A 144,179-nucleotide genomic window follows, 5' to 3' on the forward strand; every position below is an offset into this window, starting at 1 on the left:
ATCAAAATAAATAATGCACAAGTAATGTATAGTAGTACGGCTGCAGTTTATGATGGAGTAACATTTACATTATAAAAAAATTATTAAACTAAATAATACAAAGAAATGACAGTCAGCATACCTTATATAACCTTGTGACTTCTACTCTTTTGGACTGCTAGCAACTGGCATATATATTAAAAATTAATAAAATATACTTTAAAACTTACATTATTTCTAAACTTTTTCCAGTTCTATCATACATTTTAAAATTAAATATTTATATAATATTATTTTAACTCTATCAACCAGTGTGATTTAGTTTTATTCATTTAATTATCAACCCATTTTATTATTATTATTCTTTAATTATCAATCCTCATGATTCTTGTCTCAAAAGAAAGCCTATAAATCTTTGGCTAATTTAAAATCTATGATAAAATTAAAGTTTATTGGAAATCTGTAATTCTTTTTTAATTAAGCCAAACTATAATAAATAATTGAATATGAATATTTTAGATTCAGAATTTTGGTAAAAAAGAAAAAAGGAGTTCTGAGTTTAGATTTTGCAAATTCAAGAAGAACTAATTAGGCTCTACTAAACTAAAGATCCAAAGGTCCACAAATTCCAACATCTCCTTTTTTGAGTTTAGTATTCTTTTAGAAACAGACAAACAAAATAAAGAAAGAATCATATTAAACAATAAAATCCCATGAGCCCCACTAAGAAATTATCCCAAGATTCCATTCGACATTGTCTCTTTCTTTCCCTTCATATCCATTTTTGTTCCAAAGTTAAAAAAAAAAAAAAAAAAAAAAAAAAAGGGTAAATATCATGTTTAAAATTGTCCCAATTAAACTCCTCCAATTCTTTACAAACCCCCAAATGCTACTAAACTTTACCCACTAAAAGAAATTATCTCAACACTATATTCCTTCTTCTAAGTCTTGCAAACGCATCTCCAGAACATATAAAATAAGGATGACATTCACATGAATCCAAACCCTAACTTGCACGTAATACCAATCTATGTGCAGCCATCGGCACCCTTCTATCACACGAATATTTGAAATGTGAATGATTAATTGGTGCATTTAAATGTATGGTAATATTGGTTTAAATTGTTAAGAGTTTATATTTCTGCAATTTTATAAATATCTTGACTAATCGGAAAAGCATTTTTGTTAAACAGTTTTCTTTTTAATTGCTGCGCTCATACATCCTTATATTAGTTCGATCCTATAAAAAAATAATTAACTTCAAACAATAATAAACCTATCATATCGTTGTCCGAAAATATTACATTTACTCACTTACATAATCAAGATGAACATAGAAACTAGATAGTCTGCATGCAGAAGCCACAGTTTCTTAAGGTCCCCTCTTTAGCTTTTGAACTTGCAGTGATTCAAGTAATTAGACACTAAAAAGGAAAAAGAAAAAATTGTGAACGTATATAAGTAACAGCTAGAAAGCAATCATCACGAGATGATTGGCAAAATTTGTCATACTTGCTGTAACAACATTGAGTTTGTCTTAAATTTGGTCTTATTATAGCATTGCAGTATCCAAAAAGGAAAACTATCATATGAACCCTAATACTAACACCATGCAACACTCCAAGGAGAAGGTTCCACTGTTATCTCACACTTGCTGTAATAAAATTCAGTCGGATGTACAGACAAAACAGTGCAATAAATTGGATCCCAGAAGCCACTTTGTTGTGTCGTTCTCATCACGTTTTGCTCGTATGATGGGTCGCATTCTATTTGGTTTGCTGACAAAATTCTTGTGGTTACAGCAATGAGTATGTATGTATGTATCAACAGCTTGTTAGAATTTGGAATGGAGAAAAAGGATTAGGGCTGCTGATATTTCATTTTCTTTGTCTAACTTGAACTTGTCAAATGGTCAATATACAGAATAATATATGTATATATGTATGTATATATATCTAATTTCTCAATAATTTATATAAATATTATAAAGTCTCCTGAAGATTGTCAAGCAGGGTATTCGGTGTACAGTTAAAAAGAGAGTGCAAGCTTATACCATCATTGCCAAGTGGCTTTTATCTTGTATATTTTCTATTTAGTTATTTTTTTTCAATTAATTTTTTTTTAAATATTATTGTTCAGAAAAAAGAAAAGAAAAAGAAATTCTTTAATTTTCTAATTGTCTCTTTTTATTTATTTATTTTTTTTTTCTGTTTAGTCTTCGAGCTTATCTTCCACTTATCAATTGAAAACTCCTAAACCTGAAACAAATTTTATATGACCTAATTCTTATTGAATTTTATTGTACACGGATGAGTTATATAAGTACAAATAAAAAATAATGAAATAAATTAATAAAATTCAATAAAAATTAAAAATATAAATAAAATTATCTGGTAACTGTGAATATAAAATTTGAATCCTATCCAAAAATTTGATTATATAATTTATATCCTTTTATGTTTTAAAATTTGATGGTCTTGAATTATTTGCATCTCTTTCTGAAAGGAAATCTGACGGTAGCCTGCGATAATGTTTTACACACTGAAGAAACAACCATAGACTCACCTAAAGCATGCATAAGCAGAGATGGGAAAGAAAGAAATAAAGAAAGCTAGCCATATCATGGTCCCCTCCACAACCTCAATAATTCAAAAAAGAACAATTTTGAAAAAAAATACAATAAAATCACATCAATAATAACAACAGCAAGAAAAATTTAGTTTTCCTGGTCAAAATCGAACGAAGGTCTTATTTTAGGGTAAAGCCATTTTCATAGCCAAAAAACAAAAAATAATGATCAATTTGATAGTACAGCATGTTGGTTGGTTGCTGCATCAAGAACAAAATTTACTAGTAAATGAATCTTTACTTGTTGGTTGCTGAACCAACAAAATGCTAAACTTCTGATATGCACCTTACAATTCAAAAGCTTCAAAATTTTGCCTAAAATGTGGAAGGAAGTTTCCAACTTAGACTCTAAGATTAATTCTAGCAGCAGCAGGCATGTGCTAATCCGGAAAAAAAGGGAAATCGAATTGTTTTTTTCATAAAAATTAAAAGAAAACAACAAGAAGAAGAAAAGTTAATATGGAAATAAAAAAGACATACATTAGAAGAGTTGATGGATGATGCACTATGCATGGCAAAAAACCTGAGCTTTATAAGCATGAGCCCACAAGATCTGCCAATACAGCAGGTGAAGATTTCGGGAACAGGTTTGCATTTTGTCCTCAAGTTCTCAGTTTGTAAGTAATCCAGATCATGTGCCTGGGGTGGCATTTGCCATTGAAATATTTCAGATTGTGCATCGATCTAAAACCTCCTGGCCTGTTAAAATGCCCAAGATGACATCCGGACGGGTTAGTGTTTTAAGAAAATGAAGAAGAATCACAGTTTTGTTTCCTAACATAAATTCTAAAAGACCAGAGCTCCTAAATCCTGTGAACTAGGATAGAGATGAGACTTGATGTTCTATGGATATCATACTTGATTGTTAAATCTTGTATTATTATGGAAGTGGGGTAAAAGGAAAGAAACATGAGCAGAAAAGTTTTTAAAAGAAAACAATGGCTGGTGGCAGCCATCAAGATTTCCCATCAAGCATTTGCAGGATGGTATAGCTTGTAGCCCACCACTAAAACCATGACCATGAATGATGCTGAGGTCTCAAGAGGTAAAAATCAGTGGCTCCAATCAATCAACAAAAACAACACAAATGAGACCTGTACTCGACATTCTTGATATCCATGGCACAATCAAAACCAGCCAAGAAGTTATCATATCCATACACAATACCATCAAAAGGAACCTCTCCATAACATGATAAACTATTTCAGACCAAGCAAAATTCTTCAAGAATGAAAGAAGAAGATGCAACATCTGAACATCTGAGCACTGAAAGATCTGCACTTTTAACTCGACATACAGTAAAAGAAGAAAGCACATACATACGCAACTATAGTCACAGCAGAATACAAGGGGAGAAAAACATAACTCTAGGCATAAATCCAATGCAAGTGAAATCTCACTTATGAAATAAAACATCATAAAGCAAATGGAGTACCAGAAAACAGATTTTAGCCACCACCCTAAACAATCATTGAAAATTTTGAAAGGCAGAATATGCCCCAGCCCTAAACTGCAAGTTGAGCAACTATGAACAAGAAAAGAATAATAAAATACCACCATGTATACATTCTGTACCCTCCAGATCACGAGGATCCAGTGAAGGAAAGGGCTCAGATGAGGAAACCTGCTTGTATACTGCTTCTAATCCACCAAAACATCAAGAGAAGTTAGGGATCAGATAAATCCTACAAGGCATCACCAATGAACATTTCTCCTCTAAAATGTCTAGAAAATTGTACATAAAATCAAAATAAAGGGGGAGCCAGGAAAAAACTAGCCAGTTTTGAGCATATCAATTAAAGAAAATCCAATTTGCTCAAATATGGTCAAAATTTTCTATCCGAATTAATGTAATGCCATGTATTATTACAAATTACAAATGATTTACACATCACCATGGTTATAAAAACGTAAATACACTTATTTTGGCAACAGCATCAATTTAAGTTCACAAACAACATAAAAAGCCAATTTCTCAGTCTATAGTGTAAAGCCAATGTGAATCACTCAATTAATATGACGACCTATGGAATGGCAACACATAATGTAGGCTATGAAGATGGTAAAGAAGGGGAAAATTGCAAGGAAAAAAAATGAAATGACACATTCATTTCAGTACAATACGAAATGCCCAGAAAAGAAATTAAAGATGACAACTAACACGATACCAAGCATAATTTCAACAAATTAGGTATCCCAAACATCACAAGCAACATTTAAAAGGACTCGATTAATTCACGTTTATAATTGCAACATCTACCATGCAAGCCAGATTTCAAAAAAAAGCTTTCTTTCAGCCCCAGCTTAACCAAGTCAGAATAACCACACATATTTGAAACTATAAAATGCTTTGACAAGGAATTACTGTCCGATTTGCCTCTTTAGCATTCTGCAAACCGGCCCAAACAGTTCAACAGGTTTAAAGCTTATGTTTCTCAAAGAAGCATCAAAAGCATTGATTAAATATGAAAGAAATATAGAAATAATTAATTCTCCGATGTAATAAGCAAGTGAATCAATCCACATCTCAGAGGCAGGTTATGCAGATAAATCCTAAGGGTCTTAAGATTTAAAACAAAATAAACAAAACGAAAAAGAAGGGAGTAAGATGAGGCTTTCAACTGAACAACTTCAAGCCTGCTAGAAAAGCGGATAAAGATTTCAAGAGAATTAACTCTCGTGTGCCATAACTTCATATGCATCAGATACACTAAGAAAAGCTCGATCTTCAATAGCAAAAGATGACAACAATTTAGTGCTTGTTCAAGAAAACTTAAATATTAAGGCCTAGTAGTTGCGACCACAACTTCAAATGCTTAACTTAACTAAACCAAACCAATTAACCAATCTCCTAAGGAGCCATGAACAACAATGAAACAAATAGCAAGTACCAGAAAAGACAAATTCCCATCAGTGAATAAATAAAAACTTTTTTACTTGAACTATCTAAAAACTTATTTCCAGTAAAGAAAAGAAAAAAAAAAAAAAAAAAGAATAGTCGATTGTACTTTAGAGGCAAAAGTTCAAAGCAGGTGTCAAAACTTCTCGGACCAAAACTTTTGAACAAATGCCGCGCTATCAACCTCAAAATATAAATATTCGACGTTACAACAAATCCTAGACAGCAGCTGCAGCAGCAGTATCTTTATCAGCTACAGCTGCAGCAGCAGCAGCAGCAGCAGCAGTATCTTTACCAGCTTTCATTGAATAGAAGAGATTCAAAACATCAGCATGGTTGCGGATATAATGTGGGCATTTAGACAAAAAAATTTGCGCTTCAGAGTGCCTCCCAGCTTTAAAAAATGCTTCAAATAGCCGGAGAACCACAGATGTAGAAGGGAACTTCTTAGTAGTCATTGCCCTCATAAAAACAATTGCATCATCACCTGTTCCACGCTTTGATACATGCTTAATAAATGGAGTCAGAAAAGGTGGATTACCATGATCTTTCATCAAATCCAGTAATTTCAAGGCATCTGTAAATCCATCCTGAATCAACAATTTACTTATCAATGTCTTATAAGTAGCATGCCAAGGTTTTAACTCATTATGACTGACGTACTCATGCAGAAGCTTGCTTGCATCTAGAGCTCTGTCCCTGTTACAATATGCATTTACCAAATAATCGAAGGCATAACCAGTATTAGAAACTCCCACTTTGTCAACCATCTTTTGGAAACAATCAGATGCTTTTTCGAGATCCCCAGATACACAATGCCCCTGGATTAAAGAGACCAAGGCCTTGTAATCCAAATTACTCCCAGCTGCTTCCATATTATCCATAAATTCATCAGTGCCATCCTTATTACCAGCACTAGTAAGCCTGAACGCAATCTTCCTTTGCATATTGCCACCAGCTACAAATCCACCTTCCTTCATTTCATTCAAAACCTTATTGCACTCTCCCAATCTTCCAACACTCATTAGAGATTTAAGAACTGCATCGAGCATAGTATCTGTCAACATATTATCATTCCCAATAAAGCTCCTTACAACCCTTGAAAACAAATTCATGTCCAATTCTTTACCAACCACTATCTTCTTTAACAAAAAGGTACAACATTGCACTGAAGGCTTATTAGCACCACCCATCGCAAACTCATACAAGTCCACAGCTTCCTTATTCATTTTTCTCTTCACAAATCGTCCTAAAACCTTAACATATGTCTCCACCTCCATTTCATAACCACTGCTCCTCATTTCGTCAACAACCTTCCAAAACCTGTCAACACAATCTTCCCTTCCCAAAACCCTAGCCATTGCATTATAACTTCTTTCATCATGCTTAAACAACCCACTCTCCTCAACCCACCTAAAAAAAATCAAAGCTTTCCTTGGTTCCATAGCTAAATTCTCCAACACAATTTTCACCATATCACTCGAAAAAACAGCATTCAAATCCTTAATCTGCTTTTCAACGTCCTCTCCCCAAACTTGATTCCTGACAATCCTACTCATCCTTAAAGCAATCTTTTCCAGAGAATGATCCACAGATCCTGAAGCAAAAACCTCTTTTAGTTTCTCCAAATCACTCTTCAACCCATCTTTCTCAAATTTCTCAGCTACTTTATCTCTAGTACCCCTTGACACACCATATCCTTTTTTCTTCATAATTTCAACTAAATCCCAAAACTCCTCAACAAACCCATTGAACCCCAAAACTTTTAGCATCAAATTATAAGCTTTGGAGCTCAGTCTCTCAGAATCCTTTTCCAAAACCCAATCGAAAAACTTTCTTGCAACGTCAGGGTTACACTCAAGAAAGTTCAAAACTTTCAAAACCAACTCATGATCAACAACAACATTATTCAACTCCAAATCTTTAGTAATATCATTAACATCACTAAATTTGGTAAAAATATCAGATATAAGTAAACACTGAGGATCTGGTTCCTTTTTGTTTTCTGATTCAATTAATGCGTCTGATGAAAAATTATAAGCAGTTGGGCCTTTGTTCAAATTGATTCGTTTGTTGTTTTTAAAGTCCAACAAATGAGATTGCTGTGAAAATGTGTGAAGTGAATAGAGAGATCGGATATGAGATAAAGAGGAAGAGTGCACCTGGAAATGATGCTGATGGGTTCTGAGAGAGGAGCGAGGGTAGTTCCGGAAGAGAAGTAATCGCCATGAATGTCTCATTTCTGATATGGTATTAGGGTTCGTTCTTCTTTTCTTTTCCTTTTCTCTTTTAGAATTTGAGAGAGAAGATAGGGATGAAAGAGCTTTCTTGTGCAGGGATATACTGTGGTGTGGACATTTTTAGGGTTTTAGCAGGGTTTGGTTTAGGAGACAAGGTTCGAACCGCAGCAGCTGCAGTTTTGGCCTCATCAAAAGTAAATAATGGGATAAATAAAATACTCGGAAGTTCTTCCTAAAAATATATCAAAATATCTTTCTATTAAATTATATTAATACCTCCTTCTAATAGATTTTCGGTTAGTGAACCATTAATTTTAATTCAAATTATAAATATATTCCTTTAAAATAAACATTAATCTTTTTTTCCTTTTCCCATTTTTTATAATACAAATTCAATAAAAAAAATTTAATTTTTATTAAATATAAAAAATTTAATTTAAGAAAAGCTGCGACCATCGTTGTTATAATAAACTACCACTCTAACCTTTTATTTTCTAAATTATAATTCAAAATAAATAAAAAATTAAAATCATGAACTTCAACAATCAAAACCCAACACTACAGATGAAGAAACATCATATCCACTAGGCACTGTCATCTACATCACCTTTTATTGATTTATCCACTAACGAAAAAATTAAATTACCTTGGCATTTATAATTTTCACAAATCATTTCTTTACCCATTAACACTAAGATCAAATTCTCCATGCATTAAATGAATTAATAACAATAACGATTCAATAAAAGAAAAATAGAGAAGAAAAATGATGGAACTCTAATTTTTCTTTTTTCTTTTTCTGAATATTTTTATGTATCTTTTATTTCTTCTTCTATAAGAGATAAATTTAAAATTTTAAAAAGATATGATTTTAGAACATTTAAAGAAGTTGAAGGAGAAAAAATAAAACAAGATATATATATATATATATATATATATATATATATTAATTCTCGAAAGAAGAGAATCTATATATTAACTAATAAATAATTTTCTACTAAGATAATAATACTAATTCTATCACAAAAATAACATATTAATTATATTTTAATATTATATGAACTAATAAATTAGTTTCATAAATAAATAATAATTATGATTCGAGAAAATAATATTTTATATAATATTTTTAATATTAATAATAATTAATTTTTAATTTTAAAAGAATAGTAATATCAATTATATTAATATATTAATTTATATAATATTAAGATTAATTAATAAATAATTTTATATTATTATATTAATAAAATATCAAAATTTTATAAAATTAAAAATATTTAAAAATAGTTAGATGATTATTACTTTTTAAAATTTTAAAATTAATATTAATATTAAAATTTTATAAAATTACATCTATCAATTTAATTTTATGATCAAAATAATAATAGCAATCATATAATGCACGGGTAAACGACTAGTATGTATTAATTTCTGAAATTTAAAATTTTTAATATAATTTTTAAATTTTTAACACATTAAATTTTTATTTTAACATTTATACCTATTTTGAACTCACAAAATTTAAATTTATATGTAATATTATATTAACTAATAAATTAATTCTATAACTAAATAATAATTTTAATTTGAAAAATAACATCTTAAACTATATTTTAATATCATAAATTTTAATTATATAATAAGTTTTTAGTTTTTAAAAATAATATCAATTAAATTATATGTTAATTTTATATTATACTAGATCAATTAATAAATATTTTTAAGATAATTTTTATATTATTATATTAATATAATTTTAAAATTTTAAAAATTAAGAATATCTAAAAGATAATTAGAAATATTAATTATTTTTAAAAAATTTATGAATTAATATTATATATAAAAATTTTATATTTATTAACTTTATTTTATAATTAAAGTAATAAAAATAATCGGATAAATCTATTTTTAAATTTAAATTGTCATTTTATGAATTTTTGTAAGTTAAACCGCAGATAATTGTAACCGTATACATATAAAATAACAGCAATAGAATGCCAATCTGCGGGCTTTATTTGTAAAGTTTATATTCCTTGGTAATCAAAATCCAAAGATTTATGAACCAGTCCGTGTTTGACTAAGCAGACAAACGACCCTGCATCTTTTTTTCTCTTTCCTGCCTTTTTATTTGTATAATAATTTTAATAATTATTTTTTGTATAATATAAGTATTTCACATTGACGATAAAATTTATGAAGATTGGTTTGTCTTTTTTTGTTATTCTGTACAAATGAACTCTTCGTGGGACGATTTACTAATTCGTGGGACGATACTGACTTTTTTTTTTTTTTATATTTGAACGATATTGACTTTTTTTATATTTGAAAAATCTTTCAGCAGGGATTTTGAAGTATTTTATTAGTTTCTGTTGACTTAATTAATTAACATGGTGTAGTGAAGTAAATATACTTATTGATTAATTAGGACGAATTTTGAAATAAGGAAGACCCACAAATAAAATAATTAAGAGTAATAATTGATATTGTTCCTGTATTTTATAGTTGGTTAGAATATGAGAGTAGAGGATCAAACAGATACCTATGCCACAAACAAGTTTACATATGCCAGCTGTGCCTAATTTCAGGATTGACAATCTTTTTTAAGGATTCCATTTAATAAAAATATTAAATATGAATTATGAATTAATAAAAGTTCTATAATTTTGGCCATTTGTTTTGTAATAAAGAAAACATATTGAAAATTTGCAGTTTATTTCATTTTATAATGTAGTGCAAATATATATATATATATTCTCTTCAAATCAAATCTGATTTATGGATTGCTTATTTAGATTTTTGTTTGTTTTTATTTTCTTTATATTTTTCAAATCTGATTTATGGATTGCTTATTTAGATTTTTGTTTGTTTTTATTTTCTTTATATTTCTTTAAAGATATATATATATATATATATATAGAGAGAGAGAGAGAGAGTAAAAGCAAATGGAAAATTGCATTCACATGAAGTGAGCTACACAGAGAGAGCTTTTCTCTTTATCCAAACGGAAAACCATAAAAAAAGAAAAAAAGGAAAAGAAAATAAAATAGGGGCATTACTGAATGAAAATGGCCACATGGAAACCCCCCAAAAAAACACCTAAACTATAAATCTGAATTGACAGAAACAAAAGTTCCCTTATTTTCATAAAAAAAAGAAAAAAAAGAAGAAAAAACTGTCGTCATTCTACTTTCATTTGTTCATTCCAGTTGCATTCTTCACTGCATCAGCTGCTCCCTGTGCCTTTGCCTTCATCTGGTTACCAGCCTAACATTTTTTTACATACAAAGTGAGAGTTCCATTACCATTTGCTTTTCATAGTAAAATTATAATTAAGAGAAGAAGATTTGAAGTAATTTTGAACCTCTTGCATTGATTCCTTGGCAGATTGAGCAACATTGCCAGCCTTGTCCATCATGTTGCTAGCCTTCTCCTGAAACAAACAAATTGCATGTCAACATTTTCTACATTTATATCCTGTAATCTGCTCTCAGAACAAAATTTATATTCCTATGTTAGTAGGAAGAAAAGAAAATGGGAGTGAGTGCCTTAAAAAGCTGACCTGAGTTTGGCCCTTGGCCTCACCAGCATGGTAAGCCATCTTCTGTGAGTTGTCTGCCATTTTTCTTGCTTTTTTGGGAAACTTTGGATTAATTAATTGAAAGCTTAGATGGTTGAGTTGAGAGAAATGTTTTTGGTGATGACATTCCCTTGTGATTGCCATTATTTATAGTCTTTACAGCCAGTTCAATTGCTTGACAAGTGTAGTGACAGGTGGAGTGAATCTGTTATTGGATTAACATGTATCAATCTGTTACTGTGGATGAGATTTTTTTAGGCCTTTTGACTAGGGAAGGGATATTGAGAATGTTTCAAAAGGAATCGACAGGTTCGGGTACTCAGATCTAAACTGTTGTTATCTACTGAAAAAGGAAAATGCATGTATTATCTGAAATTAATTTGAGAAGGATCTCAACTTGGAATGAATGGTCCCCTGTATAGTGTTATTAAAGGTTTCTTTAATGGGGTTTTCTTTTATTTAGAAATTAAAATTTTTCCAAATTGAGACTAAAGCCAATGCACCAAAGTTTTATAATTTAATCAGTCTAATTTTAACTCATCTTGATGGGGACAATCAATAGATGTAGAGACAGACATCAGTTTCAGAAATGCTCTCCCAGTTGAATCAATTTATTGTTGACATAAATGAAGGCAGGCGTAACATTCAAAATATAACTTGTACTTCCATGCCAAATAATCAAGTATGTGCATAAATTCAATAAATTCTATATAAAATGATATAACCTTTAAATATCCAAACAATATCAGATCTAAAATAAAAAGGTGCAAGTAAATATCTCCAGTTCAACCCTTTCAGCTTTACAAATCAGGACAAAGATTTTCAGGCAGCTGCAAAAATAATCAAACTGCCCACTGAATTCAGTAGTCTGACATATGATAAAGTATCATAACTGGAATGTTCCTGATAAATATAAGCATCTATAGCCCCAGAGCTTTCCATGTCTTCTCCAGTTGTGAACTAGCTTCAGGATCCTGGTGTACCTCCAGTTCTATGATAGATTCAGAATAATGCCAGTAAAGTACAAGCACTATCCAGATCAAGTAACCGATTTGGTTCAGTTGGATTAACCAAATCATAGTTTCCAAATATCATCACCAGACAATTTATATGACCAAATAATTTAGAAATCCGCAGATAGACCAGTACGAGAAAAAAGCCATTGGCGAAGAGCAAATTGATACCACAGGGCATATACATAATTGCACCCAATAGTGTCGTAATAATCAACGCTAGGCATTTTCTTCCTCCAATCGGATAGGGATCCACCTGAAATACCCCCGCCAAGCTCATAAAAGTTCCATTTCAAGGTCAGCATTCCTCACCTGAATGCAAAATGTACAAGGCTAAACAATATCAAAAATGGATCTTGCAAATGAAAAACTTGATGAAAAGAATGTCATCTAGTTTATATAGGATAAGGCCAATAAAAGGCAGCAAACATAGAAGAAAGAGTCTGCCTAGCTCACAGTGGTTAATTACAGAGTCAATAGTTCACATTTCACGTTCTAAATGCACTTAAGCTGAAACTAAGCTCAACTGATAAATTATGTGTAAATGCAATTAAATCAAGGTCTTGCTTTTCATTTTCGGTTAATTTTTTGATTTTTTTCCTTCTTTCTGTTTGCTTGTCTATGTATCTAAGTTTACTAGGTTTTAGGAATAGCCCACCATCAATTTCAAATAAAATTTCTGGTAATTCAAGTTATCTGTCCCATTAGTCTATAATTGCCATTACTTTTTAAATCATCATTCATATTAAGAAAGCACTACAAAACCTTTGGCATATTAAAGGGATAACAGAAAGGGTTATTTGCTTTAATCAATGTTCTAGCAAATACATTAGCAGATTTCTTATATAACAGACTTTCATGTTATCTTATTTCAAAAGGAATCTGAACATAATTCAAATTCTGTATTTTGTGGTATAGAGAGCTAAAAGAGTTCTTATTCCAGAGTTTACTTGACTATATAGTTATGGAAATCTCTTGCAAGAAGATGTTGTACACCTGAACTCAATCAGTTTATAAGAATGGCTTTAGAAGGGACTATTTCATGTCTCTGTATTTCAGAATTCAGACATTAATACTTCTTTGGTTAAAAACAGTCTAAACTTTGAATTTTAGTTTATCAAAGTAGGGTTCTTGCATTCCAATAAAAATCGTTGCAACACATATTGGTTCAAGAAAAACAAATGTTGCTGTAAATGCTCGGTTCATGGTTAAAATTTCTCTCAAATTTTTAAGGGTACAAATTACCTGAGTGTTGTTTTGTATATGTGGAAAGACTACAAATAAATCTATCAGTTAATTTGCAATTTCATGTTCCACTACTCAAGATCATGGTGCTGTTAGTTCTCTAAGAAACACAATCTGAAGGTAGCAGTATAAAGTCATCTGAATAAAACACGTGTAGTAACCTTAGAACTTGAAGTAGATCGCAAAACTGTTTCTGCAATAATATGCACAATTTCCAGTTCAAGTCCTGGTTAGCTTATCAAAATCAGCTTGTTCTGGGCTTTCATTGATAAAGGAAACTGGCTCAAGAAAAGGTCCCTGTGCATTAGAAGTTATACCCACTGCCTCAATTGAACAATAAGCTCCATATCAGCCATGATAATATGTCCATTCTATGTCTTCCAGATAGTACAAACACTTGCACAAAATCTTCATATGAAGTTCCCATCATATAGTTAGGTACTCTTGTACTTCAACATGAACTGAAGTAATTCTCTTGTTGGTCCAATCAACATATGCCATCACAAGCTGAGATGAGGAGGAGTATGGTGCTGCCACCTAATGATAACATTAGCCATTCAAGCAAGCACCTATATTCATGTCCAAGATTTCCTTGTATATGTGTTAAATTATCTGCTCCATACTTTTCAGTATGTTCTTTGACATTATTCGTTTGTCAACCACATGATTCCAGAAGAGACTTAAAATGCTGTTGTCACCAGCATAAGAAGCATTAAGAGCCCGATAAATTTTGAGAGTAATCATCAGCCTTCTCTTGTACATTTCATCTAACAAATCTGAAGCAGCATTTGCTTTCCCAAGCTTCCAATATGCATACGCTAGACTAGTGTATATGACACTATCTCCCAATGTTCCCTTCTCTTGCATGAGACTGAATATTTTTTTAGCATAATCAACTTGTTCTCTTTTGCAAAATCTCCTTATTAGTGCCCTATATAGTGATTTATCAACACAAAGACCTTTGCGTACAAACTCATCTGGGAGTTTAAGGACTGCCTCTTCATTTTGTTGATTACAATAACCATCTACAAGCCATGAATAGGTGCAATAACTAGGAGAAAATCCTGCATCAAGCATGCTAAGCAATAGCTCTTTGGCACCATCCATCTCCCGTATTTTGCAGAACCCATGGATCAATGCTTTGTACGTAAATTGATCTAGCTTCAAACCAGCCTCCACCATCCTGTTCTTCACTTTCAAAGCTGACTTCATATCTCCTATCTTGCAATAAGCATTAATCAATGTGTTACATGTGACATTATCTGGTTCAATTTTCTTTTCACTCATCTCATTTAGGAGCTTATTTGCATCTCTTATCCTGCCTATCTCACATAATTTCCTCAGTATTGAGTTATAAGTAACAACAGTAGGATACAGCCCTTGCGCTTCCATTTCTTCTCGCAATCTCAAAGCTTGATCAAGATCATTCAATCTACAATACCCATCAATCAATGTAGTGTAGGTCACGTGATTAGGAGTTGCATCACGTATCTCCTTAAATAGTCTCATAGCTTCTCTCATTCTACCTTCTTTACAAAAACCATGAATAAGCGAATTATAAGTGACAATATCAGGCTTAATTCCTTCCCTCTCCATCCTATCTTGAACAGACAAAGCTTCATAGTGCATACCCTTTTTGCAATACAATGAAATCAATGTATTGTATGTGAAAAGATCAGGAAAAACACACTTGGATTCCATTTCACTCAATAAATTATCTGCTTTCTGCACATCACCAGATTTACAACAAGCATGAATCAAGACATTATAAACATGAATATTAGCTTCAACCCCGATTCTAGCCATCTTTTTATAAACTTTCCACACCATATCAGTAAGTCTATCCTTAGCCAAAGAATTCAATAACACAGTACAAGCATGCAAATGTGGCCTGAACCCATTTACCATCATATGCTCAAAAACCTGAATAGCCTCCTGTTTCATCTTGGTATTTGCATAAACTATTACAAGCCAGCTAAAAACATGAGAATTAATATCTGGATCATCATGAAGTCTCACTAAAGCACTCAAAACAGATTGAGTTGATAAAAAATCCCTATAAGCAATCTTCTCAAGCAAACTCTGTGCAGTCTTTAAGTGTTTAAACTTGGTTAAAATATGGATCATAGTCCATGAAGACTGTAAAGAATGTTTGTAATTAGGAATTGACGATTCAATCCATTTAAACAATGCCCAAGAAAGACAAGGACCTTGGCTATGTAAAGAGAGCTGATATAATACCTGGTGAAGGGTTGATGCCGTGAGAATAGAACAAATCTTGGGTCTCAAAAGATTGTTCCAGCCACCCTTTATTACAGTTGCACATATGTTTTGAACCAATTGAGTTTCACTTCGTAAAGTGACTACAGCTGCCATATTTTTGCTCTACATTGCACCGAAAATCAGTTTTAAGCACCGGATAGAGATGGCAAACTGGCGATTGAAGTTGGGCTCGGATCGGATGAAATTATTAGGCGTTTCGGAATTGGGTATTTTGGGTTTGGGTCTGGGTTTTATCGAATTCAGATGATTTCGGGCACCGCTCACAGCACTCTGAATCTGAGTATTTTACACATGCTTCGTATTTATTATTTATGGATTTGTTTGATTTGTTTTAAATGTATATAATTTATTTTTTATATATTTTTAAATAATGAAATAATCACCTTATAAACTAATTAATTATAAAATTCAAGATATGAGATTTATATTTAATATTATTAAATTAATAATTTTATTAAATATTAATTTTTTATTTAAAATTTTATTAATAGTTACTTATTCCATTTCATACTAATCAGTATTTTTTTAATATTTTGTTTAGAGGTAAATGACTCTTTTATAGATATTAATTTGTATATTATATTAAATGAACTTCAAAATGTACATTTAATAAACTTATAATTTATGGATAATGAACCTGTTATTTTTTACTCTATGAATGTTAATTTGTTTTATGCACAGACGATATTTCATTATTGATAAAGTGTATATTAATTTATTATTAGTGTCAAGTTCATTAAATATGAACTTTAGATTCATTATTTATAAAGTATAAATTCATACTAATTAATATCTTTTAATATTTTATTTAGATTAAGAAAGTATTTAATAAACTTAATTATAAGAAACAAATAGCTAATTGAGACTAAATGACTTTTTATAGATATTGTGTACTATATTAAATAAACCTCAAATATACATTTAATGAAATTATAGATTATAGATAATGAATATGTTGTTTTTTACTTATGAATACTGATTTGTTTTATGCATAGACGGTATATTTATTATTTATAAAGTGTATATTCATTTATTATTAGTGTTAAGTTCATTAAATATGAATTTAGATTCATCACTTATAAAGTGTATATTCATATTAGTTAATATTTTTTAATATTTTATTTAGATTAAGAAAGCATTTAATAATTTTAATTATAAAGAACAAATAGCTAATTGGAACTAAATGACTTTTTTATAGATATTAATGTGTATACTATAGTAAATGAACTTCAAGTGTATATTTGATGAACTTGTAGTTTATTGATAATGAAGCATTTGTTTTTTAACCTACGAATATTGACTTGTTTTATGCACTAATAGTATATTTATTATTTATAAAGTATATATTCATTTATTATTAGTGTCAAGTTCATTAAACATGAATTTTAGATTCATCACTTATAAAATATACATTCATCTGTTATTATTGTCAGATTTATTAAATATAAATTTTAGGTTCATTATTGTTGTCCCTTGAAACCAGGAAGGCGGGTTGAATTTATGACCTCAAATTGCGGAAATAAAAGACTCGAGGTAAAAACACAAGAGATTAAGGCAAAGATAGAAGATTAAGGGTTAGAGGAGATAACAGAAAGGATTTATAGTGGTTCAGAATAAACCTCTCTATGTACACTCCTCAAAATCACACTTGAGTGTTTCATTATGATCACTTAGATTACAGCCTTTTATTTTTTAACTTATTAATATTGATTTGTTTTATACACTAATAGTATATTCATTACTTATAAAATATATATTCATTTATTATTAGTGTCAAGTTCATTGAACATGAATTTTAAATTCATCACTTATAAAGTATACATTCATTTATTATTATTGTCAAATTTATTAAACATAAATTTTAGGTTCATTACTATTGTCCCTTAGAACCAAGAAGGAGGGGTTGAATTTGTGAAAATTGCAGAAATAAAAGACTTAGAGGTAAAAACACAAGAGATTAAGGCAAAGATAGAAGATTAAGGGTTAGAGGAGATAACAAAAAGGATTTATAGTGGTTTGAAATAAACCTCTATACATCTACTCCTCAAGATTACACTTGAGTGTTTCATTATAATCACTTAGATTACGACCTTTTTATTTTTTAACCTATGAATATTGATTTATTTTATGCACTAATGGTATTCATTCTTATAAAAGTATATATTCATTTATTATTAGTGTCAAGATCATTAAACATAAATTTTAGATTCATCACTTATAAAGTATACATTCATTTGTTATTATTGTCAAATTTATTAAATATAAATTTTAGGTTCATTACTATTGTCCCTTAGAACCAAAAAGAAAAAGGGGGGGGGGGGGGGGGGGGGGGGGGGGGGGGGAGGTTGAATTTATGACCTCAAATTGCGGAAATAAAAGAATTGAGGTAAAAACACAAGAGATTAAGGCAAAGATAGAAGATTAAGGGTTAGAGGAGATAACAAAAAGGATTTATAATGGTTCGGAATAAACCTCTTTACGTCCATTCCTCAAGATCACACTTGAGTGTTTCATTATAATCACTTAGATTACAATCTTTTGTTTTTTAACCTATGAATATTGATTTGTTTTATGCACTAATGGTATATTCATTCTTATAAAGTATATATTCATTTATTATTAGTGCCAAGTTCATTAAATATGAATTTTAGATTCATCACTTATAAAATATACATTCATTTGTTATTATTGTCAGATTTATTAAACATAATTTTAGGTACATTAGTGTTGTCCCTTGGAACCAAGAAGGAGGGTTGAAGTTGTGACCTCAAATTGCAAAAATAAAAGACTTGAGGTAAAAACACAAGAGATTAAGGCAAAGATAAAAGATTAAGGGTTAGATGAGATAACAGAAATGATTTATAATGGTTCGGAATAAATCTCTTTACGTTCACTCCTCAAGATCACACTTGATTGTTTCATTATAATTACTTAGATTATAACCTTTGGGTTGTACAAGTTCACCCAACAACTTGGTGTTTTCAAGGCTCACATTAAACCTATTCCCTTAGTGTATCAAACTCTCACTAAGTCCCTTAATCCTTGAGTATTAATGGTTACTTAATAACCAATTTCTTGTGTTTTTAATACCTAGGCTCATACAATAACGTTTTCAAGTTTTAGTTGGACAAAGGTTTCAACTTAATATACTTTTACAAAGAAAAAAAATGAGTGTAGAAAGAGAAATGAATTTATAAGAGTTTTGGTATATGTAATTCACACACTTAGTTGTAAAGTATTTAAGAGGGGTATTTATACACATACCAACTCCTTAGAGACGTTATAATGAAGCCAAAACTCTTTAAATGCAATATTCGATAATTTGGCAAAAGTTGCCTAAAGTCATGAAAGGCGCCCTTGCGCTTTCTAAAAGAGACGTTGGGACTCCAACGGCTCCAACCACGTGGCACTGATAGGGTGACTGTTGTCTCAATGGTTACTAACATCGCATTAATTACAAAAATCACCTCTGCACCATAATATAGCCCTCGCGCTTGCCATGACCGTGCCTAGAAGCGCCCTTGCGCTTCTCGTCGCACTATCTTTTGCTAAGAATCTTCTCAAGGCCTAAAGAGAGACGTCTCGCTTCTTGAATCTTTAACACTTTGACTGCCGAGTGTCGCGAGATGATTAGCCTTTTGTCAAGTGAAGTCTTCAACACTTTGTAGACTTTTAGCCATATGAAAAGCACCCCAACGCGTTTGAGGTCTTCTTACAAGACTTACTTCAAAGCTAAAGGATATTAGGATAGGCTTAGTTCCTTTGATGATCTACCACATAGACACTCAGTTATGATGTTAGTGATGATCAATTTGGTTGTTAGAATTAAAATAGAGATCAATTGCACCTTAGGTCAACAATCTCCCCCTTTTTGAATTTGACAACCAAATTAATCAGAAATTCAAAATTGATTAAGTATAAGTGCAATTGAATAGCTAATAACTAATATTCAAGAGCCAAAAGGATAATTGTCTTAAAGTTATTGAATAATTTGTTACTCCTCCTCAATAGTTGCATTTGTGTTCCTTTTGAATTTGTAATTAAACAAATTTAATTACTTAGTTTAATTATTGATCAACTCTCCTTCTTTGGACATTAATCGATTTTGAGTATTTTCTCCATAGATTTCTCTCCCCCTTTGGTCATGAATTAATTTAGATTGTTCTTCTCCTTTGGAAAAATTAAAAAGGACAAGAAAGATAAACTTGCAAAGAGATAGAAAAAACATAATAAAAGTTCATTCATAAAGAGAAATCTACATATGTGTGGTCAAATGAAAGAAAAACATGCATGAGAAGAAAAAAAATAAAATGAAAAACAAAAGAACAAAATGAATAAATGAATAAACCAATCTTCTTCCTCGTCATCCCCTTCTTCTTCTTCCTCTTGATAGACCATAAGCTCCTTTCCTTTTCCCTAAAACTTGCTTGAGGAAGTGGAATGTGAGCCTCTTCTTCCTCTTCTTCTTCCCAATCCTCTATATGATAATGAGAAATCTTGTGTGCTTTTTGAATCTCCATTAAGTGTGCATGCAAATGGTGAAGGTAATTTTAAGTCTTTTCCATTTGCTTTAGGACTCTGTCCTTAAAAGAAATAGAGGCTTGAGTGGGAAAAGAAGAAGGGGTTGGCTCTCTTGGAACCCTATGATCTTTCTTTCTTTTCTACCTATTATCCACATACTCCCCAATAACAAGAAAGAATTCCTCATCCATTTTCCACTTAGATCCAAGTCAAATGACCTTGGCATGCTTTAGGAATGCTAAGCCAAATAAGAGTGGTGAGATAAGAGGAGTTAGGTAGGTCTTATTGAGAGGACTAAGGTCTTGGAAGTGTTTGGCAATTTTAATGACATGAGAAGAGACAAGAATGACACTTTTTGAAATATTGCTAAGATGAAAGAGGTGATCAAGAAAGAGCTTGGAAGTGAGATGCATATACTATGAATCAAGGCATAGAGGAAAAGAAGATCTTTTAGGAAACTTTTTCAATCCCATTATCTCTTGCATGGATGTTGGTGGCCATCATCCTATGCACTACCCAATGGAGGAGGGATTTGAGATCTTTATAGTTGAAATCTTTAAAGTAGGTTTCTTTAGTAGAGATTTGTCTCCAAAATTAGAAAAAAGAGAGATGCATCTCTACAAGGTTCTCAATGATTAAGAGATGACCTCTTTCTTGAAATCCAAAAATGAAGGAGAATTGGGGTTTAGTAAGGGTTCTTCTCTCCCCAAAGAGACTAAGCTCTATCCCATACTAGTCATCCTCATCTCCCCTTTTGTTGATTACTAAGGTAGAAAGAAATTCCTTAATAAGATTCTCAAAACAAATCTCTAAAATAGAGGGTAGGAAAAAGTCTTTAAGTCCTACATTATTAAGAAGATTGTGTACCACTTTTGATATATCAAATTTGAGGAGAACTTCTTCATCAAAGAAACGACTAGGTTGAGTTTCTTTCCTTTATATGGTCATGTATTTGATTCTAACTTCATCATTCACTCCTTTCATTCTTTTTGTTATGGATTCAATGGAGGAGGAGCTTCTTCCAATAGGCTTCTTGGACCCATGCTTGTTTTGAGGAAGAGGCAGAGAAGATTGGAATTTTTTAAAGAAGAAAAGAGGGGTTTTGAGAGCTTTATGAAAGAATTGTAGGAAAAATAATGCAAATGTGTAAGATGTGGCTTTTATAGCCTTAAGGAGGTGTCAAAAATGGTAAAAAATGGCTAATTGCTCATTACAACTAATTTTAAAAAAAATCTATAATGGCTAGTTTTTTATTGAAATTAAGAGAAAGTGCGGGCGCACCTAAGAAGCACAGTCACGCTTTTGAAAATATAGTCACAGCGGCTATAATTTCTAAGAAAATGCAGTCATGCTGAGGAGTCGCATGCGCGCTTTTAAGGTCATTTCTAGGATTGCTTATGGACCCAGCGCAAGTGTGCTTTTGGTAAATTCATACAAAAGACTATGTTAAAATGAGTGCATGAGCATGCTCTTTTCATATTGATCACATCATTTTATGTATGAGTACTGAGCTGCACCAAGATCCAAAAAAATCTAGGATTAAGACAATTTCAATACTCAATTTGTGCATAAAAAAATCACAAGTATAAGTATCACAAACAAAAATTTGCATATTTTGTTAAAGACTTAAGCTAAGGTGCTTCCATCTATCATTATGAGTTCTCTTTTAATGAAATTCATTCTTTTCTCATTTAGGAGTTTGGTAAGAATGTCGACTAGTTGTTTGTTTATATCATTATATTCTAGTACTAAATTACTATTTTGAACATGATCCCTTGAAAATGGTATCTAATATCTATGTGCTTACTCGTAGAGTGTTGAATGGGGTTCTTAGAAATTTCTATAGCACTAGTGTTATCACATTCCATAATCTCTTAATTGTTGCCTCATCCAAAGGATTTGAGCATAACAACATCCCGCTACCACATATTTGGCTTCTGCGGTAGAGAGAGCAACCGAGACTTGTTTCTTACTAAATTAAGATACTAAGCATTCACCTAGAAAATGGCAAGTTCCAGAGGTGCTCTTTCTATCTAACAAATTACCGACATAATTGGCATCAGAATAACCTATTATATCAAAGAAAGATTCTCTAGGATACCAAAGTCCTAAGTTCAAGGTTCCACATAAATATTTCAAAATTTTTTTGACGACATTTAAATGAAACTCTTTTGGACAAGATTGAAATCTAGCACAAAGGCAAATACTATACATAATATCAAGTCTAGAGGCTATTAAATATAAAAGTGATAAGATCATACCTTTATAGAGCTTTTCATTTATGCTCTTGCCCTTCTCATCCTTGTCTAATTTGGTTGTGACACTCATTGGGGTCTTGGCTACTTTGCAACCACCCATATCAAATTTCTTTAAGAGTCCTCTTGTGTACTTCGATTGGTTGATGAATATTCCGTCTTTGCTTTGCTTGAATTGAAGACCAAGGAAGAATTTGAGTCTTTCCATCATATGCTCATTTCAAATTCTCTAGTCATGCACTTAGCAAAATTCTCACAAGCAACTCATTAATAGCACCAAATACAATGTCATCAACATAAATTTGAACAATTATAATATCATGTTTATATTTCTTTACAAAGAGAATAATGACAGCCTTGCCCTTTTGAAATCCATTCTCAATTAGAAAAGAGCCAAGCCTTTCATACCAAGCTCTAAGGGTTTTCTTCAATCCATACAAGGCTTTAAATAGTTTAAAAACATTATTTGAAAACTTATGATCTTCAAAACTAGGAGATTGCTCAACATAGACTTCCTCCTCAATTAAACCATTTAAAAAAGCACTTTTCATCTCCATTTAAAAAAGTTTAAATTCATATGACATGCATATGCTAAAAGTATCCTAATAGCTTCCAATCTAGCAATCAGAGCAAAAGTCTTATCATAATCAATGTTTCCTCTTAATAGTTGCATCCATACTATATAAATTAATTGGGATAAAGGAACTTTAAAAGGATTGAATTACTTTGGTAAAGGTTGTTCACTGTAAAGGTTAATTAAAATATTTTAATTATTCGTACATATTTGGATGGTCATAATGTATTGCTAGATGCGAATCTTGATCTATGAATATGAATTAAGTTAATTAGAGAATTAACATTGAATTGAAAGAGTTTAATTAATAATTTATATTCATTGACAATATGTCAGGAACATTTTAGGTCACACACAAATAGACTTTATGTGATGATTAAAATGAGGCTTTAAGCATTAGATTTAAGCTTATATATTTTTGGCCTAATTAAAATTTAATTAATTTAGAGCTAATGGGCTTATGATATTTGGCGATCATAGATTTTACTATCTGTTGATTAGTTCTTTATTAATTTAAGTCCATTTAGGACATAAAGGCCAACTTAAAGTAGGTTAGAGTTTTCTAGAATTTCTGATTCTTTAAGGACTTAGATTAAAACGTAATATAGAGATGCATAGGGCGACAAGATGATGCTCTTATGAAGAAAATTCCTAAGTGAATTAATCAATAAAATTAATTGATTGGCCTAATACATACACAAACACTTGTAATTGTAAGATTTAGTCAGATAACTCCTTATACTTCAAGTTTGACCTATTAAACACTTGAACTTAATAATTACTTAATATATAAACACCTAACAACTATTTAAATAGAATTTGTAAAACATGCATGCTAACTCGTTCTATACAATGGATACATTTACTTAATTCAATGATATTACAAGCACTTAAGCCTATTTATAATTTCTCTCTTCACAAACACTTGAGAAAATAAAATAAAATAAAATACTTTTTTGACCATGTCAACGGGAATGATGGTGGTGTTGCTATTCTTCTTAACCACCAAAATAGTCCTAAGACACAACATCCTATGCCCTAAATCTAATTCCATGTACTTAGTATCTTAACACTACAACTACAACTCCTGATACTTGTTGTAGCTCGATCAAAGATGTTGTTGGAGATGAGCTTACTTTTCTTTGCAATCTTTACGACACTTCTGGTTTGTTTAAAGCTTTAATTTGAATGCTACTCAGGCTATGGCTCTTATTTGTACATGCAGTGTTAACGCTGCTCCTAGTGCTTATAATAAAGGTAAATTTTGAAAGTTGTGTGATTTTTTATTTTAAGTGTGAACTGGATTTTATTATTGATTGAATTTAGAGTGAGTTTTAGGTTTTGAATGGATTTAGAGCTGGAGGGTTATGGATTATGTCTGGTTATAGTAAATTTTATACCTTTTACCATTAGGTCCTTGAGATTAAAGCAAAAAATTTAAAAATGAAAGGAAAGAAGAAAAAGAAAAAGTAAACTACCCATTATCTTGTTGTAAGTAAAGCTGATATTGATCGGTTTACTTTTTTCAGGTAAAAGATAAAGAGAAAAAGATGACGAAATAATAAAGAGGAGGGTGATATTTATTCAAAAATTATAATAACTATTTTACTGCCATGAGAAAATTGACTTCACTCCCATGTAAGAGATTGATAGAAAGTGCTATGCCATGTAAGCAATCAGGTGTTTATATATTAAGCAATTGGCAAGTTCAAGTGTCTAATAGGTCAAATTCAAAATAGAGAGGTTTGTATGACTATTTTAGTCAAGTACATGGGGCTACTTATGTATTAGTCCTTAATTAATTCATTTTCTTGTTTTGGAACTAGCATCTAATCTCTTACATCTTCACTTAAAAGTTATTTAAAAAGATCTTTGCTTAGAAACTTGTGTAGATCACTAAAAAGAGACTAGTAAATTAAGTAGCTTTAAAGTATATTAGTCATTTTTAAATCAAGATTCCATGAGCAATAAGAAGTTTCAATATGCCAAACTCTTTTTATAAGTCTTCTTGACTTTTTGCTTGTTTTGTGTTATTATGACTACTTTACATTGTTGAGATTATTAGTGCTGAAAGTTTTTGTTTCACTTTCAATATACATTTCCTTATGTTTAGTTCTCAGCACACATTGCCTTTGGGGCGTATGCTAGGTGATTGTCTTTTGAGGGCAATATTTATTTACGTGCGTATGATTAGGATTTTATATTTTGGAATTTCTATAGGCTTGCAAGGAATTAGTAGGATATATCTGTAAATCTATATTTTCTTAATTTTATATTAACCTTGAATTCATTACATATATAATTTCGTTGATTTGTTTTGAGACATGTATATTATTTAGTTTAGATATAAAACATCGAATGCAAATTTGAATACAATAAGAGATAATGCTTTATTTTTTTAGTTTATAAAATTTTATTTATCCAGCTAAATTTATTTGACTAGATATTTATACTTATAAATATAGTAGTATATTTAACCTTGTAAATATTTCTCAAATTATTTGTTTATCTTCTCACTAAATTTTTACTCATTCTTTTCCCACCCACTAGGGTTATGCATGATGCTTATGAGTTAGATTATAATAGAAATTATAATAGATAGAGCTTCATGTTGCTAGACTCCATGGTTCTGGAAAGAAAAGATAGAAAATTAGATAGTTGGACACAGTTTGAATATAGCCATTACAATTATACTACTTTGAAGAAGATAAATTATATTTGTACCCGTTAATTATATTTAGTAGAGAAATTTACTATCCTTTGACAAAGAAAAAATGTAACATCATAATATATTAATATTATAATAATAATATCATAAAAGTCAGTGAAATAGATTACCAAGTCCATAAATATTTTATGAACTACAAAATTAAGATATTAGTTTAAACTTTATAAACAACATCAAGTTCTAAACTAATATATTAGTTCTAAATACAAAAATACTAAGTTAATTATTTGGTACATCAATTCCTTTCATCATCTCAAATAATAAGTTTTTGCAGCATTCTCACATGCATTTAAGAAGAACCCTCAATATCTCTAGCTTCTAAATAAGATAAAGATAGTATGTATAATAAATGTATTTGTTAACATTTAAATCAATCAATAAATTTTGCTCTGTATTCTCTGAAATTGGAAGTATGATAGCTTTGACCAATTCAATAGTTAAGTTTAAAATTGCTTGAGTAACATTATACATGCGGGACCTCCCCCTGAGAATGGAAGTGTCGCCGCCTCATGTGGCTTACACAATGCAAAGTGACGCTAGTCCCTCTTTCAAAATACAAACTTTTTTTTTATCAATTTTAGTTTTCTTAGAACTTTTGAGACTGAAATATGCTTTAGCTTAGAAGTTAACTTGTGATCTTATAGTTGGTTCATGCTCTTGATTTGGAATATTTTGAATATTTTCAGCAATTGTTTCAAATTTTTTTCAATTTACATCATGTTGAAATACCATAAAATCAATGCCATCAATCGTATCAGTTATTGCATCAACATTGTTATCTTCAATAGTAGAAGCCTTGCGCCTCCTCACTTTTGCTACAATTTTAGCATATTACCTACTAGATCTATTTTTGGAATAAATCTCACATAGCTTGTCCTTCTTTCAAAATTAAGATTTTTTTTTATCAATTTTAGCTTTCTTAGAATTTTTGAGCCTTGAATATGCTTCAGCTTAAAAATTAGCTCGTGATCTTATAGTTGGTTCATGCTTTTGATTTAGAATATTTTAAATATATTGAGCAATTTTTTCAAAATCTTTTAAATTTACATCGTGTTGAGATACCATAATTATAATGCCATCAATGGTATTAGTTGTTGCATCAATGTTGTTATCTTTAAAAATAGAAGCATTGCGCCTCCTCACTTTTGCTACAATTTTAGCATATTACCTCCTAGCTCTATCTTTAATATAAAGCTTACATAGCTTGTCATAATTTCTCATTTGTTTGTTTTACCATTCATATATGTTATTTAAATTTAATACGTACCTTAATAAAGAGTTGCCACATCTCAGGTTCAAAAATAAATATTCCAATTATTGGATCCTAGCCAAACTACTCATACCATTCTTAAATATGTTATAATAGAGAAACGAATATTTTTTAAATGTGTTTCAGGCAATTTTGAGTTTTTCCCTTATTAAGGATTTCTCTGAAAAAAAATTTCTTCAATTCCTTCAATATATTTTCAAATGCATATGGAGTAAAAGTTCCAACTCTACTTTTCATATTATGTTGATACAAATATGCATCAACAAAAGCATCACATGTAGGTTTAGGGTAAAATATTAATAATTTTTCTTCGGACGCATCTTTTAAAAATTTCAACAATAAATAATTAATGTAGTAAACAATACATATTTTTTAATCATTCTTTTAAAGCTCATAATAAAAATCAAACTAAAATATCATAAGTTCAATATCATATTACAAATCTTAATATCACACTTGAAGATTATATTTTACATTACATTATAAGCAATAACTGCATAAAAAAAATATCATGTAGTGTAATCAATCCACATAGATGCAGCTATAAAATTCATAATGGATTCTCATATAGTTGTCTTCTCATTATCATCGTTATTTATTATGTTGTGTTTCTTGTGGAGCACTACTATTTAATAGTTTAGCATCAGCCTTACTAAGTAATTTCTCATCTAGATCCACACTCATCAAGTAACTATACAAAATATAGTACCATAATAATTTGGTTTTGAGGTCTCGAGACCATAATTAGGTTCTATGAAACTTGCAATAATAGAAAATTGGTTCTTACGAACACCAAAAGCACGTTTAGTTGTATTTCGTAAAGAAAAATATTAAAACTAAATAACTCGCTATATTTCGTGAATACTCTTTTAAGTAGTAACATTCTCCTCCATAAAGTATAATAAGACTACTTCTCAATATGGATCCAATATTAGTGAGATTTTACTTTATAAAAGAAGTTACAAATATAATTAAAATACTGTAACCAGTGAGAATTAAATTTATATTTATAAAATGTTATAAGTACCTTTTGAGATTTTAAGAAAGCATTCTCTAGTAATGCGTTTTTCAATATTTTAAAGTTTTATGTTGTACCTTTCCACCCAGGTAATATATAAGTAAATTTTAAATCAAATATACATGCAGCCAAGATAATTTATACTTGATAATCTTTTCTACTACGATACTTAAAAGCCTCAGTAAAGGAAATTTTCATACAAATATGTGTTCCATCAATAACTCTAATACAATCTTAACATTATATTTCTTGTTAGGTTGTTATATATATAATTAGTTTAGCTAAAAAAAGAATAAATTCTTAATCACTTTGAAGTATGGATGAAATCGATTGGTGTTGAATATTTTAGAAGGAACTTGATCGGGTTGTTTGAGAAATTTATCATCCAACTCTATTATAGCTCTAAAGATATTATAAAAATGACGGCTAATTGTCTCTCTAGGCTTATAAAAGTAAAAACCAAGTTTATGATGAGTGATATTATGTCCTAATAAGTAAAGTATTTTTGTCACTTGTTCTTCTATATTTACTCATAATGTTAGTCGAATTCCACCTTTTTTAACTAAAAAATCACATAAACCCATAAAGTTGTATGACTCATTCTTATAATTCTATGATACTAATTACTACTTGCAATTTGATTCAACAGTTCAGACCTCGCATTTTCTCCTTCTAACCATCTAAACATCTTCAATTTTTAATTTAACCTAACATACACCTAAGAATTTTATTTTTTGGTAATATTTAAATATCTTGTGCAATATATGTAGATGTATTGAATGAAGAAACAATGCTAAAAAGTGTTAAAATATCACAAAAAAAGAAAGTTAAGGCGTTTGCTAGGTTAAATTGAAAGTTAGAGTGTTAAATTGACTAAATGACTAAAATTCATAGAGCATAAATATGCATTTGGTCATACAATATATTAATTTATAAAAATAAATAGTAGTATAGAGATAAACTTGTATAAAATAGGATACTAAAAAAAAATTCTTTTTTTACCCATAAAAATACATTATCATACTAAACTAGCAATAAAATTCTACACGTATAGTTGACGTACATGAAAATTTAGATTTTATCTTTTTGATAAGTTAAACTAATAATCAATATGATTATTTAATTATACTAAGCTAATATGATTTTATTAATGTGTTAGTTGTAAATTTATCTTATTAGCTTAATATACTAAATTAGAATTTTTAAGTTTTTTAATAGTTTATATGCATTCTGCATATGTGTTTAGCGTATTAAACTAGCAACTAATACATCGTCATTATCTCATAAGATAAACAAATTAAGCTAATCAATAGCAACTACTATCTTAAAGTATTTTTTTGATTTATGTAATTAGATAATAAACATATTTTTCAATTAATAATTGTAATTATACTATTTGAATAATTAATTATATATGCACTAATTTTATATCGAATTATTTTATAAAAATCACAAATATCATATAAATACATTACATCTGTCAAGAAATATATATGCTAAATAAATTACCAAATATATATAAGCAAGTAAGTTAGAGTTATGTACAATAACATTTTGTACCATAATATTAATGTATTTACACAAAGTAACATTTTGAAAAAAATAATTTGCAACATACGATAAAAAATAAATTGGCTAAAAGTAGGAGTAACAAAAAAGATAAAACAATTTAAATTTGCACTTAACTTTTTTAATGTTAGTTAAATGAGTATAAGTCAAATTAGTAGGACTCGTTTATAGTAATGTTAAATAATACAGAGTCCTCTTAGTGAGGGTTAGGATTTTCTCTCTATAAGGAATAGGGTTTCTCTATTTTCAAGCCTCCTTCCATGATTTTCATGGTTTTCTGTACTTTTAATCCTAATTAAATATTTTCTTTTCCTTTATTTTTCTTTTCATGTCTCATCTCGTGTTACTTTGTTAGCTCTTTTCGTGTTTCTTTTGCCCTCATATTTTAGTTTGCTCTTCTTTTCCTATGTCATTCTTCTCATTTTTTTTCTGTCTAGTTGATCTTTGTGTTTGTGTTTGCTGGAGTTTTGTCTTTATTGCTCAATGTTTCTCTACAAGAACATATTCCCTTTTAATTGTGTTTACTCATATTTCTTACAGTAGTTATCAGATCCATTACTATGTCTACGAATATAATTAGTTCATATGTTGATATCTCCCATTTAACCGTTATTGGAAGTGAGGAGTTGATCCTTGATGATGAAATCAATATTAAGGGCCAAGACCGAACAACATTTTGTCTGGCGGGTAAATTATGGACTAACATGCCTTTCAATTCCAATGCCCTTATGAACATGATGAAAAAAAAAAGCTTCTAATGTTGTTCATGGCTTTGAGGTCCAAGAATGGGAACAAAATTTATATATTTTCAGTCTTTTCATTAGAAAGAGAAAAGACAAATGTTAAATAAAGAGCCCTGATATTTTGATAGGGATCTTTTCATTTTGAAGGATGTAACAGGACTTGAACAGGCTTCCCCTATTGATCTTGTGCATAGTATGTTGTGGATTAGGGCTTATGACCTACCTTTATGATGTATGAATCATATGATGTGGCCTCTCTATTAGCAAAAAATATTGGTGAATTCCCTTGGATGTGAGACAACCTTTATGTAGAGGTACAAAGTTGAGAATTAGCCATTCAAATTCTATCTGGATTCCTTTCAAATATGAGGATTTGTCGGTCTTTTGCTTTTCATATGGAAAATATGGTCATAGCTTTAAGTTTTGTAACTAAAGAATTGATTTAGATGATGAAAGGGATCTTAAACTTAAATTTGGTAAATGGTTGTGTGCTTCCCCTCTTATACGTCCTTGTAGTCTTGGTATGTAAGATAAGGAGCCAAGTATATAAGCAAAAAAATGACTTTTCAACTATTAGAAAAAGTAATAAAAAATACATTTTTTAAGCTAACCATTGTCAATAAAACTAATACGCAGGCTGACATAGAGGTATATGAAGTTGATGATGACAATGAAGTGGTTAGTAACAATGATACCCTAGTTTCTAATATTGTGAGCAGAATATTGAAAGTCTTATTATTAATGATGAGGCTTCCTATGCTAGCATACCTAATACCACCAAAATTACCACCTTTTCCACTTTGACAAATAATGGCAATGTCTTCTTTCCTCCACTAACCTACCCCATTCCTGAGCTTAGTGATATACCATTCTTTTTACCACATTAGAGTTTGCCACCACTTCCCAACAATGACCAACCATCCCTTGACAATTTTTAAAATACTGCACATTGCTGATAACAAGTCCCTGACCATTATCACTTCAAACAACCTTATTTTACCCGAACTTGAGCAAAACTTTTTTATGACCAACTGTTTTGTAACTGAAGACATCATTATTACTAAATTTTAGGCATGAGTTTATTCTCATTTTTAACCCTGGTATAAATACTTTCCAATTCTACAAAAGCTAAAAGCCCCAAATAAACAAAAAGTCTAAAAATATCATTCCAATCAAAAATCAAAACCCAAAGCCAATCAATTGATACTTGAGGTTGGTATAAAGAAACAAAGGAGTGATGTTGCAGAGGGCTTAGCAGGAGAGTCGAAATTCAAAAAGTGCAAAGAAGGGACTTTATATGACGTGGTTTGTTCCTTTGATGATCATGCGAAGGTTGTAGTGCAACCCGACCATACACCATGATATGAATCATGAGGAAGTTGAAACAAGAAGAATTCGGCACTAAAATAAAATAAAATAAAAGAAAAGAAGATGAGAAACTTTAATAACACACAAAACACAAAGATAAGCAAACCTCAACTTGAAGCAAGCTCTGATACCAAATGATAGGAAATCATCATCTTAGCAACCATACACCCCAATAACTAATGAGTTACGATACATATGGAATGCAAGAAAACACCCTCCAATCAAGATGATTCCAAAACCCAAGGATCTCCTCAAGTGAAGTTAGGAAAAACTAGTTCCAACAATGAAACTAGCACTTGAATTCAACTCCAAACGCCACAAACCAAGTATGATTTGATAAGTTATGAATCAAACACAAGATTTTGGTTAGAGAACGCCACAAACTGAAATTAGTTTGATAAGTTCAAAGTTCATGCAAGAACTTAAGCAAAAACACTCACAAAGAGCAAACAAAGATTATCATTCAAAATTCTATGTTTACAAATGAATTTGGCTTTGATATTTATAGCCAAAACAAGACAAAGAAAACCTAAATGGATGTCTTTTCTACTTTCCCACGTTTTTCCTTTAATTCCCTTAAAAACTCATTAAAATTGGCTGTTTTTTACATTGATGGCCCTCATTTTGTAACTCCCCAATGACAACTAAATATGTGCACTCATTTGTAACTCCACATAACACTCATATAACTCACACCTAATAAAATAATCCTTAATTAAATAAAAATAAACTAAAACAATTACTTAAGCTAAAACCCAAAAGATAAGAACCCATATAAATATGAATTAAGCCCAAAGGCTTAATCATAGCCGAATGGATTTTATTCTTCAAAATGGACTGGATGCTTCATTATAAGGTTGGACTCTTGTTTTCATGCATGAGTTGCATTTCCATTTTGGACCTTTTGGTGCATGCCTTTGCAATGGAATCTCATGGCAGCCTTGATTCATATCATTCCCCCTTTCTTGAAAGAAAATTCATCCTCGAATTTTGCCCAAATATTGCGAAAGAGATAAACATATAATCTCAAACGGTAATGAAATGCTATCATCAACCTGCAATTCCATATAGTTCTTCTAATTGGAAATCGAATTGGAGTAAAAAGGATAATAAATTTGCTAAGCCTAAAGTGGATGAGAATAAGAATAAAAATGAAATAGGCAGCAAAAACAAAGTTGAGAATCAAGCTAATCAATCTAGAAGCTTGAAGAGTTCAAGATGTTGACTAATAGCTTTCTTAAGCATCTTAAAGATAAAGCCGATTCTAAGCCATCATTGAAGACTAACATCGATGATGTAAAGGAGGTTGATGATGGCATTTCATTACCGTTTGAGATTATATGTTTATCTCTTTCGCAATATTTGGGCAAAATTCGAGGACGAATTTTCTTTCAAGAAAGGGGGAATGATATGAATCAAGGCTGCCATGAGATTCCATTGCAAAGGCATGCACCAAAAGGTCCAAAATGGAAATGCAACTCATGCATGAAAACAAGAGTCCAACCTTATAATGAAGCATCCAGTCCATTTTGAAGAATAAAATCCATTCGGCTTTGCAATGGAATCTCATGGCAGCCTTGATTCATATCATAGTAGAAAAGACATCCATTTAGGTTTTCTTTGTCTTGTTTTGGCTATAAATATCAAAGCCAAATTCATTTGTAAACATAGAATTTTGAATGATAATCTTTGTTTGCTCTTTGTGAGTGTTTTTGCTTAAGTTCTTGCATGAACTTTGAACTTATCAAACTAATTTTAGTTTGTGGCGTTCTCTAACCAAAATCTTGTGTTTGATTCATAACTTATCAAATCATACTTGGTTTGTGGCGTTTGGAGTTGAATTCAAGTGCTAGTTTCATTGTTGGAACTAGTTTTTCCTAACTTCACTTGAGGAGATCCTTGGGTTTTGGAATCATCTTGATTGGAGGGTGTTTTCTTGCATTCCATATGTATCGTAACTCATTAGTTATTGGGGTGTATGGTTGCTAAGATGATGATTTCCTATCACACCATGAGTTGCCTTCTTTAGAATTGTAGAGGGCTTAGGAACCCTTGAATAGTTTCCATTCTAAGGGAGCTTATTAAGCTCGAGTTTCCTACCTAATTTCCTTAATGGAAACTAAGTTGTCAGCTTCGGAGATGGAGCATATTAAAAGAAAATTAGGGTCTTTGATGATTTAGACATTGGTGAGGAGTGGTGGATTATGTTTAATGCGGAGTTTTAAAGTTTTATGCAGTCTAGTTTCTTATTCTTTACATCATATTGATGTGGTAATTGACGATTTGGGGACGAATCAATAATGGAGATTTACTGGTTCTATAGATGACCTAGGTTTTAAGAAAAGTATCTTTCATGGAGATTGCTTTATGAGCTAAAGAATCGGCCTCAACTCCTTTCGATGTGTAGAGGAGACTTTAATGAGATCCTTTTTATAGTGAAAAGGTGGGAGGAAACGAAAGAGATATTTTTGCCATTAATGTTTTTCCTCAAGCTTTAAATAGTTGTGCTTTAGAGGATTTATGTTTTTCGAGCTCAAAATTCAGTTGGAGTAATGGGCATGTTAGCTTCAATAACATTCAAGAGAGAATGGCTAAATGTCTTGGCACCGATTCCTGGTGTGACCTCTTTCTTGACTTTTTTGGCCAGCATTTACTAAGATACGGTTCTAATCATTGTTTTATTCATCTATCCATGACTAAGCATCGGTTGAGATCTCAAAGATTAAGCAAACCTTTTCGGTTTGAAGCTATGTGGATTAGAGATGTTAATTATAGATTAATGATTAGTAATTCTTGGAAAGAATGTAATGGTTCAGTAATGGACAAGATTGACATCTATGTGAAGGCCTTGAGCAAATAGGGAAATCAGCAGTTTGATTCAGTTTCAAGAGATATTCAAAGAAATTTTTTTGAGTTGGAGTGCCTTCAAACTAGATATCACGATGAAGCCATAATTTGTCGAGCCCGTGTCTTAGAAAAAGAAATCACAGAGCTTATTTGTAAAGAGGAAGTGATGTGGGCCCAATAGTTGACTTTGTGAAGGTGATAGCAATACTACATTTTTTCATAAGAAGGCTAGCTAGAGGAAGAAACGAAATATAGTAGTTGGTACTTTTGATGAGAGTGGCAATTGGGTGGAGGAGGAGATGCAGATTGCTAATGTATTCAAGAACTATTTTTGGGATTTATTTTCTACTTCAGGAAATATAATTATTTATGCAATTATTGAGACTGTTTTTGATAGGATTATTGAAGCTATGAAAGCAAACCTCCAAGAACCTTACACAAAAGATAAAGTTCTTCGTGTCCTTAAACAGATGCACCGTTGAAAGGCTTCAGGCCCAGATGGTATGTCTATCCTTTTTTATCTTACTTCTTGGGATGTGATTGGTCATGATGTATTATCTTTAGTACTTGGTGTTCTTAATAGTGATAGTAATCTTGAGTTTATTAATCATACCCTTATTTCCAAAATCTAAAAATCCTAAAACTGCTAAAGAGTTCAGACTTATTAGTCTTTGTAATGTAATTTTTAAATTGATTATTAAAATAATTGTTTATAGATTCAAAGTTGTCTTCCCTAAGATTATTGATATGTCCCAAGTTATTTAATTCCTGGCAGACTTATTACCGATAATGCTCTCACTGCCTTTGAACCATTTCATTACATGAGGAGTAATATGGGGAGGACAAGGAATTTTGCTTTAAAATTAGCCATAAGCAAAGCTCATGATAGGATAAAATGGAATTTCTTGGAAGCTATAATGTTAAAAATTGGTTTCCCAATTCTACTGTTAGTCTTATCATGCATTATACGTCTTCTGTTTCTTTTTCTATCTTGCTTAATGGCTTAGTCTATGACAATTTTATTCCTTTTAAAGGCCTCTGTCGGGGTGACCTGCTATCTCTATATCTCTTTATTATTTGTGAAGAAGGATTTTCTTCTATTATTAGGGTTAAAAAGAGTGCACATCATATCCATGGTTTGAAAATTTGCAAGAGAGCACCATCAGTTTCACACCTATTTTCAGCAGATGATAATTTGTTATTTAGAAGAGCTACTATTCAGGAGGCTGAACATTATGCAGAAATTCTCAGTTCCAATGTTGCTTACTTTGAGTCAGCAGATTAATTTCGAGAAATCTGAAATCTCTTTCAGTCAGAATGTCTCTAGCTCAATGAAATCGGCAATTCAGCAAAAGTTAGGTGTTAGGGTGGTTGTTTTAAACCATGGCAAATACCTGGGTCTTCCTTCGATTGTGGGCAAGTCCAAGAAGTAAAATTTTCTCTTCTATCTTGGATCAAGTTATGAGTAAATTAGAAGGATGGAAAGAACAAATTCTCTCGAAAATTGGTAAGAAAATACTTATTAAAGCAATTGCTCAATCTATACCAAATTATTTAATGAGTTGTTTCCTTTTTCCTAAGTTTATTTGTAACTACCTTAATTGTTAATTATTGGTGGGACAGAAGGGTAATGGGAGAAAGATGCATTGGTGTAAATAGGAGGTTCTTTGTAAATCTAAGGGAGAGGAGGGCTTACGCTTTCGGAAACTTCATGCTTTCAATTTAACTATGTTAGCTAAACAAGTTTGGCGTCTTTCTACTGACCCGAATTCCTTAATTAGCCAAATTTTGAAAGCCTAGCATTATCCTAGGACTGATATTCCCAATGCTCAACTTGGTTATAATCCTAGTTATACCTGGAGGAGTATTTGGGAAGCTCGTATTGAAAAAGAGTCTTACTTTTTATGGTAGGATTAGGCTCCTCTATTAGAGTTTGGGGTGATAGGTGGATTCCCAAACAATTGAGTCTTAAGGTTTTGACTTCTAGAGATGAAGCTTTCGGTGATTTGATGGTTAGTGATCTTATCTTAGAATCAAGTCTTTGGAATTCAAGCCTGATTAACCCGTTGTTCTCACATGTAGAGACATATTTAATTTTTGCTATTCCTCTTAGTTCCCATCGATCCCAAAATTTACCCTCTTGGATCTTCTTCACCAAATCGTGGCAATATAGCACTTAGCTCATCATTATATCCAATATAATTATGCTGGGAATTCGGGTTCTAGTCCTACGGATAGCCTCATAAATTAGAATTCGATTTGGTATCTTAATATTCCACCAAAAGTAAAGCATTTCGTATGGAGATGTTGCCTTGATCTTCTTCCTATAGGTGCTTTATTCTGCAAAAGGTCAATCCCAGTTCCTCTAGATTGTTGCTGGTGTAAAAACAGGATGGTAACTGTTATGCACTCTCTTTATTGTTTTTTTACAGGTGAAGTATGGCAAGCCAATATTTTTCAAATATTAAGGATAAGCTCACTCTTGCATGTATGATCAGTTGGAGTATTTGGCGATCCCGAAACTTGAAAAATTTCAAGATATCTCAATGACTCCTTTGCAAATTCTTCAAAAAGCTTACAAATTATTTGATGACTTTGCCTCTTCCAATAAGAAGTGTCCCCTGGATAGGAGCCATCAATCACCTCTAAGATGGGAACTTCCTGCTACCGATCACTTTAAGCTTAATGTGGATGTGGGATGTTTCAATATGCAGGGACATGGACGTGGGATGTTTCGATATGCAGGAACATGGATGTGGAGTTATTATCAAGGATTGTACGGGTGTGGTTAAGGTCTCAGTATCTTTTTTCTATCCTTCTCAATGCTACCTAGAAATTGCTGAAGCCAAAGCCATCCTCAAAGGATTAAATGTTGTTACTCAACACTGATTCTCTTCCTTGATCGTTGAAAAGTGATTGTCAGTATAGTGTTAATTGCATTCTGAATCGGGTTTTTAGCAGGAATCCATTAAGCATTTTAGATATATCTAGTTCTTTTCATACTATTGTTTTTGGTTATGTTCCTAGATTAGCCAATCAAGTAGCTCATAAGCTTGAAAGGATAGCCTTTGTCTCTAGTGTGGAGGAAATTATCATCGTCAATGATATCCCTCTTGATGTAATATTAGATGTTTTGGGCACTTCTTAATGTTAAGTACACAATCCTGTCTCCTTATTTTTAAAAAGATATATAATAATTTCCGTAGATTTATTAAGTGATTAGTTTCACATATTTATAACTAATATAAAAAATTGAAAAATAAATCACCAACTTAGCATATTAACATCCTCTTGCAATCTCTATAAAAAGTCAAGATTTTTTTTAAATATTTAATGAAGAAATAAAATAAATATAAGAAAAAAAAAAGAAAATTATGACAAAGTTGAAAAAATATATTAATATTTTTATGACATCATTATTTAAAACTAATTTTATTGGTAATTGCTATATTACATTGCGCAATAATATTGTTTAATAAATTAGTTTTAAATACCAATACGATAATTCTTATTTTGAAAAGTTTCTAATAAAAAATGTATAAACTACCATTACACATTCAATTGTTTAATAATTATAACAACGCAATTCTAAGAGATTAAATATTTTGAATCTATAAATCATTACAAATATTAAAATTTATCTGAAATTTATAATTTAAGGATTATATAAATTAATTTTTAAAATTGGAATCTTGATATTTCGTAACAATATATTAAATTTATGTGTTGCTAGTTATAAAAATAATAAGTGTAAATTTCATAAGGTATAAATAAAATAATTTATAGAATTTACTGTAATATAAAGATTTTTTCATAATCTTAATACTAAAAATGTTTATGATGGTGAGTTTAAAATTTATATAATATTTTTAATTTTTAAATGATAACAAGTCAAATACTTAATATTCACATAAATTAAAAGGATTACTTTTTTCATTACAAAAATATAGTCCACTTTTAATTTATACGTGGATTAGCATATTAATTTTCTTTTTAAATAACAAAAATGAGAATATTACTAATTGAAATCGAAAAAGAAATCGTTAAACTAAAAGAGACAATTGATATTTTTGATTTGTAATGATTATAAGCTTCACATAATAATAATAAATATGTATATTATAAATTAATTAATTATATTTTTATATTCTAATCAACTAACTAATTTATTTTCAATATAATATTTTTAATATGTAAATAGTTAATTTTATCTTTTCGACCTTTCAATTAATTTTATTATAATAAATCAAAATAATTGTAATTATATGATATTATAACTTTTATAATAATATGCGAGTAATAAACGTTGCCATCAATACTAATAAGTATATAATTTTATTTGGATAAAAGGTCAATTTCCCTTTTGAACTTATGTTAAGGATTAAATACATTTAATTTAAATTTTTTTAGTAAATAGCTCGCTAAACTTAAGTCTAATGATCAAATACACTTAATCTATACTTTTTAAATAAATAACTGCATGAACTTGTGTCCAAGAATTAAATACACTGAATTTAAACTTTTTTAAAAGGATGTTTAGATAATTATTATAAAAAATAAAAATAAAATTTTATTTTATTAAATTATTTTATTTTATTAATTTACTGATTCAATATTTAGTGACGCGCTGTATAAGAGCATATTTCAAATTTAAAATTTTGAATTTAATGAATTAAAAATAAAAAAGTATAAATAAGTTAAATGTTAACTTTCTTAAGTCTATAGCTTATTATTTTGGAGTCAATAAAATTTGAATTTTAAATTTTACCAAATGCGTTTTTGTACAGTAAGTCACTATATATTAAATTAGTAAATTAATAAAATAAATATTATTTTTAATTTTTATGATTCAATTAAAATGAAAACTCTAATGTTAATTTATAATTTTTTAAATTGAATATATTTAATTCTTTAACACATATTCAAAAAGTTATTTGATAAAAAATCTTAAATTAGATGTATTTAATAAATTTAACAACTATTTATAGAAAATAATTTAAATTGGATATATTTTATTTTTCACATAAATTTGGAGTTCAATTTCACCATTTGTCCAGTTTTATTTGAAAGGTATATGGTTTAACGCAAAATCAAAACTATGCAGTTTTGAGATATTTTGAAACTAAAATAAAGACATAATAAATTAGAAATCCTAATTCTGTTTTCACCTCTTCTCTATCGCTCGCAGCCTCCACGCCACTCTCTAACCTCTCAAGCCTCCACCATTGCGAACCCTCAATCGCCGGTTATCTTTCTTCAAGTCCCCACACTCGCAGCATTCGCCGGTCATCTTTCTTCAAGCCCCCACCCTCGCAGCACTCGCCGGCCATCTTTCTTCCCCAACCTCGCATCAGTCGCCGCCGGTCATATTTCTTCTTCAAACCCTCGCAGCAGTCGCCGCTGATCTCGGTATTGTTGCTTTTCTGTCTTTACCTCTTATTTTCTTATTTCGGGCATTACAAGAATCTGAATGTTCATGAAGATTGAAGTTTTACTTGAGATATTTGGTTATTGTTTGGCCTTTTCTAGAAAAGCAGCTATTATTTTGTTGTAATATTGAGTTCTGACTCAGCTATGCGCCAGTTAATAGAATTTTAGGGAGGCAATAAAGTTCCCTAAATACTCAAATTTAGTGAGTTGCAACTGAGTAGCATGTGTTGGGTTATTATTTTACTTACAAATGGGATACTTGTAGCAATTGCAACACGTATCAAAACATAGTCCTAATCTAAGTTTATTCTTTTTTTGGGTACGCCACATGATCTATACATCAATGCGAAGGTCCCCTCTTTTTCCCTACCCTGCCATTTTTTCCCAACAGGATTTATACCTGACACTTCCCAAAGGAACTCCTAAGCCTTCAAAGCCAGTGTGTCTCAAACTAAGTGAGAGTGCCGGTTTTTCTTTTCTTGCAATAATCAATGATATCTCTTAGATTTTTATTTTTTTTAACTTTCTCTCACATTATAGTACTACTGTTTATTTCATTACTAATTAAGTATGTCTACTGCTGCTTCTGGCAAAAAAATGAACACTGTTACAAGAATTTGAAGTTCTAACATGCTAAGATAGATTCTGGCACTTAACTAGGTGTGGTGCTCAACTCTGACTTGCAAAGCCTTTGCTTTTATTACAAACAAGTGTTCCAATATTATGAGAGAGAGAGATATGGTAAGCTCAATACAATTGAAAGAATTGCTGGAGAAGAAGAATAGCAAGAAGATGGAGAAGACTAATACTGAGCTATTGGAAAAGGGTATCTTGATCAAAGTTTCTATCTTCCAATCCTGCTTTTGCTTGCCTTTGTTGGATTAAATTTCTTTACTTTTCATCTTTCTAATTAAATTGCCTTAAAAGGTTTTTGGGTTTTGCTTGCAAGTCTTATAAAGTAGGGATTATTGTGTATTGGTTAATTTTGTGATATTGCTTTTCTTTTCCCTTTATTTGATGTGCGGAGCAAATTGAAAACTGTTATTATGAGACATGAAACTCTTGTAAAAATCAATTCTTGGATTTTATATCAAGTGGTAACACAATTTTGGATGCGTGCAAATCTATGGTTTTGTTGGATGGAGGGAAGGAAATCTTTCACCCTAATTAACTATTTGACATTTTTGTCTTATTTATTAATTTTTGTTGTTTCAGTAGAAAAGATGACCAAGGAAGAAGAAGAAAGTAAAAGGAACAAATTTAAGAAGAAGAAAAGAAAAGATGAGGACAAAAACATTGATCTGATTCACAAATCTGATTCTCTTGGCACTGAGGAAGAACATGGCTTGGATGAACAATATGGTGGATTAATAGATATTTAACAGTCTTGTCTTGTTTATTTGGTTTCTGACAATCTTATCTTATTTATTTGTTTTTGTTGTTTCCAGCAGAACAAATAATTAAAGGAGAAGGAAAAAGTAAAAAGAACAAGCCAAAGAAGAAGAAAAGAAAAAATGAAGTGAAAAACATTGCTCTGATTAATAACTCTGATCCATTTGGGACTGAGGATGAGGATGTCATGGATGTTCAGCATGGTGGGTTGATGGGGTTGCATGATCTATTAGTAACATTATTTGATGGTCTTGACTTGACAAGTGCTGGTATATTTCATAAATGACATCCTTTTTTCTCTTTATTTTAGGTAAATCCAAGAAATTAAAGAAAAAGAAAAAGGAACACAACACATCAAAGGAGGGTGACAATATACTGGAAAAGAGACAAGAGCCTGTTAATGATGAGGTTTATCAAATTTCTTCAGGAGAAGAGGACTGCTCAAAAGGAATGAAAAGTATGAATCTTATTTTTTGTGATATAGTGTCTTAATAATTCTGTGAAAAACTTGCAATGATGATAGTCAAGGCCATAGAAGGAAACCAAACCATATAATTTTCTCCTATCATTTGTATTAACTAAAAATCAGGCCTAGTCATCAGTCCAAATTGTTAGGGTGTATCCAATTTTTCTAATGATGTTTATAAGTAGGATCTCTATGTGATCAAGGACCGGGATGGTTTGTCTTTGCTGATGGGTATAGCAAGACATTAAGTTTATGTCATGGCTTTCCTGAACTAATAAATGGGTTTGCATAAAATGTCTGTAACAGTCTAGCCTTCTTTCCAGAGAAGGCAGCTGGAAGTGGGTGGGCAGCTGAAATTTACTTCTCTCGTTTATTCAATTATTCAAGAGATGTCAACTTAGAAAATGTCTTTTGTTAAAAGAAATGAATGAGAAAAGAAATCTATGTTCTTTCTATGCATATTCTATAACTATCTATATCTTTTATATTCTCACTTAGAACTTGCACAACAGAATGGATTACGGAATACCATCAGAGTAGAACAGGTCTGAAGGTGCTGCAACAAAGGATAGATGAGTTTATAGTTACTCATGAGGAGAAACTTGAACAGGTATATTCTTTATATCACTTTTCTGAACTAATTCTTGATTGACAACCATATAGGGCTTGTATTTTCTATTTCTCAATCCTTGAATGCATTAACATGCATTATCTAGCTCAGGTTTTCATGAAACATTTGTTGTCCCTACTCAAAAAGACGCCTGTTTAAAAATTGTGAAAAAAATTTCGATAATGGGGATCCATTTCTTCATTAATTTTATTAGAAGGTAGACACCATTTTAGGCTGTAGAGAATGTCTGTGATTCAATGCCATGTATTGCAGTATATACTTGTGCCTTTCCTCACTTTTTTCTCATTTAAATCTGTAAGTGATATGCAAGTCTCCATTATGGGATTGTGTGATCAATATCGTGTTTTTAGATTTTGTCCAAGAGATACAGTTCTTTATGGTCATTTATCTTCTTTTTGTTCTTCTTTGTGGAAAACATGCATCTTTTAGTTTCTCATTTTTCTTCTTATGGTATGGTGTAGGAAAGAAAAGAAAGAGAAGCCCGTGCTGCAGAAGATGGGTGGACAGTTGTTGTACATCATAAAGGAAGAAAGAAGACAACAGATTCTGAAAGTGGAGTTACTGTGGGTTCTGTTGCCCCAGTTGTTGCAGAGAACCAACTGGCCAAGAAGAAGCGTAAAGAAATTGTTGGGCTAGACTTCTATAGGTTTCAAAAGAGAGAAGCTCAAAGGAACGGTATGATGAAACTTGCATTTCTTTCACTCCACCATATTACAATACTGTTCTCAGAAGTACCAAATTACACTTAAAAATTTGAAATGAAATGTCTTGGTATGCAACAATAGACACACATGCGCTTGTTTGGCGATGGATGTGTCAATTACCATCCTTTGCTATCTAAGCAACTTGCTTCTTGTTGGTATCACTGGTAATTTTGTGGGTCAATCAGACTTTCTATGCTAAGTGTTAATGCAAAACTTCCATGCAGAAATCTTGGCACTCCAGAGCAAATTCGAGCAGGATCGGAAGCGGATTCAACAATTGAGAGCTGCTAGAAAGTTTAAGCCATACTGAGTGCCTGCAAAATCCATGCAAAGAATGACCCTGAGCGATAGCTTCTATGGTATCATCTTAATTTTGCAATGTCAGAAAGACGGCTAATTCCGTAGGATTTGCTACTTCTCTCACTATTTCTCACTACTCAATTTATTGGGAAAATTAGAAATTTATTCATAGGTCCTGAGAACTATTAGCAAGAATGTACAATTTTGAGAACATTAACTGAGATGGTACATAAGAGTGATTTTAAGGCTTTGGTTAATCCTAGCAGAATGATGCTTTTCTACTTGGCAATGGTTCTATTAGTCCAAAAATCAGAGAATGAATATGGGGACTGCCTTCAGGATTAATCTTACAGTTCTCTTTCCCCTTTCGGCCGTCTCTTATGCTTATTGAACTGTCCTGCATGCCCCAAGGCCTAGAATATATGGGGCAATGGGATGATGCACAAGAATGATGCTTGAAGCAGATTTTCATGATCGCGAATTCTGTTTCTGGAAATATTAATACTTCCAAGTTATTGTTTTGCATCAAACAACACATAAGATGTCATTCTTTCTTGAAATTTTAGATTACCTTTGGCTCCTGTGTAATTTCTGGGAAAGTCTTAATTATGATGATAACTTTGAATCACTGGAGATAAACCCGAGATGGAGTCTCTTTCCTTTTTAGGCAAAAGGTCTAAATGAATTTTTAAATTTTGGGTTAAAGTGAAGTAGTTTAATTATACTTTTAAAGTCTGAAAGATGTGACTAAACTTTAAACTGAAAGGTGGAATAATGATATTTTTGAAATTAATATTATTTATTTTACCACGTAATGATATAAAAAATAATTAGTTTTTATGCTAAAATAAATCATTTTTTTAAGCTTTTTAAATTTATTTTTTTTGCATTATTAGTTTTGCCTTTTAATAGATAAAAGTTATAAAATGGTCATTTTTTATTTTGTAATTAAATTATTAAAAAGTTTAAAAGTTTAATTAATTGCATTTTTACCAAAGATATAAGTTTCTGTATTTTATAACTTCAGATTGTCTTGTTAGTACAGACATAAAATCTTTTCTTTGTAAAAGGAAAATAAAAGAAATCATATCAGAAGATAATAGGACATGTAAAATAAATAATAGGACAATGAAAACCAAGTTGAACAAGCAAGTGACATTTGGATTCGAATATATTCTTGAGAAACGCCTACAATTTCGGAAAACACACTTCAGCTGGTGCAATGCATCCATATTACTTTTAGCTACCAGTTTCTTGTCCTTTCCCCTTGCCTGCTACTTTCGTTTTCTTCCCACTTCAAGAAAAGTTATCACACGCACCGATTCTCAGGCAGCTAAATCTTTTACATTTTCTTTCCGATCATCATTTCTAAATTTGAATAATACGAGCTCTTCTAATGGCAGTAGCTGATTCATGTCCCACGAGGAAGAAGATGGCCATACTAACAAATTAAGGTTTTGCTGTTTCCGTTTATGATGAAGAAACAGAAAATATAGCACATACTATTTCATTGAACGTCAAAACGCAACATTTAAGGTTGTGGAATACAAATTTAACATAGGATCCCACAGCCCATGCAGATATAAACACAACACTAGCAAGCTCAAGTAACAATAGAAGAAAAACTGAAGCAATGCCTAGAGAAGCAGAACAGTGACTGCCCTCATAATTATATAACCCCACGGCACTTTATTAAGTAAGAACAGCAAAATCAAAATACGAAAATAAAACTACGATTCCTCAACTTCCTCGTCCTTCTCATCCTCGCTCCAACAACATTTCAGGATTGACCTCGGAGATGCACAGCCTTTGATCCTCTCGAAACTGTAGTAGATGATTGATCCACCCTTTCCAAGCACTTCATAGTTCCTTCCTCCACAGGAATATCCCTTCACATCTGGAAAGAACTTCAGTTCATCGTGCACAATGTTAGAATGCAGTGCAATGGAGAACTCAGTCGGCTCAAAGCAAGCTAAAACCCTTTCTAGCAGCTGAGTCAAATTCACTTCTTCAAAGTTGTAACCCATTGACTCAAAGCTTGCATAGCTAAAACCATCTTCTGGAGTGATATGGATTGTAGAAATCGCATCCCCTTCAACAGCATTCATCGAGTAACCACATGGATCAAAATCAAAATCACATATCTCAGATTGTGGGAGGATTTTCCTTATACCAGAATCTTCAGTCATTACAGCAGCTGAACTGGTGTGTGTTTTGTAGAAAACAGATGCTCTCTCTCTGTCCAAACCAGTCATGCACATTTCAAGTGTGTAAATAGGGCTTGAGTGGCACCTCTCATCAATTGCAGCAGAGTAAACATGCCATTTTCGTGTTTCATCAGGACTACCCATAACATATGCCACACTCTCCAAACCAAGTTTGCCAAAATGGCCATCAAGGACAGCTACTTCCTCAGAGAAGCTACGATGTGGGAATGTCTGAGCACTGGGGAATATGAAGCTCCCACGAGTGTACCTCACAGAAGAAACCGAGAGTGATAGTGTATCAGCCAATTTTAGGATTGCTGGGATTGAAAGAAGCAACTTAGTAGTCCCACAAGTTTTAATCATAAGTTTGTACGGGTACACAAAGAGGCTAGATTCTGAAAGAACATAAGAGTCGACATGATCGTTCGAAAGCGAGTCGACAATGGTGCATTCAGCTGGTTTGAGAATCTCATCTAGTTGAGATTTGGACAGAGAGCGGAGGCCCATCCCTCCAGGATCAGCAAAGAAGCCAGGCTCAGAAAAGGATACCTCCAGCCTCTTTTCATAGCCTTCAAATCCAATAGGAGGAACCGACAAGGCCATATTGCCTTAAAACGAACAACAACACTAGTAAAGTAGTATGAGAGAACGAGGAAAGTAGAAAGGAAATGCGAGAAAAGACAATGATAATTCTAAGAAAGCTAAAAGGGGTTATGTCAAACTTGGGAGATCTCAGGATGGCTTTCTCACGCACTGCAAAAAGAAAACATGACATGAAATCAATAAAACCAGAAACATAACGAAATGTGAGTATAGGCAAAAATGAGTTAAAAACTGCACTCACGTTGGAGTAAGCAGCAGATCTGAATTTCTTAATTCCACCGTGAGGCCTAATGTCTTCAATGCTATAACCGAGGGGAGCTTCGTAGAACAATGATTTCTTACTACTACTACTACTACTACTAGACTTCTTCTTACCACCTTTAGATTCCATTAGATCATTCAGCCTTGCCTGCAGGATAATACCCAAGAACAAAAATCAGTACCAAAATGAAATCTAGAAAATAAACAACCAGGGAGATTAATCTACAACAATGGATATTACAAAATAACAACATTACTTGAAAGCAATTCCTATTACAATCACAAGCAAAATAACATAATTTCAGACAATTAAACACCTAAATCATTATTCTTTTAACTACAAGATGAAGCAAAACACAGTACAAAATAACAAGACGTAACAAAAATTAACAAATAGTTTTCTATAATAAAGGCCAAAGGACTTATTTATTTTTTTAGAAAAACACATTCCATGGATGTTTGGGGAAAAAACACGAAACAAGACAAGAAGAGAAAACGGAATACAAGCTTCTTAACTTCTATTAAAAAAATTGCAACATTTTCTTTTCTTAATGATATATATGAACCCAAATTTATAAGTAGTAAAAGAAAAAAATAAAAAACAATAGAACAATAATTCTCTGAAAGTGGCCTAAACAAAATTCACGGTCAGAAACAAAAGAGGTGCTCAAGATTATCTTTTTCTTTTTTGAAAGGTCAAAATTATCAAAAGAGTAAACTTGGAATCAATTCCAAAAATAATACAGAAAAAGAGGAAAAAGAAAAAAAAAAACTAGAACAAATCAAAATAGATAATTCATGCATGTTAAAGAACAACACACAGAACGCATACTTACAAAATAAATGAAGAAATTCCAATCTCAAAAATCCTAGCTCCTTTCTTTGTAACAAGGATCAAAACCCTGTAAATCAAAACCAACAAATTAAAAAACCTCAAATCAAAAACAACGACAAAAAAAAAAAAGAAATCAACAACGAACAAGAACGTATAGAAAAGAATTACCAATTCTAAACAAATCCGGGAAAAAGCAATAAAAACCAAGCAAGAACACCAATTTTTAGGGTTTGATTGGTGCAGGAAGAGAGAGAGAGAGAGAGAGAGAGAGATTTGAGATTCGTGTTCTTTCTGCTAGCGATTCTAAAGGAACGCTCTTTTCATGTGAGGTTCTCGACATGAACCTAATGCGCGTCTTTATAGAGGGGAAGGATGCGTGCCAAGGGATTTACGAAACTGCCAGACTAATGCGTTTTTTCTTTCGTTTCTTTTTTTCTATATTTGACTGAATTGCCCTTATTGCTTTCGGATTTGTTCTGCTCTTCAAAACGTGTTGGGTTGTTGGCTACGCATCATCTGCGTGACGGCTGGAAAGTGTTACACGTGTTAGGGGTATTTTGGAGATTTTATGTGATTCGTTGTGCTGTGTTTTCCTATTTTTATTTAGGATTTGAATTTATGGAAATTTCTTGAGAATGAGAGAATCCAAATCTGGAAAGCCCAATTAATGTGAAGTTATTATTAACAAATGCTCCAATTTTGGCAGGTGCTATTGTTTGGAATTTCTAATTTTGGGATTTTTATTTTAGTGACCGTAAATTTTATAAATTGTATTTTTTTATTATATATTATAATAAAATTAAAAAATTTTATCTAAGTTTAATAATATATATTATAAAAAATAAAAAAATAATACGCATATATAATTTATCTTTTAGTATTAAATGATTTAAAATACATACTCTAGTATTCTAAACTAATAAATATATTATAAATTATATATCAATTTTATATATATAAATAAATAATATATAATAAACTTAGACAATAATTTTTTAATAAAATATTATATTTTAGTAAAATACTATTTTAAAAGCAAGTAACAAGAATCAAATTTGATTAAGTTTATATTACCTTTAGTTTGTTGGAACAAAATGCAAATTGATCACTAATTTTATAACACGTGTTCAATTTAATCTTTTCTAAATTTATGAATTTTTTTAATCCAAATTTTTATATATGTAGTTCAAATTAACTACATTTAAAAAAAATGAGAAAGTGAGTTAAAAATAAAAAATATAGAAAAATCATAATGTTATTTAAAAACTATATTATAATTTGTATACAGTTAATATAATTACATACTAAGATCTATTACCACAATTATTCTCGTTGAAATCACTCTTATTTCTATCGCTCTCGGCACCACTACTACTATAACTGTCTCTTTTTACTGTCATTATTAAGAAAAAAAGTAAGAACATTATAGCAATATTTATTTTATTATTATATTTTATTTAAATATCAATATATTTTTATTTATATAAAAAATTAATTTTTTTTATTTTTCATTCTATTTATTCTCTTTTTAAATAGTGTAACTCACTCTCTCGTTTTTATAAAAGATAGAGCTAATTTAAGCTATATCTGAAAAAATTTGGATTAAAACGTCTAAAATTTTAAAAAAGAACTAAATTGAACCCGAACAATAAAATTAGTGACCAAATTAAATTTTACTCCTAATTTTTTTTATCATGCGAGATGCATAAAAGATGTTAAGACAATATTATTAAATATATGATAAAACCTTTTACTAATTTGCAAATTTTTTGAATAAACATAATCTATTTATAGTTATTTTACAATATAAAATATAAAATTATCCACTGAAAAATATTTTTTTTTTAAAAAGTTAAAAGTCTAAAGATTTGTTAAATTTGAAAACAATTAAATAAATCATTACAAAATATAGTTTTTAAGATTTAATTAAAATTAAAGATTCAAAGTGGATAAAATAAAAGTATAGGGGGCGAGATGCATACAGCTGGATCTTTTATATAATATTTAATAAATTAATAATTATATTAATTAATAGATTATGAAAATAATTTCGTTTTATAATAAATAATTAGTAATTCTACTATTTAACAATTAATAAATTTTAATATCAATTTATTGAATGGGGATATTTTAAAAGAACTAAAATATAACCAAGTAAGATTCGTTTCACTTGCCTTAATATAAAAAGATACTAATGCCTTTTTACAGTACATATATATAAATTATTGCAAATATTTACTAATATAAAAATAAGATATTTAGTTAGAATATAAATTAATTATTTTATAATATTATTTGAAAAAAAATTAAAATACCAAATGTGTCACATGTGTAAACAATGAACCGTTACAATAAAAAAACGTTTTACATTGATTTTCTAATAAAATTTAGTTAATTTTTAATTCTTTTTGACAGTTTGTTTAATTATTTAAGTGACGTTACAAGAATTAATTGTAAATAACAGTGAATAAATAAGAATAAATAAGTTAGAGAAAAACTTGTATTAAATTTGTTAAAGCTTTCTATTAGTGCTTGCGATAAATATAAATATTAAAATATAATTAAATAAAAATATTTGTTAAAAACTAAAGATATTAACAAAAAAATTATATTTGAATAAAATTTTAAATATTATAAAATTGTTGATTGTTGGTGCCTAGATCCTTCGCTTTGGTTCTAATTTTTTATAAAAATTTTAAAATTTTATTTTTTTCAATTTACTCCTATATATAGAGATAACGTAGAGCTTTATTTATTATTATTTTTTTTTACTCCAGGAGTTAAAGTTGAAAGTATAGATAACTAAACATACTTTTTTCTATCCTTTTTTTCATATGCTAAAATTCATTGTTTTAATTATTAACTAATTAATTAACTTATTTATTATGGCATAAATATTTTTTGAGCTTTTATTATTATTTGAATTTACCTAAAAAATATAAACTAAAAAAATTTATAATTTTTAAATTTATATAATGTAATATGTTGTAAACTTATTGGTAAATAATTATTTTAGATTTTTTATTACATAAATTCAATTAGTTAGTAATTTTAATATTTAATAAATTTAATTTATTGGAGATATTAATTATTAGAATTCGGAATAAAGAATTCAAACCGGTTAATCTAGAAGAAGAAAAGAAAAGCACACACGTGAGGCGGAGCAGAGGAAGGTGATGGGAGAGAATTGGATGCGGTTGATTTGAAGGGTGAATAATTAGAAAAACAAAATGAAGGGAACATACGTGGAGGAGAGGGAGCGTGAAGTCAGAACAGAAATCCAAAAGTGGAATTGTTTGTATGGTATTGGTAGTAGCAGATCATCATTATTATCTATCTATCTATCTATCTTACAGCAAATACGACACCAAGTCTGTGAGTTGTGTTTTTGTCCCTTTTCTCTATCTGTTCCTTGGCCACGCTCGTCTTGCGTGGCCTTTTTTTTTTTTTTTTTTGTGTGGCTCCCGCAGCAGCATCTTTTATTTGTGGTCCCACTCTAATCCACTTGCAATTACCACTACACCCCTTTCTCCCACTTCCCCAAATATTCCAAATTGTTTCTTTGGAGATTTTCTTTTTTAGATTTTCTTATCACGTGAATTTATTCCATTATTATTATTATTATCGTAAAGTTGTGCATTATACACACTTCTTTTTATTTTTTTACCAAATAGGTCCCTCATCAGCAAGAATTATTAAAATGAAACAAACTATAGTGTTCCTCTTGGTTTAATGTTAGCTCATATTTGAGACTATGAAACTTGAGAAAACATCTTGCCTACAATACCCAGTGAGTGGAATTGTGAAGTTAAACAACTCATTCAGTCAGCAACTCCCTCATATTCAAACCCCATAACTGATAAATTTGCAGTCAGAAATCAGTAATCAATGTTCCAAATTTGATTTCTAATCTATCATAATGGACAACCAAAACAAATCCAAAACGATCAGCTCAAGGGATAAATGGATATTTTTGACTTGAGCAATTTATAAGAATTAAGAAAATTAATATTTATTATTTTAAATCTGTTTTTTCAGCTACAACCACCAAACAAATTGGAGGATAAGAATGCTCTGTCAGTGACAAATCTTTGTATCATTGCAATGCTAAATTTATTTCTTTTTTGTTTAAAAATACAAAGGTGACCTACTCAGCATCTTTATCAGTATCCATTTTAAGCACAGCTGAGAACAAATAATGAGCATTCCATCCAAATAAATATATTACCCATTGCTATCACCTTACTGTTATTTCTGATAAAGATTTCGCGCGTGAAACACATGGTTCAATGGATATTGTCAACTATGAACAGTGATCCAACACAAAAACATTTAACATTTGTGTACCCATCTTCATACATTCACAAAAGAATAGCACAATCAGATTGCATAGGTTAACTACAGGATTGGCTCCTCTAGAGAAGAGAAAACAAAAAAAACCTTCATTGCAACTGTTTCTGATTCTCTTTAATTTCTGGTGGTTCAATTGGGTTTCCATTCTTCTTGTCATACTCGTGTTTCAGTTCTTCCAATCGTTTGGACACCTGAATATCAATATCATCAACATATATATACTTCAATGCTGGAAAATATAATTCGATAGACCTAATACATACTCAGACACCTGTACTACGTTTTGGTGTTGGATCACTGTTCGTGGTTGACAATATCCACTGTACTTGTAACTTTTAGTCGGATAGCCTCCTATACTTTGAGTTTAACCTATTAAACACCTGAACTCCACAATTACTTAACACACAAACACCTAGTAGCTTACACGACAGAGCATGTAATATCAGTATCTAATGCGCGAGTGAGGTTCACTTTTGTAATCTGACGTGGCAATAAAACGGGTTCATTATAATTCTTGAATAACTATCATCAAATTCTTCATTATTTCATCTTCTTCTTCTCATGCATTTATTTTAGGGTTTTATAAATTTTTATCAGCTCAGGAATAATAACTTTTTCCAAGGCCTTTCCATTTCTATCATCCCTCTAGTTTCATACATGCCCAAATTCAGATTCCCTTCTTGTACTTCGACCTTTTATTATGGGGTGCTTATACCAGAATAATCAAATCCTTAAGCTAGGATCTCACTTTTATTGGTGATTAATCTGTGTCTGCTTATGTTTGTTTGGGATGCACAAAAGACGCACAAAATCTGTTCGAGGAATTGCTTGAGGACTTGGACTCCTGAAATTCTCTAAAAGGGTTTTCGTGTAGAGGGATTTGGATAATTGGTTCAATGTGATATTTAAGATGAAACATGAAACAGATTTAAACTCAATGAGGTTACATTTATACCTCTCGTTTCAGCTTGTGCTGATGCTTGAGCTCTTCATATGGACAAGTACGTTCATGTAGGTACGATTTTGGAAGTGGAAGTTGTTAATGCTCTTATTAACTTGTATAGAAAGTCTGGGTGTTTGGATGCAGATAAAACATTTGAGGAAATGCAAGTGCAAAATTCAGTGTCCTGGAATTCAATTATTGCAGTTCCGTGTCCGAAAAGCTTATGGGTTTGCCATGTTGATTAAAATAAATGAGTCAGCACACGAGTGTATCAACTTCTGTTTTTCAACCTGCCATGTGTTTATGTGTTAGGTAATTATCGAGTTCAGGTGTCTGATAGATCAAACTCAAAATATAGGGGGCTACCTAACTAAAAGTTACAAGTGTCTGTATGTATTAGGCCTAATTCTATAAATAAAAAATTATGCTAGTTATTCCTTTTCTACTAATTTCACATCAATGCAAGAAATATGTCCGTTTATTCAATGAAATTATTTTAACAGTTTATAAGGACTGTGTTGCATGTAATATCATAAACACGAGCAAGAGAGAAAGAGAACCTTGAACGAATAAGCCATTGGTAACAGAGTATCTGGATCCATTGCATCCTCTGGAAAGTTACGCAAAGCATGTATGAGTTTCTCAAAGGGTAACTTTACCTGATAACAAATTAAAGAGTGTTCGTGAGAAGGAGAACAGAATAGATGCTGGTGATTTTAAGATGTAAATCAGGAGCGGAGAACAGGACAAATAACACTCACCAAATCATCATGGCAATATTTCAAAAGAGCCAAACCCACTTTAAAAACGATTTTAACACCCTGGCAGGAAAGATGTGGGAAATACGTATAACTTCCAGACCAAATAATGATGCTTACACGGAAAAACAAAATAATAGTGTATAAATTACTGACCTCATAAAGAAAGACATCCCAAATTCGAAGAGCCAAATGGAATGGGAAAGAGTAGGAGAAAACAGTAATAAACCACTGGCTTGCATACATGCTAGGATTTATCATTTCTTGGGTGAAATGCTCTCCCAGCTTCGGCATATGCTCCCTTACTAAGTGGTCAAACTGAAACAGGTATTGCTGTACAAGAGGCAAACCCACCTGCAGCACATGTATAAAATACCAATTCTCAGAACTAAAATATATTTTACATTGCTTGGAATAGCAGGCTGCAGGAAACAGGTCTCATGTAAAAGTTTTACCAATAAAAGGGGAAGACAATGCAGATGAAAAAGCTTGACATAATAATGATGCTGGACAGACCAACACTTGTTACTCAGTTCTTGGTGAATGAAAGATGTGAGCTTCTCAGTAGACGCCAATTTTCAAAGGGAACAAAGATTAATATACACCTAAGGCAAACTGCTAGCGTCCAAGAAATGGAATAAAAAAATCCACCTAAACATCAATGAATGAAAATATTCAAATACTTGGGCACAATCCCCAAAAGTTGTGAAAGTAAAATTACTTCTTCTCCCTCACTGGACTTCAACTGGATTATGGACCTTTATAAGTTTGTGTTTATCTATCCTTATCAAGGGATCTACATACACAAGAAAAGCCAATTCAAAATAATTTATCCATATATACAGAGCACCCATACACATAATTGGTTCAGTCTAACTAATTGAGATTAAATTAAATTGGATAACCTTTCTGATTGTAAGACTTGACATTAAGGAAATATAAAAACAAAATAGGAAAAGAAAGGGTCATGTAAGTTGTTGCAGAATAACACACCAACATTCCAAGTGTTGACTGAATCTTTCACCGGCAATAATAGTTACATATAAATTGGGACATGGACAAAAGGGTAGCTTGAATACCCCTGTAAGAATGATAATATGTTAAAAGCTCAAAGGAAAGCTTATGATATACAAATCCATGAAGATAATTTGTACTGAAAATAAATGATAGTATCCATCTTTAGGACAATAATTGGAAAATGCCACCATAACAAAGAAACAACAATTACATGGGGTTTAATGAGTTTCTTTCTTATTTGATTTTCACCTTTTAGCACAACCAAAAAAAAACCGCTGAGCAACATAATAGTAGACTACTAATTGGATTCAAATCTTGAACTTAAAACTAAGAAAACCGTCCAACAAATCTGACTACCAAGTATGATATGTCAGCAGAAGACCCTTTCTAGTGAATGAAGTGTACAAGATCAAACTTAAGACAGTTACAAGGCGCATGACCATGAGTTTGAGAAAATAACCAGGAGATTAAATTGCATAGGATAGCATCAAGTCATAAGTGCCCTGCTTTGCTATTCTAATGATTCCTTCTAGCATTCTTGCAAAAACACCTAATTTGGCTCATGGTCAAATGTCAAGTACAGAATCATGTTGTATCATACTGCTCCATGTGACACTAAGTTTTTTTTCATGAAGATTTATTTAGATATCTCACAGTGAATTCACCCTTCTGATATTCTCAACAAGAGACCCCGACTTGGATTGACAAAACCTAATCAAAGCCTGTTGACATGTACAATGCAAGTCCTAGCGCATCATCTTACTTTATCCAACATAATGTACTTTGCTCATCAATATTCTTCAGGAACCTTAAACTCAGATCACTTATATTGACTGAACATTGACTTCTATTACCACATTTATAATTTGGGATATAACCTTCATACAGCTGACAATCTAAACTGAATAGAACCATGGGAGTGAAAACAAGGAGCTCTTTAAATAAATGAATTACCTGATATAATCCTTCCATTGGAGCATGCACTGCTCCCTTCAGTAATGCAACTAACAGCCAAAATGCATCCTCTTCACTCATATAAAGAAGCAATAAACCAGCTAAAAAACCCATTCCCTACATTTTTGACAATGTCAGTGTTATTCTTCATTTAGCATTTCAAGCAAAGATAGGAGCACTGAGACACAAGATAAGCAGACCTGAACATATCCAACATCTCTGTCATAGACAGAATAAGCTTTCAACACATTATAGAGGGATCTTTGACCGGGTCCATGTCTCTGTTGGAAGAAAACATGTGAAGGGAAGGTACGGGAAATATCTCGAATTATATCCAGCTCTGATGCTGATGTCTCATATATGACTAATTGCTGCAACAATGGGAAAAGTGTATCATCAAAATTAACACATTTTGGTCAATAAAACATAATAAACCAAGAAAGAACATTCTTTTAACCAAGTTATTGACATAATAGCCAACTCTCCATTATTACAGCATTTTAGACTTTAACCAAAATAAGATTTTGGTAGAATAAATTAATGCACTAAAAAGGTGCAAGAATCATCTTTTGGTATTTCAATGCATAGCAGACTACAAATACACAGGTTGATTAACTTTTTCCTAAAGAATCTAATGTGCTCCATGCGCCTTGAGAATGCTAGGCCAATGGTATTACTGACCATGTATATGGGGTTGGTACTTCACCTAGCACAAAACCAATTAGCATGTACTAAGGTCTAATCTTTACCCCTTATATGTAACTTTTATATTTTTATACTTTCCAAAGACGGCTCTACTTTTAGAGGGCTGTTACAAATACACTTAGGCCTACTCTTTAAGGCCCTAGGTCAACAAAACGATGCTAAACCTACTATCCCAAACTCCAGGTCCTTATATACCAGTTTAGGATCATCCGGCTGTTTGACCATCTTCAGTTTTGATACTATGTAGGTTCGGGTCCATAAGTAGCAACAATGAAAATTCCCACATTAATTTTCATATTTGTATTTACTTAGATGAGAAATATAAGTATTTACTTTGATGAATGACAAATTTGCTTGGGTAGAACTCATTCCCAAAAGCTAGTTCAAAGGAAAACGGTGCCCAACCCATATATATACACCATAACAATACAGTAACCAAGCAATGTGGGATAAATACAAGTTCTAACACCCTCCCTCACGCTTAGCATGACATAGAAATGAACTGGGTGCAAATCCATCATCGCGGACAAAAGGCCAGCTCTGATACCATGACATATGAGCTTGGGTAGAACTCATTCCCAAAAGCTAGCTCAAAGGAAGAGGGTGCCCAATCCACATATATACACCATAACAGCTTAGTAGCCAGGCGATGTAGGATAACTACAACTTCTAACAATGAGAAATATAAGACGAAAATAAAACAAATAATAATAAGGATCCCCTTGGGAATGAAATTGTGCTATTTGTCCCCCTTTCGTAGAAAAGGGAAAGATACTCCTAAGACTCCATCTAAAGTAAATGCTATTGGCAATATTTTCTATTTGAATTTAATAAAGAGACAATATGCACGTTAAGAGTCACAAGCAAAAACCAATTTCAACCAAATTTTGCATCTGTTAGGAAAAGAGAGCAAAAGAGAAGGATAAATGGGAATCAAAACTGGAAGAAACAGTTACTAGCAAGCATTCAACAACCACTTGCATATCTTCAGAAGTGGAATTCTGTTTGCTGTATGACTCGAAGATAGGGAAACTTTGATCGCCAAAAATGGGAAATGATATGTAAGATTCACCAAAAACATGGCAAAAGTACTGACATGTTGTAATTCTGTTTGCTGTATCCTAGAAACGAGTTATGCTGGAAGCAATTCCAAGCATTAACAAATAACTCTCATAAATAGGTCCTTCGAAAAGTTCTAAAGACTAAAATTCCTACCTGATACCATTATAAAAGCAAGTCTTCTATAGCAGAATAATAGAGTCCAATTTTTAATATAAAGTTTCTTTGCAAGTTATCAATGACTCAAAGATGAGACTCTAAGGTTTGAACCTTATGTGTATGTTTATTTGCATGCTTAATTACATTAGATTAGATAATGGCATCTGCTACAGGTATTTTTCATTCAGCCCCAGGCTCATCCCCTTTCATCTTAAATATCATAGAAAAACACACCCATACATCTCTAAATCCAAAAGCTTTATTTTCCATTCAGCCCCAGTCTCATTCTGATTCTCTTTCATCTTTAACATCACAGAAAAACTCATCCATACATCTCTAAATCCAAAAGCTCTAAATTCAATCTAACAAAGAAAAAAAATGCTCAATAAATACCAACATTATTCAAGCAATTTTAGATGTTGTCCCAAATCTTAATTTCAAGGCTGCTAAATTAACACCATTCTGTAGCTGGCAACAAGTTAGAAAGAAACTTTACATTAAGCATAGTAGCACAAACTTCTAACGAATTTTGATAGCTTATTCCTTGGAAGACACACTATATATTAGGAAAGAAAAGTCAATGTCACTGAAATAGCAAAATGGGCAATCTTCTAAGGTCTGTGTGGCACTTGAACAGAGTCAAAAATCTGCTACTTATCCTAATCATCCACTTATATTATGTTTCTCTGGCCAACACAAGCTAAGCCCTTGAACTTCAGCCCCCTACCCCTAGCAAATGCTCTGTATGATGTCAAAGATGCCATATCTGACCTCAGCTAAATATCCGAATTTCAGTATAAACTAGAACAAAAGACAAAAACTAAACTAACAATGCCATTAATCTGTCATCAATCATTTGACTACAAATTTAGTCATCTAATAGTTGGGTGCCCTTTACCCCATGGCGTTGCCATGAATATAGAGACAAGGACAAAGAGAAAGAAAAAAGATCCAATAAATATCTTAAAAATAAAACATACAGTTCCAAGATAGTTCAAGCAAAGCCTACCGCAAATCAGAAACAGTGGTTCATCATATAAATGACAAGATGAACTACAGGTTATTGATCAAATTGTCAAGCCAAATAAGTTAGGAGGTACCTCATAAACCCCAGGATTCATCAACAAAAGGTCTCTACTTCCGGAGATCAACTGCCAAACAAGACCTCTTAAACAATCTGGAATTCCTTTCCTTATACGCCTCTTAACCACATGAGGTTTTCTCCTAACATAATGCTTCCAATCACTCCCTCCAACTCCAATCATCTTCCTCCATTTTCTCACCTTCCTTTCCTCCCTGAAAATGTTTAATGTCCATGGGAGATTACAAGATAGATATTAGCATGGGAGAAGATCCATTCATGTAATCTTCATATCCATTCCAACTGAAACATCCACAAAAACTCACTAGGGAGAGGGATTAATAAAAAGCCATACCTCTGAAATTCATATGCTGACCTGCCCTTGTTTAAGCCTTCGGGAGCATTATTAAGCTCTTGCTTTACAAACCCAAATCTATCTAACGGTTTTGGCGAAGGAAGTGGTCCCAGTTCATAATCATCTATACCTTTCTTTTCCATTCCACCAAATCAACGGAACTCCAGAATATCATGAGGTGAAAGAAATAGGTCCGATTTCCTTGACATGGTCATTCACTGACCAATATCAAATCACCTATGCAGCCAAAATCTCAAAGAGTGAAAGGAGGAAAATAATGCATATTAGCTGGTAGAGTGTTGGAAATCCAATAAAAATATCAAAATTAGGCCAAACACTAGTTCATGAAATGAAAAAGAAGATGAAACTATAGCAAGTGCAAACAAATATGACTTAATGATGACTATGTGTATTCTCTCTTACAAAAATATATCCAGACTGATGCAAGTACCAGTTAGGCACAACAAAACAGCACATTGATTTTGAATAATATTATCCAGAGAATATAAAGATGCAGTCACAGTTAACTGTTTAAACATAATGACAGCAATAAAATAAAGCATATAATCAGCAGAATTGCTATGACAGTTATTATAGCACATAGCAGCTACTCTGAGCATATAGTGATCTGCATTCCTTAATCTAACTCTTCAGTATGAGCAAGGAGGTAAATTAAATCCAACAAGCAAGACAAAAAGTGGAGATATTATCAACAATCAACCAAGAAAATGCTCCAAGCTCCATACCCACCACTACAGGATCACAAAATAATTAAATTCACTAAACAACGAAGAGCGGGAGCACACAACCTTATTTCAAAGGTACATTTAGAACCAAACACGATATTTGAAACAACAAAAAACAAACACCAAAAAAAAGGCCCCAATTTCCCAGAAGACAAGACTACGTTAAATCTCAACACAAAGCATTCTTGAAACGTAGAGAAAAGAAATGAACTGGGTAACGAAACATAAAGAGGAACGAGCAGAAAATCAAAATTTCGAAACTTTTGGCATAGATGTCAAATGGGCAATTAAGAAAACTGGAAATTTTGACTGAATAAAAATGAACAGAGAGAGAAAGAAAATACCCATGCAAAAGAATATGGCTAAGAAGTAGAAACAAATAGAGAAAACAAACCTGGGGTTTTGAGGATTTAGAGTCTGGGAAATAAAGAAGCTTGTTTTGATGTTCAGCTATAAAATTCCCAGCAGAAATAATATCTGTATATAATTGAGAAAAGAAAGTGAATATATTATTTTAATATAAAATTTCTATAAATATAAAATCTCTAGAAACAAGACTGGTAGCTTTATATAAATATAAACCAATTACAGATCAACGCGTGCTTTGCAAACCAAGAAACATCTTCGATGGAAGACTTGAAAGAAATTATGGCAGTTGGCAAATAATCTCTAATCTAAACAATTGTTGTTTTCATTTTTATTTTAGGGTAATTACGATTTCTCCCCTGATTTTTGGCATATTATATTAATTGCCCCTTAACATTTTAAGAATATATGAAATCACCTTCTATTAAATTTTCAGTTAGTCAACTGTTAACTTTGACTTAAATGACAAATCTACCCTTGAAGTAAAATGGATATTCTTTTAACCTTAAACCTCTTAATTAAGTCGCTCTTCTAATTTCTAAATTAGCAACCCATAACCATCGCCTTCTTCACCGTTATCGTAATCAACTAGTCTTTTGTGCCCACCATATGGGCGGGTTAATATGTATATATTTTTATTAGGCTTAATTGTTGTGTTTTATACTTAAATTAATTTATTATTATTTTTGTCATATATAAATAAATAGAATTAAATTATTTGCATTTTATTATTAATAAAAAATATATTTTATGTGTCATTTATATCATATATTGTCAGCTACAAGATAATACTGTAAAAATATATTAAATTATTTATATTCATAATTAATATATGTTATTGACTGTATTTGATAAATATAACATGAAAATAAGTAATAATTTTAGTCAATTACATATTTGAATTTTATGAATTTTGTATGTAGTATACAAAATAAAAATATTGAGTTAAACTCATTAGAGGTTTTAATTTTTTTTATCTTTTTCATCGTCTAATGATATTATTCTTTAATTTTACGTAACTCAATTGTTATATTTTTAATGGATATAATTTAAGCAAGCCTGACATATTAAAAATAATGATGAATTGAATTTTGAAGTTGGTTTTTATTTTTAAATTGTAGTATTATTTTAATATTCTTTTAGTCAATTATGTCTAATTTTGGAAGAGTTTATAATGTATATTTTTGTGGGTGTTATAATAATGGTTTAGATGATGACATATTAATGATATTATGCTTTTTTTTATCTCTTCCCTTTAATTTAAAAAGTTTAAATTTTAATCTCGGTCTTAATAAAATGATTTATTTTATATTGGAATTAAATAATCTTTTGATACTACAAATTTGCACCTTTTATTTTAATACTATGAGTATCTTCTCTAGTACTCAAAAATGTATTTTCTTTCCCCTTCTTTAAGTTGTAGAAAAATAAAACTTGTGCATCAAATATTTAGTAATTTGCTATTCGCATAATAAGATATTATATATTTATGTTTATACAATTGGCTTATAAGAAATACAGATCATACCACATAGACATATAGACACAAATATGTATATAGTTTATTTTCTCAGTTCATTGCAGCTTTTCACATTGTGAACGCATCACATGGTTCACATGTTTGGTGTTGGCATCATTCCACCACTTGTGCCTAGTTCAGTCGGTGCGTCCATGACTGCTACCCTGGATCCTCCGACACAGGACCATGGCGACTCCTCCCCCACTACCTCCAATTAGAGACTTTTCTGCTTATACTTTACTTTATTATTTTTTATACAGATCTTGACTTTGCATTTTTTTGTATATAATTATTTATATTTTCTAATTTTATTTTATTATTTCTATTTCAATTTTTGAAATATGCTAATTAATTTAAATTGTAAAAAAATAATAAATTTGTTAAAACAATTAATATTTGCATTTAGTGATTATTTTGAATAAATATTATTTTAAATATAAAAAATAGCGATGGATTAATGACGACCTCTAATATAGAAAAATAATACAATGTTTACCAACTATAATTAAAAATATGTATACACCTTAGCAACAGTGTACTGGCGGATGTTTTTCTTGACAATTTAATTACGGCGCCATCTATCGATAAAATGATGCAACAACACCTGTCTGCATATGCCTTTAGCGATGCTTGACTTGGGCCATGGCCATGGTAATTGGCATTGCCATCTATACTGACGGGCAATGTAGGCGTCGCTAGAGATGTAACAATGCTTGTTTAGCGATGGGTGATGGCCATTGCTATACTGTCGGTAAAATGTTTTATCGACAGTTTTAGCACATACACCGACGAATTTGTCCATCAGTAAACACTCTTTTTGTAGTGCTTCTTGCTCATAAACTAATTGAGCTTGAATGTATGTCCTTTGATCCTACTTACTGAGAAGTATTAAACTCGTTACACGACTAGAATAACCAAGCACGAGAAAATAGATTATACCAAACATAAATACTCTCAGTCAAGATAAGGAGCTAATTATAATGGAGCATTATATACTGACCTATTATATCTGAGAAAGGCGGGGTTTAATTTTATAATTAAAAACTAATTAATAAATATTTTTAAATAATTTATATATTTATTATATTAAAATATTAGAATTTACTAGTTTTTTTATAAATTTATTTTTCATTATTATTTTTACCAAAAAAATAACAGCACTTCAACTTACAAATAAGCAACTAATTTATAATAAATTGAAAACATCACTATATTATTAAAAGAAATGAAAAGTAAGTGATGTTAGATCAGCTTTATACTTATTATGATTAATTTATATTTTCTAGTAATTTAAAGAGACATTTCCACATTGGATATATATATATATATATATTAATTTCTGAAATCTAAATTTTTTTGATTTGTGTGTCTAATTTTTGACACAAAATTTTATTTTGTCATATGTATATTATTTTTGACACATAGGATTTAAGCTTATATGTAATTTTATAATTTTTCTATTAATTTATTGACTAATAAGTTACATTTCTAATTAAACACTCACTCTAATTCTAAAAGATAGCATATTAATTATATATTAACATTATATTAACTAATAAATAACTTTCTAATAAGATAATGATACTAATTCCATTCTAAAAATAATATATTAATTATATTTTAGTATTATATTAACTAATAAATTAATTTTTAATTAAATAATAATTCTAATTTTAAAAAATAACATCTTAAATCATATTTTTAATATTATATTCAATAATAAATTAATTTTTTAATTATATAATAAATTTTTAATTTTGAAAATAGTGATATCAATTATAGTATTAAATTATATAATACTAAAACTAATTAATAAATATTTTTTAAATTATTTTTTATATTATCACATTAATAATAAAAGATAAAAAATATTTAAAAATAATTAATTTATTACTATTTTTAATATATTATAATTAATATTAAATACTAAATTTTTTATTTAATTATATTTATTAATTTAAATTTATAATTAAAATAATAATAATAATAATAGTCGTGCAATAAACGATTAATTAAAATAACTCGACCTAAATAATAGAGCGAAGCTAAGATCTAATTATTTTTAGGACAATGATGCCACCACTTATTATTTTGAGAATTATTAAAGATTTTTTAACATTATAATCCAACAATGTAAAATCCTAAAGGACTTATTTTATTTCTTAAGTTGGAATTTGTAAAACTCCAATGATTAAAAAAACTGCAAAAACTATCCTCTATGTCATAGTCATCAGAATCTAAAAGAACCAACCACAAGTTAACATGTGGGCATTTGATATGAGCCGTCAGATCTTCTTCTAAGAACCCAAGCCAGCAGCTTTCTCTTATCTTCCTCTGCTTAACAGACTCATTTCCAAAATAACGAAAAAAAAAAAAAAGACTCATTTCAATTTTTACATAATCTGATAAAACCAGGTAAAGTTCCCCCCTTTTTTCTTCTCCTTTCTTTTTTTCTTTTTCTCTTTTTTTTTTTAGTATTCTGTCCAAGTTCTTATGAATGGAAAAACCCCAATCGATATGCATATTCCATTAATGGAAAATTTGAGACTTTATTGGTAAATAGTGACTGTTGTTGTAATTCTGAAGGATATGGCTACTTTTTCTGTTGTTTGTAATAATGGGTTATTGACTAATAAACAGAATTTAGAACTTTATGATGGAAAGTTCAAGTCTTTGAGGAGATACACAACTGTTTGTTATAATGGCTCGGTTTATAGCAATTCCCGCTATTTAATGCTTTCTAGGGATGGGTTTAGGTTACTTTATAATGGAAAAAGTGAAGTTCCTTTGTTGGGTTTTTGTGTCTGTTGCAAGTCTCAACATGGATTGTTTTGTCACAGTAAAAGAATGTTGATGAATGGAGATAGAGGAAATGAGGAAACCCATTTGAGAAAAATAGTTAATAATGGTGTGAAGAAGAGATTATTTTCATTGAGGTTAAGACCAAGATTGCGACTACTCACTAGAAGATTGAAGAGAGTTTCACTGAGGTCAATGTTAAATGATTTTGGAATGTTCTTGAAAAAGAATATAAGAAGATTAACACTTTATGCTTCAATTACTGTTGCACTTGGTATGTGCTACTTGTTTTTGAGGTTAACTGCAGTTCCTTCTCCAAAGATCGTTCCATATTCAGAATTGATATCAAGCCTTCAAAGTGGTTCTGTTACAAAAGTTTTACTTGAAGAAGGATCTCGTCGCATATATTACAACATCAAATCTCAAGGAATTGAAAATACTGAAAATTCAGAAGAGATAAATGTTTCAAATGAAAATGAAGCTCATGTAGTTGCAAGAGGAGGTATTGTGAGTACCAGTGGTAGAGCATCAAAATTAGATTTGTTGAAGAAATTTTCAGATACTCGAGCTTCTACTCCTGAGTGGCAGTATTCTACGAGGAAAATAGACCATGATGAGAAATTTCTTCTTAGTGTAATGAGAGAAAAGGGAACAGTGTATGGCTCAGCCCCTCAATCAGTTCTGATGTCTATGAGGAGCGTGTTGATAACAATAATATCTCTGTGGATTCCTTTAACCCCTTTGATGTGGCTTTTGTACCGTCAACTTTCTGCTGCCAACAGCCCTGCGAAGAAGCCTCGATTTAATAGTCGAATGGTCAATTTTGATGATGTGGAGGGTGTTGATGCTGCTAAGATAGAGCTTATGGAGGTACGTTTATCTTCTCCTTAAGTCCTATTAGACATACAAATGTACATATTTTTGTCCTTGATGATATTATCGAGACATTGTTGCTCTGGTGGCTTAATTATGGAGAGTCGATGAGGAGATGTAATGTATGCAGCATTAGATTTATTTTCTTTTCATTATATTTCAGTATAAATGAAAATCTTAATGTGCACTTCAAAAGCTTCAAAGCTTCACCAAGTAATGTTTTTTTGACTTTTGGACTGACAATTATGTTGGGGACAGGGACTATATTTTGGTTTATGAATGTAGCCCTTGGCCTTACAGCACATCCGTTGTTTCTTCTAGTAGTCTCTCTGTCAAAGCTATAGCACTTACAGCCGAAGGGTTAATGAAGCATGCTTTAGCATTATTCGTTTCATACAATATAGATGTTATAGAATCTCAAACAAAAGTATCTTGGCATCATTTTGGTAGTGAAAGAATTGCGATCTTTCTACCCAAAGATCAGCCTTGACTCGTCTCTGTGCTTTCAAGTGGGCATGACTACACCAGGATCTGACTGATCTTGGCATGATATGAGGGTGAATGGTGTCAAGGTAATTGAATCTGGTTTAGCTGAAATAGAAACTCATCAAATTATCTATTAGAAATGATCCGCTAGCTAAAGCTTTAATGTGACGACAAGTTAGATACTTCTGCATCTGCTCAGATTATGCAATAATGTCTAAAGTTTAGTATAATATCCGTGTATTTTAATGCAGAACTGCATCCTCCTCGCTGATCATTCTTAGAGATCTAGATCCTTAATTCTATTATAACAAATCATAATTCCTGCAAAGTAAAAAACACTTGTAAATTTTGAGGATTGGTTGACATTTGATCCATCAAATTGAAATTTTTTTAAGGATTAGCATGATTTTTAGGTTTTTAGTTGAATGGTGATCAAGCTTCTGCTCTCTTGATTTTTAGATGCTATGAAGAAACTAGGTTGACTTCTGTTGTTTAGTACCCTTAATTTGTTGCTTCCTATTCTATAAATGTATGAATTGGTATAGGTTCTAGGATCTCTTGCAAATGTATTGCTAAGAGTGTAATTATTAAATTAATATTTTGTTTGATGTCTTGGAAGTGTACTTGAATTCGACATTTCAGTGTAGGTTCATTGACTCTTTTCTCACAATTCTCATTCCTTACTGTTCATTGACACAATTCATGCTTGTAGATAGTTTCATGCATGCAAGGAGCTATAAACTATCAAAAACTAGGAGCAAAGATACCTAGAGGTGTGTTACTTGTCGGTCCTCCAGGAACAGGTAAAACATTGCTGGCCCGTGCAGTTGCTGGAGAAGCAGGAGTGCCATTTTTCAGTGTTTCTGCCAGTGAATTTGTGGAGCTGTTTGTTGGAAGAGGAGCAGCACGCATTAGAGATCTCTTTAAAGTGGCAAGGAAAAGTGCTCCATCAATCATTTTCATTGATGAACTCGATGCAGTTGGAGGAAAACGTGGTAGAAGTTTCAATGATGAGCGTGACCAAACACTAAACCAGGTAACCTTATATTTCAACTATACTTGGTACAAACACAGCTGAATTCTTGTGCAGAATTTGAGATGCTTTGCCTCTTACTTAAAAGGAATTGAAATTAAATGTACTGAATCGATGAAGAAGGAAAATTTTTTATAACAAGGAAAATTTCTCCAAGTTTCTTAATAAAATAAAATTTTCTTGCTCTCTATCTTTCTTTTCAAATTGTTTCTACCTTTGTAGTTGTTGACAGAAATGGACGGATTTGAGTCGGACATGAAAGTGGTTGTTATTGCGGCAACCAACAGGCCAGAAGCATTGGATCAAGCCCTTTGCAGGCCTGGTCGCTTTTCAAGAAAGGTACTTGTAGGAGAACCAGATGAAGAAGGAAGGGAAAAGATCCTCAGTGTACATTTGAGAGGCGTTCCTCTAGAAGAAGACACAGATCTTATCTGTAATCTAGTTGCTTCTCTGACACCAGGTTTTGTTGGAGCTGATCTTGCAAACATTGTCAATGAAGCTGCATTACTTGCTGCTCGGAGAGGTGAGGTTTAGGTTTGTTTTGCATCCAAATTGCTACATTTCTTTCACTATCTACAATGATAAATTGGATATCATCCTATGTACCGTAATTTTTTCATTAAGTTCTCTTCATATCTTTATAATCATCAGAATGACTTCCTCCTTTCTTCTTCTGTTGCCATCATAACTTGAGCAGCAAACCTGATTAGAATATTTTGGGTTTTGCAGGTGGTGAGACTGTGACAAGGGAAGATATAATGGAAGCGATTGAGAGAGCAAAGTTTGGGATCAATGATAGGCAGCTGGGGCCTACTGCAATAAGCAAGGAGCTTGGGAAACTTTTCCCATGGATACCATCTTTAATGAGAAGGAATAACACAGGACAAGATGGTTTGCAAGGGCCTTTAGGTTACCAGACTCTGAGCTGACAAAGGACACTGGCTTCCTTAGTGCTTTCACTGTATTTCTTGATCTATCTTTTTTCTTCCCCTTTTTCATTATCTCCTTCCCTTCCTTTGTAAGCTTAATATTTTTGGTCTATTGGTAAGTTTATCTTTTCGGCCTTTTCATTTCTGAACTTGGGATATCTGATTGCTTACCTGTAGAGATATATTAAGCAAAACCTAGTGCACGTTCTTTTCTTCTTTATTTTTCACATCAGAAATATATGGCAGTCTCTTTGCAGAGTTCTTTTTAACATCACTTTCTCTGTGCCATATCATACTATCATTTTCCTTATTCAGGTATTAACCAAAGAAACTTTCTGATAAATATTAGTAAAATAATTAGGCAGATTGTTGGCTTCAGTATGATTATGGTGGTTGATACCTACACAGTTCAGATGGTTTCAAATGTTTAGCTTCTCCAGCCTACCTGCTTTTGAACATTATATTTTTCTTGCTATATATGCTCAATTTCTTTGATCAGCAAGTGTTTTTTATCCTTTTTCACTTATCAAGTTAGAACAGCTGCAGTTATACCAGAAATTGCATGTTTTGATGAGAATTTATGTTCTAATATATATATATATATATATATATATATATATATATATATATATATATATATATATTTTCGTATACACAAATATAATTATTATATTGAATAATAGCATATTTGACATAATTTTTATATTTATCTTATTAACAGAATTCTACAGTATTGGAAATTTTATTAAGAATTGCACTTAAAATATTTAAATTGTTATTATTTTAAAAAATTGATAAATAATTTTAAAATATTGAAGAATTTATTAATTTTTATATTAATTTATCTTAAATTATTTTTAGGAAAAACCATCTCATTTAACGTGATCTTTGGTTCTTTTTGCAAATACATCATTACCTTCAAAATTTAGTATGTTGGTAAATTTTGTATATTACAGAACCGGATCAGGCCCGATCCGAACCCGTCCAGACCCGATCTTTTTATACAGGTTTAACAATTAGTCGAACCGGGCCGGGCTGAACTTTTCAAAAGATTTCGGGCTCGGGCTTGGGCTTAGAGATATTAAAAAATCATCGGGCCTGGACGGGCTCGGGCTTGTCCAAAATCATGTCAGGCCCGGCCCGAGCCCGCCCAGGCCCGACCCATGAACATGTCTAGGGTATACACTGTAATTTTATTTCATTCTAATGGTAATCATACAATCCTACATTTTGAAAAATCTTATTAGGTTGAAAGTTTTTGTATTAATATATTTTAAATTGTTATTATTTTCTAAAATACAAAACAATACTAGAATTTTTGCAATGAAGTTCATTTTAATATTGGCATAAATGGCAGAATATCTACTGTTATATCGGTATGTTAGGAAAACATAATAATATTTAATAACAAAATTAATAATAATAGAATTATAAACATTGGTATGTTAGGAAAACATATAATATATTTAATAAAATTAAATTCTTCAAATTAATTTGTTTTCATAAAATTTCTTTAAGTACTGTGTTATTAGTATATATTTTACAATAAAAATCTCTTCTACACAGTTTGATTTTAATAAATTGATTTTTTTTAAGATATTCCTTGTGGAAGTTTATAAAGATGTAATACTTCTATAATAAAAGGCTTAATAAAAGCTAGAATAACTCAAAACGCAGCGTTTAGTTTATAAGGGGTTTTGGAAAAATAGTATAAATAGCTGGTCCGCTTAAACATGTTTGCATTGCAGTTACAATTATAAGCAAAGATAACGAGTAAATGTCGTGTGAGATTGCTAAGGAGAGCATCGTAGCTACTGTTAGGGTTTTTGAGTCCGGGTTTCTGAGTAAGAATGAGGATCAGTGATATGTTTTTATTGCTGTCAGGTTTTCGATTCAATCCCAAGGACGATGAGCTTCTTTCTTATTATCTCTCCAACAAGATTAAGGGTACACCATTGCCTTTGAATCTGATCGTGGAATGTGATATTTACGGAGATAAGTCTCCAAGGGAAATCTGCCACGGAAGGAAATAAGAAGACTTTGCCACTTTTAAGAACGCTAGCAAAAATCGGGTTGTCAGAACTGCTGGTGGTGGAGAGTGGCATGGCAACAAGTCTGGAAAAGAAGTCATGGACAGGAAAATAAAGAAAGTCATTGGGGTACAGAAACAATTTAGTTTTAAGCCTAGGAAAGGAAAGAAAGGCGCTTCAAGTACTTCAACAAGCAAGGCAGAAGCAACAGGATGGATCATGCATGAGTATTCTATGATGGGAGAAAAAAATTCAGATGATGGATATGTTTTTTATCATATCAAGAAACATGACAGGGGACAGAAGAAAGATGACGATGGATAACCAATAATTATAACTGATAAATTGGTGGTCGATCATAAGTTTCATCACAAGTAGCAACACCAGAGGAATTTAGTGATCAAGTCAGCATTGGAGGGTTCAATCAAGTATATGCATTTGAGGATGCTGATAATCGAAACAAAAGTGGAGAGGCTGCTACGGCAGAAAATGTGGCGCTCATCAAGTACATCTGATTCAGGATGATAAAATCAACAATGGAGAGGCTGTTCCGCCAGAGAATGCGATGTTCGATCAAGTAGATATGATTGAGGATGGTAATCAAATCAACAATGGAGGGTTATATAATCAACTTAACAATTGTGAGGCTGCTATGGCGGAGAATGTGAGATTGGATCAAGTATATGCGATTGAGGATATAACAGATAATCAAAGGCTGTTATAGCAGAAACAGAGACAATGATGTTTGATCAGGAATATGTGGATGGGGGTGGCAATCAAATCAATAATGGTGGTCCAGCTGCTATGACTGGTGCTGATGTTATGAAGAATGCTGCAGAGCCTCATGTGGAACTTCAAACTGAATATGGGGTGGAACCTGAGTGGGTATATCTGGAGAAAGGTAGCTGGTTCTATGATTTTGATCCTGTAGAGATAGCGTGCATGTTTTGGATGATGCTCTTGCGAAGAACGCTTTTAGTTCGCAACCTGCCATGCAAGGGAAGGATGACACAAGATAAGAAGATACTTAAAGGTCCCTACATTAATTGATTTCTTAGTACTTTAATTGTAATTCAGAATTTATGTATAGATGTAATCTTAATTTAGATTTTCTGATTTATTTACTACTATAATATATATTGTAACTATAATTTTGGTGGTATATGGCAATTAATTTTTGACTTTGCATGATGGCCCTTTGGTTTTATTTTGATATTATTCTGCTGCAAATTGATGAGTTCTGAAGTCTGTTGCTTAATATATTTTGGTATGGTTTTGCTTTATTTTTTACATTGATAAGACTTGGCAAATTTTACATGTTAGAAAATTTTGATGCATATTTTACCTTTTAACACTTTTTGTTCATGTACTTTGTTAAGACTCTATTAGATCTTATGTATTACATCAGTAGGTAATTCTGAAGTATCTATCTTAATAACTAAATAGAAGGACCTGAATTCAGATACTAAAACCTTTTAAGGAAACTCAGAAGTTTTAGTCTACTGTCTGGACTTGGACATCATCCTTAGTAAATTGATTGGTAAAGGAGAAAATAAAGGGGAAACAAAAGGAAAGAAAGAAGAATAGATTTGTGGAGTAACAGAAAGAAATAAAGAAATACACAATTTGCTGCTATCTATCTTGCTAACTGAACAATCTGATATGAATTTGTTACAATTTTCATTCATCCTTTCTTCATAGCTCATCTGATATCTGCATAGCTCAACTTTGCAACTGTTGCCGAATAGCATAAGCCATCGTTTACCATTACCACTACGTACATGGGTTACAACCTGTGATGTTGGAGATTTCAAGTCCCAAAAGATTGTCACCGTCTGCCCGAGATCTTAGCTAGAGGAAAAAATCACTGTACACATTACTTTCTTCGCTTTCTGTTTAGGATTGGCTTCTGTAATATGTGATTTGAAGTTCCATAAATTGGCCTTGAGAATGGAAATCACATCTGGATGTATCGTTATCAAAATCTTAGTTTAAGCCATCTCTTCAGTATCAATTGGAATAGCAATAGCAATGTTGTGGTTGGAAGGTGATCAGGCATGAACAAATTCTGTAGGACTAACCCTTTTCAAGTAGGACTAGCCCTTAGCTGCAACCTGCACACCTTCTGAAATAGTTTCCTAATCTTCTTGGACCACAGGGATCCTTCTGATGGATACTTCTACCTGAGTACGTAAACAAATTTAAGCTAGACATACGAAAATAAATGCTTATCAAATTCATCATTCAAAACCCGAAAATTTCTGTGGACACCAAGAAAGACACCAAGATGTAGCAAATGAGCACGTGTGGCATCAAACTCTAAGTATTTAAATACAGGTTAATTGCCTCTTTGGTATCCAAATTTTGCACTTTTTTCAAATTGGGTACTAAACTTCAATTTGTATCAATTTAATTACTAAACTTTGATTTTTATATCAACAATGAGTTACTCATTATTTTTCAATTATTTTATGCATTATTTTATGCATAAGTGGTGATTGGAAAATGATGTGGTGACAGTTAAGCGCCATGTAATTTAAGTAGTGGACTCTATTTTTTATCCTAATCATATATATATTTTTTTATATTTCTAATCCTAATCCTAAATACCTACTCGATTCTACTAACACTTTATACAAATTCTATCCTTTTTTTTTTTTTTCTTTCTTCATATTTTTTATTTTTTATTTTACTGGCATTCTTTCTTTTCTTTGTCATACAATAGATATTATAATGGCTATTGAAGAGGAGTTGAAGCTAAAAATTCCAGACAAGGAAGCAATCAAAATTGATTCTTGTAAGCTTGCTATTGAGTATGTTTATCATCCAATGGCTTATTGTGTCAGATCCATTTTCTTGCCTTGAGTTTTGGAGAAAACAATGATCTATTTTGTTCTTGTTTGACTAGTTGGACATATGTAACGATTTGATCATTGTAATAGAGTGAAAAATAATTTGAATATGTTTGATAAGAAGAGTAACAAATGGTAGAACTACCATGACCTTTTGTAAAAAAAAAAGAAATGCAAATAATGGGTTTACTGTAGAAGGTGCTAGGAGGGTTTGTTGTTTGTAAAGGCTTAAGATAATAAATTTAGTGTTGGCATTCAAAATAGGAAGATATTTGGGTAATCCACTCTGAGTGGTAAAAGATGCAAGTTCTGGGACTGTTGGGTTTAGTTCTTTTAGCTTAGTAAGCCATGGTATATAAAGTACCATTTTGATTTGGGAAAACGATCCCAGATACTCCAATTTTTAACCATTTTCGCGAGTCTATCTTTACCTTTAAAACGTATCAATTTGGTCCACTATGTTTGCGTTTTGTATCATTCCTTGGCGTGTGGCAGTAATGACATGGTGTCCACACGTGGCTTGTCTTGCAGTCTACGTGGCTGAGCATAATGAAGACCTCAAAACTCAACGTTTCACTCTCCCGATTTCCTCAATTCTTTTCCTCCAATTTTTTTTCCGGCGAAATCCCCAATTCAGTATTAAGCAGCATGTCCCTATGCATCAATTTTAAATTTTAATGCTGATGTTGTGGCAGATATGGAAGATTCGAAATACTATAGCTTTTGGCGGTCGAATTCTGAGCAGCATGGATTTGGTAAATTATATTCATAATTATTTGTATGACAGGAGTGCAGCAAATCATTTAAAACAGATCTCTAAGGGTAACTGGAAAGAGCTTCCCTGGCCAAATTTGTTGTCTCAAATGCATTTAGTTACAACAGATGCTGCAATAGATTTCAGTCGACGAACTATTGGCTTAGGAACAGTAATCCGAGACAGATTTGGTGTTGTATGTAGGGGCAGAAGGAAGAGATTTAATGCTCAATTATCTCCATTAGCAGCTGAAGCTACTACTATATATGAAGGCCTTCTACTTGCCAAAGACCTGAGTTTTTGCAACGAGTATTATTATGTTCTGCTTCCAAAATTGTAATTGACTTGTTGAATTCAAGAGAGCAAATTGCGGTGTGCAGTTGGTGGTTTGATTGTTGTCTACCAAGTTTATCCCCACATGTAACGGCTGATATGCCTTTCTTTGGTCTTATTTGTGAATACTGAATTGGGGATTTCGCCGGGGAAAAAATTGGAAGAAAAAAATTGAGGAAATTGGGAGAGTGAAACAGTGAGTTTCGAGGTCTTTATTATGCTCAGCCACGTAGACTGCAGGACAAGTCACGTGTGGACGCCATGTCATTACTGGCACACGCCGAAACACGGGTAGGTAGGAATGATACAAGACGCAAACATGGTGGACCATATTGATACGTTTTAAAGATGAAGGTAGACTCGCGAAAATGGTTAAAGGTTGGGGTATTTGAGATCGTTTTTCCTTTTGATTTCTATTAATATAAAGAAGAAAAGAGAGATTACTAGTAGAATAAAAGAATGTGGAGAAAAAAAAAAAATTTGTGTGAAGTGTTGGTAAAATTGAGTGGGTAACTTTTAAGGATTAGGACTAGAGGTAAAAAAAAAAGATAGTGAAATATGATTAGGATAAAAAATAGGATTCACTGTTTAATTGACATAGTGCTTAGTTGTTGCCATATCATTTTTCTATCGCTATTTATATATAAAAGAACAAAAAAAAAAAGAGTGACTCACCGTTGATATAAAATCAAAGTTTAGTAAACAAATTGAAACAGATTAAAGTTTGGTATCCAATTTGAAACAAAAGGCAAAGTTTGGATACCAAATGAGCAATTAACCCATTTAAATGCATATATTTATTTCTAATTAACCCTGCAAGAGATTCGACCTCCTAGTATACACATTTTTGCTTACTTCTAAGAGAGGAGAAGTATTAATCAAACACTTGAAAACAAGCAAAAACTTGAGGTAGTACAAGATCAAAATCTATGAACTTTTCATTGCTTGCTTCCTGCTTAATCAACTCATCAGGAAAGAGGGACTAAATCTTCTGGTTTGACTGGTTCAATGTTTTAGGATGCAGGTAGGGAGGAGGTTTCACAGGGAGAACTGAAACGGGATTGCACCATTGATGAGTAATATCAATTTCTTTCAAGCATTTACAGCGGCTTTTTGCTTATTTGAAAGCCTAATTACATAAATTGGCATTCTATACACTACAGCACAGAACACCAAAAGCCATTGCTCCTGACCAATGAAAAGTTCATTTTCATTCAAAAGAATGAGGCATCAATAATGAGATAAGCAGCATCCAATTTCGAAAATATGGTTGCAGTACTCGAGTGTGTTCCCGCACTTGGTGGAAGTCTAATGTTTACAGTAGTCTTGCAGTGGGTGTATTTGATGATGTTGCTGCACAAATCAATGGCGAGGATTGGTTTCCACATAATTATATTTCCATGATTATTTTGGCATCTCGTGATTTTCACATCATTACTGCTGGCATGTTAAAAGTAGAAACGATCAGGACCCCTTACATGGATTGAAGTACAATGACACAAGTTCTTGTAAACCTGAAGAGTCTAGCAAGGGTCTTCAGATTATTAAGATTTATCATTTAAACTCATTAGTAAGTTTGCACGTGTTATAATAATTTCCAAATTCCAATGTTAGCACATCAAATATTGAAATCCAATTAGCCTGAAAAATAAAGAAGTAAGAGAAATCTGAAATTAATTAATTAATTACCCAAATTTAACATGTTACCCTTCCTTGAACCTTCTTTAATGTATGTATCTTAACTCCCTAACAAGACAAATGTATCTTAACTTCCTAACAAGACAAAAGAATAGCACCTCTTTTACCAATACAAAGACTAGGTCAAATCTTTTTGCTTCAATTCTGCACCATTCATATGTTACAAATCATAGATGCTAAGACTCACCAGTCACCAACCGCCCAACTTCCATGCCCTTTCCTTTCCTTTTATTATCTTAATTTAGGGATTGCCAACTTTCTTGACCCTTTATAAACCTCATCACTCCCTTCCCTTCACAACCCAAGAAAAACCGTTCTTATCTCTCATTAAAAAAGAAAAGAAAAAGATAATTCCATTGATAATCTTCTTCACCCACTAAACTGCCATTCCCTTCTCACCCTTCACCCAAAAAACACCACATTTTGTGTATTTTTTTCTCAGGTATTTGTTCAAATGGTGAAGGGAGTGAGGTATGTGGATAACTTTGGTGAAGTAGCACCAGCTCTTCTCACATTCCACAGAAGATCTTCAAGTATCAACCCTAAGCTTGAGACTATTGCTGAAGAATTAGATCATAGTAATTCTTATTTCCAAAGTCTTGAAGTTGTTGTTCCAAAGAGGGTGGTGTTTCTTCTCCCTCTAGTCTTGTCTATGGGAATGTATTTCTTGATAAACAAAGCTGTGGGAAGTGCATGAAAAGGAATATGTGGTTTGGTATATATATATATTTAAGGAGATTATTGAAGATGGAGGAATGCAAATATCTTTTGATGAACAAGACAATGACAGTAGGACAGGTTTTTAGGGATCTATCTGAGCATTGTACCAATAGAAATGATGTGAGGTGGAGTGGTTTGGTAATTATTGTTGGCAAAAGATTTGGGATTTCTTTTCTATGGATGTACATCAATTTTTTCCATTATTTCAATAGTATATTTGGATCTGTTTTTGCAGCCAGCTATTAATCTTGTTGATTGTTATAGTTTTAACTCTTTATTTTTCTATTCCTTGATAACTTTTTAGTCTCTGGTTTTTTCTTATATAGTTGCTAATTGCAACTAATATTTGACAATTTGTTTTGAGTTTCAAGTGAGAAAACAGTGATTGAAATTTGAGACTTTTTATTCAAGTGGAGATTAAGTTGGGGTATCCAAATATGATAATTCTTTATTTAGTAGTGGGTTTTTAAAATTCTTGAAATGCTAAAGTATTTATTATCCAAGTCTCTAAGCAGAAAAAAGAAAAATATACAAAATTTTCCAATTGAAACAATATGCTGTACATTAGCTGGATTGATGCCTCAATAATAATTTTGGTACCTTCACATTCCATTGCATTACATATCCAAAATTCAAGTGATAGGACTGTAAATATGAAAAATGCTAACAGCATGTTATAAAAAGATATAAATACTATAAGCAGATGGCCTGAAATTTATGATTTAAACTACAAACCTTTTCTAACACTACCACTATAATGGTGATTTCAGAATCCTGAGTTTATGCAATCATATGATAAGTTTGCAATAGCATAGATTCAACTTAACTTTGTACCCCATTTCCGTATAATACTAAATGGCACGAGACTCACCATTTCATTAAATTTTGCATACAAAATTCATATTAGGAATATGGCAGCCCCATTAGTGCACTGATAATATCAATTGATTATCATAATTCTTACGATAGCACATTAATAATGTAAACGTTCTTCAAAAGACAGATTATACTCTTACCGAATTTTAAATTTATACAACAAGTAAATTTTGAAAGTAAATTGCACAAAAATGATTTCTAGAGAGAGTACAACAACCATAATGTAAGTTTTATGAATCTGTGAACCTAACTAATACAAGTGTTTAACAGCCAAACTCTTTTCAACCCCCCAAAAAGAAAAAAAACTGAACTCTAATTAATTATTGAAAAAGTTCCATACGAAATGCATTTATTCAACAACAAATAAGAAACAAAAGAAACAAGCACAGGAAGAAAGAACATCATCCTTTTTGGTAGAATCTCGAAGCTTTCAGATCCTTCTTCTTCAACAATGGTATCCAGTTTAGGACAAGACGAACATCTTTTACAAGATATGAGAAGGGCTGGTGCCACCTCTTCCACTTCTTGCATGCTTCTTGCTTCCTTCACCATTTTCCTGGATGCTGGGAACATTTGGTTTAGTGCAAACAGGAGATTAAAATTGAAATAGGTTGTTGAATTTTTGTAGTATTTTTAATGCGTTGGCATTTTATATAGTCGAGTAAAATGAGATGTTTACTTTTTTGAGAAGTTAATATTATTACCCAAAATTAGTATGTACTTTTTGGGAGGCAAAGTATTAGAAAACTGAACCAAAAAATAGAAAAAGAACAATGACAAATTAACCTATTATAGTTGGTTTAATTGTTTTAATTAGAAAATACAGAAAAGAACAGTTTTTCGTTTTTGGAGGCAAGTGATAAACTTGACAACGAAGCATATTTATGTATAGAAACGAAGTGTTTATCATTGGAAAGTGCCCAGAGGATTTTCTTCCAAAAAAAAAAAAGGAAAAAAGAAAAAGAAATCTCCCATATATAATCTTACTGATGCTTGAAGAGAAAAACCCATCTTGAATATTTTGCTTTTGATTTTTATAATTACAAAAATAAAAAAATATAGAGATCCTTTTTATCTTCCATACATCTCGAAAATATATTTATAAATTTATATATTTATTGAATTTTGAAGAATTACTTAATTTTGTTAAAAAAAACTATCTAACTTTTAATTGCTATCAATAAGAAATCTCGTAGTTAAAACTAAATAGATGAATATAGTAATTAGTTATACAAATGTTATTTATTTTAAAGAGTATAATTTTTATAATAAATAACATTTAATTTAAATATAAAAATAAAATATTTTATTTTTTAAAAGTAAAATAGAGAAAATTTATTCCAAATCAGAAGATAGAGCATTACAAAGAAAAGTTAAAGGAATAGCACTCCGAACATGGATACCAGACCAAGAAACAGAGGCTCTAGCAAGCTTATGAGTCACATGATTCGCTGATTTCCTAGCAGAAGAGATTTGAACATTTCTGATCTCTGAAAGAAGGGACAAACAGTCACCAATAATGATGCCAAATATGGAGGATTTAACTGCATTTATCACTTTAAATGCATCTAATTCAAAGATAATATTGGAGAAACCTCATGCTTTGGTCCAACTGAGAGCTTCTCTAAAACTAAGAGCTTCAGCAAGCTTGAGATTAAGATCAGATTGGACGAAGGAGGTGATTCGTGCGCCTAGCAATGCTCCTTCTGTATTCCGAAGTACATAACCCGCCCCAATCATACCTTGTTGATTAAATGTAGAAGCATCTACATTACATTTCAGCGATCCGCTCTTAGGCTTCTTCCATTTTGCAAGGTTGTGATTAAACACTTCATTGTTGTCCGGACTCGGTGGATTGGTTTGCTGGGCAATAAGCCATCTCTGTAAATATGTAACTGCACCATCAACAATCTGTCTTGGCTGCTTTCGTTTAGAGTTCCAAACAACCTCATTCCTATGAATCCATAAATTCCATACTATCGCAGCAATACAATGCCAAGTCGATTTGTCAAATTTGGTAAAAATTTCTTGAAGCCAGTCACAAATAGAGCCATTGCGGTTTCCCCTTGAGACCAAAACTGAGATAACCCATACTTCCTTCACAAAACTACAATCAATAAGAGCATGATAGATGGACTCACCAGGATTAGAGCATAGAGGACATAGATTCTGCACATTTACATGCTTCAGTCCCAGGTTAGACATAGTGGAAAGACAATTGGTACAAGCTCTTCGGATAGTAGCTTTGAACTTTGGGGGAGCATTAAGGGACCAAATTTTCTTCCAAAGACCCCATCACTAACTTGGTTGTCAATTCTGAGGCATCGGTGAGACATCTGTAGCCACTCTTGACTGAATACTGCCCCTTCATATCCCACATCCAATACCATGAATCCATGCAGCGTCTCGAGCTTAGGGGGTCCCTAAAATAATAGATGCATCTCTAGCATTAAAAATATCTTTCACTAGATCAGCATCCCAACCACTACAAGGAAAAGACAATTTACCGATGGCATTTACCTACGGAAAAAGAACCGTCGCCAAATACTGTCAGATTATCGACTGATTAGCAACAGTATGCAATCTTAGCCAAAAATATCATTTCAACAGAATGTCATTGAAATCACTAAGACATATCTAAGGAAGGAGAGAAGTATTCGCCAACAAATTTGCCTAAGACTCACGATAACACCCTCTCTTATGACAACCATAAAAGCTAGTCATCCTCCAAGAACCAAAATCAGAAATTGAAACAGTACAGTTAATATGATTGAGAGAAGAGGAGATAATTTGGACCATCTCCTTCTTTCGCCGTAAGAGAGCCAAAACACCACCAGAACTCGGGCCTTCCACAATAAAACAATCCTCAAAGCCCAAAGCCTCACTCACAAAAACTACCCATTCCTTGTTAGCCATCACCTCCATTAGAAACACAAATATTAGGCTGCTTAGACTTGATCAAGTCTTTTAATACTTGAACAGATTGTGGATTCCCAAGCCCACGAATGCTCCAGCTCAAAGTACGCATAATGTCTGGTGGGTCTGCAGAATAGGACCCACTTGAATCTCATTTTTCTGACACATTTATGTTATCTAGAACTAGGCCAGAGCCCATCAACTTGCTCCCACTTTCAGCTAGTAAATCTGTCGCATTTTCGGCGCTTGGGGTCTAAAACAATTATACCCTTATGCTGATTTGGGTCAACTAACGAAGATTTGCCTCGCTCATCAACTCCACTAATTTTGGCACTTGCCTTAGAAGATACTCCGTCCCTTAAATTGTGGCCATGACCCCGAATCTTAAAAAATAGTCTTTTAATTATAAATTTAATATTATATTAACTAACAAATTGATTTCCTAATTAAACAATAATTCTAAGAAAATAATATATTAAATAATATACTCAATATTACGTTAACTAATAAGATAATTTTTTAAATAGATAATAGTTTTTAATTCTAAGAAATAAAATATCAACTGTAATTATAACATTAATTTATATAATACTAAAAATTAATTAATTAATATTCTTAAAATAATTTTAAATCATTATACTAATAAAATTTTAAAATATTAAATATTTTTTAAGAATAAGTAAAGATATTTAATTCATTATTATTTCTTAAAATACTGTAAATAATTATAAAATATTAAAATTTTATATCAAATATTAACAACTGTCATAAATAACTAATTTATTTAGATACCTGTTATAATAAATTCAATCACCAAAATGTAAGAAAATGTCTCAAAATTTATGAATAGAAAAGAGACAAAGCAAGTATATCCATATCCTGAAAACCATTCATTTTTAATTTATAAACATATCCTATAAATGAACTTATTCATTCTGAGGTGATAATGACTTGGCTTACCACAATACTCAATTCCCTCTGTTGGAGGTAACCACGAATTTTCTTTTAAGAAGAGAAAGAGAAAAGAAGGATGATGATAAGTTTTGGATAAACAATTGCATCCATGAAGGCTAGATGCTATCTTGTCATTTTCATTTGGAAAATAACATATATACACAAGGAAAAGAATTGTGTTTTTCAATTCTCTATTTTAATTAAATTAGTTGTCTATTTAATAGTCCATCTCAACATTGTATTGCATATTGTTATTATTATTTTAATTATAAATAATAATATAAAATATGTTTGTTAATAATATAATAAAATTTTTAACAATATATCTTATAATTATTTATATTTAAAAAATTAAGAATAATTTAATGTAATTTTTATAGAGTTTTTTGATGTTTTATGATTTTATTAATATAAGAGATGCAAAGATTGTATTTAAAATATTTATTAATTAATTTATATATTATAAAATCTTAATATGTGTTTAGTTTAGAAATCATTGTACAATTACAAAATTATCTTATTAATTAGTATAATATTAGATATTAAAATCTATTTTTAACAAGAAAACTTATTATTTAATTATAAAAGTGATGTATTAGTGAATGAATTAATTATAAATAAATATAAAAGTTACATATAATCACTCTGTCTGCATATTAAGATTATTGACATACTAATCATTTGTCAGAGAATTGTGCAATTATCTCTATTGTTTTAATTATAAATTGAGACTTTATTTAAAAATATATTTATATAATTAAAATTAAATTAAATATATATAATAATAATAATTTAATTAACGATTATTTGACAATATATCATATAAAATAAAAAATTATATTAATTAATAAATTAATTATATTTATATAATTTAATATTAAAATATAAATAATGTTTTATAAATTAAAAATTATTATTTAATTAGAGAAGTAAAATCATGAAAAAGAAAATGATAAATTCTGGTGTATTTAACTGTTAAACATGATTTGAGAAGTCATTGATTCGATAAGATCGATTTTAATGGTCAAACAATGACGTTTTGAGTTATTAAGCTCTAATTCATATTATTAAACACACAAAATATAACAATTGCGGTTGATACATTAAGGTAAATAAGAATTAGCTCTATTCAAGTAAATTTTGTTAGGTTGTTTTCTAGAGACTATTAACTAATAAATTATAGTACTAATTATATCTTTTTGAATTTTAGTTGGACGAACTTTCATGAAAGAGGAAAGACTATTACATACAGATCTAAAACTTCAAATAATAATTATCATATTTCTTCTTGATTATAAAAAGAAAAATTTAAATATCCTATATATGATTGTCTACGTGGTCTCTCAAACTTGGAATGAACATATGGCCGGTGTAAACCATCAAGTTTAAAAATCTATATTTTCAATATTTCTTCTTATATTACATTATAAGATATTAAGTGGTGGAGAAGTTGTTAAGCTCCAAATCATGTTATGAAACATAAATAATTTAGTAAAAATGGCTAATTGGAATGAAGGTAAATGAATCCTTACAAATCGAGACTTTTTAACGGTGAGATACATTTTTTTGTTATGATCTGGAACCAAATACTCCAAGTTATTAGATAGTGAAACCACAATATACTTTTTTGTATTTATTTCTTATTTAAAACTAATAAATATCTATCAATTATTTATCGATTATTTATCAATTTAGTAAAATATGTAATGACATTTACATAAAGATGAAAATTTAGTGTATAGGTAATACTCTCAACTCTTAAATACTACATCGAAGATAAAAGTCTCATGGATTTGCTCCCATATTATTCATAGAGTGGCTTTCTAACTAATTAAGCACACTTGAAGTTATTATAAGATAACAAATGCTTTTGACCTTGTAATAAGAAACAAGTAGACAAGATTGATGACGATGAAGAAGTTTTCTGACTCATGTCCATGCATGCATGTCTGCATTCTTTTCTCTTCTTTTTTCTTCATAAATTGCTTTCAAAGTTATTTAAATATATACTGTAAAGATTCTAATAAACGCATTGGTGTAATTGTAGAAAATAACATCTTGAGTGAGTGCTTGAAATTTTGAATCTTGGGTGAAAGAAAAATTGGTTCCATAAAAGTGTAGAAAGTTCTTATAGATGATTAAATTCTCGCCACGTTTTTTATTTGTGTGTTTTTTCTTTATGTCAATACTATGCATTAAGATGGAGGCAAAAATTAAGGGATTAGCAAAAAGAATCCCAATAAATCTAGATTTAGGATGCCTAATGAAGTTATGATTGGTGGTTTTTATCTACATGAGGAACTTTCTTATATGAGGTCAAATGTTTATGTGAATATTAAAGAAAATTTTCTTTTATAAGAAACACAAAATCTGACATATAATTGATACATATTCATTAGTTTTAAATAAAAGAGTATGCGTCAATTATTCACTACCAAAGTATAAAACACTCATAATACTTATCATTCTCTTATTTATTGTGATGTATACACCAAGCTTAGGTATGAATTTTTTTTATAATAAAGGACTAATAAGGAAAGTATTAGGGGATTTGAAGGAGAAGTTGGGCCAAAGGATAATTCTAGGCCAAGTGTGGATAATTTGAAGAAGTTAAAGTGGATTCTGATTTTATCATTAGGATGGGCGAAGGAGGAGATTTAACAACAGTCTCAACAAGAAACAATACCATATAAATTAACATATAGAATATTTTGCAGCCTTTTTATTTAATTTTTCTTAAAACTAGACCCTTGTTATCACTGAGACAACTCTAGATAAGGATAATCATGTAACCATTAGATTTGTTAAGAATTGTAAACCTATTATGTCTAGAAAGGAACATAGCAGTACCTTTAGTCGCTAATCTCTTTGTAATACAATAGGGTTAAGAAATAAACTACAAGATCCAAAGGCTATTAGTTTGAAAGGCAAGTTAAAAGTGAATGCTAGGGCTTCTAAGATTGCTAGTAAGATTTGTGTTGATATTCCTAGCCAATTTATTGTGGATGACTTAGGCTTAGATGATGATATATAAGTAGTTTGTGAGGTCTCAAGAAAGACCAGTATTCAATTGATTGATAATCAAGATGCTTAATTGTCTTGGTGGTTTAGTTTCTTGGTTTGCTGGTTTTATTCTTTTTTATTGTTTATTTTAATAATCAAGTTATACATTATTGCTTACAATTGCTAGGGTGCAATTAGCTCTAGATTCCACTGTATTCTTAATTTATTATTGAATGTTCATAGACTAAAATTGTTAATTCTAGTGGAGCCTCACATTAGTAGGCATAAGGTTGATTGAGTTATCTATGCTACTAAGTTTCCAAAAGGTTGCAAGTATTCTTTATTCGTTAAGGGTTTTCGAGCATTCATCGAAGCGAGTTCATTATTGAAATCCTTACGATGATTAGGATCGAGCAGAGAATTAATAATATATAATATATATTACTAAATTATGAAATAAATATTTTATATTAGTAATAAAATAATTAAAAGAACTGATTGCATATGATAAGTATTCCTTTATAAGTACATATTATTTAACTTTTTACATTTAAATAAATATATTCTAAAACTATTTTACAAGAGTCGAAAAGTATTTTATGAATTTTATGAAATATTAAAAAAATCAAAGTGTTAAAAGAGATTCTAAAAAAAAGTGAAAAATATTTTAAAAAGTTAATTATAAATATCAATTAAAGTTCAATATATGGTTTACTTACTGAAATTGGAGTGATTTTTACGTGTTTATATATATATATAAATAAGTGCTCACGTAATAAAGAATATATGTACAAATATTAAAGTAATTAAAAATATAATTATATACTAATAGACAAAACATGTAAAGTACAAGACATTACGCATGCATTAGATCCTTTAAGGTAAACAATTCAATATTTGCAATGATAGAATTGAATGGAACTTCTTAAACACTTTGTATTTAGATATTTGTATGCATGTGTTTCCACAACTGCCTAATAAGAACCCAGATATTTAGATGTAACTAGATCCTCAATCATTTGATTTAGTCTTAATTACCAAGATTTTGAAATTGTAGTCATGAATATAAATTATTACTAGAATTGTATCTTTTAGTTCATGGCAATTTTATCCATAATTGATCCAGATAAAGGATATTGTTGGTTTATGATACCACATTTTAAATTAATTAAGATTAAGAAGGATTGAGCCTTATAAAGTTCAATATCATTTTTCTCTTACGAGAATCTTTTTTTTTTTTTATAAAGAATAAAATTGTGAAGCCATGAGCTAAAAAAGCGGATAAAACCTCAAAAACGATTCAAAATTTAATCTATAAGTTAATTCATCATTACTGATATTGTATGTGAAAAGGCTCGCATTGAGTTTGGTAAGTACATGTAATTACACCAAATTAACTAAAGTAAATAATTCTTCAAGCATGGGTTATGCCCTAGTCTATAGGTTGGTTCATTATCATTGCGCCATTGTGGAAAGGTTCACTTGAGTCTTATAAGGTTCAATATTATTTCTTCTTCTTAAGAAATTTTTATTTATAAAGGATAAAAATATAGCGCCATGAGTTAAGAAGTAAATTTTAAAAGGAAATCACAATTTAATCTATGGGTTAATCCATCATCATTAATGCAGCCTTTGGAAAAGCTCGCGTCAAGCAAGTCCAAGTTATCTTGATTGGGAAAACATATAATAACATTGCACTCCATATTAACCAAGAATCAAGATGTCTTGAATCTTATAAGTACCAATTTTTTTCATTAATTTTTTTTATAAATAATAAAATTATGAGACTATAAACTGAACAAAAGATAATATCTAAAAAATCAGCCACAACAACCCATGAATTAGTATATTATCGCTGATTATTACGAGGATAAGTTATACTTCAATCAAGTGGCACTTATGTTAATCACCCAGTTATATTCCAAATATGCATGATGATTTGGTCCATCATCACTCATTATTACAAGAACAAATTATATTTCGACCAAGTGATATTTTTGCTAACCACTCAGTTATATTCCAAATATGTTGATGGATTGATCCATCATCACTGGTTATTATGAGAACATGTTATACTTAACCAAATGACGCTTTTGTTAATCACCCACTCATATTTCAAATATGCATCGAGTCTATAAAGTAACTGCAAAACAAAAAATTCATAGTCAAACGAACATAACTTTATTATATTTAGTTGGGGTAATAGTTGTATTGGTATCAAAACTTTGGTTTATATTTCTAATTAATACCAATACTTTAACATTGTTTTTGATACTAAAACTTTAATTTTTATTATAGGTGACGGTACCCATTAAGAATCCGTCCAAGACAGAGCTCCATATTAGTATTTTATTCATTGTCAGTATCACGCTTGACTTTTTGATAAATTACCCTGTTGGTACCAACATTTTGCTACTTCTATCCAAGTGGTATCAATTCTTTAATTTATTTTTGTTAGTACCAGATTCAAATTTTTATTTCAATCTATGGTAGCTGATAGAGACTCGCTTAAAGGCGAATTATCATGTGAGCTAAGAACTCGTCAATACTTGACAGTCTGCTTGGCCCACTAACATACTCAATAGGCGAACCACCATTTCTCACACCCATAAAGCCCTACTCCTGAATAACCGGAACCCACGTTCCTCTTGATCTTTAGGACTAGACTAGACATGGAAATAACTAATAATTCGCTTATAAACACCCATCTAAAACATTGATGAAAGGCTAATACTAATACAATCCTCCAACACTATTCGTTAAACCTTGAAATGAATTATATCGTTATTATCTTATACTTTTGGTGACACTAGTACCCATTGGAATTTCGGTAACTTTTTACTGATGGGGCAGTCGAAATTTACTTAAACATGAACTAATTAACACATCAACAAGAAATCACTGAAATCCTAATAGGTACTCTTAATTGAAATATAAATAATGAATATGGTACTAAAAAGAAACAAATTGAAGAATTTGTACTATTTGGATAGAAGTTGAAAAAATTCAGTATGGACGAGGCAATTTATCCAAAGTAAAGTATGACGTGTACGAGGAGTGGAATGCTGGTGTGGAGCTCCGCCCTTCACGTCATCAAAACTTGAACAGATTCCCAATGGGCACCGCTTGTAACAAAAATTAAAACTTTAATACTAAAAATAAAATTAAAATATTAATACCAATTGAAAACACTATCATAGTTTTGGCACCAATGATACTATTTACCCATATTTAGTTACTATAAAATTGATAAGTATATTTTGTTATCACATCATTTCAAAATATATGTAATAAAAATAAATTAATTAATTAAATAAGCCACTTCACTTGGAGTTATTGATTTGAATATTTTTGTTATTATAATTATATAGTTTAATTATAAAATTAATTATCGCAAATAATGTGACATGTATAATTAATATGGTTGATTTTTATCAGGTATATTTACCGATAGCATTAAACATAATATACATGAGAATTTCTTGTTACTTGACATAAAAAAGAACCATAGGACCTGCAAATCTCATTATTGCCATGGCTAACGTACGGGGTATGGCGTCTCGTCAAACTCTGGCACAAGAATTTTTGACTGTCTCTCTAAGAAAAGAAAATTCTTATAATAAAGAAAAAGAAAAAAGAACTTATTAAACATCAAGCATTCACCGACTTTAACTTATTAATCTTAGTATTAAGTTGAATACTCTCCAATTATTGTTATCAAGCAATGATTTGCATAAACTTTTTATTCTAATTGCTTTGTCTTTTTCTTTAAGAAGCTTGCTTCGGAAACCAGTTTCTAATTCCTAATTTCGGGTTACATCCAAAATCATGAACAGTTAATTAGTACACTCCAGGTGAATTGTTTTCTTATATTTCCCTATCTGAATTTATGCATAGCTTTTGCGGTTGGTGCACGAGGGAACATTGATGAAGTCAAAACTCCAATGGGTAGGAAACTCATTAAGTTGTGTACTTTCCTTCTACGAGAACAAATTTTCCAGCCAGCCAAACATGATACTTTTCTTCCCTGAAGAGATGGAAAACTTTATGATAGAAATTTCCAGTTAGGGTAGAGCTATTTCTTCTCGAGTATTAGGGCAGGTGGTTAGAAAGTTACAAGGGATTTTCATTTCTCTCGCAACAAATCAATCGACAGATGGCAAGAAACTGGCTGCTCCCTTTGAGCAACGAAAAGTGCAAAATTGGAAGCTATTGATCGCAACAAAAACCATATCTTTTTGGATAACTCAATTTTCCACACAAGGTTTGACACATAACAGAGACATGGACCCACTATGAGGTTATCTGCTAAACCTATCATGGAAGCATCAAGGCTACACAATTAATATCAAAAGTGGGTGGCGGCACTAACTGATAAATGTATAATTTCAAACTGAGACTCTCTCGATTAGGACCGGTGATTCAATTTAAGCCTAAACATGATCCTATAAATCCCTTGCCATAGCTTTACTCCACTCTCATCACAAACCAAGCCTTCTTCTGCTACAAACACTTATCCTTCCTTGGGCGGTTCTTATCTTTCAGCTGTTATTTCTCTTCCTAAGCTAGCTGCTCAAGAATACTTGAGAAATAATGGCCAGTTCACGCATAGCAAAGTTCATTACAGAGGTTGCACCACCACAATATATCAGTGTCATGCGGCATAGAGCATCAAAGATGTTGGATACGATCAATGAAGAGGAGAGGGATGTTAGCCCAAGCAATTCTCTTGCTTCTGCGCCTAGGTCACCTACTTCTGCTAGCACTAATGCTAATGCTACTTCTGCTGCTGCTGCTGCTGCCGCGACCAACTCCAAGTACTTTCCCAGAAGGGTTCAAAGATCTTTTTCCATCTTCGAAAACTAACAACTGTTTTCTAATTACTAGTTGTAACTTGTTGAGAATACATTTGCGCCCTTAGTCCTCCCCTTTTGCTGTTTTTCAGTCATATGGTTTTGGCTTCCGAAGTGGCACAAGTTAAGCAACAGAATGATGGAAGGAAGTCTGTATTGTACTTTCAGTATTGTACATAGAAGAAAATTCTCAGTAATAATCGTAAAACTAGTTGAAGATTTGAAATGTTTGGTTTATGCATCTTCCTGGTGAAACTTCGGAAAGTAGAATTTCGAACCAATGTTTGGCAAACCTGCTAGACTTATAATTTGCCAAGAAAATATCATAAAATTGCAAGATTCTAAGCATTCAACTAGAATTTGGGTTCGGACCTAAAAAAGAAAACAATGGGTGTTGTGTTTCTGGAATTTGTGAGAGAAACTCCATTCTTAGCCTTCTCAATAAGTTGTCTTTTTATTGTCTTAATTTTTATGCATATCTATCAAAAAACTTACCCCAAACTTCCTCTTGCTTGGTTGAGTTTCCAGATCATCCCAATAAGTCTTTATCCATGAAATATAATCTTCTCAGGTTCATTAATTTGACAATTTTCTTAAAGCTAATTCTAGCGATGTAAACTTGTCTTGTTATCTTTGATGATCGGTAAGCTTTTAACTTATCAAGGAAGTTGCTTTAGGTTATTTTAATTGTGTGAGTTTCATTCAACTTGTTCCTCATGTATTTAATTGGCATGGTTTTATTTAATTATAATCAAGTGGGCTGAGTTAAGTAATAATTCATTCCTAAAAAAGTAATCAATAATTTAGTACTTTCATGGGCTAATTATTAGAAATGTAATACATTAAAATATCTAATTATTTATTTTCCTGCAAAAGAAAAATCTAAGAGAAATAATGGATATATAGAGATAGTGTTTGGTTATAAAATATAGAAGTGGTCAAATGATTTGAAAAAGGGGCTATTTAAAATGCCAAAGTGGCTATTATAATTAATAATTAATATCTAAATGATTAAAGAATCTAGCAGTCAAAAATTGAGGATATTTTTGAATTATTTCAAAAAAAATTCTAGACATTACCTCTAGTATGGACATAATTGAGTTATTTTTATTAGAATATTTTATTTTTTAAGAAATAGGATATTATATATATGTAAATCTTAAGGTATCAAAATGGTTTAGTGAAATGTATATTTAAACATCTAAATTTATGTCATTTAGTCATTTCACTTTTTTAACTTTTAAGTCAACTCGATAAATATCTGAATTTTATTTTTATAATATTTTAAATATTTTTCTTTTTCATATGATCCAATAGATATTCAAACTCTATTTTTTTTTATATCATTTAAATACCATGCAATTGGTCCTCATGGTTTAATTAATAAAATTCATGTTTATAAAAAATAAGAAAAATAAAATTTATAAAATTTTGAGTTAAGATTAAAGCTTAATTCATTTAAAATAGAAGACCAACTTCAAAGATTACCGGTTATCCTACCAAACGTCAAAATAGAAAATGACTAATCTATTGGTTAAAGAATGCCAAATTTCCCTGTAAACCAGCCTTCAAAAGCATGTGAAACATATTAAAATCAAGTTCATGGCTAGTTTTTTTCTAAAAAAATAAAAGAATAGAAGAAGAAGAAGAAGAAGAAGATCGCTGGCATCGCATTACTATCACGAACAAGATTTGTGGCTGTTACATGGATAAAGGAGATAAAGGAGTATTGAGAATGGAAAAGAACATAGAAAGAAATTGCCTTTTGGTTTGGGGAGTTTAAGTTTGGATGATATTTGATTTACGTCTATTCTCAGTAAATGTAAACTTTTCTGTGGCCATGGTTTTACAGATATGATGTTGATGAAAGTGATGCATTTTACAGATATTTGTCGTTCTGGAGAAAATGAAAGGCACCTGAAAATGACCAATTGTGTGTAGTTAAATAGTAAAATTTCAGTTTGAATTTTTTAGACTATTAGGCCTATATATTATAATTTTATTTTTGTTTAGAAGTATTGAAAAATAAAAAAGTTATAGCTTTGATATCATAGTTAGATTAAAGATAGAGAATAAAAATAAAAATGAAAATCTTTATGAAGAAGATGAAAGAGACAATAAGAGTCTTTTAATTATATATTTATAAGTGGAGAGATCTCTATATAAAAACGGAGAGAAAGAACTAAAAGAACAAAAGAAATAAAAGCTTAGTGGTGGTGCATCAATGACACACATTTGAACTATAGAGGCTAAGGAAGTCTTAATGGCCCGGATATAATAATGACCAACGATGAATTGTTTAGAAAAATAAAATAATGAAAGAGAAAAAAATAAAAAATAATTTTAATTTTTAATTTATTATTAATCTTTAATATTTTTTTATTATTTTAGTCAAATAATGTAAGGCTAAATGTCTTCTTATTGTTGGGTATAAACTATAATGGGTCCCGATATTAATAAATGAGTCAATAGTGTTAGTACAATTGGAAATTTTTTATAAATTGGAAATCTTTTAAAAATATTGATGGTAAAATTGAAATCAAATGAAGTATAATGATTTAATTATCCTTTTTCAAGTTGTTTAGGGACTTTTTTGTATCTTTTGCCAAAAAGGAGACAAACAAGTTATCAGTCCAGATCAACTTATTTATTTACCTATTTAGAAAGTAGCCAATTATTTTAATCAATGGCTAAGATTAAAAAGGTTAATCTAAATGGTGAAAAGTGCCTTAGTGCATTAATACACCAAGTGCACTATAGATAAAGCCACAAGAGTATTTATTAACTCGAACGTATAAGGGTTTTACCCTATTGGCTTGGATTCATCAATTTAAATATAAGTTTTTTTCGGATATTCTCGTTTAATAAAATTAATTTACTTATAAAGAAAACTTTTATAATCTAAAGCAACAAATTATTTATTGAAAAATAATTGAGTCTGGGTTTCACAACCTCCTTCTAGTATTAATAAGAAATCGTTGTTTCTATTTTTATTTTTATAATTTATGGAAAAAGAATAATACTAGAAAAGAGGAAAGAGGAGAAATTATATATAAACAGACTCTTTTAAATATTTTATTTTATTTTTTATTTTTACTTTTATTTTAAACAGATTTATAAAATAGTAACCGTTTAATTATCTGAATATTTTTATAAATGGGTATTTAACGGATATGATATCCCCTATCTATTTAAATATCTATAAATATATTTAATAACTCTATATATTAAACATGTTCTTATTGGATTCAGATAGTATATTAGCATTTTTAATCGGATTTGAGACAATTCGGATAATAAAAATAATTTTTTAAATGGATTTGAGTATATATATTTTAATCGGATTTGAATTTGCGTATCCTTAAATGGACGGTTCCTACTCATTGCTATTCCTAGTAGACCTTGACCACTAGCACTAGCAATGGTTAACTCCATATCTTGTGCACAAATAGCCAATTCTTCAAAGGGTTTAGGCTTGATAGCTTAAAGAATGTAACGTAGTCCCCAATACACTCCTTGAATACACATTTCTAGAGCAGAGGCATCAGAAAGGCCACCTTACAATTCATGCTTAGATTTCTGCATCTATAAATGTAGTTGATTACAGGCTCATCGATCCATTAGGATGAGTTGGTAAGCTCTATCATGCTCACAATTCGGCGAGTACTATAGAAGCGATTGAGAAACTCTTGTTCCAATTGTTCCCAACCATCAATAGTTCCTGGCTCTATGTTTGTATACCAATCAAAAGCATTTCCTTTTAAAGACCAAACAAACTGTTTGACCATCAAATCACCATAAGTGCTGCATTGTTGCAAGTTTCTTTGAATTGGGTTATATGTTGCCTTGGATTGCCTTTACTATCAAATTGTTAAAAATTTGGCAGTTGGTAGTTTGCAGGCATCTTCACGAGATCAATTCTGTGGGAGTATGCCTTAGTATACATATCGGAAGGTTGGGTGATGCTTTCAACTTGATCTTTGATAGCCTCGTTAATGAGATCTTTTAGCTGACTAGCTTGGATAGATCTATTAGTCATGATTAGGAGGTGTTTTGGAAGCGGAATTATAGGAGTTTTCGCAGCGTTTTCAGTTTGTAGAGCTAGGCTCTTAGCAACCGTTACTCTCTTTTCAGTCAAGTTGTCAACTTTCCTTGTCAGAATGGCGATTTATTTGTCTTTCTCTTCAATTAAGTAACTAAGATTTTCCAAAAGTTTGCTCATCCTAGCAACTAGTGCTTCTAAAGAACTGGTGTTGGTCATCTTGACAGTCATGACATCAGAACAGTTGTTGGGTGACATAGGCGTATGAGGATAATTTGGGATATCATCGACGTGGAGCTGAACGATATCATTGCCAGTTGGCGAAATAAGATCTCCTTTTGCCTTTTGTGGAGATTGAACAGGCGACAACACTTCTTTTGTCACTTGTGGGGGAACAAGTGTTTATTGAAGCAGAGGAAGAGTTCAGGCATAAATGTTCTCAATCAACATCTCTTTGAGGATAGCCCTTGAGCTAGCATTAGTAGTTGATTTTGATTTGATATTATTTGAGTTTTATCCAGTAAATTAATTTTATTTAAATTAATTACTAAATAATATATGCAAGTTCAACTAGATAATTGCCCGCCATGGGTGGTTTAATTTTAATATCAATAAGAATTATAAAATTACTAAAATTAAAATTGAATAATACCATATCACAAATATTTAGTAAAATAAAAAAAAATTAATTGACTATATAACTTACTAAATATAAATCTATAAATTTTTTATGCTGAATCTTTTATTGTGATAACGATAAATATTTGTTGTGATGTAATAAAATATGTAATGGAATCACTATTAAATTACATGCTCCATTATTTTATCTGATAATAAAATATTTTTTATATAATGTGTGGGCAGTTTCAGGTGCGCACCCAAGTGTCTTTAGCAACTACAATACTGTAAAATTTTTTAACCTAATAAGATTACACTAACTAATAACAGAGACTAGCACAAAGATAGGAATTGCTATCTGGGTATTTCTCTAGAAAACTTTTTCTAATTGACTGACATTTCTCAATTACATAAGGAAGTTTCACCACGTCTAGAGATGGATTCAGGAGCTAACTTCCTTATTTATATATCTTTGTCTTTAATTATGTTGTTTAACGGGCTATTCCCTATAAATGCAACATAAATATTTCTACACATCAAGCATTACAGCCTGTGAGGTCCACCTGAGTCTAATCCATTTTATTAAGCATCGCCTACATTTAAAGTTATTAATTTAATTTACTTATATAAGGCTCACCTAGTCTAGCTCAATTATAGATTATGCTTTTGAATTCCAGCCTTAACCTAATAGACTACTTTTATGATAAGGCCCAATTAGGTAATCTTAAATCTAATGTGGCCTAATTAGGTCAATTTAAAACATGACAAAGTCCCCTCAGTCTATATAAGTTTTATATCAAAGCCCAATATGCCATCTTATTACCTAATAGACTACAATTTTTATGCTAAGTCCAGTTTTAAGGCTTAAGTCTATAAGTCCAAATTTAATTAGGCAAAATCATAATAGATATTCGTCATCCATCCAAAATAAAGCGAAAAAATAAATAAATTAAATCTAGCTATTACAACCCTCCAACAACTAAGAAATTGAAAGAAAAACATCTTAAACTAACTTATAGTATAAAAATATCACCAAAATATATTAAAATCTAAAAAATTGGGGTTTAAAGGTGAACAGTCAATCAGCTCAACACAGAGCTAAATCGGCTCTAGGGACTTTTCCAGCCTAGTTTTTTTATTTCAGTTTATGAAGATTGTAATGCTGATGATGTTGAATTTGGGAAACCCTAATGTTGCCACTGTTGAATGTTGATCTTTGAGTCTTTAGAGATGATGAGGTGGTGAAATCAAATATTGGTTGAGAATCCACTATTGCTTGGGTTTGAGATTCTGTCGTTCAAAAAAATAGAGTTTTCAAATCTCTAGTTCTTACTTAGTGACTTTTCCTTTGATTGAAGCTCTTATAATTGATGTGTGTCACTCTAATAATTAATGATGGAGCTCTAGTAATTAATCACTCTAGCTAACCCTAGATCTAGACCATATTATATTGTGACAGTCTCGCCTAGAGAAGCGATCCGACAAGGGCTGGAAGTGGACGCCGGGGCAAAGATAGGATGCCTAGACAAGGAGTGGCTTCTCGCAGGCTTCTAAGATGGTAGCATTCTAAGGTACATGATACATGAATGAGTCGAATTGCATATCGAAATGAGATGGAGAATGGTTGATACTATATATGTAAAGAGATGGAACTAATCACATGAGGTGCATTTTGATTGTTTGGATGTAGAGTTGTAGAAACTCTAAATTTAAACGTGCTTAGTTAAGAGAAATTCCAGGATGGTGACCTCCTAGGAAGTTCTCGAACCCGCTAAAGGGACAAAACTGTGAGGCTAGTAGGGGCCAAAGCGGAAAATATCTATGTGATCTAGTTTCGAATCGTTATAAATGGTGTCAAAGCAGGACCCCTCTAATAGATGTGGGGTTCAAGGACGAACCAAGCGGAAGCTCGTGGGCATGAGACAGCTTGGCCTAGAGAAGCGATTCGACGAGGGTGGAAAGTGGACGCCAGGGTAAGGATAGGATGCCTGGACAAGGAGCGGCTTCTGGCAGACTTCTAGGATGGCAGCACTCTAAGGTATGGGAGTACATGAATGAGTCGAATTGCACATCTAAATGAGACGGGGAATGGTTGATAACAGAACTAATCACATGAGGTGCTTTTTAATTGTTTGGCTGTGGAGTTGTAGAAACTACAAAGTTAAACGTGCTTGGTTCAGAGAAATTCCAGGATGAGTGACACCTCTTGGGAAGTTTTCGAACCCGTCAAAGGAACAAAACCGTGAGGCTAGTGGGGGGTCAAAGCAGACAATATCTCCTGTGATCTCGTTATGGATCATTATATATTCTATAGCAATATGGATAGGAATCCTAGAGGAGCAAATAACCATGCAATTATTTTAATTAAAAAATCTTTTAAATTATCGTTTCTCTTATCAGATTAATATATAATAAAATAAAATCTTTTAAATTCAAATAATTATCACTAAATATATTTAAGTTTTTCAAGAATTATCACAAACATCTTTTAGAAACTTCTTCTTTATCAATTTTAGCATTTTAGGTAAAAAAACACACGTGAAACATCGTCAAATTTTAGAAAATAGCCAATCGACACTGTGTAGAGCCGGTCAGCTCTGCACAACTAAGCCGTTTAAAGCTAATTCAGCTGTATATAGAACCAATTGACTCTAAAGAGTAAAAAAAATTTTAAAATTTTGAAAATCTAGTCTCTAAACTTGTAAAAAATACTATTTCACCCCTCAAATTTAATTTTTTCTGTCAATTGGATCCAAATTGATTCTAGAAAAGTAATTCTAAATCTAATTATTCTTAATCCTTACTTGGATTCATCCATCCTCAATCTCCCGAGACTCAAGAAAGGTAATAACTTTCATCTCGGATTTTCCGTAATTCTCTCGATATCGAGATCCGAAAAATGGATACTGACATAATGTAATGACAAATAAATTATGTAATTAAATATGTTTAATTTAATATAATGCTTAATATATAAAAGCTTATGTAATTATGATTATTTATAGTATATTTATATATTTTATTTTTATTAATATAATTTAAATATTTTTAACCATTATCCACTACCATTATCCGGTGGCCGATGATTGAATTCTAATGGTATTTTAAAACTAATAAATTTTAATATTATTTTTAAATAGTTTATTAACATTTTGTTTTATACCAACTATTATAAATAAAATAAATATTAAAATCAAAATTGTAATAGTATTACATTATATATATATATATATATATTACTATAACATGTTTAAAACATGGTAATGGAATGATTATTATTTACATTCCATTCCATTATGCTACACAAAGGAAAAACAAAGCGACGAAAACTACACATCTTTCTTAGAATAAAACATCCTTAATACTAGCTGGAGGATCATCGAAGACATGAAGACTTAACTGCAAATCACCGCCAATGTATCTCACTAACACTACTCATCACCTCTTTGTTGTAAGGCAGACTCGGAGACACAATTTGTGACACCATAAATCAACTAGAAGAGGCATTTCCAAGCGAGTCGGGTCTAAACCCGAACTTCATAGCTTCTCCATTGGAAGATCTAGGACCACTAACAACCTTAAAACCTTTTGCTCGTCTGTTTACTGCAATTGATGTCTAGTAAAGTTTTTTTCTTCGTGAAACATGTGTGAATATTGTTGTTGTTCTTGATACAATCTTTGGTTGATTTGAATCAAAGATTGTTGTTTGTGTTGATTATTTTTGTAAGGGTGATGGATAAAATTTTACACAATTCAGTAAAATTTTTAAAAAATATATATATACTATAAAATTATAATGCTATTTATATTGTCTTTTCATTTATTATATAACTTTTATCATATGTTATACAAAAATAGAAATCTTATAATGTTACAGAAATAAGTTGCATAATTTATTTAAAAATTTATTAAATCACATCCATTTTATGTAAAACATATGAATATATAATATTTATATTGATTATATAAATTTTCTTTCTAAAAGAAAATTTACACTATATATTATGTAAAGAGAGATTTTTGACAAGTTAATTAAAAATATTATTTAATATGATAAAATTTTGCATGATTTAGTAAAAATTTATAAATATATATATATATATATATTATGTAATTATAATGATATTTATGCCATCTTTCATTTATTATATAATTTTTATCATATAGTATACAAAAATTGAGTTTTTATAATATTATGGAAATAAGTTGCATAACTTGTTTAAAAATCATTAAATCATAACATTTTAAATAAAAATCACAAATATGTAATTTCTGCTGATTATATATTTTTTATTCTAGATAGTAAATTATAATATTTCAGACCAATTAATTAAAAAATTTAATTAATATGATAAAATTTTAAAAATTTTAGTAAAAGATTGTAGAAAGATATATATTATGAAACTATAATGCTGTTTATATTTTTTTTATTTATTATATAATTTCTATCATATGGTATACAATAATGAAAATTTATAATGTTATGGGAGTTGCATAATTTCATTAAATTTTTTAAGTCATGTCCATTTTACATGAAAAAAAAATATTAGTGTGTAATATTTATGCTGGTTATGTAATTTTTTATTCTAAAAAATAATTTATACACTATCTTGTGCAAAGAGAAAATTTAATTGAAAAATTTATCTAATATGAAAAATGTTTACACAATTTAGTGAAACTTTATAAAAAGATATACATTATGAAATTATAATACTATTATATTATTTTTTTTATTTATTATATAATTTATATCATATATGGTATACAAAAGTTAAAATCTTATAATGTTAAAGAAATAAATTGTATAATTTGTTTAAAATTTTATTAAATCACTTTCATTTTAAATAAAATATAAATATGTAATATTTATGGTTATTTTATAATATTTTTATGTTATATAGAATTTTCAACATTTGATGTAAATAAAAAATTTAAACTGATACAATGATATACAAATTATATGAAAGTTATGTAATATAACACTATTTTTACATATTTTTAATATATGAAAACTTTTGTATTAATCAATTATTTAATTAGTTATTTTTGTAATTTACAAACATTTTGGAATTACTTTAATGAAGTTAAAAATTAATTAATCTCATATATTGAATTTAAAACCTAAATCTTTTTATTCTAGGATTACTTTAGTCAAGAACAAGTTTTCATAGAGGAGGTTCCTCCATCATGTATGGGTTTGGATTTTGGACAATAAATCCACTGTTTCTTCTTAATATAATAAGTTTTGTCTGAGAAAAAGAATTGCTTAAAACAGTAAACAGAGGCATTACTGCCCCAAAGCGCAGCGTTTAATATAATATATATATTAAACACTTCAAAGCCATCAAAATCTAGGATTTAAACTAAATATGCAAAATCATTTCTTAATAATATTAATAGTTATATCTCATAATTTAAGTTACGTATAAAAGAAATCGTTTGAAATAGATGATTTACGATTTTTGAAAAAAATAAATAAAAAGAGCGATAAAAATATAAAAGAAAACTTAATATCCATTTCAAATTTTAAAATATTAAAATTAGAAAGTAACTTGTATTAGTAGTTATTGGTAAATAACTAATAATAAAAAATAAAATGTAAGAAAAAGAAGAATGTATATTGGACCAACAAAACATCTACATATCCATCATCATCATATGTAATTTTGAAAAATATATTATGATTATAGTTAGTTAAAATATTAATTTATTAATATATGATCAAAATATTCTTTTTGGAAGTTTAATAAAGATACAAATAGAAGGCTTAATATAAAAGCTAAATATTTATCCAAAAAAGAAAGCCAGATAACTCAAAACAGTATAAACAGCAGCGTCGTGTGAAAACGAGTTTGAAGTTACGATTATTAAGAGAAAGAACAAGTGTTTTGCGAGATTGGTAAGGAGAGCATCGTAGCTGCTTAGGGTTTTTGAGTTAGGGTTTCTGAATTGGGGGGATTTCAGACTAAGAATGACGATCAATGATGTGCTTCCATTGCCGCCAGGTATTCGATTCAATCCCACGGATGATGAACTTATTTCTTATTATCTATCAAACAAGATTAAGGGTATACCATTGCCTTTGAATCTGATCGTGGAATGTGATATTTACGGAGATAAGCCTCCGTGGGAAATCTGCCATGGGAGGAAACAAGAAGAATGTTACTTCTTTACAACTTTAAAGAAAGCTAGCAAAAATCGGGTTGCCAGAACTGCTGCTGGTGGAGAGTGGCGTGGCAACAATTCTGGAAAGGAAGTCATGGACAGGAAAACAAAGAAAGTCATTGGGGTGAAGAAACAATTTACTTTCAAGCCTAGGAAAGGGAAGAAAGGCACTTCATGTACTTCAACGAGCAACGCAAAAGCAACAGGATGGATCATGCATGAGTATTCTTTGATGGGAGGAAAAGATTCCAGTGATGGCTATGCTCTTTGTCATATCACGAAACATTGCAGGGGACAGAAGAAAGATGATGATGGAGAGCCAATAATTATAACTAATCAGTTGGTCTTCGATCGGTATGTTTCATCACAAGAAGCTAGACCAGGTGAATTTAATAATCAAGTCAACATTGGAGGGTTCTATCAAGGATATGCGTTTGAGGATGCTGATAATCAAAACAACAGTGGAGAGGCTGCTATGGCAGAAAATTTGGCGCGCCATCAAGTACATTTGATTAAGGATGGTGATCAAATCAACAACAGAGAGGCTGTTGTGGCAGAGAATGCGATGTTCGATCAAGTACGTATGATTGAGGATGGTAATCAAATCAAGAATGGAGGGCTATATGCGATTGAAGATGCTGATGATCAACTCAACAATAGAGAGGTTGTTATGGGAGAGACATTGATGTTTGATCAGGCATATGTGAATGAGGGTGGCAATCAAATCAACAATGGTAGTCCAACTGCTATGACTGGTGCTGGTATTATCACGAATACTGTAGCGCCTCGTGAGGAACTTCAAACTGAATATGGGATGGAACCTGAGTGGGCATATTTGGAGAAAGGTAGTTGGTTCTCTGATTTTGATCCTGCAGAGATAGCGCGCATGAGTACTGCTTTGGATGACGCTATTGCGAAGAACGCTTTTAGTTAGGAACCTGCCATGCAAGGGAAGGATGACACAAGACAAGAAGATTTTCGAAGGTCTCCAAGTTAGGTTATCAGGCTAAGTTAGTCGAGATGATTCATTTATAATTCACATATCTCAATCTTTTTTCTGATTTATGTACGATTATAACAGATACTGTAAGTGTAATATTTGTGCTATGACAGTTAGCTATTATACGTAATGAATGTTTAACATTGCATGATATTTCTTGCTTCTTTTTTATCTGAAACTCCAAGCCCTCTGTTTCATATGTTTTGTTGTTGCAGAGGCCTTGTATGATACTAAAATATTTAGGTTTCTCGTATTTTGCTTTATGGTTTTGCTTTCAGTACCTCCTGGTCCTCTTTATTGGCTCTGGTATGACTCGACTTCATGATGAAAGTAACATAAAGAAGATGACTATATTAGAAATTATTTATTACATTTTGAATCAATAAAACTATCTTTATACATCAGCAGGCAATTCTAAAATATCTAACCTATGACTAATTGCAGGACCTGAATTCAGATACCAAAATCTTTTATGTAAACAAATTAACAATTAACAATTGTAATATTTCCAGCAATCAATCCTTCGCCCACAAGTGATGGCGAATAGCAGATGCCATCGCCTATTATCACCACTACATGGGCTACAGCCTGTGAACTGATAAGAGTTTCAAGTCCCAGAAGAATGTCACAATCTATGAGATCATATCTGGAGGAAAAGACAAGGTGCATATTACATTCTCGGCTTTCTGTTTGGTATTGGCTTCTGTAATAGCTGATTTGAACCTTTTTCAGAGGTTTTAGAATGGAAATACTTGTTTATGTATCGTTATCAAAATCCCAGTTTGAGCCTCTTCAGCATCAATTGGACAGGACTAACCCGTTTCAAGTAGGAAAAGAAAAACGGAAAAACAAAAAGGCCGCTAAGAACAGAGGGCAGGCATATTGAACGACATAGAGCTTGGTGGTTTAAGAGTTTCCAGAATCATGCGTCCATAATTTTGATAGCTTCTATTCTGTCTTTGATACTCAGAGCTTAGAATTAACTATCAGAATGCATGATTCAACTGATGCATCTGCTTTTTACAGATGGGATGGTCAAGCTTTTACTGCCCTATACTTATCTCCAAAGTATAATGAAAAAAATAATAATAATAATAATAATAACTGTCGGACGGCTGTGATCTTATTTACATCCAGAAGACTTGCTTTGACACCCAGCATACCAAGCATTTAAATCATGCATAAACACGCAAACTATGAGATGCTAGTTTGCCTCAGCTTAGCTGAAAGAATTGACCATTTAAGAAAAAAAAAAAAACACGTATTATAAGGTTATAACTGTGACTTAAATCCTCCTCTCTCGCAACAAATTGGGATCCTTTGTTCTTTGGAAGCTCCAGAACACCTTGTGCAATTTTAAACTCCAAGATCAATCTTTCAAGTGTTATTATAAGACCTGAAGGTAGATATGTAAGTATGATTTAAGTGCAACAGTCATAACAGAAAGTCACTACACCCAAACACAATACATTGTTTGTTCGCATAAATGTAATCTCATGACAGTAAGAACATCCTTGATCTCAAGATCCATAAAAAATTTGACATGAAGTAAACATTTGATTCCCACTTTCAAGACTGCTAAAATGCATCAATCAGATGAAACTCGGACAAACTGGTCCTTTGGAAAGTCCAACGCGTACTTCCATTGCGTGATGCATGTCTGGTGTCCTGATAGTTTCAGATTCACGGGGATCTGCAAAGCAGAAAGCAGAAAACTTAGATCAGCAAAATTCAGCAGCAGTAAACCAATTTTGTACCATGAATCAATCATTTCATCTGATGGTAAGGCTTCAAATTGATCAGGTAACCAACACTCGAGATGTTTAGCGAACAGACGTATGAACTTTGTTCTAAATTTCATTAGAAACTAGAAACTGGCTATTGTTTAAAATTTAAACTGTCACACGGCGCTAGAGATTTAAGGCTTCAACCTGAGCAAGCTCAAACTTCAAGTAATATGTTAAGGAGGTTTATTTATACTACACTAGAAACAGTGACATACTAAAACCTCCTCACAACTATGCTTGTCAATTAGAAAATGAGATTTAAAATTAAAAATAAAAAACAAAACCTTCAAAAAGCATACTCAGTGTATTTCACTAAACTTGAGATTTTTTAAGCAAATTTCAACTACATTGATCTTCTTACAACAGTAACTAGGAAGATAAAATCCCCAACACCTTGCTGAATTAAATCAAGTCATTCAAAGAACTCAACCTACACTCAGAGGGACCTTTCCTCGAATAAAAGGTTGTCACAATTAAACAAAATAAAAAATAAATAAAGAAGAAAAAAAGAATAATGAACCTTCACTGAAATCACACTGACTTCACAACTAAATAACAAGACTATAAAAAGTTAGCCAGCCCTTCCTTTTTTTCTAAATGGGGAAGAGGTGGAGAAAGAAAGACCAAGAAATTATCGCCAACCAAAGAAATCTCAGAGCAGTATAGTATTAACCTAGCCTGATTTCTTATGATTGTAACTGAGAAGGATAACTATCTACAGACTTTGTAAATATTAAAGTAGAGTCATCTCACAGATTTTGAAACAACTTTCAACAAAACAATGAAATTTGTTATCTCATGTTTACTTTCATGAAAAAATATCAATTGATGTCAACTTTAAAATAGCTTTTATATGGTGTTCCATTAGAATCACTTACCATTCAGATAATCCTCAAAACCAAAATCATCCAAGCTTCCTGTAAGGGCTTCAAGTCCAAGCATTGAAGAAGGAATTGGTCCTGGTGGCCTCTGAAATCTGGAAAGTTTTCAAAGAAAAGACGATAAAATAAAGACATTAGTCCATTCTAATAAATGCAAAACAATGAATGATAAGTTAAGCACCATGAAGAAAAACAGTGTAAGAAAATTGGTTGTATGGATAGAATATGTTTATGTAACATATGAATCGAAATTGTATAAATGAAGAACCTCCATATGGAAAAGAAACATCAGCAGACCAAACATTCAAACAAAAATTTTTGAACCATAAATAGAAACTGAAAAAAAGATCCATATCTTGTGTATGTAACGAGTGCATGGAAACATTTGAATAGCAAACCAAAAAGATGGCTTTCAAGCGTGCAAATTTATGTCCGACCATTCTCTTTCATCTAGTCTCCAAGGTATAATATAGAGAAGATAGTTTCATCAAAACTATACCTATTGAGTAAAACTTTCACAGCCCACACTTTCAAATTCATTAATAATATTAAGTATCATAGTCTCACAAAACAAAAACATACAACGGTATAATAACTTAACTATACCATCATTCGAACTTAAAGCAATTTCTGAAAGAAAAAAAGTTCAATAGATTAACTTATCAGAACTGCAAATTAATTACTAATGCACTGTTCCCTTTCCTAACCTATATTATGTGTTCAACTTCTTAAGATGTCATGTTACTCTGTATCATTTCGCATTTGAAAAAACTAAAACTGCTCTAGCTTCCACCACACACACACACACAACCATACCTAATAGCTCCAACCAAAAGCATTAGTTATACATTTGATAAATTAATAAATGACAAACTCAACACTGAAACAAACAAAAAGTAATCTCCTACACCATATTAATTAACCTCATAGTCATATATTATACCCATTATATCCTCATATTTGGCATTAAAACCACAATTTCACAACTAAATGAGCTATTCATCATTATCTACAATAAAGCCTCATACCGTGAAAGAATCTGCCTTTCAAAATCCATCTTCAATGGAAAAGCCGATCCATATGTATTTCCAAGGATTTTTGTCCTCATCTCCTCTTGTGTCTTCCTCGCCTAAAATGAAAACCCAAAACCTCAGTTCAAGTCTCAATCACAAATAATATAAACCCTAACTATCAAAAAACACCGAATTGAAAATTGTTTTAATATAAAATAAAAAAAAAATAAAAAAAAAAGCTTACAGATTGATAAGCGGATTCGAGAGGGTGAGATTCGAGGATATCACTTTTGACACCGTGAAGACCAAACCGGAGCGCATCATTTTGGATCCCTCCGGTTTCATGCGAAATTGTTGTTTTTGATGCTTCCATACTTTCTTTTTAATTATTTTTCCCTCTTGTGCTGTTTCTTTTTTTCACTCCTCTCTTGCTCTCTTTTTACTTTTTATGGCGTCTGTCTCTGGCAACTGACTTTATTAACAAGCCACAACCAAATCCTCGTTTGGTTCGCAAACGGTGTCGTTTATATTTGTGATAATGAAGCTAGTGAAGGGCTTGATATCAGTATTATTTATGAATTGAAAATAAAAATTAAAAGGTTTTATGTATAATACATTAACAAAATGAAAATCACAAATAGGAAGAGAAGAAAGAAAACTCTTCAATCTATTGTGAATAACAGTGTTTTTCCGTTTGAAATTTAAATTTAAAGATGGATATTTATGCATTATATTAAATTTAGTTTTAGTTAACAGAAAGTTAACGTGTAAATGAATAAAAGATAAAAAATAGATAAATATATATTTTAGACGTTAAATTTAAAAATATTTGTATAAGAAATAGATAAATATATATTTTATACATCAAATTTAAAAATAATTGTAAGAATACCTTGATTTTTATATTTTTAATCTATGTTTTTATATTTTTACGTTTTTTTAAAAGAACCAATTTTTAAACTCCTTCACATATTAATTCTTCTGTGTAACACTCAAATTGAGGTGGTAGGAACGTCGAAAAAGTCACCTGGCAGGAGTTTGGCTTCGAACGGTGACCGAGCAGTAAGAAAATAGAAAGAGAGAGAGAGAGGCGGCGGTTGGTGTCGGTGAGAGAGAGAGTATAAGAGACCTGAGCGGATATTTTACAATAGCTTGAATTACATTTATGCCCTTAAGAATAAATATTACTACATTAACCCAAATTCTTAATAAAATTTATATTTTTTTTTTACAAATTAAGGGTGCAAAATTGTTATTTCTCATAGTCCCAATTTAAATAAAAATAAATAAACTCTTAATTAACGATACTCAAATTTTTAAAAGCCGTTTAAATAATTAAATATGCTCCATTAAATATTTATTAATGTATTAGGTTCAAAGAAACACTCAAATAGTATAATAAATTAAATACATAAAAAAGAGTAAAGATAAAAATAAAATAACACATATACATATGTTAAAATAATTAAATAATTAAAATGCTTAGGAGCTAAAAATTTATTAACACTCAAATAAGTCATAGAAAACATTAAATTTTCAATTGTGAGTTAAAAAATTTAGGGTATTGTATAGTTACTTTTGAATAATTTTTAGTGAGCGATATAAAATGGGTATGGTTTATATTTTGTTGATATTTGGTTGATTTTTTTGTTTATTGTCTAATTCATATTTCTTTAGACTTTGATTTTATTTATTGAATTCTATTTATTTAATATTTTTTTATAACTAGATGATTTTGTTGATTTTTGGTTGATTTTAGTAGATGTGTGGTTATTTTTATTGATTTTTAGTATGGTTGATGTTTGGTTAATTCTTATGATATTTTATTTGAGCCTATTTTTATAAGTATATTTTCTAGAAAATAGTGTGTTTTGCAAACTTAATTTTGAGGTAATAATGCAATTGTTGTTATAAAAGGAGATATATTTATAAAAAATATCAATAATTTAAAAGAAAAAAGGTCTAACCAATTAAGTGGCTAATCTTAGTCATTTAGTATTGATTGGACTCGAGCCCAAATATATTTATTGGGCTCTACATGCTCTCATTCATTTAATTTCCACAGTTTTTAATATGGTATCAATGTAGATTTTGTCTGATTTCTTAACTTTTCACCTTTCCATCTAAATGTCTAGTTCCAAACGGCTTGTCCGGTATTACCGCTGTCTTCCAATTCAATTTCAATTTCAGTAGTTCTAGTCATTTTAGTACTAGTTAGACTCAAATCTAAATATACTTATTAAACTCTACACTATCTTTTTTATTTAACTCTCACTTTAATCAATCATCATAAGAAAAATACATTAGTTATTGGTTGTTCTCCTTAAATTTCTTTTTAAAAGTTTTAAAAGGTGTTGTTTAAATTTAACATTGTTGATTCAGCTTATAAAATATATTTAGAAAAATATACTATTAAAGAACAGAAGATGAAATCTGTTAGTTGAAGATTTTTTTTAGATATTATTATTTATTCAAATGTACTAGGATAGTGTATAGCTGTATTTTTTAAATCTAAATATGTTGTATCCCATTGTGGTATGATATATAGTTACAAGACCTGTATATATTTGCATATTTCTTGAATGAAAAGTGTGCTCAATTTATGATCAAATCTTTTTCTCTCTATATGATATCAAAGCTGCTATTGCTCTATTGATCCTTTTTCTCTTTCTTTCTTTCTTTCCTGTTTTTCCAAATGCAACTCTCAATTATTCCAACTCTCGTCAATATAGCACCATTAACACTAATGAATCCCATTTGATCAGTATCAATGTTTTAGCACAAGCCCCTCTCAAACTCACACTCGTAAATTATGTATCCTAGCAAATTCAGTTCTAAATACTGTTCATTAGTTATAACCTTCTTGGTTATATCGATGGTTCAAAAGCCTACCCTCTCCCTACTATAACCATCAACAATGAAAGAATACCAGATCCAAAATATACCCTCTATGTACGACAAAACCAACTTATTCTAAATGTCATTGTCAGAATTCTCTCTTCAACAATCATTCCCTTTATAGCTAGAGCTAAAACATCACAAGAAGCATGAAAAATATTGGCCAATACTTATGCTAAGCCATTTCATGGTCGCATCAAGTAAGTGAAAGCAAATCTCAAACACATCACCAAAGGCAATCAAAATATTACAGACTGTGTTCAAACCATTAAAGCCAAATCTAATGAACTTGCATTACTAGGGGCTCCTATGGATGATGAAGATCTTGCTAAAAAAATTTGAATGGCCTTGGCGATGACTATAAAGAACTAATTACTGCCATTCAAGCTCGTGACAACCCATTTCCTTTGATGAACTCCATGAGAAACTTCTTACCTTTGAAGCAACTCTTCAAGGTAAAACTAAAGACACTATTTATTTTCCAACAACTGCCAATCTAACCAAACAAACCAGCATAAACTACCATCCTCAAAATTCCAATAATCACTGGCATTCTTCCACCACCTCAAATAGCGGCTCTCGCCCGCCATTCTCCAACAACAATCGTCCACCGCCAAATACCAGCGCCAACAACTTGTCATCACGTGGGAACTGAACGCAACGACCATACATGTGTTATTGTCAGATTTGTGGTACTCAAGGCCATACATCCAAATGTTGTCCATCCTTCCAATTGATACCAATTCAACAAACAAACAATGGTCAGGCCCCAACCTCTAATACTTCCACAACACCTTGGCAGCTAAAAGCAAACTATGTTACCAATATAGCCTCCCGCAATGCACGTTGGCTTCTTGATAGCAAAGCCTAACAACATGTTACGATAGATCTTAACAGTTTATCTCTCCATACCCCGTATAATGGCTCAGATGATGTCATGAGTATCCTGAATTTTTCTTTAATAATGATAACATTAATAATAATTAATAAATGAGTTTTTATTTAAATAAAATTTTAATTTATTTTACTTAGTTTAAATTGAAATAATTTAAATAGAATTTTGAATTTTTATGCTAGACAAATAAGTGAGTTATTTTCTATATTCAATTAGTTTGATTTTTAAGAAATTAATTAAGTAAATTCTTTGAGAAATAAATTATATTTTTGGGTATTCAAAATTTCTCCCCCAAATGAATATATATAAATTAAATTCTATATTTGAGAATTATGGAAGAATTTGTAAAGGATATTTTATAAAAGAATTATTGAAAAAAATGACATTTTAATTAGCTAATGGTGTTAAATTTTAATTGAAAAATATTTAGTAAATTGATTAATTAAATTAATTGTGTGTTAAGATTAAATTGGAAAATTAATTTAGAATAAGGATTAAAAATATAATTTTATTAATATATGGAGTTTTAATAAAAATTTGTATGTTTTTTGTATGTTTGGTATTTTTGTAATTAATTATGTCAGCAAGAGCTTTTTGGTAATTTTACATTTAAAAGTAAGGATAAATATGTAACTATATATTTTTAATAATTCTAATTTAGCCAAATTAAATAGTTAGGGGCTTAATTGAAAAAATAAATAAAATTTAAGGGTTAATTAAAAAATTTTCAGGACAAATTTGTTAGTAATTAAAGAAGTTGAGAGACTAAGTGGTAATGAAGAAAAGTTCAGGGACTGAAAGTTGATATGGAGAGAAAAAAAAAAAGGAAGAGAAAGGGATGATCGATGGGGGAGGAAGGGAAGCTTTTGCTGCCGGAAATGGCTGGTAGGGGCGAGGGCGAGCGGAGGCCGTCAAGCTTTGGCGAGGAGTGCTCCAGCGTCGCTACACTGCGTCGAGCTTCGGCCGAGGGGTGCTCCAGCGTCGCCAGCGCAGCACTGCCTTCGTTCTCTCCACTTGAAGCTACCGTCAGCGTCGTTGCAGCTGGTTGTCAAAACAGACGAGTTAACAAGCATGGCAGTAACTCCGGCAACCATTTCGGTGAATCTAGTTTCAAATGGCCAGCGGCTGGTGCATTTCTTCGAGGATAGCATCAAATGTGAAGGTTGTTGAGGAAGGAGATCGAGCAAGAAGAAGCTTGTAAGGACAGTTTAGTTTTTAGAGTTTTTCTGGCTAGTGCCGTTGAGCTTCAAATGATCTGAGCACGCATCCGGACTCTCCTCGTCATAAGCTTTCCAACGGCACTAGTTTCGTGGCGATCGAACTCCGTTCGAAAATCGACGGCCGAGATCGTCCGTAAATATTTTCGGATGATCGAGGGTTAGATCGGAAGATCGGAAGTGGGGATCGTCATCAGAGCGTCATTTTTAGTCCGTTGGTGTGTTCGGATCGTCGATCGGACTCCGGTGGCTGGCGGCGAGTCAACCGAGCAATCAAGCGCCTCGGTAATTCTCTGACCCGTTGATTTTAGAATTCTTTGGTAAAGTTATATGTTTATTGAATTGTATTGAGTATTAGAAAATATTGTGAGTCAAAATAATTGTTTGTCGGACTGCCTACCTTAGGTCGTGTTTTGTGATGTGTGGCGGAGTCAGAAAAAATAGTGAAGTCTTAGGGACCCGACTCCCGTTAAAATGAATTGTTGAATATTTGAAGTATTTTTCAGGGTCTGGACCCGTTTCTGAGGGTAAATGTCATGATTGTAGGGAGGTTCTGCCGAATTTTCGGTAGAATTTACCCGAGTCGAGATTCTTAGACAGTCAGTCTTAGGAGTTTAGACCTAGGATGAATTGTCAAATATTTTAATGTTATTAATTAAGTTGTTTTCCGTGATTAGCTAATCCGCCAGTTCGGCTTGCTCCAGCCGAGGCATCGGAGCAGAGATAGGAGGTCGTTAAAGCTGTGAGTTAAAGTCATATATATGTTATGCACGTGTCATGCACAAATTTTAAATAGTTATTGTGATTAATTGATTTCAAATTTAAATTATTCATTTAATTATTATTCATATGTATCATGCTCTTTAATTTTTATTCATACATATATCATGTTTTTTTATTACTATTCATATATATCATGTTCTTCATCACTGAATTTGTTATTGTCTGATGACTCGGGATGGGACAGCAATAGAACATACTATTTTGATAAGTGCACCGGTATAAATCCGAGATTGATAGAAAAAAGGGTAAAATGGTAAATTTAAAAACGTAAATTTAGGACTTACCCTGGTCGAGCATCGCTCTCTGGGCTTACTAGAGTATGTTTACCGGAGTAAAGGTCCCTGGTCGACATTGCTCTCTAGGCACCGGCTTATTTGGAAACCTAAGTGACCAGACTGGAGTTAAGGACCCTAGTCGAGTTTCGCTCTCTAGGCGCCAGTCTTATTGGAATAAGAGAGCCGAAAGACTAAGAGTGTTAGTGATAATTAAGTGTCTGAACTGCATTTAAGGACCCTGGTCGAGCCTCGCTCTTTGGGCGCCATTTTATTAGAATGAGAGCTGGGCGCCATTTTATTAGAATGAGAGAGAGTCGAGATGTTTAGTGTTGGAATTTTGTTGAGGTACTCCGTCTCGTAGTGTGTGAAAATTATTTTAATTAAGCATGGCATGACACGTTTATTTTTGCATGACTTAGTATTTATTTCAAATTAAATAAATGTGTTATTGAAGTGTTTGTAACTGTTTTTCCTTTGATATATGACTTTAACTCACTCTCGAGACTGATAATTTCAATTTTACTGTTTTTTAGATCTGTGATTGTTAGTCTTCCCGCGGCTCTTACCTAGCAACCCGACTCCTTCATCATCGGGTGATGAAATTGGTTTGGTATGTTAACTTGTAAAATCTTAGATTCTCCGCAGTAGAAATAATAGACTTGTCAGTTGTAAATTATTGTAGTTTCGGGCCTTGCCTAATTCTTCGGATAAACCTAATTAATTATATAGAATTTAACGGTTAAGATAAATTGTGGCATCAATAATATCATATGAGATCTAATTAAGTTAATGAGTGTCAGGTTTATTACGGGATTCGGTGGCCTTACGCCTACCCATTTCCTAGTGTCGGTCACGGGCCCACAGATCATATCGTGACATGACTCATACGGGTTCCACTTCTCTACATACTCCAACATCAACTCTCTCATTAAATAATTTATTTTCTGTATCTAACATGAATACAAATTTAATTTTCATTTCTCAGTTTTGTAAAACCAATAATATTTTAGTTGAGTTCTCACCATTTTCTTTTTAGGTGAAGGATCTTCGTATAATGGCAATTCTTCTAAATAGCAAAACTAAAGATAGAGTATATGAATAGCCTTCCCAATAGTCTTTAAATTCACCTTTACTTGTTTTTTCAAATGTCAAAACTTCAGTATCCCATTGGCATAATAGATCAGGATATCTAGCCATGCATATCTTGAAACATCTCATGTCTAATTTTAATCTTGAAATGTTGTCACCTGAGTCCAACAATTTCTCGTGTAATTCTTGCAAATGCAATAAGTCACAAGTTGTCATTTTTCAAATCCACTCGTCTCCTTGCGACCTCTTTTAAGTTATTTTCTCTGATTTTGGACCTCTCCAATCATGTTACATAATGGTTTCAAATATTATATTATTTTTTGTTGATCATTACGCAAAGTACATATGGTATTACCCATTAAAACACAAATCTAAAGTAAAAGATGTCTTTATAAGATTTAAAGCTATTGTTGAAAATTACTTCAGCCATAAAATTGTCACATTATACATTGATAATGGAGGTGAATACATGGTTCTCAAAGATTATTTAGCAAAATCCGGTATTTCACATCATAAAACCCCTGCCTTATACACCGGAACACAATGAGTTCTCTGAAAGACGACGCCAACATAGAGTATAAACTGGATTAAGTTTATTGTCTCATGCTTCCTTACCATTAATCAACACTTCCCAATTATTCAGGGAGAGCTCGCAATTGAAGTTTTACATGAGATAGTCATCTTTTAACAAGTAACAAGCCATGTGAATCACATATGCACCTCTTGGTTAATAATCATTTTACTGAAAGTTACACTACATGCTGAGGCTATTCTGTTGAGTTTCTAGTGACACTTTCTTTTGGATGCAGAGGAGTAATTGTTGCAAGAACAACAAAACCACCCAGAACAATGATCAAGATGCCCATCGAGTTCACCAACAAAGCTTCGGTAGAATAGCGTGATATTACCTTGTTGGTTTGGAGGAATGTGGCTTTTTCTAAGATACCTGTTGTAGCAGTAGCAACAGCCAGGGCATAAATATAAACCCCAAAGAATACATGCCATGGCAGTAACGTGGCTCTGCTTTTTCCTGAGCCACCTGGGTACCAGAAGGTCACAAATCCGGCGGCATACTGTGAAGGAGTAATTCCCAGGAAACTAATCAGCTTCAAGGAAAAAAATAATATAGGGTCACAAAAAAAAATGAAGTAAGAAAAAGACCTGGACGCCAAAGAGGAAAAGACAAGCTAGACCCAGCCAAGAATGCAAGCTGTAAAAATTGTCAATGCCCTTTTCATTATGGAATTTCAAAGCAGCCCATGCTCCAATCAAGCTTAAACACAAAGCAACCAACTGTAGTGTAAGATGAACTAATTTTTTGAAGTTTTTTGTTCCCGAAACGGTCTTGTAGGTAAGCATGGCTGCAAAAATCCATAATAAACATTTCAAGCAATATCCAAATATTACCAGTATGGCATCAGTAAACAGCTGGTGCAAATCTACAATTAAAGTTTAATAAGCATTCTGTGGGTCATTCCCAAATATCATACTAACAAGTACCTCCATTAAAGTTCGGCGAAATATTTTACAATCTCTTCACACAATGGATAAACCATGGTGAGTTTTACTGATTTTTTGCAGAATCTGGTTTTATCATTGTTCCAAGTCCCCAATTAACAGGTCCAACTGGCTTTAAAAACCCTGCTAAATCTGAAAAATGGCCACGGATCCAAGTTGTCTAGGGTCCCTACAGTACATTAGGGCTAATCGCAAACAAGTTTTCTGATGTCCTAAGCATCGCTACGAGGTGCATGTTCAGGATTTCTTCATTATATACTAGTCAAATTCTAACAAAAAAGTCCCTAAAACTCTAACAGTTAGCTTATTTTGCCCAAGGAATTCACAGGTAAATAAACTTATTCAAGCACAGAAAATTCCAAACAAAATATATTTTTTATTCCTTGCAATCTCATAGTTCATAACATTTCAAGAAAAATTGTTGCATTGTAGCACTCAACAGTCTGTTAAGATTTGCGCTATCCTAGACTCATATCTCCACAGTAGCCACAAATGTAAGCTTATAAATAAAATTAGAAAACAAGCATATTTACCTTCACCATTAATGAGAATAAGCGCAATCACCATTAAAACAGGATGGACCTGAAAAAGAAAGCCAAACACAAAAACCCAGATAAAGAATTAACAGTTAGTCATAAGAAAATTAACAACTAATCCAAGTTGCTGAACTAAAAACAGAAATATATATTATCATCAATGAAAATGGGAACTTGTTGACATTACATTAAAGATGACATCTTTGTTATCAGAAGCAAGAGCCAAGCCTCCCCTGTAATGCACAGTCCATATGAGTACAAGGGCAGTGACTATCACACCAATTAACCTAATAATGGTAAAGATTGGAAATTTAATTACTGGAACTCCCATTCTTCTTCTTTGATTGCAGACAAAAAGAGACAAGAGAAAAGTGATCTATATAAAGAAAAAAAGAAAAGAGCTAGAATTTTTATATTAGGGTTTATGATTGCTACAACTTTGGGTTTGGGATTTCTGCTTGTGACAATTGACTTGGATTTGGGTTTTGGATCTGCTCTCTCTCTCTTCTTTCTTCGCTTTTTTTTTTTCTTTTTCTGTTTTGGAAGATCAAAGAAGCAAAGTTTCAGAACCTTTTGTATTGAAAAATACAAGAATACATATATATATATATATATATATAGGGCCACGTCATTCGAATGATTAGGAATTGTCCAATCCACGTTCTTTTTTCTTTCTTGAATAAAATTGTCCAATCCACGTTTGCTGCGCTGGTTTATCACTTTTTGATTGGAAATGAATGGTCCAATCTACGAATGCACAAGTCCTAACCTAATAATTCTAATGTTTTTAATAGAATTCTTCTCTAAGTTGAAAGATTTTGCAGTCACTTCTTTGCACTGATATAAATTATTTTTATTATTAAAGGGAAACCTCCGTAGTGAATTCCTTTTAAAGGTCTCTCATTTGTCATACTATAGAAGATTTTACCCCTGATTCACTGATTTAAAAGATGAGTAGTTCCATGGGATTTTTTAGATAACTTTTTATGACCTCCTTAAGGGATTAAAAAGGTAGAACTCAGTAATTGTGTTACTTTATGGGTTTGATTATAGTGGTCCGCCCTCTAAAGCTTAAATCATTTGTCAATTAGGCAGAGCAAAAGCATACAAAACGGAATAAGGAAATGGTATAGAAAAATGTAGGACTGATTCCACGGGTTAGTAATTTATGCAAGCTCAGGCTTTAAAAAGGCGTTGAAAAACTTCATAATCGAAGGTAGAAGCATTACAATGAAAATCACTTTTCAATTTTATTCCGCAGCACAATCCAAGTTAGCCACCTAATTCACACAGCATATATAATTCTTACAAGCATCTCCAATTTACCCGGTTAAACCTAATCATTACATTGCAAACTCCACGCACTCTTCCAACTTTGACGCTGAAAACTGAGTGTAGCCTAACATGGGGCGACTTATACAATCATTATTACATTAAAGACTCTTCAAGAGATAATTAGATGTCACGATTGGGCATTGTATAGCCTCGACCCCGGCCAAGATAACCATAGCCATAGCCCCTTCCGTGATAACCGCCTCGTGATCGGCCGCCTCGACCAGGTCCCCAGCCACCTCCACCACCCCGGTGCCGTGAAAAATTACCAAATGTCTACAAATTTACATCAAGGAAAACTGAATCAGTAGTAGTGAATTAAACATAATGTTGAGGACCAAGGAAACAAGTTTGGCCCTATGGAAAAGTGAAATAAACAAATTCCTTGCTTCAGTAGTTTCTAAACACGAAATTATTCCCTTATATTCAGCCTGATATATATTTACTAGATTCATTAGAAACTTCTGCAAGATTTTAAGGTAGTATAAAGACAAAGCATGAAGGTTATAGTAAACAGAACAAAATACCTCTGTATTTTTTCTGATTTGCCCAGAAAAGCCAGTGCTCCCATTTCGTGATCCACCGCCAAGACTGCCGCATGATAGGGAATCGAAAAAGTCATCCTTCACATAAACAGGCTGCAGAAAGAGAGAAGTAGAAAATAATTACAACAGAATGAACAGCAGCAAGCTATTTGAATGTGTGTGTTTATGAGATGGTGCATTTGTGCATGGAGGCAGTCATGCTTGTGTGAGTGTGTTTTAGGGGGAAGAGGCGCCAAAAAAAAATCATACCTTTTTCTCATATTTTGATAATTCATTATCTTCATCTTCTGACTCCTCCTCATCTTCTTGAGCCTTGTTACTTTTACCAAGATGACCCCATACTTCATCCTTGTTGAATTTCTCATTCATTGCTGTAAAATCAAAGTCCTCTTCAAATCTGGTTGCAGCATCCCAAACCTGAAATGGAAAAGGTTAACATTGTCAAATAACCCAAAGAATATATAAGTACTTTGGCCTGGAGAACCAATGCCCATATTGCTGATCTTGCATAACCAAAGAAGTAGAACTGATCAAAAAGTAAGAATGATGAAATACACTTTCTTCGTATCTAGACAAACAATTGTACTATACAGAATAAGCAAAAGCAATAAGAGATTGACCATCTAGATGATAGTGAAAAGTTAAATACATGAGAAAGAGGAGGGGGTTGGAGGAAGAGTTAGAGCACGCGATTCTATGATTCTATTGTGGTTTTCTTAAGCATTTTCCATTTCATATACTTATGGAACAACATAACGGCTTATGTAACATTCATATGCTTGTAAAATATCAAAGTTAGATTTCGCAACTCTTGTTGATATGTCAAAGTCATAATACAATTTAGTTATCCATATCATGACAAGTTAACCATATATAAACCACTTGTTCATAAGACAGTACAACGAGGCACTCACATCTTTAACGAAGAGGTTATGTGTAATCAACTTTAAGTCAATGTGGTCCTGAACCTTGTTTTCTTTCTTTTTTATTTTTCCAATGTATAGATAAATTCAAACTCAGCATCTTTGAAGATTGTTTTAAAGATAGCAGGTAGCTTATAAAGAAAAGTGGGCAAGTACATTATATTTTAAATACATGTTTACTTAATGAGGCATTGCAGGCCACAATTATGTGCCCAAAATTAATAAATGTCATGAACCAAGTCAATTGCATGTCATTTATGAGTTTATAGCAAAATCAAGACATAGCACAACTATTTTATAATAAATATGTCCACAGTTTCTGCACAAATACAATTAAGTTTAACTCAAATTCATTGTTTCTACATGGTGGTGTTCAAGCATGTTTGCATGCTGTTCACTATTAACTATGGCTGTCAAACCCAGCCCAACCTTGTCAGTTGAACTGGAACCAGCACTATGTCTGGGCCAGGCAACCCCTTAAACCCATTTTTGTACATACCTGCTAAAAATCCATCAACTGGTTGGGTGGCCCGGCAGCCCGGTCACTGGTCGCACAGGTCTTGTGGGTTTGATTATTTTTTTTTTTAAATGTTGAAATAAAACGACACAGTTTTGATGTGAAAGTCAAGCTCCTTCTCCTATTATTCCATTTGTAGAAAGAGATGAAAGAAAGAATGATGAAATTCAACCATAAAAGACATCAACTGTTCTTTTAAGTATTTTGTTGAATCTTATGCCTATTGTCATTATTTAAGTGTTACTATCTTTAATATGGATATTTATAAAATATTGTATTAGATTTATGTGTTAATGTTCTGTTATTAAGACTTAATATCTTAACCATTATTAATTTTGGAACATATTGATATTTGTTGAATATTATATTTTGTTGGATTTGGTTATTAGGTAATATTAAAATTATATTGTTTAAAAGTGTCTTTAAACCAAGCATACTTTAATTATGCATTATCATATATAATATTTATGTATAAATATTTAGTCACCGGTTCAATCCTGGTTGGACCTTTGACCCTTGACTCTCTGCATTCTCCAAGCCAATGGCTGGATTGGGTCTGAAAACTAAGCAATTAATAACCCAAATGAAAATCAAACTAACAAATGTGGAATGCATGAAACAAGCACATACTCTATTCCCTCTTCCCCTTTCATGTCCTCTGCTACCATGATATGTATGCATAGGAGCTCCGTATACCTACAAAAATCAAACAAACAATAAAGTAATTTACATATTTCAAACCACTATTTTAACTTTCAGAGTAGGTTAAATAAGTATTTAAATGTAGGAAAGCAAAAGAAAAATCATATCTATTGTCATGCCAGTGAAGTAATGAGGGAAAACAGGCAACTAAAATTCATATCTATTAGATGCAACAATATAAACGAATAAAATGGCTAACCAACAACTTATTGTAGATGCTTTTAATTTCTAGTGCAAAACTTAAACTATTGCCAAATTTGTTTATTTATTCGGCTTAATTGCCAAATAAATCCTGTATTTTACATTTGTTATGAAATCTAGTACATACTTTTTATATTTTCAATTTTTAGCATCAAACTTTAACATTGATTTCAACTTTAGCTTCAAGTGAAATTATCAACCAAAATTGTTGATGTGGCGTAAGCTATAGTGACCAAAAAAAAAGGAATTGACTCAGCACTCTCACTATTAAAATATTGTTGTTTAAATACATAAAATAAATGAAACTCTAAAATTAAGAAAAGAAAAAATTAATTTTATATTCTTAAATGATAATTCTTAGTAATGGAATGAGTTAATAACTCTAATATTGACTCAATTCTTTTTTGTTGTCACTGGAGTTCTACGTTATTGAATTTGGCGGATAATTTTGCTGAATGCTAAAATTGAAATCAATATTAAAATATGATATTGAAATTGAAAATTTACAAACTACATGCTAGATTTGATAAAAAGTAGAGGCCAAATCACATTAAAGAGGTCAAGTTCATTATTTTGACATAATATAATGGAAATAAAAATCAAAATATTCACATACCCTGCGATCAGGTGGACAAGGTAAAGGTAATATTGGCTCTTGCATTTCCATTACAGCCACAGTTGATGGTGGTGGTGATTCTGACGATTGCACAGCCTCAACATCCTTCTGAGCTGCTTGAGAAGACTGCAATGAAGGCACTGTGCCAGGCTGCAAAAAGTGGCCCGGTGTCACCAGAGAAGGTATTGCTCCCTCATTTGAAACAGAAACCAATGCCCTTGTGTTGGAGGACAAAGATTCAGACATACTTTTAGAAGGCACTAAAGGATCATCAACTGTCCTGGACTCAATAATAACTGGTGATGCAATGAAACTTTTATCTAAAGCCGATGTCAATGGAGATGCCATTGGCAAGTTAATATTAACTGATGCAGCAGGAAGCGCCTGAACAGAAGCCTTATTGGAAATCAAATTTGCAGAGTCTGGAACTGTTGGAGAAGACTGCACAGGAAGAATAGAAGACTGCATATTCTGAGTGCCTGTGCTAAAGGATGGGAATGAAAGAGGGGGATTTTCAGACATTTGGGAAGCTGAGAGCTTAGATGCATCTGTGGCAGGGTGTTGCACATACTGCTGAATGGAAGGAGGAATAGACAAGCCAGGTGGGGGGTGAAGCAAAGTTTGCTGATGTGGCTGCAATCCATTTGAGGGATCATAATACCCTTGCCAGTACATTGGCATAGCAAGACCAGTACCACTGGTGGTTGGCGGATTAGATAATGAACCCTGTGACCCTAACTTACCACCAGGTTGATATAGGGGAAGATTTCCTTGAAATGTTGGCATGGATAATTCATGAGGTGAAGCATGGGAACTTGAATCTTTTAATGATCCAGTACTAGAAGAAGGCATGGTCATAGATGCAGTTGCTGTTTGGGGATAGTGAGACTGCAAGAGTATTTAAAAAAATGTCAACAAAATGGACTACAGCACAAATAGTTAATAATCAGATACAAGTCAAAATTACTAGCCAGGCAACAGTTTTCAAGTCAACTCAAACTATATGAATGATCCACAAAAACACATGCATAAGATATATTTCATTTTCTTCACCTGTATGATAGCAGGATCAGTATGTATAGGTTTTGTAGTTTGAACAGGTGGAGAAGATTTAACCTGCAGATCCTGTAACCACGAGCACAAAAGGAGAATTAAAGCTGTTGAACAAAAATTGAAAGCTTAAATAAATATGGAGGGAACCACTGAGAAAGTCTATCAAATTAAACACCCATGCCCAGTAAATCAACTGGAGTTCAATGTGGATTATTAAGATACAATATGATTTTCAATCCCTGATTTGTTTGAGAAGTTGGTCCTGACAATAATGTAGGTTATGAGTAGGCCAGAGCTTTCACTAGCACCTTATGAATATGTATTTTAAACTGATACTACTAGCAAGACTTCCAAATGATCGTCAAGACTTGAGCCCCTAAAGATGTATAACAAAATTCTCACCTGCACCCGTGGCTGGACTTCAGAGGCATATAAGTTTAAGTTCAAGTTCAAGTCTAAGTCATGTCTGCATGACTATTTAATGCAAGCCCAGACTCTAGCTTCACGGATATTGGCCGCAATAAAGCGACAACATATTAAGAGTACAAATCTAAAGTGACATCCAGATACACCATTGTAGGTACCAACAGCTCACAGGGTCTCACTTATACCAGAAGCAAGTTGAACCATGACTAAGTAAATCTCTCTCTGTCTTTGGCTAATCAAGGCCAGACCTTTCACTAATTCTGACAGTATATGTAATATAACAAGGTGAGTAGTTAAGAAATGACAAAACTTCAACCCAGTAGAAAACTGACTAAAACAACAAATCTGAGCTTGTAAAACTGAATACTAAACTAAGAGACATCAAAGAGATATAGTTTAAGTGTTAATACATACTTATTTTGAAAAACCAAGAGCCCAGAGTCGCAAATGAGTGCATAACTGATAGTTCCCAACTATATGGGCTCTTTCTGACATATTAGAAGAGGAATAACCACAGCACTAGAAGTGATAGTAACGAAGTCAATCTCAACCAACTAGATGTCTTGTTGACAATATTGGAACCAATTATGCATGTCGTCTTAGAAAGGTTGTGATTTCACAATTTGACATTTAAAACAGAATAAAAAGCCTATAGCTTCAAATGTATGTGGTTAAGTAGTAGGCAGATCAAATATTTATTTCAGCCAATTATTCTTGAATCCATTTTGTATACCTTGATATCACTTCCTCGGAAGAGTATGAACTCGTAAATTTTATCACTTGGAGGAACTTGTGGTCCATCCCTTTTACGCCCTTCTGTGCCAAATGACCTTACTGCCAAATAAAGTAAGATAGGTTTAGAGTAATTAGACATAGACTACATCTCTTTAACAGTATCCAAAAGATTGAAGCAAAGGAAGCAATATACAAGACAAGTGGAGAGCTTGAACGAGGCTTTAAATTTTCTTCTGCAGTGGGGCATTTCATTATCACAAACAAGAGTAAAACGTTTCAAATTTCCCTGTTATTGAGCAAAGGTTCTCCAGAGAAACATGATATTCTCCAGTTGTAAGTGCTTTAGCATATAACAGAAAGTACAAGGTTTTGCCTCATACACAATGAAATTTTCTAGTGTCCTTTTCCTCCCATCTTGGAAAGAGAATCTAAATGAGATGGGGCTTTGGAATTAAATTGACACTTGGAGGGGAAGCATGGTTTGGAATTATCAATGAGAACCTTTGACTGCCAAAAGAACAGATATTACACAAAATAGAAGAGAAACGGTGAAAATCCCTTTAATATATCTCTCTTTGTTTTATTTGAGGCACATGAATTCTCATTTGTACTAATTTTGAAGTAGCATTGAGAGAATGTTTCTTTCGAAATGATGGTAAAATTTCTTTGCAGCAGACAGCAGTTAAGCTCTAATCTACAAAATAGATTTCTAACCAACCAAACCAACACTGCTCTTCAAACAAAACACAAGCTGAAAACTCGAAGGGTGTGCACAGACTAGCAAGTTACAACCTTATTTGAGTCACAACTGGCATTCCTTTCTATCATTTAAATATAACATCTCTTGTTTTATAAAAGAAAATAACTAAATCGAAAGGGAGTCATCAGCAGATTTTGCATCCATTACAGCCTCAATTCACTCTTCTTACACGAGGAAAGCTTTTTCCTTCAAGTCAAGGACATAACAATGAGTAACTTATATCTACTTCACGTATTCTCATATTTTTACAGGTGATTATGAAAAAAGCTTAAATCTATTCCACTTATTGTACGTGTTAATGCAAGTATATCTCACCATCTCTCGCCAAGCACTGAACTTTGAACAGATATCTCAATACATTCATAACCGTTCGCAATTCTCAACCTTTGCCAAAATTACAACGTAATTTTCATTTGAGCAACCAAACCACATTTATAGGACATCAATTACAGAAGCATTAAAGCATTTTAAAGTTGCAACAGAGAGATTTAAAAAAAAAAAAAATTAGTTTAAAAGGGAACACTTAAAATCAACAAAACCTTATCCCTATACCTATATACCCACAAACCCAAGAATTAAAATCTCATGATTTCTAGTTTAATTAATCAAAATAAATATACCCATGAAAAATAAAAGAAAAGAAAAAGAATATCAAGCATTGAAAGATTACCATTTCTCAAGCCAATGGTGGATTCTTGAGTATTGATGTTGTAAAGAACGCCTTCATATCGAATCTCAGACTTAGAAGTGAGGCTAATCAAGCTTCCAATGTATGAATCACCTGATCCACCACCACCTGAAGAGGACTTGGGCGCCTCTGCTGTCGCTGTTGCTCCTGCCATAGCCTTCACTAATAGAAGACGAAGATGCTTTTATTTATTTTTATGGTTTCTCTGGTCTAAGTTAAAGCAAATTGGCAATCTCGCTCGCAGACGAGGATTCTATTGTGCATTTCTTTTTCTGTTGTGCCTTTTCCTTTCTTTTCACTCGGCAATTTGGGTAATGTTTTTCCTCCTCCTTTTTCGTTTCTTTTTCTGGTCCCCAGTAAGCTTCCTTGATCCAGCCCAGACAAAAGCTTACGGCATACAGTGTTGTTAACTTGTTATATGTGCTGTAGGAAGAAAAAAAAGAAAAAGGTAAACTGGAAAAAAAAAGAAGAAATTACCATGTGGTTTACTTATTGGCAAAAACCATTCCCTGTCTTATTTTGTGATAAAATACTATATTGTAACTTACTGTTGTTAATAAATTATTTTAGATTAAATATTATTTATTTTTAAATTTAGTTTAATATATAATTAATTTCTGTATTTTTTACTATTAAAGTTATTTCAAATTTTAATAAATTTAATTATTTTTTATATCAGTCTAATGATTAAATTAATAATTTAAGATTATAATTTAATTTTTAAATTTATTAAGTATTATTAAACTCGTCTAAAATTAATTTTATTATTAAATTAGAATAAAAATTCATTTTTAGTATAAATAAGTTTTAGTGTTTAGTTCAAATAATAAATCTAATATTTTTTTATTTATTTTTATCTTTTAATTTTTAAAAAAATTAAATATATTAAAAACTTATTTTTTTATTTAACGTTATTAGATTACTATGTAGTTTAATTTTAAATTTTCATATAAAAATAGTTAAAAGTTATTTTTTTATTAAATATTAAAATTATATTATATTAAAAATAAAAAATTTACTCGTATTAATCGCATTTAAATAGTTGATAGAAATTTTTAATTTTAACATAGAAGATAATGAATGATAGTGAATTTGTCAACTTGGTGTCTAAATTATTTCAGTAGATTAAGACATAATTGTTTAATTTAATTTTTAATGTTTATATAGTTTAATTATAATATACAATAAAATAATAATAGAATGATATTTTTTAACTAAAAATATTTATTTTATATTAATAACTAAAATTAAATTATATAATAATTTAACAATATTAATGTAAATATAAATAGTTTTAAAATGTTTAAATTTATTAAAATTAAATTGTATTAAAAATAAAAACTAAAGCAAGAAAAAGAATATTAAATTTATTATTTTAATTAGACGTTAAAACTAATTTATGAAAAAATAAAATTTTATTATAATTTGATAATAAAATTAATTTTGAATGAGTTTGATACTTGATAATAAATTAAATGATCAAATTATAATTTTAAATTACCAGTTTAGTTATTAAACTAACAAAGAAATGAATAGTAGTTAGTTTTATTAAAACTGAAAGGAGTTGTAATGTAATAAAATAAATACAAGGACCAACTTATATTTTAAATTAAACCACATGAGATAAATAGTATTCAGCCCAATTATTTTCCAATAATGTATTTATTAGTTATGATATGGCTTTATATTTGCATTTATATAACCCGTAATTTTTCTTCGACCTTTTTATATTATATTTACATTCAAATTTAACATTAGATGACGTCTAATAAATTTAGCTAGACTCATAAAAATATATTATTTAATTTTTATTTAAATAAATTTTGAAGCCTGTGATTTTGGTCTGATTTATATTCCTAACCTATGAGTAAATATGCAGCCCACTAGTTAGGAATTAATATAATAAACCTTATAGATTACTGACATATAAAAATGAAGTAATAGAAAGGTGTAAAATAAGTTATAGAAACTTTTAAAAACTTGAAGCACGTTCTTATAAAATGGAAAGAAAGAATACAAGTATCAACAAAAAAAAATTATATGAAATTGTAGCATATTCAAAGAAAAAAGGACATGTTTATGTGATGTGAAAAATGTAATTGAGCATGAATAGAAAATGAAGTGAAATGTTGCAGCATGCAGAGTTTAAAAATTTTAATGTTTTAATTTAGATCTCAATACTTTTCTTTTTATTTAAATTTCAATATATATTCTTATATTAAAATTGCTAGCTATATACTTGATAATTTAAGAAATAAGCACCATTAGATTTAATGCTAAAATATTATTATTTTATACTGTAATTTGGTTTATTAAAGCGAATTATTTTGATTTTGAAATTAATAGAATTTATTTATGAAACCTTTCAAAAATATTTTATACTTTTTAATATTTAAAACTATGGATATTAAATACTCATAAAAATTAATTGCATGAATATTAAAAAAAAGAATCCATTATAAAGAAAAAAACAGCTTTCATAAAAGATAATTGTGAATATAATATTCTATCTCTGAGATCGGTTTTAGTTGAATCAGATTGCAAAAGTCTTTTAATTCTTGTTTGATATCTTAATAGAGTTGCTCATGCTCTAGTTGCTTTAGCTTTCGATAATGTTTCTGGTTTATTTCTTTGTTGATAGTTGATCAACTTTGTATGGGTTTTGGTTAAGTAATTCAAGTTACTCCTTTTTCAAAAGAAATTCTCAATATATTTTTCTCTCATGATAATAGGGTCGAAAAGCTCCGGTAAAATAGCTTAGTAATATTATATATATAGCACTTATAAATTTTTGAGTAATAAGATAAAATATAAAATCACTGAATTTTATTTTAGAAATTAGAAAAATAAAAATACTATATTATAATTTAAAATGATTTTATATGAATTTACTATACAAATGGATCTTCTAAAACTATCTTAATTTTATATAATTAATACTATATAAATTAATTATTAAAAAATTATAATATTAAATTAAGATTATTTTATTATCCCGCACAACGTGTGGGCTAATATCTAGTTAATATTAATAATAAAAATCATATGCTTAATAAGAACAAAGTGTAAGAATATATAGTATTAAACCAAAAGCGATATACCTTTTTAACAAAAGATTTTTACTATAAAATTCAAACCAAAGTTGTTCATGTTTGTTAGCTAAAAAAAAATATAACATTATAATATAATACTAAAACAAGTAAAAAAGAAAAAACAATAAACAAATTTACAAAAAAAAAAAAATCAATTATCCATAACAAGTGGCTTATTAGAAACAAATAAACATTTATTCACGTTTCTGTTATTTCATAATTATAACTCTTTTCGGTTAAGATAACATAAAAAACAAATTCAAATAAAATAAAAAAATTTAAATCTATTATCAAGAAGAAACTAAAATAAGAGAAAAATCTATAAAAAAAAATTAAAAAGAACTAATATCCATCCAACATTTTAAACTAATTAAAAATAACAATAATCATTTCAATATTTAACAATCAAAAAGAATAATCAACAAAAATATCTCAATTTTGTTACCTCAGTTTATGATAAGTCCTCTCACAGCTAATGCAAATTGCTTGCACAAACAAATAACAGCTTTAGGCCCTCTCGCAACTTTTACTTTAAGGAACCAAAGCACAAACAAAGGCCAAACGAAAATAGAAAAATTCAAGCAAGAAAACAACATAGTAACAACGATATACAAAGACAATAAAAGAAAGATCCAAAATCTCAAATCTATTATGAACCTAAATATCGATAAATTATGTTATGGACCTGGGTCATTATGTGCATTATGTATTCAGTGTACAAAACGCGGTCATTTTCATTTAAACGAGAGAACTGAATTTAAAAACACAGGTGTGAAAGAGCTTCAATTCAAATACAACGCCCTACTACTAATTATTGTTGATTTAAAATAAAATTGTGAGCTCTCTTTCAACAGTTTAGTTTGATTTTGTCTTTTCCATTTTTTATTTTTCATCATTTAAAGTTTCAAATCCGATTCTATAAAATGTTGTTCTTTGTTCTTTTCTTTCTTTTTTATTTTCTGCTTTATAATATTGTTGTTCTTCATTTTTTTCTTTCTTTTTTATTCTCATACATAGATTATGCATATTTGCAGATTTTAAAAATTTATTTTTGACGAGCCGAAATTTTTTATTTTTTCTCCATTCTTCATACCTTTAGATCAGATTTTACAAGTTTTAATCCTTTCTTGTGAAATATAATAACAATTTCATTGCTAGAAAATAATAGATTCACTATGTATGAATTACAGGTTCATTATTTTATCTATAATTTTGATAACAATTTTATTTTTGAAATTGAATAAATGCATTATATATGAACAATAGATTCATCATTTTATTCATAATTTTGGTAACAGTTTTATTTTTGAAATATAATAGGTTCATTTTGTAGCACACTGAAATTCATTACATATGACTACAAGTTCATCATATTTTTATAATTTTAAAAACTATTTCCATTTTAAGTTTATTTTATAGTACAATGAATCTTATATCATTAACAGATGAATATAAAAGTTTTATATAATGAATGCGTTATATGTGCATAAAAATAAATTAGTATTTATGGGTTATAATGAACAGATTTATTATCTATAAATAACAGGTTCAATAAAGTATTACTTGAGATTCCTCAAATATATAACATAGTTTTATAGTATAAATTTATTATTCATAGGTTATAATCAGCGTATCAGTTGAGGTTCATCAAATATATAACATAAATTTATTAATCATAGGTTATAATCAGGAGGTTCATCATACATATATAAGATGCTTTAAAGGAATAATTTTTTTCATATAAAATAATAATGTATTCATCAATTACAACATCTATATAAAATGTTAGTTTTTCAGTTATAAATTTTAGTTTCGTAAGATTTAAACTGTAGGTTTTTAAATATTTTTACTACTATATTTGCAAGCAATTTATGCGATTGTATTCAAATACCTTTTTCAAATAAATATGAATATGTTTACAAAATAATGAGATTTGCAGAAAATTTAAACCTTGAAAAACTTTGTTGCGTACTATGGTAAAAAAGAACCTAAAATCTTAGAAAGAATGTTTGTCGCATATAAAGTTTGCATATAATCATAGTGTGCATTCATCTACTCAATTTTGTCCTTTTGAAATTGTTTATGGTTTATTCCTTTATCCCCATTATATATGATTCATTTACCTTTGAGTAAACGTGTCAATCTAGATGGAAAGGAAAAGGCAGATTTTGTGAGGAGTTTGTATGAGAAGGTGCGAGCAAATACTGAAAAAAAGAATGAAGTTTATGCTCAACAAGCCAACAAAGGGTGTGTGAAGGTTGTTTTTGAACCCAATGATTGAGTTTGGGTGCACATGCACAAGGAAAAGTTTCCTTCACAAAAGAGTACCAAGTTACTTCCACGAGAATATGGTCCTTTTCAAGTTTTCAAAAGGATTAATGATAATGCATATAACGATGAGTATGGAATTAGTACTACTTTAATGTTGTTGATCTTTCTCTTTTTTATTTTGACACGGGTGATAATTCGAGGACAAATCATGCTAAAAAAGGAGGAAAAATAATACGAACCTAACCTATATCAAAGGAGTAAATCCATATGAAAGTTTGATTTTATTACCCAAAATCTATCTAGAACCAGATCGATGGAAATCTTAGACCCTTCAAGTATATTAAACTATCAAACCTAAGGTATAAGAGGTAAAAAACACCACAATTTAGTATAGATTCTAAATTGATAAGTTAGATTTGAACGCCACAAACAATAAATTGCTTGATAAGTTCGAATTAGCTCTAAACAAGAACTAAGAATAGAGTATATACTCACAAAATATATTAATCATTAATCAATGAACTTGAAAATTCGTATTAAGCTTTTATAGCCTTTAGAAAATCTTAATTCTAAGCTATTAAAGAATTACAACTCAAATAGGATAAAGATAAATATCCTAACTGAAAGAGATAACTAAAAACAAAGTCCTAATACTCTTAAAATACTATGTAACCACCTATTAGGAGTAAGAAACCCTAGTTTCTTTAGGTCACACGTATGGACCATCTTTGATGGAGCTAATTAGCCCAAACTCCTTTATGTGCTCATTTATGCTCATTAAGCTAATATTAGATTCATTTATGCCCAATAAGCTGAATTAGATTAATAAGCCTTGAATTTCAATCAAACTCTTTAAGCCTTGATATGTCCTTAGCCCAAATATCATATGAATAAACCCATTGAAAACTTCTTTATCTTCTTAGCCTTGGATCTTGTAATTGGACCTCCATAAATATGAAGTGGATCTTGAATCCTAGTTAAAGTAGGATTTTTTGTTGAAGTAGGATTCCTAGTGCTAATAGGATTCGCATCAGTTGTTAAGCTCTAAAGATATATTATCAAACCTGAGAAATATGATAATGATGGCTGATCAGAGTAAAAACAGCTAAGTCCTTGCAAATCGAGACTTTTTAACGGTGAAATATCTTTTTTTTTGTTACGATTTATAACTACATGCCTCCTTTTTGTTTTAAAAAAACTACATATTGAAAGCTGTAAAATAATGAAATCACAAGATACTTTTATGTACTTATTTCTAAGAGTTAACTAGATATTAGCCCACAGGATAACCAAGATTAATAAAATAATATTAATTTAATATTATAAAATTATAATAAATAATTCATGTAATTTTAATTTTATAGTTGAAATAGTTTTAAGATATTTATTTTATCATAACAAAATAAACAAAAATATTTACAGTGAAATTGACTTTCAATTAAATTAATTTGAATTATATTATGGTACTTTTGTCTTTTTTTTCATTTTTAAATAAAATACCATTACTTTATATTATATGATAATGATGGCTAATCAGAGTAGAGACAACTAAATCCTTACAAATCGAGACTTTTTAATGGTGAAATACCTTTTTTTTGTCACGACTTATAACTACATGCCTATTTTTGTTTTAAAAAAACTATATATTGAAAGCTGTAAAATGATGAAACTACAAAGTACTTTTATGTACTTATTCCTAAGAGTTAACTAGATATTAGCCCGCAGGATAACCAAGATTAATAAAATAATATTAATTTAATATTATAAAATTCTAATAAATAATTTATATAATTTTAATTTTATAGTTGAAATAGTTTTAAAATATTTATTTTATCATAACAAAATAAACAAAAATATTTACAGTGAAATTGACTTTCAATTAAATTAATTTGAATTATATTATGCTACTTTTATCATTTTTCCATTTTTAAATAAAATACCATTACTTTATATTATATATTGCTTGTTCTATAATTTTTGTAAAATCTATTAATTTCCATATACACAATATTTTAAGTTACTTTATAAGAATATAATTGTTATTTTAACCCCATTACTTGGAAATCTTTTGTGAAAGCTATTATTTTCTTCATAAAAAACTTTCAGATATTCATGCAATTATTTTTTATATATAATTAATAAATAACAGTTTGTATGCTAAAAATTATAATAATATTAAATCCTTTTGATAAATTTCATAAAAATATTCTAAAACTTAGATAAATATAAACTAAAAAAAATCATAATAAACAGTTATATTCAATTAAGTTGCGTTATAAAAAATAATAAAATTCTAACACAAAGTTAACAGTTCATATTTTCTAAATTATCAAGCGCATAACTTTAACATCACAAATTATTATGTAAGATAAAAAAACACATGTTTAGAACATTTCTTATACATACCTTTAATATTGTAGACATAAATTTTATTAAAATATTATTCAAAAATCACTTTCTATTGGTTGTGTGCATATTTTTAAAAAAGGACTTTTTTTTTGTAAAAAAATCTCTTTCATTTTGGAAACAATAAGAAAAAAAAAAGCTAAAAGTCATATTTTACTTTGACCGTACATTTAGTTGATATATAGTTCAGGAAATGTTAATTTTTCTACGACTATAAATTTAAGTTAAATGTTATTTCTAGTTATTATAAATAGTATATTATATATATATTATTAGAAATTGATTGTAAAACATTAAAGAGAAAATAAAAACAATCTAAAAATTCTTTTTCAATTCCTAAAATGGATGTCATTTAACTAAAAAAAAGTAAATAAAAAAAAAATCTTACAATGGCTATCTCGACCATGATTTGATCCCTTTTAATTTATTGTTTGTTGATTTGTTAAGATTGATATGAAACCAAAGATATTGACTAGCCTCCAATGGTAATTCATACAACTCCAAAGTTGGAATTTCTACCAGCAATCCTTCACAAGAGAGAGTGGAGATGACTTTTACGTGGAAATGACTTCATATCTGTTTGACTTTTCTTTTATCGTTTTTGCCTTTTTTCCTTGAATTTAAGTATCCCTTCCTCCTCACCTTCTTTACTTTCTTTCTCTTTTATCGTATAACTACGCTGCTGTCTTGCCCAACCATTTCTCGCTGGTCAGCCGACCGCCATCAGCTTCGTTGGTCAACCATCCTAAAAAAAGTGCACCTCCTGCGACTACTACTAGTGTTGGTGGTGTTATCAGTATCAGTGGTGCTGTGTGGTTCCAAGAAAGCGAGCGGGCTGGCCACCCAAAGTTGTTGGTAGTGTTGTCGTTAATCCTTAAAAAAGGCATGTTGGGAGGCCTAAGAAGAATGCAAATGTTTCATCGGCAGCAGCTCAAGCATCGCAACTGCAACCCGAAGCAAACAAAGATCCTTGACGTTTGGATTTTGTTTTTTAATCAAAAGTAAGGCAAGCTGTTGGTGTGCTTAGGCCTTAATTAACCAATGAAATACCAACCGATCTAGTAGTTGCAATCCAAGAGTTAGAAGGACTTGCATCAACGTACATTAATGCACCATTAAGAGAGGAGCTCAACCACCACTATGTTCTTGTTTTCTTATATGGATACTAAAACTGTTATTATTGTTTTTTATGTGGTTTTTATGCTTGGTTAATGCTTAAAATTATTGATGGATGATATAAATTGTGGTTAGATACTAGAATTTGTGTTTAGCTTTGATTCTTCTAGATTTGAATGGTTAATATATGCTTAGTTTCAAACTGGGTGGTTTTTGTTTTCTGGAATATGCTTGAGAATGTGAAACTTTAGTGTGGAGATTTCAGATTTGGACTTGACTATTTTTTAGTATCAACCCCAAAAATTGTACACACACAGAATTTTAAACAAGGTTCTGCAATTAGAAGGCAAATAAAAGAATTTCTCAACGAGAATAAAAGCTTTCTTGATGAGTTCTATATTATGTTCTTTAGGACTTGGATTTCTTCTTCAGAGCCATTTGCTGACAGAGAATTTCTTGTTACTGAGAGTTTGTTTAAGTCTAATCCAAATGCTTGTTTGGCTATTATTTCTAATGCCATGGACTTTGAAAGAGAGAATGGTCTTTTAAGGCCTGCTTTTTTGGATAAAGGGTTTAAAGTGACTGCAATTAGGTATGATTTTAACTATATTTTAAAAAATACGTATGCAAGTCATGGTTTAGTGAATTAAAGAAAATTAATGTTGATCCTAGACAGGTTTGCCCATATTCTTTCTTTGAATTGTAGTGGATTTGGTTTTTGTTATTAGAAAGAAGGAAGGAGATGTATTATTAGCTGCGCAAGCATAATTGTTATGATAGCTGATTCAATGGTGGCAAAGGGAGTTGCATTAAGGTGGGCGCTAAAAATTGCCCAAGATTGTTATGAGATATAGAGGTTGAATGTGACATTAAAGTGCTAATTGATTCTATTCATGGAAAAGAAATTCTGAACGCCTTTGGTGACTTAACAGTGGATGATATTCTAATGCTTGCTAATCAGATTGATGTACGTGGCTTTAAGCATGTTTCTCGTACTGCTAACAGAATGGCTCATAGTTTGGCTCACTTTGTGCCAACAAAAGATATTTTCTATGTTTGGGTTAAGGAGGTCCCTCCTAATGTTGATTTGTTAGTTTCTGGAGATGTAAGACTATTTTCATTTTCTGTTTAATGTAATTTGTTTCATGATACTAAAATTGTATGTCAACTGTATTTATATCATATATATATATATATATAGAAGTTATGCAATCAGATATAAGAAAATTTAATTCTTCATTTTATGTATAAAAATATAGTTGCAAGTGCTAGTTATATACTAAATATATACTAAATAGATACTAAAATATAATTTGATATATCAGTTTTAGATAATAGTATTATACCACATGTATACTAAATATATATTGAATAAATATTAAAATATATAAAATTGATACTAAAAATTTAAAATAAATACTAAAAGATAAATTCATATAATGTTTATATACTGAATATCCTAAAATAATATGATACAAAACTTTCTTACAAATTATAATTATATATAAATAAAAGATGTATACTATATATTAAAGATATACTATTAGAGACCAAAAATATAAAATAGATGCATAAACTAGTTATATATTAAATATATAAGAAACATATACTAAAACATATGAAATAGATACCAAAAAATAGTTTTAAATACTAGTTATGTATATGTTTGGTTCTCTGATGGATTGACCTGCAACAAATTAATATTATCGAATAGATAATAAATATATATCAGACTTATACTAAATATATAATAAAAATTAAATATTATAAAAATTATAAAACATATACTAAATTTCTAATAATATATACCATTTTTAAAAAAATATATACTAACACGTGATATCATATTTTTGAAATAATTTTTTAAAAACAGTATCTTTGGACAAAAAATTGACAGTTAAAATGATATTTTTATCATTTTTTAATTGTATTTATGAAAGAATCCCTTAAAATAATTGACTCTTAATTAGGTTCAATATATATAAACTTAAGTCCAATCTCAAGCCATTGTAATCTCAATTTTAGGTCTATTTGCATGTGATCCAAAAGGTTTCTAATATATTGGTGATGAATTATGAATGATAAGTTAAACCCTTTTAATTCAATGTTAATTCTCTAATTAACTTAATTCATATTTCATAGATCAAAATTGGCATCTAACAATACATAATGACTACCCAAATGTGTAGGAAGGATTAGTGCCAACTAATCAACCTTGCTGTAAAAAAATTTGTTCAATTATTTCAATCATTTCATTATCCTTATATCCCAATTAGATCATAGAGTATAAATTCAAGTGTCAACTCTATATTTGATCTAATTATATATATATTTTGATATAATGCCATTAACTTGTGAATTTGATTTATGAATCTCAATTCATAATCAATATGTTCAACTGCCTTGCACAAAGATTTGTATAAGTTAATACACTCAAGAAATTATAGGATATGATCCTCTGTAATAATTACCTTGGTAATGAATCCTTTGTTGCTAATCTCATTATCTCTATATGACTCTTATTATACCCAATTACTATCCCTTGAGCACCTCATGGTTAGAAGTGTAGTTTATGCAGAAATTAAAAGGAAAACACTTACCTCTTGATGATTCCACAAATATATTGATGTACATTAGATCACAACACAATTTACTAAGAAATTGTATTTTAATATTCACAACTCAAATATCTTAAGTTCTTAATTATTCTTCTAAAACCAGAGAGAGAGCTTTTCTCTTAATTTCTAGTATCCATGTTCTGTTTTTTTTTTATCTAGTGGAAGTTACACACTTCTAGTTAACTTTCTCTTATTGTGTTGTGTTGGTAACTTTCCCTAGTAGTTACCAACACAAACAATTAATAATTATTATTTATATTAATAAATGTTAATTATAATTAATATGGGTCAACATATATAAATGAGTTTGGATAAATCTATCATGGGCGATCCAATCCGAATTCTAACATCTCTCATTTGCATATGATGGATAGACCTCATTGCGAGTCTCTCTGAATTTTAAACAATTTAAAACTTTCATACTAGTAAATGGATCGTGCAACCTAATGAGCAGACTTGTATTTAGAAGCCTATTACTATGCATCTTGTAATACTCAAAATTTTTATATATTTAACAATGAGTTTCTATTTAAGTTAATTTTAGCTTTATTTTTATTTGGTTTAATTTGAAAAGATTTAATGGAAATTTTAATATTAGTCAATTAAATGAATTATTTTTTTTCTATACCCAATTAGTTTGAAATTTTAAGAATTAATTAAGTAAATTATTTGAAGGGCAGATTATATTTTTTATTATTCTAATTTTTTTCCCAATGTATATGTATATGTATAAATAAATTATATATTGAAAAAATTATGGTAGAAATTGTAAGGGATATTTTTATAAAAGAATGAGAGAGTTGAGATATAAGTGACCAGGCTGGAGGTAAGGTCCCTGATCGAGCTTTGCTCTCTGGGCGCCAGTCCTGTTGGAATGAGAGAGTTGAGATATTAGAGTTGAGCTTGGTCGAGACGTGAGTTATGAAATTGATCGAGATGTTGAGTTGGGATTAGGGTTCTACTGAAGTACTCCGTCCCGTTGCGTGTGGAATAATTTTTATTTAAGAATGGCATGACACATATGTTTTAACATGACACGTATGGTTCGCGTGATTTATTAATTATTTTAAAATTAAATGAATGTGATATTGAGATGTTTGAAACTGTTTTAGATATATGATTTTAACTCACTCGAGACCGATCTCCATTTCTTTTTTCGATTCGTATCGTTAGTCTTCCCGCGACTCTTACTCAATAACCCGACTCCATCATCATCGGGTGGTGTTTATTTGGTATGTCAAATTGTAAAAATCTTAGATTCTCCGTAGTAGTAATAGTAGGGATATCAATGGTAATTTTCTGTAGTTTCGGGTCTCGCCTAATTCTTCGGGCAAACCGATTTAATTGTATAAAATTTAATGTTACTGTCTATTGTGGTATTAATAATAGTAAAATTTGAGTTGAGGTTGGTTTGAGTTAGTGAGTGTCAGGCTTACTATGGGATTTGGTGGCCTTACGCCTACCCATTCCCTAGTGCCGGTCACGAGCCCACAGGTGGGGTCGTGACACATCTATTAGGAATAATATAGTAGCTTCAACCCAAAAATAAATAATTAAATAATTTATTTATTATTCTCGCAGTACTTTAGATTTTATCTCGAGATATCATATCATCTCTTGATCCCTTAAAGAGCATATTCTATATATATCCATATTTTATATATTCATAATCGAGTCATTCTTCTATTTAAGTGACAAGATTGGCTAGCCAATGAATATATTTGACAAGGCCTTCATTTTTCACTTGAGATTTGTAATTCATACTTAGCTGCTTTTCTAAACCGGTTCTATAGGTCAAATCATCCATAACTATAGGTAACATACTGAGACAATAAAGTACTAAGTATAAAATACAAATGTCAGTAAAAAGTATAAGAGTATACATGTGAGGATATTTGTTATCCTCTAGGTCTCAGATAGTGGAGATACAAGGGATTGTCCTTTCACTACCTTCTTGATTGAATAAGCACACATGGTATGAATCATGTGTTACAACATTTCTATTTTCATGATGTATAATAAAATACTGTACAGATCTAAGTCTAGTCGCTACTCAGACCTAACCTAAATTTCTCTAAGTTCTCACTTATAGCAGGTTAATGTTGAGAACTCAAATCTAGCTTGCACAAGTTATTTTGGATGTGGGCAATCCAAAAATGAATGTATTCATAAATACCATCTCATCTCATTTTTGTTTGAGGTGAAATCCTAATATAATGTCCCATCTCTTTTCACAATTCAGCGCCAGAGGTGATTACTCGTGTGAGCAAGTCAATCTAAAACTTGTGTTACATTCTTATATTGAGCTTTTTAATAAAGTAATATTTGATGTGTATATGCTATAAAATGAATATCAAATATTCATGAATAATAATAATGAGTTTTATTCATTTAAAATAGTGCAATATAAGCTCAACAATATTTGATAATCAATTTATCTAAATTCTACATAATCCAAAAGAATTCAACATGTACAAGAAAACATCTTAGCTTAGTAAGGAGATCAGCCACTATTTGGTACGTAGAAATATATTGTACTGTTACTTCTCATTTAGTAACAATATCTCTAACGTAGTTGTACTTGGTGTCAATGTGTTTGGTTCTACTATGATATTTGGGATCTTTTATAAAAATAATTGATGCTTGATTATCATAATAGACTGTAATGGTACCATCAGAGTCATTTTGAAAACCTAAATTTTCAAAGAAGCTTCTTAACCAAACTACTTCTTGCACGGCGACTGAACATGCAATGAATTCAGCTTCTATAGTCGACAAGGCCATGCTGGTTTGTTTCTTACTACTCCATGAAATAACGCCTTTATTTAGCAAGAAAGCATAACTAGAGGTTGATTTAAGTTGATCAAGGTCTTTTCTCCAATCAGCGTCAGAATATCCAATTAGGCACAATTCTGACCCTTGATAACACATAAAATAATTTAAAGTGCCTTTTAGATATTTCAATATCTTCTTTATGGCTTTCTAATGTTCTCGACCAGGATTTGATTGATACCGATTAACTAAACTAACAACGAAACATATATCTAGGCGAGTGCACATCATGGCATATATAAGACTTCCTATGGCATTAGCATATTACATTGGACATTTTCTTTTATTCTTGTGAATTTTTAGGGCACATGTTAAGACTCAAAACCTCATTTTTTGACACAGGAGTATCCACAAGCTTGCAATTATTCATATAAAAATGTTCTAAAATCTTTTGGATATAACTCTCTTGTAATAGAGCCAAAAGTTTCCTCGAACGATTTGTTTTAATTCTAACTCCTAATATGTAGTCAGCTTTCACCCATGTCTTTCATATCAAAATGTGTGGATAACCATCTTTTGATATCCATCACATACTCATTGTTATTTTCAGCTATTAAAATGTCATCAACATAAAGAGATAGGATTGCATATTTGTCATTTGATCTCTTGATATAAATACAGTGGTCCTCGTCAATCATCTTAAAGTCATAAGTCAAAATGGCTTTATAAAATCTAAGGTATCATTGCCTGGATGATTGTTTTAAACCATATATTGATCTTTGGAGCTTGCATATTTTGCGCTCTTAGCCTTTAACAACAAAACCTATAAGTTGTGCCATGTAAATTTCTTCATCTAGCTCTCCATTGAGAAAAGCAGTTTTAACATCCATTTGATGCAATTCTAAATCTAAATGTACAACAATAGCTAGAATTAAGCGAATGGAGGAAAATCTGACAAGTGGTAAAAAAGTTTCCCCATGGTCTATACCTTCTTGTTGGGTATATCCTTTTGCCACTAGGCGAACTTTGTAACAATCAAGAGAACCATTCGCTTTACGCTTTATCTTAAGAATCCATTTGTTTCCAATGGCTTTGCATCCTAGCAGTAAGTCAACTAAGTTTTAACTTTGACTGACTTTCATAGATTCTATTTCTTCTTCCAATGCAACTTTTCACTTTTCTTTTATAGGACATTCAAGTGCTCCTTTAACCGTTCTAGGTTCTTCATCATCATGAGGAGTGATAATGTAGGTTTTATTTTTTATTTAAAAATTCCCTTTAGGAGTTTTGGAACATATATTCCTTCATCATTGAGGATTATTGTTTTCACCAATTAAAATTGGCTCGAATTTTATCTCAACTCTCCCACTCAATTGAGATGGGTAAAGTAGTTCTGGTATACTTCCACTGTCAAGAATAGGGATAGTTTCCTCTTCCTGAGGGACAATTCCTTGTTGAATTGTACTAGTTTCACCTTCTTCTTTTATCTCATATAGATGATAGTCCTTATTCATATCTTCCTTTTTAAGAAAATTGTTCTCAAGAAAAGTGACATCTCGGGACTCAATTTCTATAATTCTTCCATCAGAATCCTTACCGAAAAATACATAACCTTTTGAGTTTTCAAAGTATCTTATAAAGATACATTTCTTCCCTCTTGGTCCTAATTACCAAATTTATAAGAAAAGTCAAGAATGTATGTTACGGATCCCTAAGGATGCAACTCATTCAAATTTGGTTTTCTTTTTTTCCATAACTGATAAGACGTTAAGGAGACTGATTTTGAAGGTACACGATTAAGTACATAGACTATTGTTAATAAAGTGTCAGCCTAGTATTGGTACTAGTAGATTAGCTTGAGCCATCATTGACCTAACTATTTTTAGCAAGGTTCTGTTCCTTCGCTCGACAACACCATTTTATTGCGGAGTTCTTAGGGTTGTTAATTGCCTCATAATGCTCTTTTTATGACACAATTCTTTGAATTAGTCAGACATATACTCTCTCCCTCGATCGATCCTTAAAGCTTTTACTTCCTTGTCTAGTTAATTCTCAACCTTATTTAAATATCTTTTAAAGCAATCTAATGCTTTAGACTTATGGAAGATCAAATAAACATGACCATATCGAGTGAAGTCATCTATAAAAATGATAAAATATAAGGCTTCATGCCTTGTTTGGACGTCCATTGGTCCACAAATGTCTTAGTGTATAAGTTGTAAAGCAAAATTAGCTCGAGTGCCTTTTCTAAATGGTTTTATGGTGGCTTTTCCTTGTAGGCAAAACTCACAAGTGGGTAATGCAAATTTTGCATTTGATCCTAATAAACCATCACGAGCTAGTCTATTCATTCTATCTTGCCCAATATGTCCTAATCTAGCAATGCTATAAATAAGCCTTTATATCATGATTACTAGATTCGATGAACAAGAAAAAACAAACATTACGATTACTATTACAATACGTAGTGTTTAAAATCATAAAACCATCCATAAGAAATCTACAACCATAGTAAATTATACCGAAAGAAATCCTAGCATAATTGTTCTTGAATAACAAACCATATCCTAAATGTAGAAGAGCAACCACCGGAACCAAATTTCATCAAATATCGGGAGCATAAAGGACATCATGTAGGTATAGAATTCGACCCTCTTGCAAATCCAATTTGCAGGTGCTAATTCCCTTCACTTTAGCTCTTGCATTGGTGCCTATATAAATTCATTTTGTTCTTCTTGAAATTTGACGAAATTCCACAAACGCGTTTTTATCTCTAGCTACATGGTTCGTGGCTCTTGAGTCTATAGTCCACATAGGATGAGATTCAGTTAGCAAAACAGTACTAAAAATAAAAATATTAGAAACAATACACTCATATAAGGAATTGAGATAAGACATTATCCTTCGAGGCTCAGTGTACTCACGAACAAAATGACCCAGCTTGCCACAATTGTAGCAGGTCACATTTGTCTTATCTTTTTTTCTTCAGTGCTTTTCTCTTTTGCGTTTGTGCTGCTTGTTTTCTTTCTTTGGTCCCGGACCAGCCTCATGCATCTTCCCCTTGTGAGATATAAGTGATTAAAATAGAATTTTAATTGATTTTACTTATAAAATTATTTTCTTATCGACCTATTTTTACTTAATTTTTTTTCTTAAAATATTTTTAAGGAATTTTATGTCTCGTTTAAAGAGAATACAAAAGTTCAGAGACTATATAGAAAAAAAGAATAGATATATTCCTAGTGGAAAATATTTGAAAGCTACTCCTATAGCGTTAAGGACTCGAGCTACGAGAGAAAGGCTTGAAAGATTAAAAGAGAATCTCACTGCATATAGAATGCATCATTAATCATAACATTGTTGAACATGTTAAAGTTGTCAGTAGCATGCTTCAAGATATAACTCACAAGGGTCATATATGTTAACTAGTGATGAAAAGTTTCATGCTTTGCATATCACTTTGTCAGACCAACTTAAAGAAAAACTTGAAAGTTTTTGGTTAAGGGAAGTGGATAAAGATTTTTGGACTAAACCAAATGATCAAAGACACATGATGAATGGAAAAACTAATATTTATGAGACTTTAGTTTACCTGTTTTTAGATGAATACACTTGGAAGAATTTGAACAAGTCTACCACTTTAGCATCTAGTCCTAATCTCTGGACCGCTAGATTGCCTGTTCCTAACATCCCTTGGCTAAAGATTATGATTATGGTCTCCACTATCATGGAAAGGAAGAAAGTGGAAGAGTCTATTCCTAGAAAGATCTTATTTAAATGTACTTAAGATCCATTAGTACATTTCTTTATAATTTGTTTAATTAAGATTTTTAATTTATTTGTTGGATTTATAAACATTGAAAATATTATGAACGTTGATCAAAATTTTCTCTTTCATATACAGGAATTCTAAAAAAAAATTTCCTACCTATTTTCGAATTTTAATTCATTTTATAAATAAAATCAATTAAAGTTCTACTTTAATCACTTTTTTTTCAAAAAAATTAAAAAATATAGGTAGAATGTTTGTTTTTTCCACTGAGCCTCAACACCTTAAGATCTATTAATTAGATATATCTCATATTTTTTCAGATTTTATTTTCATATAAAATAATTATATTTTCATTTTCATTTTCTATACAAAAAAAATCAAAAATAAATATTTCAATGTTCGGAAAAAATAATTTTAATTTACCAAAAATTTTAGCAATCAATGTGGAGTCTAATGGAGGTATAAGTGTCCAAAACCGCCTCTTGGAGATGCTGCATGCGCCACCATGTGCGAGTGGGTAAGGGAAAAAATTGCTGACTGCGCAATAGTCAACAGCCAAATGGGAACTATTAAACTTGTCCTGTTTTATAATTGCCTCCCCATACTTGATTTTGACATAATTAGGCATATAAATTATATTTAAATCCTTCACATATAAAAATTAAGCGCTTTGAATTAATCTCTTATAAAAAGTGTGTTTCATTAGTTTTGATGTATTATTTGTTGTACATTAAAAATATTTTATTAATTTTATTAAATAAAATAAAAAAATATTTTTCAAATGATTAAAATAAACCGTTGTAATCCTTCAACTTTTTTTTTTTACTATCAAGTACTTCTTTTTATTCTCATAGGCTATGCTCACCCAATAACCATAACAAAAAAATGTTTTAACAGATATCAAAAGATGATAAGTTTTGTTTAAGAATTAAAACTCATTGTTTTACTTTTTTATTTTATTCGAACTTACGCGTTTTTTAAATGGTATAAAACACATGCATATAATGTCTCTAATTGAAGGGGTTAAAAATAACACCCGGTAAATTTAAGAAGTTCAATAGAATCAAAGTTAAGTTTTGGAGGCCAATTACAAAAATGAGACAAGTTTAGAAGGTTATTTATGTATTTAGTCATTATTTTATATTTTAAATATTTTTTATTTAATTTTATATATTTTTAGATGTTGTGAAACACACGTATAATGTATGTGATTGAAGAAGTTAAAAGTAACAATCCGTAAAATTAAGAAGTCCAAATTGAATTAAAGTTGAATTTGTGGAAACAATTACAAAAATGAGATAAATTTAGAAACCTAAACCCTATAGGTTTTATTACGTATCTAAAACTTATTTTATTTTCCGTTGATTTTTTCTTTTCATAATAGAATTTTCTTTAACTTTTTTTAATTTTAATCGTTTGTTGTTCTTTTCTGTAGAACTTTTTTATTTCTTATTTATGAAATTGTAGTGTCCTATTAATACACAAAATTTTATTTTTATACTAGTGCCATATTTTAATTTTTTTATTAATTATCTTAATTAACAAAAAATTAAATTCACCAATCTTAACAACACTAATCATAAAATTATTTTAGTAAATTTATTTGTTTTCCTCCTTTCACATTTTATACATGTATGATATAAGTAAATTTACTTTTGTCATATTTAATTTTTTTTAGGAGATTTGGAGTTTCATTCAATTATCTAAACAACAATAAAATCTTTTAATCTTTTATAATTTTAAAATTCTATTATTATTTTCTAGAAAAGTCCTTAAACTTAAAAAGCCACGTGTTTCTTATAAAAGTATATTAAATAATAAAAATATATTTTCTTTTATTTCATACTAACTGTCATTTTTTAATAATTTATTTAAATTTAATTATAAAAAAATAGTTAAATTAGACTAAATTATTCTTCTATAAATATTATGAAATTTATTACATCTATTTCAATACAAGAATAAAATAGCAAAAAATTATTAGTATATCTAGATATATAAAAAGTGGTAGATAATTAAAATAATTTTTTATTATTTAAAACAGATAAAAAGAAATCGAGTAATACATTGATGCCTATAAATAATCACCCTGGCCTCCCGTTCCATACAGGTGTAAACCTAGAATGTCTTAAGCCATGAGATGATTTGAAATGTGGACATATAATTTGAGGTGAATGCAAATTTATACTTAACTATTTAGTAAAATAAAAAAACATATCATATAATAAATTTGCCTTGGACATTATAAAGTGAATTAAGATTATTTTTACAGCTATTTTGCTTTTTAATCTACTTTTCAATATTTTACTTTTTTGGATTATTAGATTAGCTATTATTAAAGTTTACAATGCACGATAAAAAAATTGTATTTATAAAAATAAATTAACTATTTTTTATGTGGATAAATATTATATATTTGAAATAATTTTATTTTTAGACAGCTGAAAAGTGATATATTTTAATTTATAATTATTAAAAGAGGTGGATGATCTAACTGTCAGATATAATATATATGTAATATAGTAACAAAAGAATAATAAAAAATCCCAATTTTCATATGCTTTTTTTTTCTACAAGTTGGAATCTACAACTAATGAGTCTCCTCCTAATGGGAAAATTTAGAAAAGCTAAGCATCCTTTAAAAGATAGCTGAAAGGGTTACGACATTGAATTAGAAATGATTCAAAAGTTAATAGTAACAATAATCCATTTGCTTGGCATTGAAAGTGCCACCATAATAATTATCAAAGTTCCTTCATATGTTTGTGTGGCCCCTCTCACTTGTGTGTGCACACCCCCAAAGCCTAATCCTTTTCTTTCTTTTTCCCCTTTTTTAACCCTTTTGGTATCCCTTTCCTATAGACAAGAGAGAGAGAGAGAGAGAGAGAGAGAGTGAGAGGAGGCTCCTCTCTCTACTTTGGAAAAGACCAAAGGCAAAGAGACATAAAGAGAGAAGTAAGTTTATGATAATGGCCTCAAAGGCTGAAACTCAAACAGCCCACATGGGACAAAATATACTTATCTTCACACCTAATCAAATCCATTCCCCTCTTCATTTCCACCTTGGCATTTCAGTACCCAGCATATGCTATATTCTCACTCCTTCTCTCCTATCCCCAAAATACCCTTCTCTCCCACTCCACCTCAGCTCAAGCCCATTTTTGTCAGACCAAACAAATACAAAGAAACACCAGTCCAAAATCATAAAATTTTTTAATCCCCAAAATACCCTTCTATTATTCCTATGGATTAATAAACCAAGGGCAATGTCGTCAATTTACTAAAGGAATTAGTGTTTGTGGGACCCGAAAATAGATAGTAAGCGTGAATGATCCGATCCGCGCACACCCATAGGAAGAAGAAAGTGTGGGCTGACAAGAGAGAGAGAGAGAAGAAAAAAGAAAAGAGAAAAGTTCGTTTCTAGACGTTATCGGACTCCAAATCCAAATTCCACCGGATTTTGGGAACCGGGTTCATGTCCGGTCTTTAGGGTTTTTAGATTCTCTTAAAAAGTTCTGAAATTTAACAGTTTCCTCGTAATTCAAGACTTTTTTCGTCCTTTTCACTATAATCTCTGGTCTTGTGTTCAAAGTCTGGATTTTTATTATCAGGGAATTGAAGGGAGGGGTTCAATTTGGGAAGTCTTTTTTAGGGCTTTTCTTATGAGGTTGAGTCTGGGATCCATAGATTTGGGGATCATTGAGTGGCAATTCTGGAGCATGTTATGATGTTTACTCCTCAAAGAAAAGTGTGGTCCGGCTGGTCTCTCACGCCACGGAGTGAGAAGACTGGTTCTGGGTCGGATTCAAAAATGAATGGGTTAAATAATGTAAATTCTGGAGATGCAAGTGTTCTGAAGGGAAAGAGTGTGGCTTTTGCTGAACCTGTGACTCCTAACGGCGTGGGACTCGCTTTGGATGGTGATGATGTTGGCTTGGTGGAGAAAATATCAAAGCTCGAAAACGAGGTTGGTTTTTGTTAAATTTTTTTTCCCATTTAGTGCTTTTTCTGGAATTCTGTGGTTCGGGTTTTGTTGTTTATTAGACTTCTTATAATGGGTTCTTGATTATCTTTTTCTTTTTCTCAATTATAGTGTTTATTGATTTTGGTTTGTTAGTGTCAGGGGCATAATTGTTGCTTTAGGCAGGTAAGATGTTTGCTTTGTTGTTTTGGTAGTATGATTGCAACTGAGGTTGAATTAGCA

The 144,179-nt window shown here is 30.9% G+C and overlaps 12 protein-coding genes and 1 long non-coding RNA gene across 21 annotated transcripts in view; 5 read left to right on the forward strand and 8 right to left on the reverse strand.

Moving 5' to 3' along the window:
• Nucleotides 1-5,502: 5,502 nt before the first annotated feature.
• LOC8281261 (pentatricopeptide repeat-containing protein At3g02490, mitochondrial) lies at nt 5,503-7,944 on the reverse strand. The gene has a single exon (XM_048374563.1). The coding sequence runs from the start codon at nt 7,744-7,746 to the stop codon at nt 5,725-5,727; it is 2,022 nt and encodes a 673-aa protein (XP_048230520.1). The 5' UTR covers nt 7,747-7,944; the 3' UTR covers nt 5,503-5,724.
• A 2,738-nt stretch (nt 7,945-10,682) lies between these two features.
• On the reverse strand, nt 10,683-11,467 carry LOC8281262 (stress-induced protein KIN2). The gene is made up of 3 exons (XM_002532846.2): nt 11,309-11,467; nt 11,111-11,179; nt 10,683-11,013 (listed from the first exon to the last, which is right to left on the reverse strand). The coding sequence occupies exons 1-3, from the start codon at nt 11,366-11,368 to the stop codon at nt 10,939-10,941; spliced, it is 204 nt and encodes a 67-aa protein (XP_002532892.1). The 5' UTR covers nt 11,369-11,467; the 3' UTR covers nt 10,683-10,938.
• Nucleotides 11,468-12,013: 546 nt separating this feature from the next.
• LOC8281263 (pentatricopeptide repeat-containing protein At5g38730) lies at nt 12,014-16,158 on the reverse strand. Its single transcript, XM_015727645.3, has 2 exons — nt 13,746-16,158; nt 12,014-12,651 (listed from the first exon to the last, which is right to left on the reverse strand). The coding sequence occupies exon 1, from the start codon at nt 15,958-15,960 to the stop codon at nt 14,188-14,190; it is 1,773 nt and encodes a 590-aa protein (XP_015583131.2). The 5' UTR covers nt 15,961-16,158; the 3' UTR covers nt 12,014-12,651; nt 13,746-14,187.
• Nucleotides 16,159-39,894: 23,736 nt separating this feature from the next.
• LOC8277357 (protein FAM133B) lies at nt 39,895-43,964 on the forward strand. Of its 6 annotated transcripts, none has more exons than XM_048374870.1 (8): nt 39,895-40,169; nt 40,833-41,016; nt 41,406-41,552; nt 41,639-41,785; nt 41,893-42,039; nt 42,561-42,658; nt 43,141-43,354; nt 43,608-43,964. In XM_048374870.1, exons 2-8 carry the CDS (start codon nt 40,914-40,916, stop codon nt 43,691-43,693), a joined length of 942 nt encoding a protein of 313 aa, XP_048230827.1. In that variant the 5' UTR covers nt 39,895-40,169; nt 40,833-40,913; the 3' UTR covers nt 43,694-43,964. The 6 variants fall into 6 exon arrangements, with proteins under 6 accessions (XP_048230827.1, XP_015578936.1, XP_015578938.1 ...); XM_015723450.3 differs by having other exon boundaries at nt 40,851-41,016; XM_015723452.3 differs by having other exon boundaries at nt 40,851-41,016; nt 41,642-41,785.
• Nucleotides 43,965-45,174: 1,210 nt separating this feature from the next.
• LOC8277308 (S-adenosylmethionine decarboxylase proenzyme) lies at nt 45,175-47,932 on the reverse strand. The gene is made up of 4 exons (XM_002525910.4): nt 47,758-47,932; nt 47,591-47,656; nt 46,735-46,902; nt 45,175-46,643 (listed from the first exon to the last, which is right to left on the reverse strand). The coding sequence occupies exon 4, from the start codon at nt 46,491-46,493 to the stop codon at nt 45,414-45,416; it is 1,080 nt and encodes a 359-aa protein (XP_002525956.2). The 5' UTR covers nt 46,494-46,643; nt 46,735-46,902; nt 47,591-47,656; nt 47,758-47,932; the 3' UTR covers nt 45,175-45,413.
• A 3,843-nt stretch (nt 47,933-51,775) lies between these two features.
• On the reverse strand, nt 51,776-60,443 carry LOC8277309 (EVI5-like protein). 4 transcript variants are annotated; one of them, XM_015723468.3, is made up of 10 exons: nt 60,309-60,443; nt 60,114-60,196; nt 58,974-59,225; nt 58,638-58,833; nt 55,815-55,985; nt 55,615-55,731; nt 53,800-53,997; nt 53,647-53,706; nt 53,446-53,544; nt 51,776-52,133 (listed from the first exon to the last, which is right to left on the reverse strand). In XM_015723468.3, the coding sequence occupies exons 3-10, from the start codon at nt 59,114-59,116 to the stop codon at nt 52,032-52,034; spliced, it is 1,086 nt and encodes a 361-aa protein (XP_015578954.2). In that variant the 5' UTR covers nt 59,117-59,225; nt 60,114-60,196; nt 60,309-60,443; the 3' UTR covers nt 51,776-52,031. The 4 variants fall into 4 exon arrangements, with proteins under 4 accessions (XP_015578954.2, XP_015578952.2, XP_048230559.1 ...); XM_015723466.3 differs by having other exon boundaries at nt 58,974-59,210; nt 60,309-60,436; XM_048374602.1 differs by having other exon boundaries at nt 58,974-59,210; nt 60,302-60,320.
• Nucleotides 60,444-63,950: 3,507 nt separating this feature from the next.
• LOC8277310 (probable inactive ATP-dependent zinc metalloprotease FTSHI 3, chloroplastic) lies at nt 63,951-67,993 on the forward strand. Its single transcript, XM_002525912.4, has 4 exons — nt 63,951-65,273; nt 66,475-66,798; nt 67,018-67,318; nt 67,525-67,993. Exons 1-4 carry the CDS (start codon nt 64,194-64,196, stop codon nt 67,722-67,724), a joined length of 1,905 nt encoding a protein of 634 aa, XP_002525958.2. The 5' UTR covers nt 63,951-64,193; the 3' UTR covers nt 67,725-67,993.
• A 31,209-nt stretch (nt 67,994-99,202) lies between these two features.
• Nucleotides 99,203-100,689, forward strand: LOC8277315 (NAC domain-containing protein 53). Its single transcript, XM_002525917.4, has one exon. The coding sequence runs from the start codon at nt 99,345-99,347 to the stop codon at nt 100,470-100,472; it is 1,128 nt and encodes a 375-aa protein (XP_002525963.1). The 5' UTR covers nt 99,203-99,344; the 3' UTR covers nt 100,473-100,689.
• A 1,269-nt stretch (nt 100,690-101,958) lies between these two features.
• Nucleotides 101,959-104,742, reverse strand: LOC8277316 (cyclin-B1-2). Its single transcript, XM_002525918.4, has 4 exons — nt 104,464-104,742; nt 104,235-104,335; nt 103,204-103,301; nt 101,959-102,231 (listed from the first exon to the last, which is right to left on the reverse strand). Exons 1-4 carry the CDS (start codon nt 104,590-104,592, stop codon nt 102,131-102,133), a joined length of 429 nt encoding a protein of 142 aa, XP_002525964.1. The 5' UTR covers nt 104,593-104,742; the 3' UTR covers nt 101,959-102,130.
• A 3,994-nt stretch (nt 104,743-108,736) lies between these two features.
• Nucleotides 108,737-111,072, forward strand: LOC112535835. The gene is made up of 3 exons (XR_003079923.2): nt 108,737-109,514; nt 109,907-109,971; nt 110,821-111,072. It is a non-coding gene; the product is annotated as an uncharacterized LOC112535835 (long non-coding RNA).
• A 725-nt stretch (nt 111,073-111,797) lies between these two features.
• Nucleotides 111,798-114,019, reverse strand: LOC8277317 (transmembrane ascorbate ferrireductase 2). Its single transcript, XM_002525919.4, has 4 exons — nt 113,618-114,019; nt 113,428-113,476; nt 112,538-112,737; nt 111,798-112,449 (listed from the first exon to the last, which is right to left on the reverse strand). Exons 1-4 carry the CDS (start codon nt 113,759-113,761, stop codon nt 112,144-112,146), a joined length of 699 nt encoding a protein of 232 aa, XP_002525965.1. The 5' UTR covers nt 113,762-114,019; the 3' UTR covers nt 111,798-112,143.
• Nucleotides 114,020-114,655: 636 nt separating this feature from the next.
• On the reverse strand, nt 114,656-122,342 carry LOC8277318 (protein decapping 5). Its single transcript, XM_002525920.4, has 8 exons — nt 121,911-122,342; nt 120,479-120,579; nt 119,320-119,391; nt 118,267-119,154; nt 117,378-117,443; nt 115,557-115,724; nt 115,290-115,400; nt 114,656-115,038 (listed from the first exon to the last, which is right to left on the reverse strand). Exons 1-8 carry the CDS (start codon nt 122,080-122,082, stop codon nt 114,886-114,888), a joined length of 1,731 nt encoding a protein of 576 aa, XP_002525966.1. The 5' UTR covers nt 122,083-122,342; the 3' UTR covers nt 114,656-114,885.
• Nucleotides 122,343-143,335: 20,993 nt separating this feature from the next.
• LOC8277321 (nuclear matrix constituent protein 1) overlaps nt 143,336-144,179 on the forward strand; it is a 7,784-nt gene continuing 6,940 nt past the window's right edge. Inside the window, exon 1 of the mRNA XM_002525923.4 lies at nt 143,336-143,942. Within this exon, the coding sequence (XP_002525969.2) occupies nt 143,700-143,942 (243 nt within the window). The 5' untranslated portion in view covers nt 143,336-143,699. The remainder of the gene's footprint in view (nt 143,943-144,179) is intronic.

This window comes from Ricinus communis, chromosome 5 (genome assembly GCF_019578655.1).
Source record: "Ricinus communis isolate WT05 ecotype wild-type chromosome 5, ASM1957865v1, whole genome shotgun sequence".
In the NCBI taxonomy this organism is placed as follows: Eukaryota; Viridiplantae; Streptophyta; class Magnoliopsida; order Malpighiales; family Euphorbiaceae; genus Ricinus; species Ricinus communis.

What these genes read in the sequence shown, in the direction of transcription:
- LOC8277309 (XM_015723468.3), bottom strand. Translation starts at nt 59,116, where the DNA reads ATGGAAAAGAAAGGTATAGATGATTATGAACTGGGACCACTTCCTTCG. An exon ending in TGAATCCTGGGGTTTATGAG is followed by an intron (nt 55,986 to 58,637) that starts GTACCTCCTAAC and finishes CCATTGTTGCAG; the next exon opens with CAATTAGTCATATATGAGAC. An exon ending in GGGATGTCTTTCTTTATGAG is followed by an intron (nt 53,707 to 53,799) that starts GTCAGTAATTTA and finishes CTTTCCTGCCAG; the next exon opens with GGTGTTAAAATCGTTTTTAA.
- LOC8277316 (XM_002525918.4), bottom strand. Translation starts at nt 104,592, where the DNA reads ATGGAAGCATCAAAAACAACAATTTCGCATGAAACCGGAGGGATCCAA. An exon ending in TCGAATCCGCTTATCAATCT is followed by an intron (nt 104,336 to 104,463) that starts GTAAGCTTTTTT and finishes TTTTCATTTTAG; the next exon opens with GCGAGGAAGACACAAGAGGA. An exon ending in GAAAGGCAGATTCTTTCACG is followed by an intron (nt 103,302 to 104,234) that starts GTATGAGGCTTT and finishes AAAACTTTCCAG; the next exon opens with ATTTCAGAGGCCACCAGGAC.
- LOC8281263 (XM_015727645.3), bottom strand. Translation starts at nt 15,960, where the DNA reads ATGGCAGCTGTAGTCACTTTACGAAGTGAAACTCAATTGGTTCAAAAC.
- LOC8277310 (XM_002525912.4), top strand. Translation starts at nt 64,194, where the DNA reads ATGGCTACTTTTTCTGTTGTTTGTAATAATGGGTTATTGACTAATAAA. An exon ending in GTGACCAAACACTAAACCAG is followed by an intron (nt 66,799 to 67,017) that starts GTAACCTTATAT and finishes CTACCTTTGTAG; the next exon opens with TTGTTGACAGAAATGGACGG. An exon ending in ATTACTTGCTGCTCGGAGAG is followed by an intron (nt 67,319 to 67,524) that starts GTGAGGTTTAGG and finishes TGGGTTTTGCAG; the next exon opens with GTGGTGAGACTGTGACAAGG.
- LOC8281262 (XM_002532846.2), bottom strand. Translation starts at nt 11,368, where the DNA reads ATGGCAGACAACTCACAGAAGATGGCTTACCATGCTGGTGAGGCCAAG. An exon ending in AGGCCAAGGGCCAAACTCAG is followed by an intron (nt 11,180 to 11,308) that starts GTCAGCTTTTTA and finishes TGTTTGTTTCAG; the next exon opens with GAGAAGGCTAGCAACATGAT. An exon ending in CCAAGGAATCAATGCAAGAG is followed by an intron (nt 11,014 to 11,110) that starts GTTCAAAATTAC and finishes AAAAAATGTTAG; the next exon opens with GCTGGTAACCAGATGAAGGC.
- LOC8277318 (XM_002525920.4), bottom strand. Translation starts at nt 122,082, where the DNA reads ATGGCAGGAGCAACAGCGACAGCAGAGGCGCCCAAGTCCTCTTCAGGT. An exon ending in TCCGAGGAAGTGATATCAAG is followed by an intron (nt 119,392 to 120,478) that starts GTATACAAAATG and finishes TCGTGGTTACAG; the next exon opens with GATCTGCAGGTTAAATCTTC. An exon ending in AAAGGGGAAGAGGGAATAGA is followed by an intron (nt 115,725 to 117,377) that starts GTATGTGCTTGT and finishes TTTCCATTTCAG; the next exon opens with GTTTGGGATGCTGCAACCAG.
- LOC8277308 (XM_002525910.4), bottom strand. Translation starts at nt 46,493, where the DNA reads ATGGCCTTGTCGGTTCCTCCTATTGGATTTGAAGGCTATGAAAAGAGG.
- LOC8277357 (XM_048374870.1), top strand. Translation starts at nt 40,914, where the DNA reads ATGAGAGAGAGAGATATGGTAAGCTCAATACAATTGAAAGAATTGCTG. An exon ending in TACTGAGCTATTGGAAAAGG is followed by an intron (nt 41,017 to 41,405) that starts GTATCTTGATCA and finishes TTGTTGTTTCAG; the next exon opens with TAGAAAAGATGACCAAGGAA. An exon ending in TGGCTTGGATGAACAATATG is followed by an intron (nt 41,553 to 41,638) that starts GTGGATTAATAG and finishes TGTTGTTTCCAG; the next exon opens with CAGAACAAATAATTAAAGGA.
- LOC8277317 (XM_002525919.4), bottom strand. Translation starts at nt 113,761, where the DNA reads ATGGGAGTTCCAGTAATTAAATTTCCAATCTTTACCATTATTAGGTTA. An exon ending in ACAAAGATGTCATCTTTAAT is followed by an intron (nt 113,477 to 113,617) that starts GTAATGTCAACA and finishes TTTCTTTTTCAG; the next exon opens with GTCCATCCTGTTTTAATGGT. An exon ending in TTTTCCTCTTTGGCGTCCAG is followed by an intron (nt 112,450 to 112,537) that starts GTCTTTTTCTTA and finishes ACTCCTTCACAG; the next exon opens with TATGCCGCCGGATTTGTGAC.
- LOC8281261 (XM_048374563.1), bottom strand. Translation starts at nt 7,746, where the DNA reads ATGAGACATTCATGGCGATTACTTCTCTTCCGGAACTACCCTCGCTCC.
- LOC8277315 (XM_002525917.4), top strand. Translation starts at nt 99,345, where the DNA reads ATGACGATCAATGATGTGCTTCCATTGCCGCCAGGTATTCGATTCAAT.